General features: G+C 36.1%; 6 protein-coding genes and 3 long non-coding RNA genes across 19 annotated transcripts; 3 read left to right on the forward strand and 6 right to left on the reverse strand.

Moving 5' to 3' along the window:
* Nucleotides 1–18,667: 18,667 nt before the first annotated feature.
* LOC131609467 (uncharacterized) lies at nt 18,668–23,851 on the reverse strand. The gene is made up of 9 exons (XM_058881164.1): nt 23,627–23,851; nt 23,464–23,526; nt 23,274–23,329; nt 22,507–22,600; nt 22,308–22,368; nt 20,288–20,369; nt 19,321–19,376; nt 19,163–19,226; nt 18,668–19,050 (listed from the first exon to the last, which is right to left on the reverse strand). The coding sequence occupies exons 1-9, from the start codon at nt 23,762–23,764 to the stop codon at nt 18,987–18,989; spliced, it is 678 nt and encodes a 225-aa protein (XP_058737147.1). The 5' UTR covers nt 23,765–23,851; the 3' UTR covers nt 18,668–18,986.
* A 4,781-nt stretch (nt 23,852–28,632) lies between these two features.
* LOC131614279 (uncharacterized) lies at nt 28,633–38,850 on the reverse strand. The gene is made up of 2 exons (XM_058885888.1): nt 36,979–38,850; nt 28,633–28,719 (listed from the first exon to the last, which is right to left on the reverse strand). The coding sequence occupies exons 1-2, from the start codon at nt 38,848–38,850 to the stop codon at nt 28,633–28,635; spliced, it is 1,959 nt and encodes a 652-aa protein (XP_058741871.1).
* Nucleotides 38,851–41,842: 2,992 nt separating this feature from the next.
* Nucleotides 41,843–42,409, reverse strand: LOC131614280 (pre-mRNA-splicing factor CWC22-like). The gene has a single exon (XM_058885889.1). It carries the CDS (start codon nt 42,407–42,409, stop codon nt 41,843–41,845), a length of 567 nt encoding a protein of 188 aa, XP_058741872.1.
* Nucleotides 42,410–53,666: 11,257 nt separating this feature from the next.
* LOC131612024 (uncharacterized) lies at nt 53,667–57,374 on the reverse strand. The gene is made up of 3 exons (XR_009287263.1): nt 56,629–57,374; nt 55,419–55,496; nt 53,667–53,806 (listed from the first exon to the last, which is right to left on the reverse strand). It is a non-coding gene; the product is annotated as an uncharacterized LOC131612024 (long non-coding RNA).
* Nucleotides 57,375–63,109: 5,735 nt separating this feature from the next.
* On the forward strand, nt 63,110–72,836 carry LOC131614281 (probable serine/threonine-protein kinase WNK5). Its single transcript, XM_058885891.1, has 7 exons — nt 63,110–63,196; nt 63,281–63,372; nt 70,855–71,028; nt 71,224–71,447; nt 71,543–71,700; nt 71,792–72,110; nt 72,262–72,836. The coding sequence occupies exons 1-7, from the start codon at nt 63,110–63,112 to the stop codon at nt 72,834–72,836; spliced, it is 1,629 nt and encodes a 542-aa protein (XP_058741874.1).
* On the reverse strand, nt 64,060–66,870 carry LOC131609468 (uncharacterized). Of its 10 annotated transcripts, none has more exons than XR_009286236.1 (6): nt 66,736–66,870; nt 66,398–66,494; nt 65,408–66,251; nt 64,803–65,076; nt 64,513–64,623; nt 64,060–64,314 (listed from the first exon to the last, which is right to left on the reverse strand). It is a non-coding gene; the product is annotated as an uncharacterized LOC131609468 (long non-coding RNA). The 10 variants fall into 10 exon arrangements; XR_009286232.1 differs by having other exon boundaries at nt 64,061–64,314; nt 65,408–65,853; nt 66,203–66,251; nt 66,398–66,844; XR_009286234.1 differs by having other exon boundaries at nt 64,062–64,314; nt 65,408–65,741; nt 65,839–65,853; nt 66,203–66,844.
* On the reverse strand, nt 67,614–68,403 carry LOC131609470 (uncharacterized). Its single transcript, XR_009286238.1, has 3 exons — nt 68,042–68,403; nt 67,785–67,861; nt 67,614–67,647 (listed from the first exon to the last, which is right to left on the reverse strand). It is a non-coding gene; the product is annotated as an uncharacterized LOC131609470 (long non-coding RNA).
* A 17,194-nt stretch (nt 72,837–90,030) lies between the features above and the next one.
* On the forward strand, nt 90,031–93,330 carry LOC131612025 (uncharacterized). Of its 2 annotated transcripts, XM_058883841.1 has the most exons (4): nt 90,031–90,889; nt 92,207–92,338; nt 92,491–92,531; nt 92,846–93,330. In XM_058883841.1, the coding sequence occupies exons 1-4, from the start codon at nt 90,459–90,461 to the stop codon at nt 92,881–92,883; spliced, it is 642 nt and encodes a 213-aa protein (XP_058739824.1). In that variant the 5' UTR covers nt 90,031–90,458; the 3' UTR covers nt 92,884–93,330. The 2 variants fall into 2 exon arrangements, with proteins under 2 accessions (XP_058739824.1, XP_058739823.1); XM_058883840.1 differs by having other exon boundaries at nt 90,033–90,889; nt 92,207–92,531.
* A 46,805-nt stretch (nt 93,331–140,135) lies between these two features.
* On the forward strand, nt 140,136–141,437 carry LOC131614282 (uncharacterized). The gene has a single exon (XM_058885892.1). It carries the CDS (start codon nt 140,136–140,138, stop codon nt 141,435–141,437), a length of 1,302 nt encoding a protein of 433 aa, XP_058741875.1.
* Nucleotides 141,438–144,179: the final 2,742 nt, after the last annotated feature.

A 144,179-nucleotide genomic window follows, 5' to 3' on the forward strand; every position in this document is an offset into this window, starting at 1 on the left:
ATGTATAAAGAAAAGCTGGCCAGAATGATTCTTATATCACTTCGAAAGAGGTTTGATATGGAATTTACAACTATAGAAGAAGCTCAGGATGTAACACCCCTTTTCTAACCTCAAATTATAACAATTATTTACAAAGTATTCATATGCATACAATAAAAAGTGTGTCACATGTTATTTTCACCGCAATGAAAACCTAGGACAAACAAACAAAACATGCACTAATTATATTGTAACACAATTTGGCACTTCATGCTTTCATATGTAATGCATATCGCACGCGGAAAAATAAATACAATTCAAACAATTTCAATGAATATATCCCATACTATATTCATCTATCAATTCAAAATAACATAATCATTATGCTATATGAAATCCAAGATCTAGGCAACATAGCCTTTAACAACATATCCAAATTATCATGTTAACATACGAATAAGATAATAATATCCAAATAACCAAAACACGAATTCAAATAAACCCCCAAGTGTTACATGACCAGAGCATTTTACTCTCTACCTAACCAAAAGATAAACCAAAGCTCCTCGGATAAATCCTCGAATAAGCTCACTACTCGTCGGATCCTGCACGATGTCACGGTAAACATCATTCAAACAGAAGGGTGAGAACTCAAATCATTATAGATAAACATAATAAAGGGAAATGTAAAAGACAACAAGAATACATTTCAAGAATTCATCACTCTTCCCATAAACATGCATTCATATATAATATATCAAGATTCACATGTTTAGCTCATTCGACAAAGTTCCATAATCCAAGTAATCATATCCAATTACCAAAATCAACAATTGTAATCCAATGAATGAAATACAATCAAGTATACAATATCAAATCACAACATCCACATATATGCATATCAACCAAATCATATCCACACAATCATATCACATAATCACACACAACAACGTTTCACACCGACATGTGCGACTCAAGTGTGACTCTATGTGATATGCATGTGGATCCCTCTGTTATCATTTCCGCCAATCCGATTGTTCATCTATCAAACTAGATAACCACCTAAAAGCCTCACACTCTTTAAGCTTTCAAACCCTATACTCGTTAGGTTTGAGACAAGTAAGTAATCTCCACGAGATTACTCAACATTGCCTCTTTCAAAGACTCATGCTAGTGTAAGTGTGCCATAAACAAGAATTATGCAAATAAGACGATTCTCAACCTCTTAAACTACATAATCACATATTTTCCAACATTGTACAACTTTACATCACATGACTTCAAATACCACACAATGCATCACTTAACACACATCAATCAACCACATGTGCTCAAGTCTAGCATAACATGCATTGCATTATCATTATTCGAATTACATCTTAATACATACATATTTCGAATCATTCCCAACAAAACACATTAGAATAGTATATATTCATTTACACATATCATTAATGTCATACCACATAACATGCCAACAATTGTCATTTATCTCTAATCAAGTCATAAACATACAACTCATAATTATATGTTATTTCCATATTAACATCATAATTAATCCATTAAGTGTCAATCAATTCTATCATATCATATAGATAATTACATTAGCTTCCTAACGCTTTGAACGGCGCATAAAACAGAGTTACGGATCAAAAGTTACGAACATTTGAATTTTGCCAAAACAGGGCATCTTCGCCGGCGGAAGAAATCCTTCGCCCGGAGCTCCAAGTCAGTAGCTTGGTGTTATACCCCGAAATTTGTCCGCATCTTTTTTCAAAAAAAAAGGGCAACAGACTTCTGTCTAAAAATTGGGAGTTTTATATAATCTTGGATTTTATTTCATAAATATCCTGATTTTATGAATACTCAGTTTTTAGAATGTTTTTTGTACGGTATTTTGGTTCGCTGTTGAATTTATTCTTACACAAACGCCAAATACTGTTTATCACTTCATACACTGTTTATTTGAGATTTATTTTCAGATAAATGATACTGACACAGTTGGTACAGAATTAGATTTTGCAGGCACAGAGTCCGGGGTTTCAGATCATACTAGTAACAATTAAGTTATTATTGGTTTTTGTTTCCCACTAATTTTTTTTATACTATATTCTTTTTCCAAATCTCTTTCTTTCTTTTCAAAATCTCTTTCTTTCTTTTCAAATCTCTTTCTTTCAAATCAAATCCTAACTTTATTCTATACATCTTTCTTTTCAAAACCTACTATCATTCAAACTTTCCTTTTACGGTACCACTCCATTCCCCAACGTCTCTATCTCCCTCTTTTTACTCTATAGATACCCCTCATTTTTTCCATAAATTCTCACATCAAATTTCACTCATCTCCCAAATTTCTATCATACTATCTCCTAATCATTTCCTTTTCTTCCCCGGCAAAAAATGGCAAAGTGGGTGGATACGTTTCTTCTTGTGGTCATCACTGTTTTTGTGGTGATCATGTCCTTTTTCTGTCTGCATAGTCCTGAAAAACGCGGACCTGGGATGTTTACACTCCCGTACATCTATATACTGTTGTTTATAGCATGGATCTTTAATCGTCATACTTAAAGTTTGTCGTATCTGTCGCTTTCAAATAATGTACCGTTCATTATATTTATCATACTGTTCGTTATATTTTTTTTGTTATGTAATATTTGTACTGTCAGTGTCCGTGTTTGTACCATCAGTCAAATCAATCATTCACATTTCAAATTTCCAAGATTTTTGTTCTAGAAGTCTTCTGATAATCACATGATCAGCAGAGACTCAACACTGCACAAAAATCAGGTACGCCTAACTGTCTCCTACACAAACAGTCCCTAACTAGGTTTTTGTTTTTTTTTTTTCAGGAGAACGTGTTTTTGAGACCTCAAATGGATTTCATGGATCTCCATATGTCTCAAAGTACCACTAGACAAATTTTCAAACTTCGATTCGCTCGGACGCACAGTCAACAGCTCAAACAGTCAACAGACGACCAGTTTGACTGAAAAGTCAACAGACAGTCAAAAATGAAATTTTTGTCAACATCCATATTTTGTCAAAATATTCATCATTTGATCAATGGTTGATCATAATTCATCAAGAAAAGTTCAGAAATCGACAAAACTCCAAGTTTCAAAATTAGGGTTTTCTCCTAAAAAGTCAACTGAACTTTGACCGGCCGTAACTCTCTCCTCTTTCATCCGAGAAATTCCAACCAAAGCTCATTTTGAAGGAAATTCAATTATCTTTCAAATTAAATTGGTCCCATGGTCATTGGGTTTACCATTTGGGAGATATGAGCCAAGACATTACAGGTCATTTTCAAGGTCAACAAAAAGCAGTTTTTTGTCAAAGCCCATAACATCAAGATAACTTCTCCAAATGCAAAAAAGCTTCCAAAAGTACAAGAACTCCTTCATATGATCAAAATTGAGGGAGTTATGGCTTATTGAAGTTGGTCATTTTTTGGGAAAATACATGAAACCAACATTGATCAAATTTGTTTTTTTTTTCAAAAGGGCCCAAGCATTTGTGATCCAAACATGTTCCTAAGGATGTTTAAGGCCATCCACGACCAATCTTAGGCCCATGACATTTTTATTTCTTTTTTGATTTAATTTTACTTCATTTAAAGTTAAATTAAAAAAGAAATTATCCAAGATAATTATCCAATGCTTTGTCTCTAGCATGAGTCACCAAGATTGATTCAAATTATGGGGCAGAGAGGTACAAAAGACCTATGGCAAGAGGGGTGAAGAAAATTGAAGCCATGGCCAAGATTTTCAAAGCTTTTATTCATAAAAAATTCAAAGTTTCAAAACACTCAAGTATGCAAGAAAAGGCTTGGTTGCTTAAGTTCTCAGCACTCAAATCCTTGCCTATAAATACATGAGCTTGCCAACATCAAAGGAACACGGGAGATAGCCCAGAAAACACCTTCAAAGTTTCAAAAATATTCAAGAAAACTTTAAAATTCGAAATCAATTTTCCAGGCTATTTCAATCCAAACTAACCACCCAGATCATCTTCTGAGCATCCCAGGGTTTGATTCCATCCATCACACGAAGCCAGAGGTCCCTGAATCGAGCTATCCATCACTCACCATTTTGGTAAAATTTTGCGGACTCATAACTCTTCATACATGCATTGTTAACATATCTCTTGTTTCCAGATGTTCTTAGGGTCAGGTTTAGAGAAGCTCTAACGTGGCACATGGAGGTTTAAGTCCCTGAAACCATGGATGCCATTTTTCAACCGTGTTTTGAGTTTCTCTTCGAAACCCTAGATACGAACACTTTCAGGCCTTGGAAATAGCATCATTGAATTCACAAGCTTCGATTTAGTGGGGTAGGGTCTTGTTTGCGCTTCGAAACTAACTATTTTGCAGGTTTGAAGATTTAGTTGGCCAGAGAAGATGACCGGAGAACAGTCTCCAGCGTCGCTAACTCGTTGACCTCAGGCGAGTGCTTCGTGGCAATTTCCAGCGTTCTGATTGGTTGGATTAGTTTCTCCTGGCCCCATGTTTGACTGAAACAAAAATAATTCGTGGTGGGCTGGACTTGGTTGGTTTGCTATTGGCACGCCCCTGCCTTTTGGCACATCACGTGATCACAACTGATTTCCTTTATATTTCCCAGTTTACTAATACACCCCCCTCCGTATTTAATTAAAATTAACTAATATTTTGCATTTAATTTAAAATCAACCAATCACAAAACCCAAAAAAATATTTTCTTTTTAACATTAATTTGATAAAATGGCAATTCAATTTTTGACAGAAAAATATTTTATTTTTCTTTATAATTAAAATATTTTGTTTAATTAATTAGATATATATTCATATATTTCCCTTTTAATTATTTCTAACTTATCAAAAAATCAGAAAAAATATTTTCTTTTTATTAAATTAAGTTTATATATTGTAAACTAATTTTGTACATAATTAGAATATTTTTCTCTTTAAGTTTAATTTATGTGTATAATTATTTGTATAATTATGTGTTAACTAACTTAATAATCTCAAAAACCATCTCAAAATATCACAAAAAAATTAATTTTATTTTAAAATTAATTAACAAACAATTTGGACATATTTTAGACTTAATTTTTAGGTTTAAATTTTATTTCTAAATTTTTGACCTTTTAATTAAATTAATTATGCCTTAATTTTAATTAAATCAATCCATCCAAAAATCCAAAAATATTTTCCCTTTATCTTATTGCCATTTAAATTCATAGATAAGTGTATAGGTTGTCAAATTCATGTAAATAGCGTAGTTTACATTTCTCGCACAATCGATGTAATAGCATAGATTTACTTTCCGCACTTTACATTCCGCACTTTAATTCCTGTACATATAAAATTGCGTGTATGGCAAGAATAAAAACTGAAGCGCTAGATCACTAAACTCAAAGACAAAAATATCTGAATCAAACATAATCACACGTGCACCTCTTAGGGTAATCCCTGTTACTCTTTTCAAATCAATCATACTGTTTTAAATGCAATTCAAAATTCCTGTTTGCATCCAGTTAGGGAAAATTTTCTAAAAGAAATAGGAAAGGACCTTACGAACTTAGGGTAGATCTCCTAATTGCTTGCTCAAACAAAACAAAACAACAAATGTTTCACACATCACTGTTTTTCCAAAACAAACTTTCAAAAGACTATACTTTGTATATATATCCAAACAAGGATTATTACAAAGTTAAAAATCTTTTTTCAAACCATCAAAACATCTTTCAAAGATAAACACTTTGTATATATCCGCACAAGGATCATTACAAAGTTAATTCTTTTGCAAAATGTTTAAAACCACATACAAGCATTTCAAGCAAATCAAACGATTCAAACAAGTGAGCTAAGCAATTAAGAGCCCATGGATAACCATGGATACAAAGGGTGCTAACACCTTCCCTTTGTATAACCTACCCCCCGAACCCAAAATCTCTTTAAGGTCTTTTTCTGTTTCTTTTATAAACCTTTCCTTAATTGGATAAAATAAAAGTCGGTGGCGACTCTCTGCTTTTCACAATTCAAAAAAATAAAAAGAAGAGTCAGTTCGCATCCCACAAAAACCGAGGCGACAGAACTGGCTTTGAAATTGATCGAAGTTGGTTATCCTCGAGGAATGTTTTGATCGGCCGTCCGAGTGCCGTATTGAGATGTTGTCTCCAAGGATCATAGAACCCGAATACCATTCTAAGACAGGTTTAAACCAACTAAACTTCAGTGGGGAGGGTATCACCTATGAACCTCGTGCAAGCCTTTAAACTTAAGGCTATTGTGTGATTTGTTTGTGTTTTCCACATGTTTGACATCATAAACATCATAACATCATAAACATATCATTTTCACTAATCATTTCAAGGACCGAAGAGTTTATTTTTGTTCTGTTGTTGTAGGTAATGGCTCCTGCTACCATAAATTACATCCGGATCAACATCTCAACAGTACCATCTGAACTTAAGGACTTAATATCAGAATTTCCCAGAAATGCTCAATTCACCGAGAGGCATGGTCACCTACTCCATTTGGTTACCTCAAAATTTGAAGAAGACATGATACGGGTCATGTTCTAATTCTTTGATACCGAACATCATTGTTTTACGTTTCCCGATTACCAGCTAGTACCCACATTGGAGGAATTCTCTGAACTGATTGGGTTACCTGTTCGAGATCAATTACCTTTCACTGGTTTAGAAAAGATTCCGAAGCCTGAAATCATTGCTGCTGCCTTACATTTACGAAAGTCAGAAATCGAGTCTAATTGGGAAACAAAGAGTGGAGTCAAGGGTCTGCTTGCTAAGTTCTTGATAGGAAAGGCTCGATCACTATTAAAGGATAAGAGTTACCAAGCTTTTGAAGAAGTTGTGGCTCTTTTGATTTATGGGTTGGTTTTATTCCCTAATCCCGACCAATTCATAGGCATGCACGCTATCAACATTTTCTTAACCCGCAATCCGGTACCTACTTTGCTGGGAGACATTATACATTCTCTACACACTTGTACCATGAAAAAGCGAGGGAATCTTATGTGTTGTGTACCACTACTGGCTAGATGGTTTACATCACACCTTCCCCGATCGGTGTTGAAAAACGAGCAAAGGATGCAATGGTCTCACAAAATTATGTCCTTATCTAATTCAGATATCCGGTGGAACAACTTTTTTCAAGATGACATCACTCTTATTGACCATTGTGGGGAGTACCCTAATGTGCCGCTCCTCGGCATTAGGGGAGGCATCACCTACAATCCCTCTTTAGCTTTGCGCCAATTTGGATATGCACGAAGAAATGGTCCTCACGACATGATCATCCACGGCATTGTGTTCGACTACGAAGAGGATTCCCAAAGATATCGACAAAGGTTTATACATGCTTGGGGAAGTGTCTATAAAGTAGAAAGCAAGTCTTTAGGACAATTGAATTCTATTCCCATGGAGCCTTACCTCAAATGGGTGTGTGCTCGTGCTCAGAAGTTCATCATGCCATATCCCGCTATCCTACCTGTAACCATTGAGCCAGAAGTCGAAGAGGAGGAACCTCGAGTTATTCTACATCCGGACATGCCAACTGACCTGGAAGAGCTGCAGAAATCTTGGGTTCAACTAAGAGAAGAAAGGGACACTTTCAAAGCACATTGTCAGGACTATGAGAGGAAAGTGTTGGAGCTCACCAGACAACTCCATGAAGAACAGCAGATCAACACGTTCCTGGGTGCAAAGAGAAAGCGTCCATGGGAGGCTTGAAGAATCTTTTATTTTCTTTTATATGCTTTATCTTGTAAGCCCGAAAGAGGCAAAGAGAAAAAAGAGAAAAGAAAAGAGAAAAGAAAAAAGAAAAGAAAAGAGAAAAAGAAAAGAAAAAAGAAATAAAATGTTTGACTAATAAGCGTTTGCTTCTCTTTTGTTTAAACAAATCTAAATTATAAGATCCTTGAAAACATTGCATATGCATCTCATTCATAAACATTGCATAACAGGTTCGCATAACAGGTTTCTCATCTTCTCGCTGTTTATTTTAGTTAGAAGGGATGGATTCCGAAACTAAACAGTTTTCAAAATTTTAAGGGTAACTAAACAGTTTTCAAAATTTTTAAAAATAGCAAGGACTAAAACTGCATACATAAAAGTTTTGTAGGGATTAAAATTGATTGTTTTTTTAATAGGGACTAAAAATGAAAGTTAAGATATTTATAGGGACCAAAAACATATTTAACCCAAAAAGATATGTAAAAAAGAATAAGTTCAATACCTGAGTAAGGTTTGAGATGATGGTGAGTTGGAGAACCGAGCTTGGAGGGAAAGAGTTGGAGAATATGGGTTGCTCAGAAGGATGAATAATGAGTATGAAAAAGTAAGTAAAGGATTTGTTATTCATATATTTATAAGGCTATAAGCCTAGGCCGAGTATGCATCAATGTCAAGCATTAGGGTTGCGCCTATTAATAACAATAGGTGTTAGGATATCTATTAGACCAATGCAAATTAATCAATGACCCACAATTCCTGCGTTGGTCGTTGATTAATTTATGTCTATTTTAGGTACTTTACAAGTAGGAGTTGGTACATGAGAAAAAGGAGCGAAAACAATGAAGAAATGGAGAAACTGCATTAGTGGCGACCTCCATGGCGTTCACCATGACATGGCACTCATGAGGCGCCACCTACCTTGAAGAACAAGCAAGAAAATTACTTCTAAAGTTTGCGGCATTCACCACAAGGGCATGGCGTTCGCCATGACCCCCCAACTGGCCACATTCACTACTTTGCGCTCATGGGGTTCGCCATGGGCTTCGTGAGCTGAAAAATAGCAACAGAGTTGTCCAATCTTCTCCCACTTCAGCAGAAAAATCTCACACGACTCCTACACGACTTTACTAACTTTTTAGCAGTTGGAACACTATATATAGTCATAGTTTTAGGATTTCATTATCCAAGTTCTTAGAATTCAAGTAGGCAGAAAAAGTACTCATTGAGAAGAACTTATTTGCTCACATCGAGTGATAAGTGCATCCTAGAGTTAGGATTTGAAGAATTGTTGATTATGCTTGGATCTTTCGCTTTGTAATCGTGCCGCCATATTATTTTCAGGATTTTATTTACAACTTTTCAGTTTTCAATTTTGCCGTATTCCTTTACCATTTTTAATTTGCATTTTATTGTTTTGGTATTTGGCATTATCATTTTTAGTATTCATTATATTGGATATTTAATTCCTACTGCTTTGATCTCAAAGTTCTATATACATAATTGCTTACTAGTATCACTTGCATATATATCAAATTGAATTCTACACGTTCTCTTTTGATAATTTTACATGTGCATGCTACTCTTTTGATAATTTTACATGTGCATGCTAGTTACTACTACTACTCATTATCATCATTATATCATTAATTATACTCAGGGGCGGAGCTATAGCCCAGCGAGCCCGGGCACGCGCCCGGGCTCAACCCCTCTTTTTGTTGTATAGTCCCCACCTAATAGTTGATTTTTTAGACAGCAGTAGGGGCAAAAATAATAATTTTTATACAAAATTAAGGGCAAAATTACTAAAAACAGGGTGTAAAATATTTGGACAAAATTAAGGGTAAAATTTTTAGACAAAATTAAGGGTAAAATTAGTATAAACACGATGTAAAATTAGTAAAAACAAGGTATAAATTTTTTGCCCAGGCTCCATAAAATTTCTGGCTCCGCCACTGATTATACTTAAAATTTTATTTGGTATGTATAGCATGAATATTGTGCAAAATCTGTCAAGTTAAACTATATAGGGTCTGGAATATGAGGACCATCGTTTCGACGCTACTCGCGTCTAAGTTGTAAATTATCCGTTAAATTAGGACTCATTTTTGGGACTGATTTTTTATAATGTTTTAAATTGAAACTGATAACCGTGAAATCGTTAAACTTAGAGATATTGATTTCGTTTTGAAAGAGAGGAACTGGTATCTGAGCTATGAAATAAAAATTAGATTTTAAATTAAATCAATTGCGATGGCAAGGTTTATTTTAAATTGCAAAAGTAGTCATTTTTAAAAATAGAGTCTAGAAGAATAAATGTGCTGCAACAGCAGGCGTTTGAAAGTCTAAACTCTAGAGCTACGCGAGCAACAACAGATATCTCCTTTAAACCTATTTTTCACCATAAACGACTTTTTAATTTATTAGAAGTTCTTGATTTTCAAAAACATAAATTTTATATTTTAACACACTGAACCGCGACAATGGCAATATAGATTTTAGAATAAAGCTCGGTTCTGATTTAGTAAATCGCAAACGGTTCACTTAAATTAAGTTTCTTCATATTAAGGAAAAATATTGTCGCAATTTAATTAATTAACCTGACTTAGATGTGAGTACTATTGATCAATGTGAACCATATTGTGGTCTTGCTTTTATTGAGTAACTTTAAACCAACTTGTGTTGATTTCTGTTTCTAAATTTCCTTCTCCTTAATATCCATCGCCTCATATTTACATAGCAACAGTAGATGGTGGTAGATTTATTATTGGTCTCTGTGAGTTCAATATCTTTTATAACTACGATAGATTCCGTGTACTTGCGAAACACATCAATAATTCACGAGTACAACTGAGTGGCCGCCTATTTGGTCTACCAGTACTTAAAGTTGGGCGAGGACTGTCCTTAGAAGACAAAGCAGATGACAAGGAGTTGTATGCTGCTTTCGATAACTTACTATTATTAATATTTTCATAATTCATTTGGTACACTTTTTATTAATATTAAATCTGAACCATTTTTAGGTATGGATCATCTCATACTTCCCTCGCATCATCGGGTGGGAACCAGCACCTAGGTACACTGAGGACTGACCACATGTTGCCAAATTTGTTCCGTACATGTGGAATAGTGTTGTCGATTCATTTAGAGTGTATCTTGACCGTCATTTACCATATGACATTTGATTCTACCCATACGAGGGTCACCGTGAGACGCGTTAGTTTGCCATCATTTCCTTATACTCTGGATGGCTGGCATGTGGGTAATCTTGGCTACTTGCAAATTATTCCGAGGCTTTCCTATGAGTATGTTCCTCCATGCGTTTTCCACAGAGATCTTGGTGCAATACTGGATGATTTCGAGAGTCACTTGGTACCACAGAAGTATCGCAGGGTGTCAGCTGATGTACACTGGGCTTATGCAAACGGCTACATGACATATTTTTATATGGTTTCACACCTTATCATAACACCACACACTTTTGGATGACCACCTAAGCCAACTAATCAGGAGGTACTTAAAGTTAGGGATGACCACACCGAGAGCGTGTTTGCGGTCTGTCGGTGTGTTGTGAAGATGGGTAGAAGAGGGATAAAGGTAGGACTCTTTGATGATGGCGGCCCTCAATTGGCCCTAGTTGAAAACATGATTGTTGAGTTACAGAATATCGTGCAGTACAGAAGGAGAAGGAGGCAGGGGGTTAGATATACCCAGTAGTTTATGTTTGGATGTATTAATTTTTTAGTATTTTTCAGACAAATATTATGTATGGTCTTAAATATTTGGATAAATGTATGACTTTTTACTTTCATTTAACTTTAATATAATTTGATTTTACTTTAATATAAGTTGTCTTAAAAAAAATTACAATGTTAGGACAATTATGCTAATCTAAAATGATTCAGGAGGTTTTCGGAGATGCATCTTTGAAATAATTCTCCCTTGCAATTAACATGTTTCCAATATCTTTTAAAGGACTTCAGTGGACAATTCAGAGATGCATATACGGATACATCCAAATAAGCATACATAGATGCATTTCTGAACCATATTTTATTCAAAATAAGTGAATCTCAAAATAGCATATTTTAGTGTGATTTGGGTGCGTTTAGAGATATATTTCTGAACGTATGAAAAATATTTTTAGATTTTCAAGAGTCTGAAATGTACACATAAGGGTGAAAAGAGTATTCTCCATTAAATAAAGGGTTAAATATGTTTTTGGTCCCTATAAATATCTCAACTTTCATTTTTAGTCCATATTAAAAAAATATTTTTTAATCCCTACAAAAATTTAGCATGCAGTTTTAGTCCTTGTTATTTTCTAAAGTTTTGAAAATTGTTTAATTACCCTTAAACTTTCAAATTTTTTAATAATTTTTTCATACATGTATAGAATACAATAAAACATTTTTTTTACCATATTTTAGAATTTTTTAAAATAAGACTTAAATATGAATTTTTTAAATTTTAAAAGAAAATGATAAAAGTAATGAAAGGGTTGATTTAGAAATCAAATTTTGAATTTTTTTCAGAGGAACTTTTTATAATATTCTAAACATGTTTTTAAAATAATTATTAGAAAATACACATTAATTTAACAGGAAAGACTAAAACTATATACATAAAAATTTTATAAAAATTAAAATATATTATTTTTTTCGTTGAGATATTAATAGGGACCAAAACATATCTAACCCTTAAATAAAATAAGGGTAATGTTAAGTTTAAGATTTTTAGCATTAAATATTGAGAATTTCTTTATTGACCCCCTTATGGGGTGACCCCCAGCAAAATTCACAAGTTGCCCCTGCTTCGGAGATGTATCTATGAAGTTTTTTTTTTAAAATTTTTCCAGACTTCGGGAGTGCACTTCCGAAAACACCAAATAAGGGGGTGTTTTCAGAGATGCATTTCCGAAAACACCTTTTTCACATTTTTTGGGGTTTTCGGAAATGCACTTCCGAATTATGCAGAAATTGTGTTTTTTTTATGTTTTTCTTAACAGTCCCGTATTTTTAATTAAACGAAAACGCCGAATAAAATAAACGACATATCAACATAAAATACTAATATAATAAATACAATCCGAATAATATATACAAGCCGAATAAAATAGTAATAGTGTGCGAAATACAAGCCGAATACAAGAAAAATAATCTGGAACCCCTAATGTGTATGCCTAACCCTCTCTCCCTGGGACCTCCTCTGCCTCCTATATGTCGCTGCATGGCCCGCATCACCGACCATCCTCTCCACCACGGCGACTGCCTCTAGACCGCCCTGATTAATGATACCTCGCTCCAACGCGTCCCGCCTAAGCATCTCTATCCGCTGACATATGGGCAGGAGATAAATGGCATGGTCATCCTCGGCCTGCTGGTTCTCCAGGATCTCCTCGTATGCTGGCCTGGGAGCGTCGGCTGTCATCAGAGGATGTGACACCCGATAGAACCATGTAACGTACCCCTCTACACAATGCCAGTCCTGGGTGGCCTGCATGCGACGATACTCCTCCGGGACCATATGACGCTCCCAACCTGCAAATATGGCAGTGTCCTCCACTCGGGTAACTATATCGGGAGCAGCCTCAAACGGCGACCTCGGTATCATCTGCACATGTCCAAAATTCCGCATGCACCGCTCAAGGAGATGCCTCACCATGGTGTTGGTCCCGCATGCCAACCAGTCAGAATATAACACGATGCGGTCAAAAGCAACAACAGCAGCGTAGTCACTGAATGGCCTCCAACGAATGTTATCGTGAGCTGTGCGGTCGAGGTACCCACGATATGGTCCCACTGCATTGTTCCCCCTTTGGAGAACGTATCAGGCGGCCCTAGGCATGGCGTCCTCGTACGCAGGATCGAAGGAGAAGCCGTGGATGCGGAGGAAGTAGGAGATGATCCAGTCCTGAAACACAAACACGATAATGTATTAAAAATAAATACGAACCATAAATAAATGTGAAACAATTAAAATGAAACATACCGTCAGGAGTGTGGCGGATCCGGTCAACTGCCTGGTCCTCCAGTTGGAGGCCTCATTCAGCTTCTAGTATAGATATACCAGAATAGCTGACCTCCAGTTCCACTGGTGAATGGTAGTCAAGTCCATGAAGTAGCGGAGGTAGGTCATGTCGACGTATCTTGCACTCTTGTTCACAAAGAGTGTAGTTCCTACCAAAAACATGAACCAGCACCAGAGAGCGCAGACACGGTGATACTCCATAAATAGGGCGTTATCCGCCTCCTCGGATTCGGCCGCCGCCACCAAGTGGTGCTCATAATAATCGCTCAATATGGAGAACCGAATATGAGGCCCATTTTTCGTCTGACACTCAAAATCAGTCATATTTGGATCCATACCCAGATAGACCGCCATCAAGTCGATCGCATCGACCCTCTGGATCCGGGAATGGTTCAGCAGCATCCCCCTAATCGGCAAGTGGAGAAGACAGTGCACATCGTGTAAGGTGATCGTCATCTCCCCAACCAATAAGTGGAAAGAAGACGTCTCCCTATGCCACCGCTCCACAAAGGCCCCCTGCATGCCGTGGCTGATGGTGGTATACCCGGTCATGCACAACCCACCAATCCCGGAAGCAGTCACCGCATCATTAAACCACTGCGCCTCTGGTTTAAAGAGACCAAAAATCTTCCGCGCGTGGTTCGCCATTTTTAAAGTCGGCCTTTCCTGTTACAACAAAATGTGGAATAAAGTGGAATAAAAAGCTAAATAAATATCGGTTAAATAATAAAGTCGGACAAATTATAAAAAATACCTCTTCATCCCAGACACGTTGAGCGACGTGCTCGTGGTAGGAAATCAGCACGGACGTGTCCCTAGGTCCTCCCGGGTAGCCCTCATCCTCCTCCTCCTCCCCGTGTGGAGGATCAGCATCAGGTATCTCCTCCTCCGTCTCCTGGTATGTCACCTCCTCCTCCTCCTGAAGGGAAGAAGATACCCGAGCCAGCCGACTCCTCGATCCAGACGAGGAACCAGGCTCATCTGTCTGTACGGGTGCTCGTACTCCACCCTTCCCCCGCGTCGATGCAAGTTGCGTCGCACGCTCGCATCTAGCTGACGCTGTCTATGTCTCTCTCCCCTGTTTGATACGTGTTGGGTTGCCTGCCATATTCCTGAAACAATTGAAATCCATAAGAATGCGAAACAATTAAAAAACAAAAAAAAACACTTCTGGACACTTTTCGGAAAACTGGTCAGGGAGGTGTTTTCGGAAATGAACTTCTGAAACACCCTTGCGAACACCATTTCTGCAGGTTTCATGGTAGACCCCAAAACACACTTCAAAATCAGTTTTTATGCTTCTAAACAACCCTAAACACTACTAACAACCTACCCCTATATCATTTTTCTAATTTCTAACAACCCTAACATGCATTTCAATCATAGATCTAAAGCTTTAGAAACTTACAAATCGAAGGTGATTGAGATGCTTTTGAATGTAGTAGAACAAGTAGATGGAGCTTTTGATGTAGCCTTGGAAGTTGGTTTGCAGAAAATCTGAGAGAGGTTGAGTTTGAAATTGGTTTAGGATAAATGATTTGGGGGGAGGGGCTGTTTTGTTTAAACTGCAAAACGTGCAGTATTTCGGAAATGCACTTCCGAAATGGTGTTTTCGGAAATGCATTTCCGAAATAAGAAAAAATTTGAAAGAAAAAAGTGTTTTTTGAGATGCATCTCCGAAAACACCTTTTTTTTGTACTTCGGAAATACATTTTCGAAGTAAAGGGGCAGTTGCGAAATTTCGCTGGAGACCACCAAGAAGATAGGGAGATGGATAAAGAATTTCTCTAAATATTATCGGGCTTCGTCCTCTACTGCTGATTGCTGTTGTTTTAACAACTATTTGTTGATGTGTGGCTCTAACATATTTGCACTGGATTATGAGCAACAATATCCAAAATGGCAATCAGGATCACTTGGTTTTATGTTTTGAGTTTTAGTCATTACTTAGCCGATGAAGTATGGTATTACAAGTGTTTATGCAACATAATAAATTTCCCATCAACGAAATATCAATGTTGATGCCTGCAATCAATTTTAAAACTCAGATCGGATCGGGCCGGATCAATTTACCCAAAAATGAATTGAATTATATTTTCATTAAGTTTTGTTTAGAAGTTTGAAAGAGAAGAGAGGAAAGGACTTTAAATTAAAAAAATAAGAATTAAATAAAAATAATAGAATGATTTAAGTGACTATGATTTTAGGGAATTTATTTTCGTTCTAAAATCAAAATCTCATTAGGAAACTAAAAAATTGTATTTAAAGAAGAATTTGAAGAATTTTGAAAGCTTAAACAAATTGTTTAAATATAAAAAAATATTAATAATAAATATTTTTTATTATTCTATAAAATAAATTTTCAAAAAAATATTAAAGATTTCTCTATATTTTATTTTAAAAAATTGAAACTCTTCATTTTCTCCCCTATAAACTCTCAAAATAAAGCCCTAGTGTGTCAGACAATTTGCGCATTTAAACCAATAAAGCTAGTAAAAATCTGATTAAACTGGTCAATTTCACTTGAATCGATGTTGCCCGAACCGATCTGATTCAATGAAATTATCTAGTGTGTATACAAAAACAGCAATCAAGCTTTATCTCACTAAGTGAGATCGGTTACATGGATCAATTTTCATAATATTTTATTCAAGATCATGTTTCTATCTAACTCGTTAATCTCAATATATTTTTTAATAACTTCTATTATAGTCTTTATAAGTCTTCATCTTTTTCTAGTTATTTGACTTCTCTCCATCTGATTTACTCTTCTTACCACATAATCTACGGGTCTTCTCACTACATGTCAAAACCACTTAAATATATTTTTCCATCATCATCTCTACTATAGGTGTTATCTGAACACTCTCTCTAATATTTTTATTTATAATCTTATCATGTCTACTTTTACCACACATCCAATGCAACATCCTCATCTCTGCTACACTTACTTTATTCTTGTGTTGATTATTAATTGTCCAATATTTTGTCATGTACAACATGGCCGAATCTTACTATAATTCGAAAAAAATTTCCCTCAACTTGAGTGGTTCCTATGCACAACTTAAAACCTATGATGTTTTCCTCTAACTTCCTCTATTTCAACCACCCAATTTGAATCTATCTTGTGAATCGCGGCCGCACCAGCCGCTATTGCGGCGCGAAGCGGAAAAAAAACGAGATGGTCGCTTCCGGTCTTACCAGTTCAGCGTGTTAGGGTGAAGCGGCACAAAGCGGTCCAACGCGGCCGCGATCGCGGGTTGCAGAGCGGGTCGGATGCGGCCCAAAGCGCCGCTTTTACTGGTTGCACTTCTAATAGTAAGAGATCCATCATTTTTTTAGCGGCTCGCAGCTCAGGAACGAGTGAAGTGGAGAGAGAGAGAGAGAGAGAGAGAGAGAGAGAGAGAGAGAGAGAGAGAGAGAGAGAGAGAGAGAGAGAGAGAGAGAGAGAGAGAGAGAGAGAGAGAGAGAGAGAGAGAGAGAGAGAGAGAGAGAGAGAGAGAGAGAGAGAGAGAGAGAGAGAGAGAGAGAGAGAGAGAGAGAGAGAGAGAAGAAAACAAGTTGAAGTGGGAAGAGGAAGAAGAAGAGATGACGTAGAGAGTCGGTGGAGAAAGAGAAGAAGAAGAGATGACGTAGAGAGTCGGTGGAGAAAGAGAAGAAGAAGAGATGACGTAGAGAGTCGGTGGAGAAAGAGAAGAAGAAGAGATGAAGTGGGTATGGGAAGAAGAAGAGAAGACGTATCAGTCGGCGGGGAGAGAGAAGAAAAAAAGATGAAGTGGGGGAGAAGAATAAGGGATGACGTGGGGCAATATTTACCACTAAGGAACCACCAAGTCCTAAGGGAGTTAAAAGGTCAAGATAGCTATTTGTTAGGACATCTATATACCACTATACTTCACTATGATTATAAAAAATATAATAATATGTGTTAAAAAATAATAATTTTTTAAATATTTAATCAATCCACTTAATAGTTTTTTTAGATATACATAGTTAATCCTCTTAAATAAATAAAAAATAATATATAAGTGCTATTAAATTATATATATATATATATATATATATATATATATATATATATATATATATATATATATATATATATATATATATATATATAAGTGCTATTAAAATATATATTCTCTTAGTGCCCGCGTTGCTAAAATAGTGGCCGCATCGCTCCCCGCTTCCGCGCCGCTTCCATTTTGAGGTTAACCACGCCGCTTTCCAAGATTAACAACATAGATTTGAATTCAATAGTTTACGTCCTCTTCTATTTTTCCATAATTTTATAATATGGATGCAAGAAATTTAAACTATTGTGACGTGAGGAATGAAATATAAATATTTTTTTAAAAAAAATATTTTAGTGAAATGGCATTGTCAATAGTTGAACACATGTTCCAGCACTAACATATTCTACCCTTTTTATTTGGTCACTTATCCATCAATGATTATAACTAATTACTTGCCTTATTTTTATTCGGCCACTTAACCATCAATGACTATAACTAATTACCCGCCTTATTTTTCTTTTCTTATCAAATTATTTGCCTCGTCTCAATATCATTTTCTAATAAAAATAATATCACCGTGAAAAATACACTTAATTTAATTTTGATATTAGTAATAAAAATTTGGTAAATATATAATATATTAAAAAAAATTAAATTAACTATATGATATTAAATATTTCTATGTCATATTTTTTTAAAATTTATACTCATGTTTCAATCACTAACCCACTAGTCCGATCATTAACCGAAATCACTCAATGGCCTGGTTTTTAAAACTGCCTACAAAAAGCTTATTTCTTGCATATCACAATAAATTTTAATATTTATTAGGCCAGCAGTCAACAGGAGTAACCATCTCATGACGAACAAAATTCATAATGAAATTAAGTTCAGTGATTTAAGAGTTTAATCTTTAACTAATATGCTACGTTTTGATTTGTTTATGTATAGCCTTTTAAGCATTTTAGTCTAATACATAATGTTACGAATCCAGCCTTCCATATGAAATGTAATATATTCAATTCAATATCAACATTTTCTGTTATTTACTCCACAGCTTTTGCCCTTGATGCAATTAATCTACTTCATTTCATACTGACCTAAGAAATGACTGGTTCATAGCTGTGTATCCAAAGAACAACTTCCCATCTCCAAACTGACCTTGTTAATTTCATTAATACAACATTACAATGTATTTATTGTATTAATGACATTAGTGATGCATCATTCAACTTTTGCTATCTCTCCAACAGGGATGCTGCTTTCTGCAACCGTTTCCCTTACAAATCTGGAATTTCAAGACCAAGAAATTGTTGAGTGAATAGACAAACACACATTGTTTACTACAACATTGATCAAAGAAAATATATCTTGCTTGTAAAAAAAAAAGAATAAAATACCTTTCCAGTTTTTCGCGTGAAGATTGCAATGTGTAGATTGAGAGGATGAAAGACAGCAAGAGCCCTGGACATATCCATTGGATATTATTATTATTATTATAAACAATAGCAAAAAAAAAAAAATGTTATTAATAGAAGTAAGAATGATATTTATTTACCTGAACCAAACAGAACAAAAAATCCGGAAGTTACATCTATTTCGGAATGTTCCTTCCTGAAATATTTCAGAACGCATACTTAGCAATTTTTTCTACAAGCTATATACAAAGTTTAAATGAGAATACAGTGTTTCATTCAAAGTTCAAATGCTAATAAATACAGACAGTTCATACATCCATCACCAACTGACCCAAAAACAATTGAGTATGTGATCATTCTGATGCTTAAAAAGCACTCCAATGGATGACAGTAACTGTGCCACAAGAACCAACTCTTAATTGGCAACATGTTAGCTAAGTCCGTTAAAAAAGGTGGAGATGTTATTTTGTTTGTTCAAAATGTTGACTAGTATTCTGTTTAAGATTTGGCCACAGCTCATGTCCTAGTGCATCACAATAGCAAAAACAATAATGTAAACCTTTTCCCAAAGGTCCCGTCTACTAAAGCAACGCTATAGTAATATTTTTTTAATCATAAATCACAACTAATGACAAACCATATTAAATCTATTTTTTTAAGTACTTTTCTTAGAGGTTTCTTTGGTCTCTCTTTATATTTAACTATTGAAACGTCTTTCTTCTATTCTACCCTCCTCAATGATAAGTCTACTCCACATACTCCCAAACCATTAAGGAGACTCTACCATCTTTTACACAAAACCCAACCCAAACATTTTTCTCTAATACTTCCACAGTTTCACTCCCAAATTCCTGATCCTATCTTGCCTTGCATTTTCACAAATTCATTGCACACTCCAATCATATAGAAGTGTGACACACACAGCTCAAATAAAAATTCAGTTGAATAGGACTACTGGCAAAACAATGTTGCAAAAATAATTAAAAGTCCTAGCATTGTAAACCCACAGACCAAATGAGTGATGCTTCAGAGCAATAAATTATGTTCAAAATAGATAAGCCATATCTATATATATGTAGAGAGAGTTGTAAATCAAAAAACACCAACCAAGTGTATCGGGCAAGTACATGCTTTGGCCAATGCTGAGCATCCCAGAAGTGTTTACGGATCTCAGGATGAATTTCAACATCTGTAAATTCAACACAAATGTTTTAGCATAATAAAAGCCAAATAAATCAGTTATAAATTATAATAGTGTAGCCTAAGTAAATACTGTCTAACCTTTCTCTTAAATGTAAATGATTAATTAATGGTATATCGGTATTTTTCAAGGTGTAAGGTATCAGCTTATTTGTAAGTTTCATAAATAAACACAAATTTAGAGGAAATGAACATTACAAAATAAAATGTTGATAAAATGAACATTACAAATTTAGGAACATTAATTAAAAAAGCTTTTAGATCCATAAAGAGTTTACAGGCACAGATTTTGACATTTCCAGGACGTATGAATATAGAATCTAAATTTAGCAGATATATTTACTCAAGATAGTGTAGATCAGTTCCATACACCAGAAATGCTCTACTGAACATTAACCTATGATGCTAATCGTGCTGCTTCCATGTGCAATTGCGAAGCAACGGTGAGGTCTACGGCAACATATTCGGCCGGCTAACTGCGTTCAACGGGTGTGGTGGTCCAACTGTATATTGTGTCAACATCGCATGATGGCATCTATTTTTAGGGTTTTTTTGCAAAATCTTTCAAATATTCTCTTTTTAACCCAGTGTGTTTATTTTTAAGGGTATATTGTCATTTCGTATTATTTCAAGTGACCTATTTAATTCTTCTTCACAGGGGCAAACCTGTTTTGCTACTGTTCTCCTTCGTCTGCAAAACTCTGTTTCTCCCACTCCTGTGTGGTAACTGTGAATCCCTGTGTTTCTCATTCTTCAGTGTGTGAAGCCCGCTGCTCTTCTCTGTTCTATTAGTTTCCTCTGTTCTTCTGTTCTGTTGGTTTCCTTTCCCACTGTTCTTCTCTATTCATTTGTCATTTTGTTTACTTTTAGAACTTTAATTAGTAATTAAGTTACATTAGGTTTTGATTTTTATTGATAGTGATAAATGGCCAAAGTTGACTATAATCATTCAGTACGAATACCCCTTATATTTGTTGTATTTTGCTCTATTTGATTATTTATATATCCTGTTAGAATTTATGTTTAATTTGCATATTATTTTCAGTCTTTGCAACAGCAGTTATCCCACTATTCCGCTATACCGGTTTTGGGGTCCAGCAGGGGCTTTGGGGTCCGCACCGTTACTTGAGATTAACAGCATAGACATTAACTCCAAAAAAGAGACATCAAAGCATGTACACCAACAAAACAAAGGAACAGAAGAAAACAGGACTTCACGCTGCAAACACTGTCCAAACCCGTTTTCCAGCTAAAAAGGCCTCCCTATTCATCTGTCATTTTGTTGATATTTAGAACTTTAATTAGTAATTAAGTTACATTGGGTTTTGATTTTTAATGATGGTGATAAATGGCCAAAGTTGATTATAATTATTAAGTACAATTACCCCTTATATTTTTTTTGGTATTTATGTATCCTGTTAGAATTTATGTTTAGTTTGCATATTGTTTAGTCTTTGCAATAGCAGATATCTTGCTATTCCACTATTATACCGGTTTCTGGGTCCGGTGCTCTGCAGGACACACTGCTACTCGAGATTAGCAAAATAGAAATTAACCCCAAAAAAGACACATCAAAGCATGTACACCAACAAAACAAAGGAACAGAAGAAAACAGGACTTCGTGCCGCAAACACTGTCCGAACCCGTTATCCAGCTAAAGGCCTCCTATTTTTCCTTTGATCCTGCAATATCCCGTCCCCTCTAAGTTCATACCCTATATCCTCCTACTAATAGCCTAGCAGGCCTTCTCTACTTCTAGACCCATCTTTTTGTTTTACTCCTCTCCTTCTATAGGCATAGGCCAGCTGCCCATCAGTGACATGAAAAAGCTAAGAGCAATACTCTTGCAGCATGTCAGAAACCAGTAAGTAGTATACAAATAACTTAATTGCATTTTTATAAATTGCATTAGAGAAGAAGATCGTACAGTGATGTGGCATATCGACAACTTTTGCAGTAACACCAAGCAAATCACTTCCTGAATATTTCTGCACAACAATAAAATTCCAATCATTCCATTTCCTAGTCACTGTTTTATTGTTTGCATCCGCAAACTCATAATCCAGCACAATAATTGGCTAAATTACACAACTTGATGTAGGTTATATATCTTAAAACATCATTACCAGTTCTACATCAATCATCGGAACCTCTGTACTTTTCCGATTAACCACTAGAAGCCATGGGATATAAAATTTCTCCCTTCCAACTTGAAATGATCTGCATATAAATTTTAAAATAAAAATCATAACTAAAATTTCTTCTTTCTATAAAAATCATAAAACAACAAAACTCTCCCCCATATTGCATAATTAGTACAACTACACAGAATTTCTATCATCAGTTATTCCTTTAATTTCCTACTACAAGCATTCTATTTTTACCGACACTTCTTTCTCACGAATGCACAATACAAAACAAATCAACATCTATTACTCGCAAAGCACTTGATCAATCTAGCTAAAACCAGTGTTGCCCAATATGTGAAGGATGACAGCACCATGCCATTTTATGGTGGAAATGTCGATTTAAAATGGCGGAACTTCAGCTCAACGGTCTTCGGTTTCACACGTTTTCTCCATAGGAACTTTAATCAACATTAATGCATCTGAATGAAATGCCTTTTTTCTTCTCAACTGCTACTTCTTGTAGTGCATTTCGAACTAAAAAAATCTACTTAACTAAAAGGAAAACTACTACAGATCTATGAAGCACGGACACCGGCAACACAACACCAACACGTTGACATCGGTGCTAATTTGAAAAATATATATATTAAATATAATCACGAGTGTCGGTATAAGTTTTTCGAAAGTGTTGGTGCAGCATAGTTAAAGATAAAGTAAATTCAAACATTATATTGAAACGCAGTAAACACAAGAAAATTTCTCACATTTTATAAGGATCAGCCCCAGTGTAACCCGTCGGCTTAGGTAAGGGCACCAAAACCTGAAAATCCAATTGACATGAAAAACCAATTACAAATCGCAATAAACATACAGCAAAAATAAATAAAAATTAGATTAAAAAAAAAGCAATAAGAAAAACAAAACCCTAATTTTACAGAACTAGAACACGCGCACCTCACGATTCACTGCGAAGATGGGACAATGGCGGCCAATGAGGTCTTGCCACACGGTTCTCGACTGCAATTTGAAAGAAAAAAAGATGAAACGGAATCGTATGATAATGAAAGGAACAGTAGAGTAATGGAGAATTGCGAAAAGGAAATTTGAGGGGACGAACGGAATGGTATTGACCCATGCGGCTCATAGGGACGATGTCACCAGGTTTGTAAGCAAGAGCGATCGACAGTAGTGATGATATCAACAGAAATGGTAGCCACGGTGGCGAGAGAAGAAGTTTCGTGGTGGTTGCAGCCATGGCTGGGTAATAGCTACGAACTGAAGTTTGAACTCGGTAGCTTTAGCCGAGTTCTAAAGTTGACTCTTGTTTCCAATTGTCGTTCATTATGCACCGTTTTGGAGTGTGTTGTCGTCTATGTTTGTTGGGCCGATCAATTGGACCGACCTATGGCCCATGACAATTGTTTAGAAGAATTGTTCATTACACTTAATATTTTACTTATACACTCTGCAAAATTTAAAAAATACTTCTAGATTTTAAAAACGCATCAAATACACAAAACAAGTACTCTTTAAAATAAGTAAAAGCAAGTGTTAAAAAAATATCGGATTTGGAATTCTGATCAGACTTTTTTATTTTTTGCTGGGAAACGATATTTCATTAAGAGGCATCAAAAGCCAAAGGAAAAACAACAGGGGGCTTCAAAAGAAGGACAACCACCAACCCAAGTCCTAGAACCAATCACAAAAGCATGTCTAGTCAAATTATGGGCTTGCAAATTACAAGTTTTGTTATGAAACAAAAGAGAGGAGAATTTAAAACTACTAAGAAGATTTCTTATGTCTAAGACTACAGAATCCAACACATGCCTCTTTTGGAAGAGATTAACACAGTCCACGACCACCTTGGCATCAGATTTAATCACAATCCTTTCCATTTGCAATTCTTTGGCCACAGGCAATCCCCACCTTATAGCCATAGCTTCTGCTAGCGCAACTTCAACTGAAACATCTTCTTTCTTACAAGCTGCGAGGGAAATAGCATTGTGTTGATCCTTAATTAAGCAGCCCAAAGCCACTAAGCCTTCACTATAAATGATGGCATCCACATGGATTGTATGAACATCTTTCCTGTTGCAATCTGCCAAACCAGAACACACGGTAGCCCCTCCAGAGACAGGATTCCATTGATTAAATTCCTCTACATTTGTCACTACTTCCTTTGCAACCTCAACAGGTGAAACATCTTTGAATTGATACAACTTTAGATTCCTACTCAGCCACACTTTGTACATTATTGTGCATATTATTTGCAGGCTGAAAACATCCCCACAAAATAGGATACTTTGGATCCAGTCAATGAAACACAATCCAGTTGGAATTCTATAGCTCAGAACAGAAGAAAAAAGAGATTGTCTTACAAAATCACAATCCATAAGCAAATGCTTAGCATTCTCAACATCCTTGGGCATATGGGATCTAACCCGATTCCTTTTCTCTGTAAGTTATCTTTTGTCGGGAGGATGTTTTTAGCAGCTCTCCATAGGAAGTTCCTAATTCTATTACTGGTTGGGGCACTCCAAAGTTTCTTCCAGAGTTTCCTGCAAGGAGGATTTGAAGGGCCAGGATTCTTGGACTCTTTAACCTGCAAGCATAAGTGGTTAGCAGATCTAACACTGTAATCTCCATCCTTTTCAAAATGCCATATCATTTTATCTGCCAAGTCACCTCCAGAAAGAGGGATGTTGACAATTTGACATGTGATCTTACTGAGCGGATCAGATGGCCAGCAACAATGAAGGCTTGAAGTTCAGGATGTTTGATGGGAAAAAAGGGGGTTGTACCTGCAAGGCACTCCGATGCCAAAGTAAGTAGGTATTCCACAAGGTACAACAAAGTGAGAAAATTTGGGGGTGGAAAAAGATTACCTTGCCCTCTGTGTGGAGAGGGCTATTTATAGGATGTTTAGGTGGCGCGAGACATGGTTGTTCACCGGGCACGAGGGTCTCTCGTGGCCGGTTACCTTGTGAGTTTGCCCGGAGCGACCGGGAGGTACTTGTCACACGTGGTCTAAAGTGTATTGGGCCGAAGGCTGGATTGGCCCAATTTAGATAAATTGGGTCGGTCCAGAATAGGAGCCCCCCAAGTCGTTGCTTCTGGTCGAGGGAGTGACGACCTAGAGGAAGTTGATCCGGTGGATTTACCGGGGACACGAGCCTAGGGTATCCAAGGAAGATAGGTCTCGAGTTCCCGGGGAGAAGAATGGTCAGGCCGGGAGTAGGGAAGCGTGTCGTTTTAGAAAAGCTGGTAGGGGCGTGTCGCATTTAATGCGAAATGATGGCTACCTTATTACCTAGGCTGTTAGGGTTAATGATGACCATGCCTTTACAGTGTTGCATGTGTGGCGCATGTGACGCCTTTGGCAGCCTATAAATACGAGGATCCATCATTTCCCCAAACTTTTCAAATTTTGTTGCTTCGTTCTTCTCCCTCCGCTGCCGACCGTGAGCTCTTGTTGTGGTGTTTGCTACCAATTCTTCAACCTTTTATCAGAATCGTTCTTGTAAGTTTACTTTTGATTCCTGTTTCCCGTATTTTATGCTTCGATTGTCATTTTAGAACCGTTTGCATGTGGCTAGGATAGATTCTAGGGATGATTTTTGACGAAAGTATAGGATGAAACTATCGGTAGGTGGCGGAGATGGAGGATTTTTCTGTCGCTTACGGCGGTGTACGGTTGATTTTTCCCTGAGGATATCGTTTTAGCCTTTTAATGGCGGTTTGGGACTATTGATCAACTGTGACCGAGTTTTTAGTGTTTTTTCTAGGAGAGTAGGTCGTTATTGCATAGCGAGTGCCTTCCCTTTGCTCGAATTCTATTTTCTGGATAGGGGCGAGGTCGCGGGCCGTTCGGTCTTTGGACCGTTGGTGCGCCCTTTCACTCTGAACGGTGGTGGAAGGGTGGATTTGATTTAACTATCGAATTCATTGTTCTCCCATGTGTTTCAGGTGAAATATGGCCGAAGTGGGACGCCCGTCAGCTTCTGGTTCGTCGTCCTCTAATCCCCCGGCTCGGCAGGAGGTGCCCCTGTCGGCCTGGGTGGTCCAGGAAGCACTTGACGTCGAGAGTTATTTTTTGGAAGATGACTCGGATATCTTCACGGAGATCGGGGGTTACGTGGATCCTTCCGGGGATACCTCCAGGAATGGATGGTCGGTTCTTATCCCGGCTGGGGGGGACCGTATCTGTGACGTATATACCCCCGATCTGCTCCCCATGTACGAGGTAGTCTTCCGGGAGATGGGGTTCCGCATACCTTTTTTAGATTTTCAGATGGCCATTCTTAACCACTTGGAGGTGGCCCCTACGCAACTTCATCCTAATTCGATCGCTTTCATCCAGACGTTCGAGCTGGTCTACTCTCACCTGAAGATAGGGGCGACCATCCCTTTGTTCTTTTATATATTTTGCGTGCAGCACACGGTGAGGGACGGTCACTTTGGATGGGTGTCCTTGAAGCAGTCTAAGAAAATCTTCAAGTCTTACTCGGATTCCCTGAAGGGTTATAAGCCCCGCTTCTTCCTCATCCGCCCTCAGTCTCGGGAGGCCCGAGATAGTGTCTTTGCTAGGGTCACGACCGTGGATGTCAATGGTCGTCCAGTACTTAACGATATTGGGGAGTTAGTCACTACTCGGAGACATAAGTTTAGATTTTTCTGGTCTCGGGATTATTTTGAGTATGGCACTGACCAGTATATTACCAAACTTTCGGATTTGGATGAGGATGCTCGGGGGGACTATGCTCTCCTTCAGAACTTTATGCAGGGCCTTCCTGCGGTCGCCAAGGTGGACCGCTCGAGGAAGCCTGTTGTGAATGAAGATGGGGAGATCATTAGGGAGCCGGGCGTGATCAGTATAAAGGAACTCCTGGCTAGTGGGACTGATGAGGGCGCATTTGCCTATCTGGGTATCTACCCCTCTCCCCTTTATTTTGTTATTTTAACTTGTCATTTTGTCGTTGTAGCTTTTGGTAGTGGTCTTATGATGGACTGACCCTCACGTTTTTATTTTGATTCTTTTTGCAGAGTCGATGGATCGGGCTCGTCATGAACGGATGCTCAGATAAGCCAGCAAGGCCAAGGGGATTATCAAGAAGAGTGCAGGTCCTAGGTTAGCTGCGGTGCAGAGATCCCCAGGGACGGACTCGGGCGCTTCCTCTTCCTCCCCAGCTGTTGTTGGTTCCCCAGCGCCAGCCTCTGACCAGGGTGAATCCCTGAGGCCGGTCACGGTGCTTCCTTCCCCTCTTCATCAGCAGCCGGATCCGGACGCATTGGTCCGTCACAAACGGCAGAGGGTCGAGGCCGTGGATCTGACCCAGGAAGAGGCCGATGATATCTTTACCGTCCCTTCATGCTTCCTCCAGCCCCCGTTCTTTGAGGGAGGGCCCTTTTTGACCATTCCCTGTGCTGAGTCTCTTCATATCGAGGGTTTGGAACCCTCTGTTCGTCAAGGGTTCCTTGTGCAGGATGCTTCAGCCTTGGTTCGGGTTCTTGAGATGGCTACTCTTTATGCTCGCTCGACCCCTTTGTCTGCGGAGGCAGTGAGATTTCTCGAGGAGGATGTCAAGATAAAGACTTCTGCCCTGATGGACCGAGAGCAACTGCTGAAGGAGCAGGGCGAAGAGTTGGCGTCTGTGAAGGCTCGGCTGAGTGCGAAAGAGGATGCCCTGGATGATGTGCAAGGTCAATACACCTTGCTCTCCCGGACTTTGTATGGAGCGATGCTGTCCTCCTCGGTGAGGGAGGCTTCTCGTCCCCGATCTCAGGTTCTTGCTGAGGATGAGACAGAGGAGGAGAGGGTTCTCTTGACCCGGGCGGATCTGATCCAGTACATCAGAATTTTGGGGGGTGATTGTGTAGCTGCTGCCGAGGACACCTACAATTCCACTGTGGCTCAGCTTAAATTGAAGAATCCTGGGGTGGAGTTGGTGACTGAGGGCACCGGGCCGTACCATCGTGTGGAGGGCGACCAGATTGTTTCTCCGATCTTCGGGGACAGGCCAGCGACCCAGGAAACCGAGGAAGTTCAGATGGAGGAAGGTGCTTGAAGGTTTTTTATGTTTAAGTGTTTAAGTATTGGACCTGTGAGCCTTTTGTTTTGTATTGTTATTCCGGGGGGAAGGCCCCCCATTTTGATTCTGTAAGTATATTACCGGCTCGGTCTTCGTGACCGTAGTTGGGCACATTTCCGGGCTTTTTACCCGTTTTAATTAAAAGTACTTAGTTTTTAACGCCTTTGTTTTTTCGAAGTTTGTGTGCATGCGTTCTGATTTCTTGGGTGGCGTTTTGCCAGTTCCCAAAGTTCATTAATGGCTTGTTTGTTTCCCAAGGGCTACTGTTCCTTTTTCCATAAAATGAGGTCTCATGGGCCTTCCTTTTTCATTTTTACGCAGGAATGGATGGTGCTAAGGGAGGAAAGGTTTCTTCAGCCTCGAGCTCTCGTGGAGGGAAGAAGGTGAAGGAGAAGAAGAAGGTTTCGACCAGCTCTGCTTCTCATTCTCAAGGGGCCCGGGGCCCGAATGTTCAAGCTCGGCTATCTGGCGTAAGGGTTGTGGTTGACGTTGATGGCTCCGAGACTGAGTGGGATGAAGATTGGTATCAGTATCTTCATTCGGAGGAATTTGCCCGTCGGGCGGAGTGAAGCGTTTTTCTTTTTATTTGGTGTTCGTTTTGTAATCTTCATGAATGATGAATAAAGTACCATAGTTGTGTTTTGTGTGTTTATTTTGCATATTTGGGAGGTTTGCTCGTCTATAATGTATTGATCGCCCAGTGTGTGGAACTGTGGTCGATTGTCGGGGACATGTGCCTGGCTTGTGCTGAGTCTCGGATTTCGTTGTGTTGAGCTCCGGGGCTCATGGCATGAACGGTCCCCTTGCAAGCGGGGCGTTCTGCCTTCGTGGTACATGATTACGACGGGGATGCTCGGTATTCGGGTTCCCCGAAGGACAAGGAGTCTGTTCGATTAAGAGAGCAGGCTTCTGTCGTTTCGTTTTAGTAAGAGGTGCTTGGCGCGTACCAGGTCCCACCTGTGTTTTTAGCTGTAGTATTGTTTGTTAGACGCTGGCCTAAGGATCTAGAGGGGGGGTGAATAGATCCAACACAGTTTTTCCGGGATTTTTACAGACTATAGCGAAAGCGGTTCTGAATCGACTTGCGTCTATTCCGGACCACTATTGCAAAGGGTTATATGTGTTACAAAACCACAAGATATTCGAAATTCCGGATAAGGAGATATGCTATCGAATCAATACGTGTCACAACTGAATATCAATTAACTTCTAAATTGACAAACTTTGATTTACAACGCAGTAAGGTGGATTAAGCAAATAGACAAACACTTGGTGACAATATTCAAATTGATGCTAATTCAAGATGTGGTGAATTGTGATGTTTATGCAGAACTTTTAATTCACAATTTTAACACTTGAATCATTGATCAATTTAGCAATTATACCAATTATGAGCAGAATAAAAAGAAAGATAAAAGCGATAAGAACACGATATTTGTTTAGGCAGTTCGTCGACCGTCCTTGCTACGACTACGTCTGCCCCCAATTCCAAATTGAAATTGGGTAATCTTTCATTAATGTTGAAAGTAGTATATACAAAGAAGATAACAAAGCGATAAACGATAAACCAATTATGTCGATCCTTTGAATCTTCTTCCCCCTTAATCTTGAGCAAGATCAAGGTTATCCAAGAGCTTCACTTCGATTCCCTTCTGCAGTGTCTTGATTCCTTGAACTCCCCGTTCCTCAATCGTTACACTCAGCCGAATCCTCAATGAACGCCTCTTGATAAAAACCCCCAAGAACCACCCGTCGTGGAGGACAAAACCCGCAGATTTTATTCACCAACAAACCCCACAAACCTTCACCCACTAGGAATCTTCAATTCCGTTCCATGGACGTTATCGAACTCATCACTAACCCGCAACTCAAGAATGATTATGTGTAATTGTGTTGGAGATGATGAAGAACGAAGATGAGAAGCGTTTGTGTATCTTTCAGTCGTTGGTGTGCTAGGAATAATTACCCTTGCACAATATATATGATTGCATAACAGTTAGAACCAAGAAAAACTGATTTTTGAACTTTCTTGATCAATTAGGTCGACCACTTGTAGTGCTTAGGTCGACCTAACAGAGCTTGCAGAATTTTGCTCCCAGTTAGGTCGACCTGTTGAAGGAGTAGGTCGACCAGAATCCTCTTCTGATGCATTCTGGGGACATTTTCACAGATTAGGTCGACCTAGTTGTTGTGTAGGTCGACCTAACAGGCTGGTGTGTAAAATTCATCAATTTAGGTCGACCTAAATGATGTGTGAGTCGACCTAGCAGGAGTATATGAATTTTTCTCCATTTTAGGTCGACCTGTGTTGATGGTAGGTCGACCTAACTGCTGCTTTTCTGCATTCTTCTTGTTTTGCTTGTGTTGAGTCAACCTTTAAACATATAAACATAATGTGTTGACCTATGAGTGATCAATGCTTTCTTTTCTTTAAGTTTTCTGCTACCGTCTTGTTGTTTGAATGCTTATTTGAGTTTGCCATGAATCAAAAACATCTTTGAATGTAGTCTTGTATTCACATACTCCCCCTTTTTGATGATGGCAAACCATTCGTCTAAGCTTTGGTAGTAAATGATAAAGACTCAACAGAGCTCCCCCGTACATCCAGCATCTATCTCTCAACAGGGCAATCTCTCAACAGGGCAATCTCTCAACAAAGCTCCCCCGTACATCCAGCATCTATCTCCCCCTTTGTCAACATCAAAAAGAGAAAACAAGAGAATAGAAGAGTAACAAGAGGACCATAGATAACAATGCTAGCATGTACAGTATAGTAGATAAAAGGTAGTTAATGATAGCATGAGACACATATGTGAGCAAGAGCAGTTTTTATGCATGAAGTCACTATAAGCATGTTGATTGATAGCATATTATAGTATCAATATTATTTTTTGGAAGTGAACAACAATTACGTTACCGCTTTTTCAATATGACGCCTGGCTTGATGATGAACTACCTTTATGCTAAGAAAAATGTTAGCAAGACAGATATATATATACATAAAGTAAAGAAATAATATTAAGAGAAAATAAACATAATTAGCCCAAATTAGAGATATCGAGTATCCCTAATTCCCTACGAATGTTGAAGTATTGCTCCGTTGCTAGAGGTTTGGTGAAGATGTCAGCTAGTTGCTTCTTGCTTTCTACATGTTCAAAAGTAACGTCTCCTTTCTCTACATGGTCTCGTAGAAAGTGATGCCTTATTTCAATATGTTTGGTACGTGAGTGTAAGACAGGATTTTTACTCAAGTTTATGGCGCTTGTGTTGTCGCACATGATAGGTACGCGATCAAGCTTAATACCAAAGTCAAGAAGTTGTTGCTTGAGCCATAATATTTGTGCACAGCAGCTTCCAGCAGCTACATATTCTGCCTCAGCAGTGGATAATGCAACCGATACTTGTTTCTTACTATGCCAACTTATCAATGACTTTGAGAATAGATGACACGTTCCACTAGTGCTTTTTCTGTCGGATTTGCAGCCGACAAAATCTGAATCGGAGAATCCTACCAAATGACACTCATTTCCTTTTGGATACCATAGGCCATATGTAGTAGTTCCACGTAAATATCGCAGAATTCTTTTGACAGCTTTCAAGTGAGATTCTTTTGGGGAAGATTGATATCTTGCACACATACACACACTAAACATAATGTCTGGTCTTGAGGCAGTAAGATACAATAGTGAACCTATCATTCCTCGGTATAATTTCACATCAACCTCTTTACCTTTCTCATCTTTGTCTAGATTTGTATTTGTTGCCATAGGTGTGTCAATTTCCTTTGCTTCACTCATTCCAAATCTTTTGAGCAGCTCCGTACAATATTTAGTTTGATTCACAAACGTTCCATGACTGAGTTGCTTGATTTGTAGGCCAAGGAAGAAATTTAGCTCACCCATGAGACTCATCTCAAATTCACTCTGCATAAGCTTAGAAAAGTCTTTGACAAGTTTTGCATTAGTCGACCCAAATATAATATCATCTACATAAATTTGGACTAAGAGAATATCCTCATCTTTTCTTTTAATAAAGAGAGTAGTGTCAACTTTACCTCTAGAGTACCCTTGACTAAGGAGAAATTTGCTCAAACGTTCATACCAAGCCCGAGGGGCTTGTTTAAGACCGTATAGAGCACGTTTCAGCTTATAGACATGAGTTGGATACATGTAATTCTCAAAGCCGGGTGGCTGAGCAACATAGACTTCTTCATTAATATAGCCATTTAGAAAGGCACTCTTAACATCCATTTGGAATAGTTTGAAGTCTTTAGAACAAGCATAAGCAAGTAAGAGGCGAATAGCTTCGAGACGTGCTACAGGAGCGTATGTCTCTTCATAATCAATACCTTCCTCTTGATTGTAACCTTGGGCAACTAATCTAGCTTTGTTTCTAGTAATAACACCGTTTTCATCAAGTTTGTTACGAAAAACCCATCTAGTGCCTATTACTTGATGATCTCCCGGATGAGGGACTAAGTCCCAAACATCATTCCGTTTAAATTGGTTTAATTCTTCTTGCATGGCCATTAGCCAATGCTCATCAAGTAATGCATCCTTAGCGTTTTTCGGCTCAACTTGTGAAACAAAAGCAAAATGATGACAGAAGTTACTTATCTTTGAGCGTGTTGTAACGCCCCTTGAGATGTCCCCTATTATATTGTCAATTGGATGGTCTTTCACGTTTGTCCAGGCCTTGGGAAGTTCTTCATTGTTTGAGATGCTTTCTTTTTCATTTTCATTGTGAGACTCATCTTTCTCTCTCTCAGCATCTTTCTTTACTATACTTTCATCCTCATCTTCCTTATCCTTGACAATGTCTTCAGTGGATGGACCTGCATCATTAAATGAAAGACCTTTCTCGACATATTTTGCATAAGATTCATCAAAAGAAACGTGTACTACACTTCCTTTACCAAGTATGGATCCCCGATTGTTATCTCCATAGGTGACATACCCCTTTTTCTTTGCTTGAAACTCAACGAAAAGAGATAGGTCTCCAGTCATGTGTCTTGAACATCCACTATCAAGGAACCACAACCTTTCGGCAATGTCAAGACACTTTTCCTGCAAGATTAATTTAAGGAGGGAGGTCCCCAATTTTCATTGGGTCCTGGATGGTGAGTACACAATTCGTTGCACTTAGGCAACCATTGAAATACTCCTTTAGGAACTAAAATTCTCCTAAATTTGCATTTTTCAATGGTATGTCCCTTTTTGCAACAATAATGACAGGTAATATGATGAGAATATGGAGTTTTGCTAGTTGATACTTTTGGTACAAAAGTGTATTTACTATATAAAGGAGTATACGATCTTTTGAACTTGTTTGGATCAACCGCAAAAGTCACTTTTGGTTGTAGAGCCTTGTCTAACTTGGCTTTTAGATCTCTCACTTCTTTTTGCCAAATGTGACATGTCTCACAACCAAACCATGATGTAGGATCTATTTCAACTTTGTCCTTTTGAATGTCTAGCATAGATTGTTTTAAAGCTTCCATATCCTTTTCGGTTTTCTCAACTTTTGATTCAAGATATGAAAATATTTTCTTATTTGAGGCCAAAAGTTTGAAAGCTTTAATTGCATCTCTATGTAATTCTTCAAAAGCAAGTTTTAGTTGAGAATGAGATACCTTATCTACGAGTTCAGGTTTAAGATGACTTACAGCTTTCTTTTTCTTGTTTTGATGAGCCATGAAACATAGGTTTGCTAATTCTTCTTCATCGCTTGATGAGCTTTCACTAGATGAATCACTTTCCCATGCTATGTAAGCTCTTTTAGATTTGTTATGACCTTTGCTTTGGTTCTTCCCCTTTTCTTTCTTAAGATATGGACAATCCGGTTTGTAGTGACCGGCTTTCCCACAATTGAAGCAAAGACCTTTGATCTTTCCTTTGTTGTCGTCATCTTGTTTGAGCATGTTTGATTGCTTTCTATAGTTGATCAAGCCTTTGTCGGAATGTTTTGCTCCATTTTTCTTTAGATATTTGTTGTATCTTCGCACAAACAGTCCCATTTCCTCATCATCGGAGTCTTCGTCATCACTTGTGTCACTATCCTTTGGCTCTCGTTTTGAGGTCTTGGAGCTCGAAGCTTTTAGAGCTATTGACTTCTTCTCTACCTCTTTCTCCATGTTCTTTTCTTTCTTTGTCCTTTTCTCATGCATGTCAAGGCATTTAAGATGTTGTTCATGTTCCTCTAGTTTCCCAAAAAGAGTGGTAATGTCTAAAGTGTTGAGATCATTTGCTTCCTTAATTGCTGTAACTTTGGGTTGCCATTCCCTGATCAAACACCTTAAGATTTTGTTAGTAGCAACTGCATTGGAAACAGGTCTATCAAGAGAATTTAATCGATTTTTCAGATGAACGAATCTCTTCTGCATGTTTTCGATGGATTCACCATCTTCCATGTGGAAAAGTTCGAACTCTTGAGTTAACGTATTGATCCTAGCTAGTTTGACATCATCCGTTCCCTCGTGGGCAACTTGCAATGTGTCCCACATAGCTTTAGCTGATCTACAATGGGAAACGCGATAGTATTCATCAACTCCTAGAGCTGAGATTAGAATGTTTCTCGCTTTCCAATCGTATGCATATTTCTTTTCATCTTCAGCATTCCAAGTATCTTCTGGTTTTGGAACAACTGCACCAGCTGCATTTGTCATGGTGATCTGGAATGGACCATTGACAATAGCTGTCCAGATGTTCCTATCAATTGCATTGATATGGACACACATACAATCCTTCCAATAGCCGTAGTTTTCGCCGTTGAAAACTGGAGCTCTATTATGAGCCCCTTTAGGTCCGGAAGCCATCTTTCCAATAAGTGTTTCACGTAGCACGGAATAAACCAGAGCTCTTGATGCCACTTGTTAGACGCTGGCCTAAGGATCTAGAGGGGGGGTGAATAGATCCAACACAGTTTTTCCGGGATTTTTACAGACTATAGCGAAAGCGGTTCTGAATCGACTTGCGTCTATTCCGGACCACTATTGCAAAGGGTTATATGTGTTACAAAACCACAAGATATTCGAAATTCCGGATAAGGAGATATGCTATCGAATCAATACGTGTCACAACTGAATATCAATTAACTTCTAAATTGACAAACTTTGATTTACAACGCAGTAAGGTGGATTAAGCAAATAGACAAACACTTGGTGACAATATTCAAATTGATGCTAATTCAAGATGTGGTGAATTGTGATGTTTATGCAGAACTTTTAATTCACAATTTTAACACTTGAATCATTGATCAATTTAGCAATTATACCAATTATGAGCAGAATAAAAAGAAAGATAAAAGCGATAAGAACACGATATTTGTTTAGGCAGTTCGTCGACCGTCCTCGCTACGACTACGTCTGCCCCCAATTCCAAATTGAAATTGGGTAATCTTTCATTAATGTTGAAAGTCGTATATACAAAGAAGATAACAAAGCGATAAACGATAAACCAATTATGTCGATCCTTTGAATCTTCTTCCCCCTTAATCTTGAGCAAGATCAAGGTTATCCAAGAGCTTCACTTCGATTCCCTTCTGCAGTGTCTTGATTCCTTGAACTCCCCGTTCCTCAATCGTTACACTCAGCCGAATCCTCAATGAACGCCTCTTGATAAAAACCCCCAAGAACCACCCGTCGTGGAGGACAAAACCCGCAGATTTTATTCACCAACAAACCCCACAAACCTTCACCCACTAGGAATCTTCAATTCCGTTCCATGGACGTTATCGAACTCATCACTAACCCGCAACTCAAGAATGATTATGTGTAATTGTGTTGGAGATGATGAAGAACGAAGATGAGAAGCGTTTGTGTATCTTTCAGTCGTTGGTGTGCTAGGAATAATTACCCTTGCACAATATATATGATTGCATAACAGTTAGAACCAAGAAAAACTGATTTTTGAACTTTCTTGATCAATTAGGTCGACCACTTGTAGTGCTTAGGTCGACCTAACAGAGCTTGCAGAATTTTGCTCCCAGTTAGGTCGACCTGTTGAAGGAGTAGGTCGACCAGAATCCTCTTCTGATGCATTCTGGGGACATTTTCACAGATTAGGTCGACCTAGTTGTTGTGTAGGTCGACCTAACAGGCTGGTGTGTAAAATTCATCAATTTAGGTCGACCTAAATGATGTGTGAGTCGACCTAGCAGGAGTATATGAATTTTTCTCCATTTTAGGTCGACCTGTGTTGATGGTAGGTCGACCTAACTGCTGCTTTTCTGCATTCTTCTTGTTTTGCTTGTGTTGAGTCAACCTTTAAACATATAAACATAATGTGTTGACCTATGAGTGATCAATGCTTGCTTTTCTTTAAGTTTTCTGCTACCGTCTTGTTGTTTGAATGCTTATTTGAGTTTGCCATGAATCAAAAACATCTTTGAATGTAGTCTTGTATTCACATAGTTTAAGTTTTTCAGTGTTCCAAGATCGAGCGAGTTCTTCTCCTTGCAAATTCTCTAGGTAGTATGCCCTGTTTTCTGTCCTTGCTCGGACACGGCCTTCCCATTTTGCGGCCAATTTGCCTTCTCGGGAATCTTTGTGGTTTCTTTTGAGCATTAGGCTATCTACTTTGAATTTCCGTTTAATGACTTTTGAGTCATGCCTTAGGGTGATTTTTTGCTTGAGCGAGGCTTCGCGTAAAGCGGCTCTGGTTCGAATTTCGTCGACCAAGTCGAGCTCTTCTCTAATTGCCTCGATGTTGACCTCTATTTCGAGGGGCTCTTCGGTGCGTCTTGATGGCACATGTATCTCGACGGGGATCACAGCCTCTGTCCCGTATGTCAGTCGGAAGGGGGTTTCCCCGGTGGTGGAGTGTGGGATGGTGCGATAGGCCCAGAGGACACTGTGTAGCTCTTCGACCCATCCCCTTTTTATTTCATCCAGTCTTCTTTTGAGGCCTCTTAATATTACTCGTTTAGCGGCCTTCGCTTGCCCGTTTGTTTGGGGATGCTCGACTGATGCGAAATGTTGTTTGGTTCCTAATTTCGCGACGAATTCTTGAAAACGTCCGTCGGTGAACTGGGTGCCATTGTCGGTGATGATGGCCAAGGGTACGCCGAACCGGGCGAGGATGTTTCTTTTGTAGAAGCGAAGTACGTTTAAGGAGGTGATTTTGGCTAATGGTTCGGCCTCGATCCACTTAGTGAAATAGTCGACCGCGACTATTAGATACTTGTTCTGATAGCTCCCGGTTACGAACGAGACGAGGAGATCCATGCCCCACCACACGAACGGCCATGGAGATGACAAAGACTTGAGTTCGTTGGGGGGTGCAAGGTGCATGTCCCCAAAACGATGGCACTTGTCGCATTTCTTTACGTATTCCTTGGCGTCGTCTTGCATCGTAGGCCAATAGTATCCGGCTCGGAGGGCTTTCCGGGCGAGAGATCTCCCTCCTAAGTGTTGCGAGTTGATTCCCTCGTGTATCTCTCGGAGTATGTGGGGAACCGTGCCCTCATCTATGCATTTGAGGAGGGGTATGGAAAATCCTCGTCGGTAGAGGCGATTTTCGACCAAGACGTACGAGCAGGCTCTTCTTCGGATTACGGAGGCCTCTTTGGGATCGGCGGGCAGAAGGTCGCTAATTAGGTAATTATATACGGGGGTCATCCAGCAGGACGTATCCCCTATCGCCTTTACGAGTGTTAGTGCGGATGGAGATTCAATACTGGGTTTTGGCAATATTTCCTGGATTACAAATTTGTTGCCCCCTTTCTTCCTCGTACTAGCTAGTTTTGATAGGACGTCTTCCCGAGAGTTATGTTCCCTTGGGATGTGTTTTACTTTGGCGCTCCTGAATCGGGTTAGTCTTTCTCGTACGAGGGCCAGATATTCGGCGAGGGCTTCGCTTTTGACCTGATATTCGCCTGAGATATAGGATGCGACCAGTTGAGAATCGGTGAATACCTCAATTTCCTCGGCTTCTAAGTCGTTTGCGAGGCGCAGTTCGGCAAGCAGGGCCTCATACTCGGCTTGGTTGTTGGATGTTGGGAATGAGAGCGAGAGGAATACTTCTATGAGGGTTCCTTCCCCGTTTTCTAGGATGATCCCTGCTCCGCTGCCAGTTGAGCTGGACGCCCCGTCCACGTATAAGGTCCATCTCTGGGCGTTGTTGTTTGTTATTTCAGGGAAAGCCATTTCGGCCACGAAATCTGCCAAGACCTGTGCCTTAAGGGCTCTTCTTCCTTCATATTTGATGTCGAACTCTGCAAGCTCTAATGACCAACGGAGCATCCTTCCGGCCATATCGGGGCGTGCAAGCAATGGTTTCACGGGTTACTCGGTTCGCACGACTATGGTATGGGCTAGGAAATAGTGCATGAGTCTCCGGGCCGCGGTTATTAATGCGAGTCAGACCTTTTCGATTTGCTGGTATCTGACCTCGGGGCCTTGGAGTGCTTTGCTTGTGAAGTAAATGGGTTTCTGGCCTTCCGGGGTTTCTCGTATCAAGGCCACGCTGACGGCCTCGGTGGATACGGCGAGATAGGGGTATATGATTTCTCCGGCCTCAGGCCAGGATAAGACCGGTAGGCTGGAGAGGGCTTACTTAAGATGGGAGAGGGCGCGCTCACACTCTTACGTCCATTCGAAGGCGGTTTCCTTGCGCAAGAGTTTAAACAAGGGAAGGGCATGTTGGGTGGATTTGGCCACAAACCTGGATAGTGACGTGAGCATGTCGTTTAGGGTTTGGATTGACTTTTTTGAGCTCGGGGTGGGAAAATCCAAAAAATCCCTGCATTTATCCGGGTTGGCTTCGATTCCTCTTTCTGTTAGGTAAAAAACGAGGAATTTTCCTGCCCGCACGCCGAACGTACATTTCTCAGGGTTGAACCTCATCTTGCACTTTCGGGCTTGCTCGAAAACCTTTTTGAGATGGGCGGCATGATCAGTTTCTTTTTGGGATTTGACGATCATATCGTCCATATAGACTTCGAGCATGTCGCCTATTCCCTCTTGGAACACTTTGTTCATCATGCGCTGGTATGTCGCGCCGGCGTTTTTCAAACCGAAGGGCATTACGTTGTAATAGTAGTTGCCTGATTCAGTCATGAAGGCCGTGTATTTCTTGTCTGTTTTAGCCATGGGTATTTGATTGTACCCGAAGTATACGTCCATAAAAGAAAGTAATTTAAAATCGGCAGAATTATCAACTAGTTTATCTATATTAGGCAGAGGGTAAGCATCTTTTGGGCAAACCCTATTAAGATCGGTGTAGTCAGTGCACATGCGCCATTTTCCATTTGATTTTTTAACAAGTACAACATTGGAGAGCCAAGTGGTGTACTTGGCCTCAGATATAAATTTGGCCTCTAGGAGGTCTTTTACAGCTAGTTCGGCTGCAGCCGTTTTCTCTGGTGATTGTTTTCTTCTTCTCTGAGCGACAGCCTTACAAGAGGGGTCGATAGTCAGGTGATGGCAAGCCACTTCTGGATCGAGCCCGGGCAGGCGCTCCAAGCGAATAGGTCGGCATTTTCACGGAGGCAAGCTTTGAGTTGTCTTTTGGCCAGGTCAGGCAGGTCTACTCCGATCTTGACTCCCCTGGTCGGATCTTCTCCGAGGGCCACGAGTTCGAAGTCTCCATCTAGAATTGGCCGGAGGATCCCTTCTGATGTACCTGCATTTGTGCTCTGCTCAGGCTCTCCCAAGAAACGACTGTCGAGGTCGACCATGTCGATGCGCGGCATTGATCGGTTGGTCTCGGAGATAGCGCTAACCGCTGTTTTGCCTTGAGCGGGTGTCTTTATCGTACTCAAGCCTTTGGCGGAGGCTTCGAAGCATCTCCTAGCCGCTTCAATGTCGCTGTTGAGTGTTGCGACTTGTCCTTTGGTTGTGTAGTATTTGAGTTTGAGATGCACGGTTGAAGGGACCGCGATCAACTCGGCCAGGGTCGGGCGTCCGAGGATGCATTGGTATATCGACGGGCAGTCGATGACCAGGAATTGGACCTTAACGGCCCTTGCGATTTCCGCCGATCCGATTGACACTATGAGCTCGACGAAGCCCCACGGTTTAGTTACCGTGCCTTTGAAACCTTGTAGGTCCGATCCTACGTAAGGGGTGAGGTGGCTGTTGTTAAGCTGCAGCGTTTTGAACAATTGGGAGTACATGATGTCAACCGAACTTCCTTGATCGACCAATATGCGTCGGACGTCAAAGTTGGCCATCCGAACCCGGATGAGGAGGGGAATGGTGGAATTGGATGCTCCACCGGGCAATTCTTCTTTGTAGAAGGATATAGAGGATGGGCTGCCTTGGTCGAGAGCAGCGGCTTTGCTCGAACTGGCTGAGAGCAGCTCGTCGAATTTTCGTTTCACGGATCCCACGGTGAGCTTGCTGAATCTTCTGCCCGATATGACCATGGCGGAGGGGAACATCTCCCATGCGCTATGAGGTGGAAGTCGCCGATTTGGCCTAGTCAGGGAGGTAAAAGTCTTTCGGCCTAGTGATGCTCATGGCCACTTGCATGGCGGGCGTATCCTCCGTCGGTTTTTCCTCAGTGATTGGTTCGACTTCTTTGGCGGCCTCCTGCTTTTTTGCGTATTGCTTCAAGTTTCCCTCCTTGATTAATATCTCTATGGCATCCTTTAGGTGGATGCAGTCCTCGGTGTTGTGCCCGTGGCCTTTGTGGAATCGGAAGAACTTTGATTTATCCACGTTTGGTCGCGCAGGCATGGTTTTAGGGAAGCAGACCTTGCCCATCTGGAATTCGACATTCGCGCATTCGTTTAAGATGCGTTCCCTTGAGGCGTTGAGCGGGGTGTATTCTCGGAACTTCCCGGCTGGAGCTTTGTAGTCTTTGGGATCCCGACCCTTGTCGTCTTTCTTTTTGTCCGTTCCCCGACGGGAATCGTCTTGGCGACCATTCTTACTGCTTTCTTCTTGTCTGGAATTGCGTACCGCGTGAGCGGCCTCTTTTTCCTCATATTGTATGTACGCCTGGGCTTTGAGGAAGAACTCGTCCAGAGTGGCCGGTGTTTCGATTCCGACGGCCTTGGCGAAGTCTGAGTGTGGTCGGAGGCCTCGCTCGAGCAATAATTTCTTCATATGGGCAGTGGTGGATACTTGCACGGCTTCCTTATTGAATCTTTCTATGTAAGCCCGTAGGGACTCGTCTTTTCCTTGGACGATGTCTTCCAAAGAGGCTTCTGACTTGGGGTGTCTTCGGGAGGCCGTGAAGTGTCTGGAAAAAAGTTTCCCGAGCACCTTCCCTGAAGTGATGGACTCATCGGGCAAACTTTTATACCAAGTCATGGCTCCTTTGCGCAGGGTGGTAGGGAACAAACGGCATTTGATGGCACCGGGCACTCCTCTGTAGTCGAGAAGTGGCGTCGATGTTCTCTATGTGTTCGTCCGGATCGGTGGTCCCGTCGTATGTGCCTAATGGCGGGGGTTTTTCAAGACCGGCCGGTAGGGGCGCTTCCAATATTGAGTGGGAAAGAGAGCCTCTGCGCTCTTCGTCGTCGTCGCTGGCGGAAGGAGTGGAAGAGTGGCTCCGACTCCACCTGTGTCGCCTCCGGTTATCGTTGTGCCCTGTCGGGGGTGACCGGGATCTCTTTTTTGGTCGAGGAGACGGTGACCGGTGTCGGGATCGGTGGTCGCTTGACCCTTTCTTGGAGGATGGACCAGCGTTCTCCCTGGGGGAGGGAGATCGAGGGCGTTTTTTGGGAATCACGCCGCGTTGAGAGCGATGCTTGTGACCTATGGGAGTCTTAGATCGGCGTTTTTGCTCGAGCGCCCTGATCATGTCGTTTTGCTGTTGTATGAGCGCGTTGGTCTGGGAAAGGGTGGCCAGAACAGCGTTCATGGTCTGGTCCTAGGGAGTCTGACCTTTGGAGAGGAAAGGGTTTCCCGAAATTTCTTCGGGGTTGTCCTTCCCGCTTGTATTTTTGAGATGATGAAATGGATCAACTTGGAGATCTTTTGGAGAAGGGGACGCCGTGACACCGTCTCGAGGGACGGTGTTTCTGGAAGGGAGAACGACGGAGATATCGTTTTTCTTGAGTAACGCAGTGTCTAACGAAGAGGGATCTTCGTTATTGCCGGCCATGAATAATGATTTGATTAAAGCTTTGGTTCCTAGGTTCTTACAGGAGGCAAGAATGGATCAAGAAGGTGCAAGAAAAAGGAAACGGGGGAGCTAGAGTTCCCACAAACGGTGCCACTGATCTTACCGAGCAGATCAGATGGCCAACAACAATGAAGGCTTGAAGTTCAGGATGTTTGATGGGAAAAAAAGGGGTTGTACTTGCAAGGCACTTCGATGCCAAAGTAAGTAGGTATTCCACAAGGTACAACAAAGTGAGAATTTGGGGGTGGAAAAAGATTACCTTGCCCTCTGTGTGGAGAGGGCTATTTATAGGATGTTCTTGTGCGGATTAGACTCCTCCTTATGGGGCGGATATTTAGGTGGCGCAAGACATGGTTGTTCACCGGGCACGAGGGTCTCTCGTGGCCGGTTACCTTGTGAGTTTGCCCGGAGCGACCGTGAGGAACTTGTCACGCGTGGTCTAAAGTGTATTGGACCGAAGGCTGGATTGACCCAATTTAGATAAATTGGGTCGGTCCAGAACAACATGCTTCCTCATCACACTTTTTAACACATCACACTTATGCCTAATCTCAGAAGTACGGGTAGAATATGCCCAATGACGGAGTTAGAACTTCATTAAAGGAGTTCAAGATTTTTTTAAATGATAATCAATTAATATATATATATATATATATATATATAATTCATTTTATAAAATTATATTATAACTCAAAATTATTAATATAATTAATTTTAAATAATTATATTATAACTTAAAATTATTAATATTTGAGTAAAGGAGAATTATTACTTATTGGCTCGAAATTTAGCCAAACATACTCAAAATATCTCAACATAGCATTTTTTTAATATAATTTTATACTCATAATCCATCAAAGGCTATAACAATTTATATTTATAACTTAAATAATTCTCAAGCGAACTCTAAACAGCCTTACCACATTTTTTATATCTCAAAATTAACTCTAAAGTACTCTAAAATGCTCAATATTGTTCCATTGACAACTTTTTCACAAGTGATAACTCTACTGAACTCTAAAGGCTGGAAGCTTAAATTAAATTACTAAAAAAAATAGCTCAAAGGTAACAAAAAGGTCATTTATACTCAAAATTGCTTAGAAATGACCTACGAACTCGAAACTGCCGAAACTATTTGTGGACCTGCCTGAACGACCCGCTGCGTTGCTCAAACACGCGATCGTACGACCACCTCCATGCGGCTCCCTGGCGTCGTCGCGTTACTGCACCACGCACTCCACCGCTGCAGCGACTCTTCCCAAACTCGGTCGTCTCCAACACGACTCTGGTCATCGGTCGTCGCCATTGCGACGTGGTTTTGACTCCAGCGATCGTGCGTTCTCATGCGACCACCGTTATCCGCCGCTGTGACACTCGCCACACAACCCGATTTCTATCGCCTATGACACATGCGCTTCCTCGACTCCTAATTTTAGCCGATTTCTGGCCTGATTAATTTCCCCATTTTTGATTTTTGAGTTTTTCGATAAAAATTCCAATATTTCCTTTTTTTTCAATAAAAAGTCAATTTTCTGACATTTTCTGGAAAAAACAAACTTTATATGACATTTAGGATATTAGACCAAAATTACATATCACTCAGAAAAAAAACACAGACAAATAACACAATTTCTGTTTATCCCAAATTTTACCGATAAATTATACAAGCATTAATTTTATCACAGAGAAATAATCCCAATTTTCCAAAGAACATCATCGCAATCATAATCATTTATATTATCATCAATAAAAACAATTATTTGGCGGTCACAAAGGTTTTGCCCAAGCACTTTGGCCACAAACGAATCATGCAGAAAATATGTTTATTCACTAATCGATGCCTAGAAGGTTTTGCCAAAACCTTAGTTGACCAAACAAACTACATAGAAAAAATTAAAGAGAAACAAAAATACATAAAAAATCATCAATTAGTGACCTTAAAGGTTTTGGCTAAACCCCTTTAGTCACAAATAAGGACACATGTCGAATAGTATGAAATATAGAGATACGAGGGTAATGACCCATCACTATTCAAATTATATATAATAACTATAAAATAATTATTTTGTATTATATATTCAACTTATTATTTCAATTACCTCTAAATAATTAAAATGTCTAATTATTTCTAATAAATTAAAATTCTATTTTATTTCTCTACTCTCAAATACTCTATATTCTTATTATTTATTAAATTACTAAAATACCTTTAGCACCCAGAAAACACCAAAATAACTCAAATAGAAATATTTCAACAAGATACACACATATAATCATTCAATTTAGATCAAATAAATTAATAAAATAAATATCTAAAGTCGGGGTGTTACACCTCTGGCAGCTAGCCACTCCAAAGGCCGTGATGGGTTGGCTGCAAATCTACCTCGGACTAGGTTTTCACCTGGGGGGAGGGAAACCGGTGTTTGGCCGGGAACGACTCCAATGACATTAAATAAACTTTGAATGAGGATCTCATAAGTTCATACGGAATCTAGAACTCTGCACTCGCGGTCAAACAAATGCACCTTATATAAGTAAAAAAGCATATAATTTCAAATAATATATACACATATATTTTTTAATTTCAAAAGTACAATACATACAATACATAGAAAAAGGTAATACATGGCTACTCCAGCAGAGAGACAACCTCCCCGTCTTTGAGCATTCAGATGAACTTGCTTTCTAGAAACACGCGTGAGATGGTGAAAATGCTCCACTTGCTACAAGATGTTTTCAAAAGAATTTGAAACCACCCTAAGGTTGGAAATCATACAATCAACCAAATGTTGATTCAAAGAAGCATTCTCAAGGTGTAGAGATTCTAATCCTTTCTGATTTGCTGAAAGAGATGCTTGAGCAGATGATAAATAGCCATAAGCAGAAACTATAGCCTGGTTCTTCCTTGCCACGGTCCTTACTAGATGGGTCAATCGGTGGGAAAGAGAACCAGGGAGCTTAAGGAGGAGAAAAGTGTCCCTTATCCCAATGAGAAAGATGGAAGTTGTTTGTATTTCCTGCAGGAACGTATTCTGCTGAAGCATCATATTGCAAACATTTTCTTCTACCCAATGATTTTCCTTATGTTGTTGGTCAGACCAAATAGCATCCCAGCGACCGGCTCCACCGAGGACTAAGGCATTAGAGGTGAGCCGAGTATACTGATCCAGAGTCGCTAATTCTTCCTCTAGGGCACACCCACCTCAAAATTCATAGCTTTACTTCACCCTTTACCAAATATGCAAACGATCATTATCAAAGCAAACATGTCATGAGTAAGCAAATTGAAAGCAAATAAGTTGAGAACTTACCAAAAGTAATCTTCTTTTATTCCTCTATACAGGCCTCCATCAGCAATTGGGTATCAATGAGGCGCTTCAAGTGTTTCTGGTCGGCCTTTTCTGAGGGAACACCACCCCCTAAATAAGCTAGGTCATTGATGAAACTCATCACCCACTTCTTGTGATATAGATCTTCTGAAGAAAGGTCATCCTCCAATAAGAAATGGCTCTCAGTCAAGTACTTAGGGAATAACTCAACATATTTACCTTCTACTTTGTTCCTAACAACATAAACGGTTGCATGAGCCTCTGGGTATATAGGAGTAACCAGAAAGAGTCAATCTTTGAAAGGTTGCAACTCAAAAAGAGCCTTATGCCCTAGACAGTCATTACCAGTGAATTAATCCTTTACTTCGCATTTGAGTTGCAGGATCATGATGACATGGGAATAGATGAAATAAAAGGGTCAGAGAGGGCTCCCCATTCAAGTATTTGCATAAGTACTGGAAGGGTTTCACATAAGCCCAACTTGCTAGATGAAGTTGTGACCGAGCTATTACCAGATGCTTAAGAATTTCCACCACGAAAGAAGTGAAGGGCAGGCGAAGGCTTAAGATCGACAAGTTATATTCATAAAATGGAATGGTGCAATCACCATATTCACTGCATATTCTTTCATTCTCTAGGGGTCAAGACGCCCCAATACAAAGATAGACCAACCTCAAGAAATTATCCATCAAAATCAACCTCTTTAGCAAAAATAAAAATGGTTGATGAATAAACAGAGTCCGCCATGGAGATTAAGTATTCTTCTGGGTTTTTAGCACTCATATGTGATTTTTTTACCCATGATGTACTAAATTTTCTAAATGCATGAAAACAAAATGTCAAAAGGAAAGAAGTTTATTTGTGGAATGGGCCTTGTGGAAATAGCCCATTAGTTAGTATGTTAGGTTTTATTATAAATAACATACTAGTCTCTCATCATTGTAAGCTGTAAATCCTGATTTAGAGTGAAAGAGGTTATTTGTTATTCTTGTAAACTTGTATTATTTCTTTCTAAGAGAAAGCAAAAGAATAGCAGTTATAACCAATTCTTGTGTTCTTCTTCTTCCTTGTTCTTTATTCTTCCCTTGCATTATACTTTGTTATTGGTATTGAATTCACAACAAATTGGTGCGGTGAGCGTGGATCGAACATGTCGTCAACAAAATATGAGATTGAAAAGTTCACCGGAGTGAATGATTTCGGTCTGTGGAGCTTGAAGATGAAAGCCCTACTGGTTCAGCAGGGTTGTTTGGAAGCGTTGAAGGGAGAGGCAGCCATGAATGTTGCATTAACGGCAGCGGAGAAGACGGATATGATCGAGAAGGCACACATCGCAATTTTGTTGAGCCTTGGTGATAAGTTTCTCAGACAGGTATCAAAGGAGACGACGACATCAGGGTTATGGAAGAAACTTGAAAGTTTGTATATGACCAAATCACTGGTAAATCGACTCTATCTAAAGCAAGCTTTGTATTCATTCAAGATGGTTGAAGACAAAGTGTTAGCTGAGCAGTTGGATATGTTCAACAAGCTGATTATTGATCTTGAAAATATTGATGTAAAGATCGATGATGAAGATCAAGCGCTGTTACTATTGTGCGCTTTGCCTCGATCACATGCCCACTTCAAAGAAACTCTCCTATATGGAAGGGAGTCCCTGTCCTTTGAAGAAGTTCAATCAGCCATGTATTAAAAGGAATTGAACGAATGAAAAGAGCATAAACCTTCGATTGTTGGTGAAGGTTTGGTCGTTAAAGGAAAATTCTTGGGAAAGGATGGTAAGTTCGACAAGAAGAAAGGCAAAAGCCAACAAAAGTCTTATAGTGGCGAAACATCTAGTATTCGATGCTATCATTGTAAGAAGGAGGGTCACACACGAAAGGTGTGCCCTGAACGCCTGAAAGATCATGGAGGTAAGGATAATGGAAATGCAGCCATTGTTCAAGATGATTTTGAATCATCTGATGTTCTTGTGGTTTCAAGCAGTAACTCGAGAAGAGAGTGGTTTCAGGTTGCACTTGGCACATGACTCCAAACAAAGACTTGTTCGAGGAATTATGTGATCAAGTTGGTGGATTAGTATTGCTGGGAAACAACAAGGCTTGCAAAATTGCAGGTGTTGGATCTGTGAGATTCAAGCTCCATGATGAGTTAATAAGGTTGTTGATTGAAGTCAGGTATGTTCCTGATTTGAAGAGAAATCTACTTTCTCTTGGTGAATTCGACAAGAAAGGATATATTTTCCAATGAGAGAAAAGTATCCTAAGAGTCATGAAGGGGTCGAAGGAAGTCTTGAGAGGCGTGAAGAAACAAGACTTGTATACCCTTGAGGCTGAAGTTGTAAGTGGTTCGACAAATGTTGCATCCACGAAACCTTTGTCGAAGACAGAAATTTGGCACATGAGATTGGGTCATGTCAGTGAAAGGGGCCTGGTTGAATTAGGGAAACAAAATCTGCTTGGTGGAGACAAAGTTGAAAAGCTGAAGTTTTGTGAACCCTGTGTACTTGGAAAATCTTGCAGAGTGAAGTTTAACAAAGGCAAACAAAGAACACATGGATCCCTTGACTACATCTATGCTGATCTTTGGGGGTCTGCAAGGTGTGCATCATATTCTGGGGCGAGGTATTTCCTATCCATAGTAAATGATTATTCCAGAAAATTATGGGTATTCATCCAGAAGACTAAGGATGAAACTTTTGAGAATTTCAAAAGTTGGAAGACTCTGGTTGAAAATCAAACTGGCAGAAAGGTCAAGAGGTTGAGAACCGACAATGACCTTGAATTTTGCAATGAGGCATTCGACAATTTTTGTGCTGCCTCTGGTATTGCAAGGCACATAACTACTGCAGGTACTCCACAGCAAAATGGTTTGGCTGAAAGGTTTAATCAAACTATTTTGGAGAGAGTCAGATGCATGTTGACTAGTGCGGGGTTAAAGAAGGTGTTTTGGGCTGAGGCTGTTTTGACAGTAACATATCTGATAAACAGATGTCCTTCGACAGCGTTAGATATGAAGACACCTAAAGAAGTTTGGTCGGGACATCCACCAGATCTCGACAAACTGAGAGTATTTGGCTGCGTAGCCTATGCTCACATTAGGCAAGACAAGGTCAAACCTAGAGCTCTGAAATGCATGTTCATGGGATACCCTGAAGGAGTCAAAGCTTATAGGCTATGGTGCCTAGAGCTAGGTCACAGGAGGTGTATCACCAGTCGAGACATAATTTTCAATGAAGCTGAAATGGCTTTTAAGAAAACTGATGATGTTGGTCGAAGTACAGAAACATCTGACGAAGAGCTGGAACAGGTAGAGATTCCTGTTGAGGTGGAGCATGTTGATGCTGAATTGCATATCCCTGATGAAGTCGAAGAAGAAGCAGAAGATGCTGAGGATGAGGAAACTATCGATGACTACGTATTGTCAAGAGATAGGTCGAGAAGAGTCATCAAGGCACCTCAGAGACTTGGGTATGCAGATCTTATAGCTTATGCCTTAATCTCTGCAAGTGAGGTTCTAGACGAAGAACCTAGAGACTATAAGGAAGTTATGAGGAGTCGAAATAAGACTGAATGGATGAAGGCCATGGATGATGAGATGAAATCTCTTCATGATAATCACAATTGGGAACTGATCAAGAAACCTGCTGGGGTAAGGTTAGTCAGCTGTAAATGGATTTTCAAAGTTAAGGAAGGAATCAAAGGAGTAACGTCGAAAAGATACAAGGCAAGGTTAGTTGCAAGGGGTTTCACTCAGAAAGAAGGTGTCGACTTCAATGATGTATTTTCTCCTGTTGTGAAGCATAGATCCATTCGAATGTTACTTGCCATGGTGGCACAGTTCGACCTTGAACTGGAACAGATGGATGTGAAGACCGCGTTCTTGTATGGTGATCTAGATGAAACAATCCTGATGAGGCAACCTGAAGGGTATGTCAAAAAGGGGAAGGAAGATTATGTGTGCAATCTAAAGCGATCTTTATATGGACTGAAACAATCTCCTCGACAGTGGAATAGGAGATTCGACAAGTTCATGGCACATATAAGTTTCATTAGAAGTCAGCTCGACCACTGTGTTTACTTCAGATTTCGACCTGGTAATTCATTTGTTATTTTGTTGCTCTATGTGGATGATATTCTCATAGCAAGCAACAATGTTGAAGATGTGATGAGGGTGAAGGCTGAACTCAATAAGGAGTTTGATATGAAGGATCTGGGAGCTGCTTCCAGGATTCTTGGAATTGACATTCGAAGAGATAGAAAGAAGTCAAAGTTATGCTTATCTCAAGAGGCATATCTACGAAAGATTCTCGAAAAGTTTGGTATGTCGAATTCGAAGCCAGTTGTGACTCCAACAAACCCTCAATTCAAGCTGAGTATTAATCAGTGTCCCATTACTGATGTCGAAAGAGCCTATATGAATAGCATCCCATATGCTAATATAGTTGGTTCTTTAATGTATGCTATGGTCTGTACTAGACCCGGCATAGCATATGCAGTGAGTCTTGTAAGCAGGTACATGGCGAATCCTGGAAAGGCTCACTAGCAAACATTGAAATGGATTTTAAGGTACATAAATGGGTTTCTGAACAAAGTCCTAATTTATGGTGGATCCTTAGGTGAAGATAGTAAAGCAGTAATCGAAGGATATGTTGACTCTGATTATGCAGGTTGTATGGATTCTAGAAAATCTATTTCTGGATATGTTTTCACTATGTTTGGCACTGCAATTAGTTGGAAAGCAACACTTCAGAAGGTTGTTGCTCTATCAACCACTGAAGCGGAGTATATTGCCTTAACTGAAGTTGTGAAAGAAGCATTTTGGCTTGAAGGTTTTGCGAAGGAGCTGAAACTTCAAGGTTGAGGTATCACTGTTAAATGTGATAGTCAAAGTGCAATACACCTGTCGAAGAACTCAGCATATCATGAGCGAACTAAACACATTGATGTGAGGTTGCATTTCGTCAGAGAAGTAATCGAGCGTGGAGAAGTACAAGTGCTGAAGGTTTCGACTGAGGTTAATGCTGCTGATATGATCACCAAGACATTGCCGAGTTGCAAGTTTTTCCACTGTATGCAATTGATAAAGCTGCACGAAGAAAGCTAGTTTGTTCCCTTGATGTTGTAGAATTAGATCCAAGGTGGAGATTTGTGAGATATTGGATCGAACTCTAGTATGGCCGAAGGGTAGCTTCTTGGTTCGACAGAATTAAGCATGAAGTCGAAGGTTGTTCACATGCTTGTGTTGAAGATGCTAGGGTTGTTAGCACGTTAAATTAGGTTTTAGTGTTTAAACCTTAATTTGTTAAGTTAGCTTGTTTATTAAGTTGACTTGTGTAATGGGCCTTGTGGAAAAAGCCCATTAGTTAGTATGTTAAGTTTTATTAAAAATATCATACTAGTCTCTCATCATTGTAAGCTGCAAATCCTAATTTAGGGTGAGAGCGGTTATTTGTTATTCTTGTAAATTTGTAATCTTGTTTTCTAAGAGAAAGTAAAAGAATAGCAGTTATAACCAATTTTTGTGTTCTTCTTCTTCCTGGTTCTTTATTCTTCCCTTGCATTATACTTTGTTATTGGTATTGAATTCACAACAAAATATATATATATATATATATATATATATATATATATATATATATATATAAAATAATTATTGAAATATTAAAATAATAATTAAGTAAAAAAATTCTATCATGAAACCCTAAAAAAAACATATACTAACTCATCATCTCCATTTTATTAATCTTCATCTTCCATTAGCATGGTTTGTTTTGATCTCGTGATTAAAACCTACCTTTGTGTTGTTAGAAAAACTCTCTTCTCTCAAAGATTAGTTTGGTAATTGGAATTAACATCAGTTTAAAATATTACTGTATATTATGTGTTACACTATTTTATTATAATATGTCTTTAGAATTCTGTTGTCATTAAAAAATAATTATTTTGCTAAATATAATCAGTGCTGCAAAAGTGGAAAGAGCTATCTTTATAGAGTAAGTTGTTATATTGATGTTGACAAGTGAATACTGATATATGTAATCAGTGCTAATATAGTAAAAGTTCTCATTTTTATGTGTAAAATGTGAATTCAATTTTTGATTGATTGTTAAATTAAGATTTTTTGTTGCTCTCATTTTGTGTTTCTCTATCTGCAGTGTGTAATCTCCACCACAGAACACCAACCATTGTCTCCGCTTTAAGAAGCAATACCCAAGAGCAATTCGACGCTGGTGTTGATTACACATTGACAACTACAATGCAAAGGTTATGTACGGCCATTAACTGTTGTCGTTGCAATATGTCGACAAAAGAATCATCATGAACTTTATTATTGCCCCAAAGTGAGGAAAGCAAAACACATACACCACCTTGGAGCCATGTGGGAGATGCACACATAACTCATAAAATCTAGAGCATGATAACTATGAGCCTTTTTATTTTAGCCTTAAAAAAAATAATTTTTTTTATATTTTTAAAAATGAATTTTATAAAACCGTTTTTTAAAATATTAAAATTATTTTATATTTATTATTTTTTTAAAATTAAAAGACTAATTTTGATATTTTATAACATAAATATACATTATCAAAAATTAAAACATAGTCAAAATTATAATCTTTTTAAAAAAAAATTCAATTTCAAAAATAATTTTTATGAAAAATTATTTGAAATAACTTCAAAATTAAATAAAATTTTTAAATTTTGATATTCAATTTTTTTTTTTAATAAATGATGAAATACTTAAAATATTTTTTTAAGAATAACTATTCAAATCAAATTTTTATTTAAAGCTTTTATGAAAAAAAATTTATACAAAATTATATAATATTATAAAAATCATTTTTAAAAAACCAAAACAAATAAACCGTAAATGTTGTGTGGGTCCCTCTCATGAAGTGAAAGAAAGAATGAGATGTTACATAATGGAATTGAGTTTGAATGATTTAATCTCATATCGAAGTCATCACATCTCATTTAATATTGTGAGAAGATAAATTATAGAATTCTTCTTATACAAGTTAACTAAGCTCTTAATTATATCTAACTAATACTCACCAACTATTTTGTTGCTCTATATCTCTATTATTTCCTCACAAGATTAAGGTGGGTTTAAACAAACTATTTTAAGTTTGGTCCGTAAGTTCTAAAAAACAATCGTATCCAACGACTTTGTGAGTGTGTCAATAATACACGTGGAGGCAAAAACATATTTGAATAGCATTTTCTTTGACACGCCCACTCTCTAACAAAATGAATATCCAAGTCCATGTGCTTTGTTTGTGCTTGAAGGACCATATTATCTGAGAGCAAGACAACACTCATGTGGTCATAAAAGATTATGGAAGGAATTGAAGAAAAGAAACATAAAGTTTAGTGAGAAGAGACTCCTGTAACACCCCAAATTCTATCTGAAATTATAATGCAGAAATCATAGTATTTTAAAAACTATCAACAAGCATTTAGGATATCACATTCACTTCATATAAACAACACATAATCAGATACGCAGTACTTCAATCTCAGAGGATCACAAACGACTTATATCAGCTCTAAGAACAAACCAACTTTTATTTAATATGCAGCGGAATCATAACATTGGACTTTATAAACAAATCATCTTTATTCAATCAGAAACAACTTTAAAACATCAAAGTACTTCTCATTATTCAACTTAGAACTCAACAACTTATATATTAACTACATGAAACAACAAAATAAACATCCTCCGAGTGCTACGTATCAGAGCGACACACCAACTGAACTGGATGAAGCTACAAGCTTCCACAAATATACTTGAGTACCTGCCCATTTCTCATGGTAGGGGAAACATCAGCAGAAGGGGTGAGATATCAAACAGTATAAAAGAATGCATGATAATACTTATAGCAAAGATAAGATCATACACTATTCACCACTTCTCATCTCAAAGCAACTTGCATCACAACAACAATGTTAATAATCAATCATAATAACATATTCAAATTCACAACTAAGTCATCCACAACTACAAAATTTCCTTCATAATCACAACGAGAATCAACGTAACTATCATCACGAAAAACGTCAACAAATCATAGCAATGAATTCACAACCACGATTCCAACTTAAACAACAACATAATCAACTTAATCCAACTTAAACAACAACATAATCAACTTAATCTAACTTAAACAACAACATAATCAATTTAATCCAACTTAGACAACAACATAATCAACTTAACATAACAATCATTCATCAACACAACAACTCGATATGCGACTCATTATGCTACTCAAACTATGCAAATGCATGTGGTACCATTCGGAGTAAACTCCCAACTCTATCAATTGCCAGTAATTCTGAGGCATCAATGCAACAACTTTATCATCTTTTCCATTAAAGGCCAACTCTAACAATGTTATGCTATGCGACACAATGATGCAACATCCCCAAGTACAACAACAACAACTTAAACACACAACAAGAACAACAACTTAAACATGTATCAATTGCATCAACTTAAATCAACACTGGTCATTCGACCTATAACTTAAACATGTCCATATATTGGGATGATTCAACTTATTCAACATTGGTCATAGGCCTACAACTTCATCAACGCATCAACAAGTTATAATAACAACAACTCAACAATAACAACATATTCAACTTCACAATACATCATCATCATATAATCATCCTAGTCATAACAACAACTATTCGTCATAAAGAGCATACATCATGTTATTTTAAACATAATCATTTCCAACTATACAACAATATTCACTTCATGCTTATCCATACAATACAAACTATAAATTTTGACCATAGGGTCTACAACAACAACAACAAATTCAACATACTAACAACATAATTACATATTATCCACAATTCATCAATACATAATGCACACAAACATGATTACATGTTATCAACAATTCATCACATAGCTCACACAAACATAATTACATGTTATCGACAATTCATCAATACATAACATACACAAACATGGTTACATATTATCAACAATTCAACATATAATGCACACAAACATAGTTACATGTCATCAACAATTCATCACAAAACACATAAGATTAATCATAAGTTATTCACACAACAACATCATAATTAATTCATATCAAAACATGATTAGAGTCAATTTCATGAGAATCTAACATAAACCCTAACATTTTCAATTCCACAACTAAACCCATTATTTCATTATCAATGGTTTACCCACAACAAACACAACAATCTAATACATAAAGATCAACAGTTGCACACAACTTATCACATTTATATCATCGCATTCCAATAAACCACCAAATACCCAAAATTGCAACATAGAAGAACATGAATATCAAGTATAGAATCTAACCACTATAACCCTCTATCATACACCCCTTAATCATGAAAGAACCTCACTCTTACCTTGGTAAATATAGACTCTTTCACCATAGCTCTAAGCTTTTCTCCAAAAGAAATCATTTCTATCATTTGGAAACACACCTAAAAACCAGTTCGAGAATCAGCTTATCAGACGTGTAGCAACCTGCCCTAAAAATTATAACTTAGAGAGCCGCCACCTATTCTGAAGGGCGAATAGGAAACCCTACGCAGTATAGAGATCAGTGTAAGATACTATATTCAGGTCGAGGGAAGGTGTTAGGCACCCTCAACCCTTTCCTAAAGGTTAACATTACAAAGATAAGGGTTATGGCAAAACATAAAGAAAGGTAACAAACAATTAATAGGGTTAAAGATATGATTAAGATTTGGAGGAAGGGGACTCGCCTTGTTGCCAAGTGCCTACGTACCTCCTTAGGGAGGATCAGAGTCTACGTAGTTCGGAGAAGGGTTGTACGCCTTAAGATTGTAATTTGATTTGATATGGTTTTGGAGGCTTTTAAGCGGCCTATCGTAGTTTTGAATAAAGATGAAAATCCGTAGTTTGATTTGAAGTGTTTTGAATGTTTTAGATTTGGGAAGTGTTTTAAGGTTTGGGCGTACAACCCTGGTTTTAGTATATACTATTAACCGCAATGATCAATAGATTCGATCACCATAGTTAAAAGATTAGTAGTTGTATCGTTACCAATTTTAATTGATGGGTTCAATCATCACTGATAACGAATAAGAGTATTTTTTAGGAATTTTAATAATTTAACTTGTATCATTATCCCTCGTAATCGATTGATTCGATTAAAAATAATAATGAATTTGAATGGGAAAGATAGGCTAATCATCGCAACCAATAAGATGGTTGAAACCCTTTAGCCAAATAATATGTGTTTGAATTATATTAATTTAATTAATAATTAAATGATCGATTATTACCCATCGCGACCGATTAATACGGTCGAAACGAATAATAAATTAAATCCTAAGATTATCGGCCAAAACTAATGGGATTGGACAAACCTTAATATCTTATATAGCCGTTCTAGGGTTTTTTGTAATTTATAATTAAGAATTAAAATTTAATTAAATAATTAAGTCGAATAATCGGGAAGATAACAATTATAACCCTAATCCTTATTTATTTAACCCTAATTAGATAACTTAATTAAATTGGATATAATCAATTAACATTCACCCTAAATAATTAAATAATAAAGTAAAATAAAAAATATAATAAAACCTGGGCTGTGATCCTGTGTTGTGAGTCCTTGAAGCCCCATGATGGGTCCCTATCCTTGTGTGCGTCAGATCTGAGTCGGAGGAAATCTGAGGTTGTGATGTGAGGGTGTATGGTGAACCTCCCATGGGTGGCATGCGTGGGATCTGCAAGTGGATTAATTCAATAAAATATATGCTGGGGCAAAGGATCGAACCTGCGCCCCTAGGTTCATGTGCCATCTTCCTTACCAACTCAACTGCGTGCTTCAACTGTTAATAATACGCAAACAATGAATGATATAGGTAACATGGAAATTAAAAAAAATAGTTACGCGTGAGGACTGTTCTTCTTCTTCGTTTACCCATCGCTCTTGGCAATGAATTTCACCAACATTCAACAACCATAGCCATGGCACCGGTGCTCCTGCAGAAATCCATACAAGCCACAAAAATTAAAAGCAAAAAAAACATGATTCAATTTGCAGCGTTGTTTGTTTAAAGATGCGGTTTGGTTCAAATCCGATGCCGCTTCCGATTTTGCGCTTCCACTGTTGTTGATTGAGGGGTGCGTAATTGCATCAGGGACGGTTCTGGGGTATCGGTGAGACTTTTCAAGGGGAGAAAAAGTGGTGGCTCACGGCTTCGTTCTCTTGCAGGGAGATGGTTTTGTTGCCTGCAGAGTTCGTTTTCTCCATTTTTCTAACAGCAATATCAAAAATAATAAACCTCATAAAAGTCACATATGCCAAAAAATATGTACAAACCGAGAACCCCTCTAAAAAATCGGCCTCCCCTCATTAGTGAATTGGTCTCTATTTTTATATTGCTCCTAAACTAGGTTTTTTTGTTTATACCTAATGGGCCTACTAAAACTAAACCTAATAAAAATTAATTCTAATAATAAATATTAGTAATAATAATTCTAATAACAACTAATACTAATTATTAATAATAATAATAATAGTTAGTAATAATATATACAAATTCTATAATCCTAGATAATATTAATAATAATATCACCTAATATTAATATTAATAATAAAATTAATAATATTAAATACTAATAGTTAGAAGTAATAAAAATTACTAATAATAATCCAAAAAGATGCAAATGTTAGTAAAAGGAAAATAATATTAACAAATGATGAAACCCTTGAAACGCCTGTTAATCGCACCCCATTTATTTACTCAACGCAACTTATAAGAGAATGGGTTTATCCATAGAAATGTTAAACCCCCTGACCCTTATTCTAATACCTCTGATGAGTTAATAGCCATAGGTTTGATCGGGCAAATTTTGAGGTATGACAAGACGAACTTAAAACCCTCAAAATCAAAATCTCTCCGGTCAGAACTTACCTCTATGGGTCAGAAATCTTGTGTCCAAGTACCGCAACGATCCAACGGTTGAATTGAGAGATACGCCCGTTTTGCCAAGGTGATTTTATGTTGAAACTTGTTACGAAAATCGAGGCTTCCTCCATAATTTTTCTTCTTCTCTCAAGTGTTCCTCCCTTCTTTCTCTTCTCTCTTCTTTCTCCCCCAAAATGAGTTATGAGACTCTAACTCTAAAACCCTAACTTTCTACTCTTACTATCTCTCTTATGTCAATTGGGCTTAACCCACCAATCCATCCATTATGTTTCTATCACTTAGGCCCATTTAGTTATATCTCTCTAATAACTCAATTAAGTCAAATAACACAAACACTCACATAACTAAATCGGGATGTTACAACTCTAACCAAAGCAATTCATATGTGGTATGTGTAAGACCATAATATTCAACTTCAAAACTAGATCGTTCTACCATAGGTTGTTTTCTTAAAACTCTAAGCAACCTAATTTGGTTAAAATTGTAAACACATGAGCCTGAATTGGATCATCTGTCATCGGGGTCATTTGCCTAATCTAAATCACTATAAGCTAGAAGGGTGGATTTTTTAATCAATGAGAGTTGACATAAGAATAAGGACATATGTGAATGTGTCCCTTAAGTACCTCAAAATGTGCTAGATAGCTAACTAGTGACTTTCAAGTGGAGAGCCCATAAAGTGACATGTTGATAAAGGCCAAATCAGGTCTTGGTAATGTTACATATTGGAGGCCCTCTACAATGGACTTGTATAGGTTATCTAATGCATCATTCTACATTTATTCTCAGCAATGTTATTTCGCATAAACATGTTTTCCCTATCTCAATAATAATGGTTCAAATTTTCACAATCATTCTAATGACACTATTGATGGTTCTATTTGGTTTTATTATGATTTCCACTTATAATATTACTTAACATATGCGTACTTGATGATAATTTACTAACAAGTGTACTAGCTATGTTATCGAAGTAATAAAAATTTAAATTCGTTTCCATAGGGATTCCTAATCTAAAACAAAGAATATTATGCGATTAGATTAAAATAGTAAATGAGGGGGGTTTAAGATAATTTTGGGATGACAACACAAGGATTTTTTTAAGCGATAAAGAGAAAAACGGCTAGTTAGTATTATCAAAATCCCCTATTTCTACTTGATTGATGAAACAGACATTAATAGACATGCAATGAATATAAAGGTACACGACGAACTAACTCTACCACTATACCAATCCCTTGGCGTATAAGTCACTAATCTAGGAGCTAGATCCCCGATCCCTCAGGCCAATTATCCCGTCAAATTAGGCAATAATGCATGTTAATCCCTTAGTCACAATTCCCAATCATAAGATCCCTAGTCAATTAGAGCATTCAACAGTTAAAGTAGTTCATATAAATAGCCCTAGGATCAGTCAAACAACCCTTTAAAAAGCAACTATACATTTAAGAAAAAGCTACCTAACGCGAGCGTGCTGAAAAGCAACACGGGTCCGTTGAGTAATTATAATGTAACGCAAATGAAACACCTTAAATTCCCCATGTGTCAAATTGTAAAATAAATCAAGCATGGATCACATATACACATTTAGGATGTCACTCATCATCAATAACACTTGTTCTTTAACACTTATCAATTAAAGTAAAACATTAAGGTGCACATGTCATCGCATACTGACCTTCACTTAGGGTATCATTGCAGCAAAATTCATCAACTAAGCATGCTTCACAAGTATTAAGTCTCATAACAATACTTATTTAAAATTAAAACAAATATGGAAAAAGCCTCTGCAATCAACATAAGTTCAAAACATCAAGAGTATAACATCCAACTCTCAATTAAAAAACATAATAATAAAATAAAACCGTTGGCTCGCCCAGTGTTACAGATCAGAGCAATGAAATCTAAATGAGTAATATAGGAAATAGAATAATAACCTCAACACCATACTTCGGCTCTAAGTAGTTACTCATTTACCTGTCCGTATGTACTATAAAGAGCACAAAACCACACAAAAAACAAAGAGGGTGCAAATACATTCAAATAATAAATGGTGCATAAATAATCAGGATAGAATCACGTAGTACACAATCACACATGAATCAGGCATGCACCTCAAATATCATGTATTCACATCTTACCCATATCAAGTCAAACTCTCTCAATCACACAAGAGTATTCATCAAAACCTAAACATATTGATTGCATAATCCTCATACAATGCAATGCAACAATCGACTCGACTTATGCTCATCACGGTCCCCACTGTGAACCACACTCACTACTCAATTTTATATGCATGCGGTACCGAATCAACATTTAGTTATTCATACAAACTGGATCCCCACATCTGAACCCCAAGCCTCCACATCTGAGCTCCAATCTCTCACATATGAGCTCCAAGATCTCACATCCTAGCTTGGGACAAGTCACTAGTCCCCACTCTGAACTAACGAACAAGCCTCTTTCATAAAAATGACAACATATAATGCATGGCATATCACAATGCAATGACAACAATACAACAATGAATATAGCCTGATTCTGACTGTAAACAATCAGGCATCCACTGCGCCACGAGTAGTTCTCACTCTGAACCACTCGTCTCATCAATAATCAATAAGCATGTTCAATAATCGCACAATCATACATACAAAATATAATAATTATTCAGGCAATGGTAATTCATTTATACATAAATTATTTCAAACTGCACTACCATGAGGTATCTTTGCGCATTAGCTCTCTAACGCTTTGAACCATGCCTCAATCGGAGTCATAGAACTCAAGTTATGACATTTTCAAACAACGTTATACTGTTAGCGTCGCCAGGTGTTTACCCTTAGTTTTAGTAAACAATCGCTAGTCTCTTTTTTAAATGTTATTTGGAGATTGACTAGTGATCCTAGGATGTAGTGCCAAAGTTTTGTTGAGTTTTTTTGTGTGTTAAGTTGATGAAACTTGAATTCTAAAACAATGAAAAATGAAGGACAAAGAAATATTCAAAGATAAAAGAAAGCATAAAGAATGTAAACTTTGCAATAAAATAAAATGCTTGAATTTTAGAGAACACACATACATTGTTAAAGTAACACTTTTCTCTCTTTGTAACTTGGATACTTTGAGTTTCTTTAAGGAATGTAAAAGTTGTGGACCCCTAAAACTCAAAAATAAATCTGCTTGTATAGAGATCCTAAGAATAATCGTCGATAACGATCAAGTAATCTACAAATGCCACATCTCCTACTCATGCATGCCTTCACCTGATACATCTCCATGTGCCCTGGAAAAAACTGTTTGTCCTTATCCACTTGAATGCTTTGATAAACAAGCTTCAAACAATCAGAGATAACATGATTTTTTCTAAGTCCATTTTGAAGGCTAAGGGCTCATAGTACTCCTAATAGGTGGAGTTCGACCAAGCTACCAATAACCTCCTCTTTCTACCTTTTCTACAAGCCTAGTTTTTTTCTTTTGGCTTGAAGCAGTCCATGTTGTCGACATCCTCTTCCATTTTTTAATGACCCTTAGTACGTCATATCCTTTAGGATCATAACCCTAAAAGTCTGGTCGAAAATCCAAGGTAACACCAAACGTGGAACTTGTTCGACGTGAGGTTTCAAACACAAAACCCCTTTTTCTCTACATATCTCGCCAGGCAAGCCTCTGGTCTCGTCGGGCAAAAACACTTGGACCTGCATAACTCAAAATGCGATTTTTCATCGTTGGAGGTCTTCCGAACCTCCAATTTCAATTTTGTAAAAAGCCAAATGCCTAGAAGTTGATGCACAATAATTATATCATGCTTACAACATCAAAACACCATTGATTTCACACCTAATTCATCCCGTTATCATCAATTTTAAAGTTATATTTCAAACCTTCAAAATCTCAACAATGACATATATCGTATAGACACAAACAAAATTGAATACATAGGAATTTAGTCATGAAAAATAGCTAACAATATTCCATCATCAATTTCTGTATTAGCATACAACAACAACAACAACAAGGCATAACAGAATCATAATCATTCATCCATCGTACTCATCATTAGACAATAGAGAAATGCAAATCTTATTGGAGGTTAAGGGAAACCTCTCTATTCTTTCATGATTTATGCACTCTATTAACGATGGACGGTCCATGATCCGATCAATAGGTTCTAATACCATATTAAAAATTATTTTTCTTCATAATATTATGTGTCTAATAAAATCACACTAGAAAATATTTTTATTTGTATAGTTGTATACAAGAAGATAATATGATTAAAATTGATTATGATTGATATACATTGATTCTTAACTATGTACATGCAAAATTTATCTATCTAGACTCAAAACCAATCAAATCCCCTCTTAAATTTTAATACAGTTTTCAATTTGTTTTAAAATAAAAAATATTGAATTTAAAATTTCAATCATCTGATTTTAATCCAACAATTAATACAATAAATATTGAATGAAGGGAAACTTGGTCCCACCAATAGTTTCTATCAAAAAGATTTCCCATACAATTCACTTCACTTTTTGCTTATGAAAAGCACTCTACACTATTTAATGTACTATCTTTATTCAGAGTCCTTTTTCTTCTTTCCCCACCAACACTAAAATATTCAATCTTTCTCTATCAAAGCATGGCCATCTTTTCTTCATATTTATAAGCCATGTTTCTTTCCTACAACTCTAATGCAGTCATTTCATTTTCTGAAGAGACTTCTCATTCTCTTCAAACACTCTTTGTCACATATTACACCAAGCATTAAACCTCTTAACTGCAACTTCACATTATGTGGTGTAGTCTCATTCCATATCATAATAACTCAAAACATCATTGTTAACTACTTTTATCACAAAACGAATTCTTTGTCCTCATACCTTCCAAAACAATAGTGTGTGTGTTATCTCTCTCTGTCTATTGAACCAATGGTTAACAACCACACCTACATATTTTCACATGGAGATGTTGAAAAGAAGAATCATAATGCTTAGTGTTAGTGTTGTCTACTCAAGGCTATTATTACTTTGTGTCTTCACATATGAACTTATATATAACTATATACTTTTTTGTTGCTAATAAAATCTCTTACATCTGTTAGTGTCATCTACAATTCTACATAAGCTATGTACAAGGGAAGATTTTGCACTTCTGGTGGGATTAAGGTTCCACTTGGATATGTCGAAAAGGATCCATCTGGTCGATACGGGCGCGTAAGTTCTCTCATCGTACTTTTTTCTAAATAATTATAATTATGGTACACTAAAGCTAAATTACTATGATTTTGGTGCTTGTAGTATAGGGACATTCTTGGGAGAGGAGCAATGAAAACTGTGTATAGAGCATTTGATGAGTTCCTTGGGATAGAAGTTGCTTGGAACCAAGTCAAGCTTCACTAGTACAAAAATATTAATTTACACCCGTTTTTTATTAAATTTACACCCGTTATTTTTAATAAAAATCGGGTGTATATCCACAGGGTGAGAAATGTCTAACGAATTTACACCCGTTATTTTTAATAAAAATCGGGTGTAATTGGACGTAATTACGTTTTTAATTACACCCTATTTTAATAAAAATCAGGTGTAATTGGACGTAATTACGTTTTTAATTACACCCTGTTTTAATAAAAATCGGGTGTAATTGGACGTAATTACATTTTTAATTACACCCTATTTTAATAAAAAAAAAGGTGTAATTGGGCGTAATTACATTTTTAATTACACCCTGTTTTAATAAAAATCAGGTGTAATTGGGCGTAATTACGTTTTAATTACACCCTCTTTTAATAAAAATCGGGTGTAATTGGGCGTAATTACGTTTTTAATTACACTCTATTTTAATAAAAATCAGGTGTAGATACGTTCTTAATTACACCCTATTTTATTAAAAATCGGGTGTAAATACACCATTTATGAATGAACAATTATATTATATTTAAATCTATTTACACCCTATTTCATATACCCCATTTAGTTATATTTCATTTTCAGTCATAATATTTCAAATACTATAAAATCATACACATAAAAATCATATTTTAACTAAGTCATAATATTTTTAATATTAACAAAAAAATATACAAAATCATGTACAGTCATAATATTTCAAGTACTATAAAATCATACACATAAATATCATATTTTAACTAAGTCATAACACTTTCTTCATATATAAGTTTTTTTCTTCTTCTTTGGCTTTGGTTTTGGCAACATTTCTATGTCTTTATCCTCTTCAACCATTTGCATTTGATCTCGTAGATTTTGCTCCTCAACCTTTTTATTTTTAACCAGTTGCAAAAATATTTTAGCCCAAAGTTGCCCAAAGATATCTGAAATGTTGAAACAAATATTAATTTATAAATGATACATAGAAAAAAATAATGAAAAATAGAATAAGATACTTTCACGGAGTCCTTTAATTTTGTTTCTAATTGTGAAAGTTCATCGACAACAACATTGTTAGCTTATTGAAGCACACAACAACAGACAATCACAAGCATACAGAAAGGGCATAGAAAATTATGAACCTTTGCTCTCTGCCTTAACCTTCAAAGCCAAATTCACAGCTGCATCAAAATACTCTGCTACCTTAACGAAATCCTCCTCAACAAATCCCCTTGAAGTAAGAGCAAGAGTTCCTGAAATCCACGAGTTATCAAAATCATGTATTTGAACAAAGTTATATCGATAATTAGTAATTTCATGTCAGCTTTATAACTTAACTAATACACAAATAGTTAGCACTGAATGTTATGATTTAAGAACTTAGAAGACTCCACAATTCTTATATGAAAAGTTAAAGTAGTTATCGGGTTACCTTTTTCTTCAAATTCACCAAAACTAGATGATTTCCAGTCCCACCGGAAACAAGTTCATAGCCTTTCTCACTCAAAGCCTGCAATATATTCAGTGTTAATTAATACACAACGGATTAATCTCTTTGGTCCAACAAGGAGACTGGCTCTTGTGTTGATTGACTCCAATATCTATGAGAAGAGACTGCTGAGTTATCCTTTCTAATGTGCCTGTGCAAATTTTGAGCTATTGCTGAGAACCTGCTCTTGATATGCTCTATACTCTGGAGTTGTAGCCTGAATCCACAACAGAAAAATCAAAAGATATTATCACTTAATGAATATGCACTACATATGGTACACACACTCAGTCAGTATCACTATAAAACTTGGTCACTCTTCAAATAAACAGAAAAACGTTAAAAACTTTTCCCTAGTTTTATGATTTCTATCAAGAAATGCATCATGATAACAAAGTCTATCGATTTAAGCTACATGGTACTCAATAGTGCTTTGCGCGAAGAGGTGTATTGGGAAAAATCCTAATCACACGTAGATTGAATATAGAACCCAAGAACAATTAACAACGGCAACAAGAGAAAGTTGAAGGTACAGAAAAGAAATTTACCTTTTGTGACATTAGGATGGTTAGTTTATTCCAAGCAAAAACTTCTTGTGTAAGTTCATGCCTGAGAGCAGCAATTTCAACTTCTGTCCTGCACCCCGAGTCCATCATTTTAACTGATTCTAATTACCTTCAATCCGGACAGAAGTTGAAATTCAAGTTCAGATTCAAACTCAAATTATAGTTTCGAAAAAATCTATACTTGACACTTCCAACCATTGCTCCTGTGATGTTGTTAGGATTTCTGTTAGGGGTGTCGCGCCACTTCCAACCACCAGTGCATGAGTAATTTTTGTGATTATTTGGAATTGATGCACCTCTGTGAAGAAAAAACCTGCTATAATCAGAAAAGGGTAATGTGAATATAAAAAATTCCAACTTCCTTTCAAGTAGAAAGCATTAACTTGAGAAGTCATCAAGCCAGAATTAGAAACCTCGGTATCCTAAACCTGTAATCACAAAAAGCATCAATATCAGAAATATTCCCTCTCTATGGCAAAATGATCTATTGCTCTCAAATGATAAGATGAAATAATTCCCTCTCTAATCCTCCTCTCTATTTATAGGAAGCCTGTCTTATATGGACCAACACTATCTCTTGAAGTAACTACTAACTATCCATTAACTAATTAACTAACTAATCAACTGCTTAACAATAGCAGACCTATAAGACCAACAACTAAGTTTTTTATGATTCCTCTAAGCATATTAAAATATAAAATATTATGATGCATATCTGACTAACTTTTTTTTCAGAAACTGTCCAACAAATTCATCCACATTGCACTTGTTTCGTACCTGTACACAACAGTCACCAGAAAACCAACCGTTCAATCTTCAATCGCAACTACATAATGTGTGTATATGCAACAGGTCAGATCCGAAAACAGAAAAAAACAGTTCCATTATCATCCAGCCATGATTCACCATACAACTCAACATTATTTCAAATCACATTCAAAACACATACAGAATAATCTAACATATTCATACCTGTTCAAACCTCTTTAGCCCCTAATTTATTCAACACCAAGCTTAGATATAAATGTCCATTGTCAAATATCCAATCATACCATACATACATCAAGCACTATACGCAAATAAACAAGTGAGAAACTTTCAGTTCGGAAACAGGACAATATGAAAAGCAAAAGCTCGTGGCTGACAGTTCAGAAGAGAAGAAAAACCAGAATTTCATCATTTTCCAACTAACAATTCAGCCTTATTTTTTTAACTAACAGACCCTCTAATAATTCCTAACTTAGTTCAGTAATTAGAACCCAAAGAAAACTCACATCAGAAAATTACTGTCTATTCAAACCAAATCGTACCTGAACCAAATGAAAACCAAGTACCCACCAAAACCAACCTGAAACTGTCTCTTCCACAACTGCATCATATTCGAGCTACCGAGGTCCTAATGGAAACTTTCAGCTTACAACCTACAAGTCATACAAGCAGTTGCCATTCCCAGCACCGACATTTGAGTCCATACACCCTGCATCAATTCAAAACAAAAAAGAGACATAAGCACATCAAGCATAGCAGTCAGCTTTAGCTAATTTCCTAACCAATCTTTCGCTAATTTCGAACTGCAATCTTTTTAATGCAGCAGGGAGCTGATTGTCAAAGACATTATAAACTTTATCACCACCAGGTCGTCTGTAGGAGATTGACATGTTAATGACATATTTTGTGCAATCCCACAACAAAGATAAACACAAAAGCCAGTATGAATAAAAAAACATCATTATGAAAAATAAGTTCAAGTTCAAACCAAGTTTACAACATTTCTTTGAGTTATCAGTTAGACAAAATAAGTACAAAGAAGAGTGTTATAAGTATATGTATATTCTCTTATGTGAGCCATTTTGATGATAATTGTTGCGATTTGCACTCAACCACAAAATTTATACTATTATTGAAGCCTTCTCTGAACATACGTTACCACTATCAATACTATTTTATGGGAAAGAGATTGCTTCATTGCCTTCTTTATGAAAAATTCATAATGTTTAACAAAGCAAGCAGTAAGTGATAAGTTTGTGGGTTTTCTTTTATGTGCTAGCCAGTACCATGCAGGTTCAAGAATACAAACTATAAGCTTAAGATGCAAATAGTGAGGAAGCTAATCAATCCAAACCTTCGGAAATTGATGATCTGTTCATAAGGCTGTCAATCGGTGGTTCAGTAGCTAGAGCAAGAGCCCTAAGTGTGTCCATAATAAGGTTGACCCACAAAAGCTGTACCAAGAGCATGTACATCAGAAATCAATATGTGAGTCTTATTTGCAAGATGCAACTTTCAGAACAACATAAGAAACAAAAAATACCGAAGAAAATATCTTAAGAATGGTGGGAAAGATCTGAGTGATACTAACATGATCATTTTTGAAGAAAACCAATGATGTGCACGTGAGTATAAACCACCTCTTCTTCCATGACTTCCAGCCTATTCCTACAAAATAGGAAAGAATTAATGAATTCCTATATTATAACATTGACAGAATCAGGTTCTAATAAATGGTTATTAGCCATAATTGTGGCCCTGACACAAAGCTCGGAACGCAACCACAACTAAGACCGTGATTAAAGCTTCATAAAAAATAAAGGCCGGGGATGGGCTACGGATACCAACCTTTGGAAGATATGAAAAGTGGGCCACTTTTAAAAACCTGCAAAATAGTAATGTGTGGTAGAAATTAACAGAGTCAAACGATTCTGATTGCACCATGAGAGGAAAATATAAAACAGAAAAAGACGATTTCTTCAGGGGCGTTCGCCAAAATTACAGCGAAAAACCACATAGACACCAAAGCTTAGTTTTCAAGCTTCAATTAAATCTAGGTGAAAACGGCCCAAGAGTCCAAGACATGAGATTGAAGACTAATACGCGAAACGCCTAAGCAGAGATTGATAAATAACAAGCCTAAGCATAACTGTTCTATATTGTAATATATACTACTGCAATGTCTTTCAGCCACGTTAAACACTTACATTACATCAAGTTTCCACATTAGTATACAGCAGATTAGAATATCATAGACCACAAACTAAACTACACCTCAATTCTAACCATAAGGTTTTAAAACTCAATTGATCCATAATTAGATACTATCATGATCAGAGGCAAAGAGCAATATATATATATATATATATATATATATATATATATATATATATATATATATATATATATATATATATATATATATATATATATATATTCTTTAGTCAAAGACATTAGGTAGTTAATTACCAGCATGAAACTTCTAATCTTTAGAATCCAACCATACAAAACTTGAAAGAAAATTTAAATTAAAACAACATAATTTGTTCAACAATATTGATAAAATTGAAATTGCAAGAGAGTTAAGAAAACATACCAAGAAACGTAAAAGGAAATGCTGAACCAAGCTTAACAAATCAGGATGAAATGGTAAAAGTCCTACAACCAAACCAAGGCTTAAGAACTAAAAAAACTAAATGTGAATAAGAATTGAATTCCCAAACAAAGGAATCTAATTCAATTTTCAAAAAGCAAAATCTTTGTTGCTAGAAAATATGACAGAATCACACTCAAGTCACTCAAATAAACATGCTTTGGACAGAGAATCACACTCAAGTCACTCAAATAAACATGCTTTGGTCAGAGAATCACATTCTGCAACAGAATATGATACCTAAATGGTTATAGGGTCCTTTCATAACACCCACTAGGTACTATATAGCATAGCATAAGAATTCTAAAAACTAAGCCATACCTTGAGTTGGGCATTACAACAAACACTTGATGAGTACTATTCCAAAAGAGTAGAAAATAAAATTATCAATGGAAAATATGGGTTACTTACAATTGACATATTAAATATATATATATATATATATATATATATATATATATATATATATATATATATATATATATATATATATATATATATATATATATATATATATAATTTGGTTGTTTGTTCAATTATGTGAATCCAACGCAAGTACCACATGTCAGTAATTAATCAAAATCACATCACAATGTTTGTTTGTCCTCACTTGTTTTAGTTTATCTTTTCCAAAAATGTAATTGCATATGACACACTCAGCTAAGATTTGCTTAGATATGTTACCACACTAGTCTGTTCTTCCTTGTCCCTAAACAAGGTCACAGATGGTAACTACTACTAGTATGGTGTTTGATTTCAAGTAAGAACATCAAATGTAGTTTTCCTAGTCATAAAAGCCAATAGAACCTGTTTGACATGCTCAATATTGAATGAACAAATCTATTGTCCCTTCCAAAGGAAACCTTACAAAGAGTACAATTATAAAGTCTGAAGAACTATCTAATCAAGCAATGTCACAGAAAAAGAAAAACAAAGGCCAAAAGCAGCGATATTAAAACCATTGCAACTTGCAAAGATACCAAGTTCACACAAACAAAATTCATTTGAATGATCACAAGGTTTCAAACAATGAATTCCCACCATTTCAAACAAAATTCATTTCAAACAAAATTACACATAGTAATAGGAACTAATTTGTGAGTATAAACCCTAACTCTTCAGCTACCAATGTCGCTCAAAGTATAAAACTCCTAAATCTTCCTTACCAATGTCGTCACTGTGAAATGGTTTCCTCTCAGCTTCGTTGAGCAAATGAGCGGTGCGGTGTTGGAGAAGAAGAGAGCTTCGTTTTTCAATGAGCGAATGAGCGAAGCCCGAAATCACAGAAGCAATGAGCGAATGAGCAAAGAGAAAGGATTTCGTGAAGCCTGAAATCAAACTTCGCTGAAACCCGAAATCACAGAAGCGATGAACGCGATGTGTGGGATAAACATAAATGATTCACCTTATTATTTTGTGTTCACAAAAGCGATGAACGCGAAATGCAATCGATGAAAGCGATGAAGTTCACATATGGATATGCATGCGATGAAGTTCACAGAGTTGATTGAAAAATGGGTTTCGGTATGCATGCGATGAAATTCACTGAGGAGTAGACATTGGATTGAAAAATGGAATAATTTCAAATCTATATTTTTTATTCATGAAAGAGTTAAAAAAAACTTTATTTTATTCACCTAATAAAGAGTTTTAGTATATTTTATTTACCCAATATATATAGACCCATTAATATTGCCTCATTAATTTGTTAATAATGTCTAAATTATTTATTAATATGCCACATAGATTATATATTTTGAGTTATAAAATTAAACAATTTTTTTAATATAAATTTACACCCGTTTTTTAGTTTAAAAGGAGTAATTGAAATTTGATTATAATAAATTTTTTAATTTAAACCCGTTTTTAGGAAAAAGGGTGTATATTATAACCAGAAAATGTAAAAGTGACATTTTATTTACAAAATTGCCACCGAAATTCTTATTTACACCCGTTTTTAATATATCGGGTGTTAATTTTAAAATTATATTGTTCTATTTGTACTAGTGCTTGGTGATGTTTTTCATTCACCTGAGCAACTTCAACGCCTTTATTCAGAAGTTCATCTCCTTAAGCACCTCCACCATAAATCCATGATGATCTTCTATGGTTCTTGGATTGATCTCAATGGCAAAACCTTCAACTTCATCACTGAATTGTTCACTTCAGGCACACTTAGAGAGTAATCACTTAATCAACCACTTCTTATTTGTTTACATGTGCATGTTTATATCTGCGGTGAGAATGACAGAATCACATGAGATCTCCGTAATTTTGAGTTTCAACCAAATTACGGAGTCATAGTAATTCTGTCAAACTTAGCGCGGATCTAAATATTTGGCCATCTAATTTTGTGATGACATTTACACATATATAGGTACAGGCAAAAGTATAAGAGAGTAGATATTCAAGCATTGAAGAATTGGACACGCCAAATTCTAAGTGGTTTGGAGTATTTACACACCAATAATCCTCCTGTGATCCATAGAGACCTCAAATGTGATAACATATTTGTCAATGGACATAAAGGAGAGATCAAGATTGGTGACTTAGGCCTTGCAGCTATACTTTGCAAATCCCAACTTGCTCAAAGTGTCATAGGTAAGATATTTCGACTACAAAACATCTAGATTCGTAGTATGTATTACGTTTTTATAAATTAAAAATTTATGCATGATGTGACGAGAAAATATCAGGTACGCCAGAGTTTATGGCACCAGAACTATACGAAGAGAAATACAATGAGTTAGTAGATATATATTCGTTCGGAATGTGTATGATAGAGATGCTTACTCTCGAGTTTCCTTACAATGAGTGTTCTAACCCAGCTCAAATATACAAGAAAGTAACATCGGTAAGGTTAATCAAACCATAAACACTTTTGTTAATTAATCAAGCTTGATCAAGTTCATTAACAAATTTGTCTAATTTGATGTACTTTATAGGGAAAGCTACCAAATGCATTTTTCAGAATCAAAGATTTAGAAGCCCAAAGGTTTGTGGGAAGATGTTTGGCACATGTCTCAAAGAGACCATCTGCTAGGGAATTATTGTTGGATCCATTTTTAGACACAGAAAAAGTTGAAGTGTCATTGCTAAACACAACTACAAATCAAACTCTCAAAGTTAACTCCACTCAAGCACTTGCCAATTATAAACATCTTTCTATAAGTGATCCATCAACAAGTACAAATATGAAAATCACTGGATCCATAAATGAAGATAATACAATTTTCCTTAAAGTGCGGATATGTGATGAAATAGGTATGCGCAATTCCTTCTTGCCTAAGTAATCGTTGAATCAATATCACACGGTCAAAATTTTAAGTCAGTACTTTATATTTTTTTTCAAAACTCAAATCTCGAAATGGTTATTGATATAGTGATTGCGTGAATGTCTAACATTTGAATACAGGAAAAACAAGGCATATATTTTTTCCATTTGACACGAAGAACGACACGGCTATTAAGGTGGCAATGGAGATGGTAGAAGAACTTGAGATTAGTCATTTGGAACCATTGGAGATTGCTGCAATGATAGATAATGAGATATCAAATTTGTTTCCAACATGGATGGGGAGTCATGGCAAGTGTGAACATCAACTACAACATAGCTTTAACTACCAAGAAGATGAAGATCTTAATAACCATAATCCTTTCGTCGTATCATCGTCATCTTGTCCTTCTTCTCCTCTTGATTCTCTAAGATCAATGAACTCCTACAAGTCTTCGAGTTTCAGATATCATCATGAAGATGAGCTTGGGCAAAGAATAGAAAAAGAAGCAGCTGAAGCCAAACATAACAAGCTAACATGCATAAGATCTTGTAGATGTGGTGGAGCAAAGATGGAGGAGCATAGGAGCATGCAGCTTCAGAGATGGGAACTATTGGAAGAGGTGTACAAGAGAAGGATGTTCAACACGGTTGCTACCATGGAGGGCATTGGATTTCAACATCCAGATGGAGGTGGACATCATTGTGGCCGTTGAGGCTTTATATATATACAAGATTGAAATTTGAAAAACTTTTATTTGATTGTATGAGTTTGTGGCTGCCTTGAAACACTTTGTTTCTTAATGTTTGATGTGTGAAAGTATTTATAATTCAAGTATATTTGTGTAATAAATTTATGTTTTAGAATTAATTATCCGCATTACGAATTTCCTTTTGTGAAAATTTCTGAGCCAAGCCTTCAATGTTTTCACCTTCAAAAAGTCCATGTTAGCCGGTATTAGTCTCGCTCCCTTAGCCGTATACTGATTTCAAAAATGATAAAAAAAAATGACATCTTTTATTTCTATCACTCTATTCATACTCTTTTCATTTGTTTCCAAACTTAACTCTTCTTTTGCCTCTTTGATTTTCTGTTGGGGCCAACTAAGGAGGAATCCCAAGAAGATTGGGATGAAGAAGTGATGATAATTTCAACAAGGGCCAAAAGAAACACTACCAAGCCCAAACGTTTTCAAGACTTTGTTATGAATTAAGTAGTAAGAAGAAAATAACATCTATAGAGCATCTCTAATGGGAGAATTTATTTTTTGTTGATTGAACTATTTTTTGTGGGATCAATTGTCACATTGCATTTAAGCAACATCTAAGCAATTTAAACCAATATCACTTCAATGGTAATTTGAATAAGCAATCTATATGTGGCTCAATCAATTTATATTTGACCCCACCAATTATCAATATTAATATTATTTAATGCTAAGCAACCTACTTTTTGGATTGTTTCATGATGTAACTTACATAAATATTTAAGCAACGGGAACGCCACGTGTATCTACTCCAATGGTAAAAATGTTAAGTTCTGGAACTTATGAATCCTAGTGTACATTAAGCAACCTTCCTTGAAGAACTTTCTGCCACCCTCACTCAACTCCTTCATAGCTAACAATCATTTCAAGCCAGTGTGTCCGCAAACATCAACAACCTCACATCAAAATTCCATGACCTTCATTCACATATTTCACCATCGGGTTTCACTTCACCATTCACACCTCATGGGCCTGATATACACCCACCACCTACAACCACCATGAAACTAGACATCCCTCGTTTTAATGGTTCATATCCATTAGGGTGGATTTTCAAAATCAACCACTTTATCGATTATCACCTTATTCTAGAAGATCAACGCCTGCATATCGCTTCTTTTTACATGGAGGGAGAAGCCCTAGCTTGGTTTTAATGGATGCATTCTAATGGCCAACTGTAGACATGGTCCTATTTTCTGTAGTCCTTGGAATCTCGCTTCGCACCATCCTTATACGAGAACCCAAAAGGGGCTCTCTTCAAGCTTTGTCAAACTTCCTCCATTAAAAAATATCAATATTAGTTTGAAGCGTTAGCTAATCGAATCACGGTATTACCACTGCCATTTTACCTCACATGTATCCTCTCAGGTCTTAAACTGGCTAATCATCGATTCCCCCAAAATTCGTTCAATCCACCTCTACCAGTTCCACGAGATCTTAGTTTAGACTCTCCATTTTCGTCTCACCTTCAAAACCTCAAACACCGGTGAAACGCCTTTCAAAGTAGAAGTTCCAAATCAGACGCGGAACATGACAAGCTAAAATACCTAAGATCTTATAGATGTGGTGGTCGCGAGTCGAGGATAATAAAAAAATAGCTCAAATATGGAGGAGCATAGGAGCATGCAGCTTCTGCGGTGGGAAGTATTGGACGAGGTGTACAAAAGACGGATTTTCAACACGATTGCTACCATGGAAAGATAAAAATACAGTGTTGCAAGTGCAAAATCTTTCAGATAAATTCTGGAATCTAGTAGAAAGAAAAAAGAAAACTCATAATTTCATTATAATGAAAAATAATCCTTATGATCACGCCAAAGGTCATTAGATGCGGAAATAAAGAAACCTTAATGGGTTTAAAGATACCTTAATGGATTTTTAATTCAAAACATAAATAAAACAAAAAAATTGCTTAAATATTAAAATAGAAAATTGCTTAAATATTAAAATTAAAATATTGCTTAAATAATAAAATACTTTTTGACACGCGATTTATGTATCAGTATTATTATTATCTGTTGTTACATAATGACTATAGACGGCCGAATTGAACCATCTGAAGTAGAGTTGGAATAAATCTCCTAGTGTTTGGAAATAGACAATATTAAGTCCTACAATCCTAATGGACTTTTTATCGTCTATTAGTTTTGCAGGAAATGAGTCACGATCATGCCCAGATACCGGATCTGGATTAAGTCTCAGTCGACTACATTCTCTGGCCTCCGAATTGAGTTGACACTCCTCTTCCGGGAGTCGAGTACTATATTATATCTGAGTTAAGTCTTAGTCCGCTGCATTCTTTGGCCTCCAAATTGAGTTGACACTTCTCCTCTGGGAGTCGAGTACTATACCCGATCTGTGTTAAGTATCCATCGACTGCACTCTCCGACCTTTGGATCGAGTTGACACTCCTCCTCCAGGAGTCGAGTACTATGCCGAATCTAAGTTAAGTCTCAGCTGGCTGCACTCTCCGGCCTCCGGATCGAGTTGACACTCCTCCTCTAGGAGTTGATTACTATACTAGATATGAGTTAAGTCTCAGTCGACTACACTCTCCGGCCTCCGGATTGAGTTGACACTCCTCGGCTCTCGAGTCGAGTAAGCTTAATGTCCGAATTGAAAAACTTGTTGTACAAGTTGAGATGAACTCATTTACCAGAACACTCAGAATAGAGAAATATTTTATGAGTAGTCCGACCAGGATAACTCTTACTCAAAGCGTTTCGCCCCATTACACATGCCTCTCGCTTAAGGGGTATCATAGGAATCCCGGTTAAGGATATAATACCTGTCATACCCCAAAATTTTCCCTCCTCTATGCATCTTCAATGGCTCAAGGTTCAAAGGTTTATTCAAGTCACTCTCTCCTAATCTAGGGTCTCAAAACTAGGGTTTACATTTTATCAAAAGATTTTGAATCTCCAAGGCCTCAAATGGATCTCAAGGTCTCTCATATGTCTCGAGGCACCTCCATGTCAAAAGTCAAGCTTCTGTTCCAAGGATTGCTCACTCAATGGCTCAGATGATCAATAATCGACTATGTTGACCTAAAAGTCAACTATAATTAAAATACACTCAATGCAAAATGATGAATTTTAAGTTCTTTTGCTTAATGGGCCATAATCTTTGATCCTAAATCTATTCTTAACATGGTCCATGACCTAAGCCCACCCATCCAATGGTTCCATCATTTATTTTTATTTTTTTGAATTTTTATTTGTTTAAATTAAATGAAAAAATAAATCAAATAAGATGTCAATTAAAGATAATGAGGCATATGATTTGATTTTTTAATCAAATATGGATTTTAAAGGCCAAGGAAAATGATTGGAACTAATTGATATAATTGGATACAAAATTAGAAGGTTTTGATAGAATATTCAAACATCTTTCAATCACATGCCAATCTTCATAATTGGCAAGAGTTGAATGATAATTTAAAACCTAATTCATAGTACTATAAAAAGGGAATTAATCCAAGGGATTAATGGTTGGTTTTTTAGGGGAGCAGCCCAGAAAAATCGTGTAAGGAGATTGAAGAAAATCAAGAAAAAAACAATTCGGATTCTTTGTTACAGCCTCTTTCAAGAAGATTAAAAGATCAAACGAGCTTCCTTGGCTTCTGCTGAAGCTGATACGATCCCCCACGAAGGCTCAACACGTACAGAAGCGTGTTCCTCGTAGTCACGACGAGTGCAAATTTTTCTTTGATCGATTTCGTACTCTCTTGCATATTTAACGTAATTGGATCATATATTTGTATTCCTAATGAGGTTTAAAAGCTATCTGGATATTTTAATTCGTGTTTAGGTGCAAGTATTGGGATTCACCATATCTAGGGTTCTTGAGCATTGAATTGGGGATTACATGGGAAATTGGACGAAACCGACAGCGTATTTGTGTTCGTGGGACAATTTCCAATCGATCCATGGTGTTCTCGTGAATTTATCTGATGCGTTTCATGAGTTTTGACTGGCAGGGGATATGGCAACGTTGGGAAAACGTAGGCAAAAACGTTGCCTTTGCTCAGAATCCCAACGAGGAAGACAACTCCATCAGCGCGCGTTTTTTCATTTTTGAAAACTTGGTTCATTTATTATTTTATCTGTGGATTTATTATTCAGCATTGAAGTATGGTGCAGATGGTAAAAGGGGAGCGCGTTCGACCTTGGTGTCTTGGGTTCGATCCATACCTGGGACGCTTCCATGTTTTTTGACGTTTTAAATCATTCGTAGGATCCAACGCATCCCACTAGCACAAGTTCACAATACACCCTCAGCATCTAACCGTTGGATCGCGCCCAGATCAGATCTAACGCATCAAGGCTGATGGCACACCATAGATACTCATCAATGCACCGCATGGGATGACACACCCAGGCTTTCTTAAATTTTTATTTATTTATTTGTTTTTATATTATTTGCAAATTAAATCAACCTATTTTCATTGCTTTTTTTTATTGTTACATATAATTTGATTTTTTTATTAAGTAAATAATATAATTAATATTAGGAGTTTACCCGATTATTCGATTATTTCGATTATTCACTTAATTGATTTAATTATATAAATCACAACCCTAGAAAGGTCATCAACATATTAGGATTTGCCCAATCCCACTGCCCATTTGGCAAAGAAAAACATTAACCCTGAATTAATTCTCTTCTCGACCCGACTAAATCTATTAGTCGCATTAGACAAGAGATGAAAAAATATCAAATCTAAAATACATTCAATTTGCTGCCCGCGACGATCGAATCTATCGATCAGAGTAACCAACAATGCCCATTAATCTGTTAACTATAATGATCAAATATATTGATCATCGCAACTAACAGTGACATATTAAATCAGGGTTGTACGCCCAAAACCTTCAAAACACACTAAACCACGACACTACAGATTTCAAATCACAACTTCTAAAACTACGACAGGCCATTCAAAAAGCCTAAAAACCATATCACATCAAATTCAAAGGCGTACAACCCTGTGCCCGAACTACATTGACTCTGATTCTCCATAAGGAGATATGTAGGCACTTGGATAACCAAGGCGAGTTCCCCTCCCTAAAATCTCAATTCACTTAAACTCTCAATTTTGCCCTTTTCACTTCTTTAACTATTATCCTAAATATTTTAGCCATAAGCCTTAACCTTAGATACAAACCTTAGGAAAGGGTTGAGGGTGCCTACCCCCTTCCCTCGACCTGATTATAATAACTTACCCCGAATCTTTATACTGCGTAGGGTTACCTATTCGCCCTTCAGAATAGGTGGCGACTCTAAAACATTTAATTTTTAGGGCAGATTGCTACAGCTGGCGACTCTGCTGGGGAATTACTATAATGGTGAATTATTATGCCCCTAAGGCTTTAGAGGGTTTAGGTTTTGGTAAACGGTTTAGGTTTTTGGCGAAATTTGTAGGGTTTGGCTAATTCGCCATTTTAGGGTTTGGTTTAGGGTTATGGTTTTTTTTAATAAATATTTAATTTCTGTTTTATTTATTTATTTAATTTTTATTATTTGCCTAAATGTTAATTGTTTATGTTAATATATTTGCATTAAATGTTTAAATGTTATATTAATATATTTGCACTGCTGGGATTATGAAATTGTTGTTAAACCTAAGCGTGGGAATTATATTTAAGACCAGAGGGGAATTACATCGCCTACGAGTCTTATTATAATTCCACTCAGAGTGGGTTGAATATCCGGAAAGGTCTGATACGAGGCTTGACCTTGTTGAGGGCTGGACTTGCTATTTGGCTGATCTCTCTGGGAACCTACCCCTAAAATTCGAACCTCATGGATAAAATGAGTTGTTCTAAAATCCAAAGAGACAAAAAGTCTCGGCGGCTATGAACGACCCCATGAGACCTTCTAGAACATACCAATGGGAAGGGTAGGCACCCTAAGCCGATACGTCGAACCTATGAACCTAGGGTTTATGTGCTTACGCGCTTATTATATATGTGCAATCTATATACTGCGAATGTCTGGCATTTTAATTTTGCAGGTACTCCTACGTGTTCCCGGGCCTGCAGGGACTCTATTGCTAAAACCATGTCCTTCCCACGGAGGACACCTCCATTTAGGCACATTGATTGGCCTCTCGATGGCCATGAGACTTAGTGACTGTCATGAACAGTCACCCCGCGCCTACATCTACGCACTCCCTAGCCTGTAGGGAGTTTCCTTTTATATCTTTGTACTCTTACGACTATGTGTCCTTCCCACGAAGGACATATTCGTTTACGTACGTCAATTGGCCTCTCGATGGCCATGCGATCTAGTGACTATCTTGAACGGTCATCTCGTGCCTACATCTACGCATTCCCTAGCCTATAGGGATTCTAATTCCAAAATCGCATCCTTCGTACGAAGGACATCTTTGTTAGCATATGTCAATTGGCCTCTCGATGGCCATGCGATTCAGTGACTACTTTGAACAGTCACCATGTGCTTACATCTAAGCGTTCCCTAGCCTGTAGGGATTATATTTCTAAAATCGAATCCTTCATACGAAGGACATCTTTATTAGCATACGTCAATTGGCCTCTCGATGGCCATGCGATTCAGTGACTATCTTGAACGGTCACCCCGTGCTTATTCTCGCGCACCCTCTAACTTGTAGGGTTCTGAATTCCCATCTATACATCTTTCATCCCTAGCCTGTAGGGAGTTCTCTTCATCCGGTATCGTCCTTATATAGGTTGTGTTCTGCATAGAGAACCTTCCCACGAGGGACAACTTCATTGGTACAAGTCGAACGGCCTCTCGATGGCCACGAGACTTGGTGATTGTCTTGAATGGTCACCAGCCGCTACTTTCTGCATACTCCCGAATCTAAGGGATTTCCATTGGCGTGTCGTAACATCTATCTCGCAAGAATTTCAATAGGGTCTAATGTCGCCTCTAAGGCTAACCCTAGGATTACATGTCACCCGTCTCCATTGCATACAAGGAGTTATGATACGAGGAGTCTTTCGCATACACATGCATTTGCATTTTCATGCAATCATACATTTACATTCGCATCTTCGCCCGCATCCACACTTACCGTGCTAGCCGATTTCCCGAGACTCGCAAAGAAAAATCCAAAGGATCATAAACTATGGAGAAAGGAGGATAAATCATCGAGAACGAACTTGGTCACACAAGGAGAAAAAGGATGTCTTTTACCATGCCAGCCGCATGTCCACGCCTTGTCGTAACAGAATTGCAAATACAACAGAGGTTATCATCGAGCAAGGATTAGTTCACCAAAGAAGTTCCCTCGTAGATACACTCAAGGGGTATCTAGTCATAAAGGGGTTCGTCTTAGAACATATCCAACTTACAAGGACGCTCTATGATAACCTGGGGGCAAGGATTAGTCCAACTGAGGCAAAATCCTGAACAAAAATGCATAACTACGATGGAGGAAAGGCGACGTATGTTAACTCCACACCAAGGGGCAAAAAGGTCATAGGCTATCTTTATCAATCTACAAACCCTGAAGGTTGCAATGGTGTGATACTATCCTTAGGAAAAGCAAAAGAGGTTCAGTCAAAGGAAACTCATGAAGTTCTGATACAACGAAAACCCACCGCTAACAATTTATTCTCGACAGGTTTGACGTGCCCAAGGAAAATTTGAGGTTACCCTTACCTCCACAAGTCCATGAACTAAGGAGTAAAACAAGGTCAGCGGATTTACAAAGGAGATTACCCCTAGGATCAATAGGTTTTGCCACGCTCAAAATTTCAATCCCTATGATCACTAAGTGTTACTCAAGATAAAAGTGGTACCTTCAGATTAGAAATTCTAATGGGATGACTACACAGGTTTTGGAATCGATTCACTCGCACGCTTCTATTCTATTCTATTTCAAATTTAGGGTTATTAACAAACTTAAGGGAGAATGACAAATACAAATAACTAAGTCTCGCTAAACATATGCTTTCAAGGTAAGACCGAGCCGAGGATGTACAGGCATTGTTTCAATTCCCAAACAGTGGAGATATAAGGATGCTAATCCCTCGTCACCCCCTCGAGCCAGGAGTTGGAGTTTGTTTCTACTTTTCAAATAAACCTTGAGTTCAACCAGGGGCAGGGTAGATTTCAATTAATTCAATGGCGTATTTTGGGTTGTCAAGAGAATCAATCAACGAAGCAAAGGTTCAAGCACATCTTCTTCCTCGCATTCATCCAAGAATGAGGGAGCAATGGAGATAACATTCACAACAATCTTCTTCCTCATTACATCACTCAAGATCGAGGAATTATCAAAGGTGAAGCTTACAAATCAAAGTCAACATGGCAGTCACAACATTCGATATCCAACGATCAATATTTCAAAAGGAGCATTAAAAAAAACGCCCGCTAAGTCAAAATGGAAAATTCTATAAAAGAAAAAAGACTTAGGCAAAAATCAGGGCATCCCGATGGATCAAACTCAAAGGAATTGGTTCATGCAAAAATAAGGGATAAAAACAAAGGTGAAATACAAAGGATAAACTGGTGACTGCTAAATCATCAAGGCTTGGATCTCTACGACATTTTTTCAGTGCTTGAATCTCTACTAAGGCTTCTGCTCAACATCGAAACTGAAGCGATTCTCTTGCAAACAAAGCACATTCATTGGATTAGGAGAAATTTTAGGATCTGGAAAACATCAAGGAGAAAGGGGTGGAATAAATAAATTTTGAGCCTTATATCCATTATTCTTAAAACCGTGAACCAAGCCAAGTTACAACAGTTAAAAGTCCTAATTGAGGCAAGGTTAACCACGAAAGCATACTAAGCAGGATTTTGTTATACTGACTCCTAGGTTTGTTAAAACTATTTCTAACCACTGCGCTTCTTCAAGCATCCATTTCTAATCATCCAGTCCTAATTCATAACAGACTTCAATTTCAAAACTTACATACGCACTTGCATTGGAGTTACTTCTCAAAGGGTACAACATCATCTACGAACATACACTTAGCATCGAGGAGATCTTGAAATTGGTTAATCAAAGGCGATCACTTCTAATAAAGACTCTAGAATGGGGGAACCACATCTAGGGGGTTCTCCTAAACAGGGGAAAAATTTCAAGGATTACAGGGGCATACATCCTATTCACTAGGGGCATTCTTCCTAAGGTTCAATCGACTTGGGGCACATCTCAAAGTAGTAGCAAACAGGGGCATGTCAAGCATGGGATAAATTCAAAAGGATAGAACACATGGATAACCTTCCATATCCTGGAGATCAAGGGCACACCCTTTAATCTAAACGTCGAAGCATCTAACAAGGATATTTCTCGGGGTACTTCCTTCATGGCTCGGAGATCATAGGCATCTTTTTCCACTAAACATTGGGGCATTGGATATCAAATCCATAAGGTAAACAATTCAAAAGGTTAAAGGTGTGGAGAACCTCTAAGGTTAAAGGTGTGGAGAACCTCGAAAGGTTAAAGCCGTGGAGAACCTCAAAAGTTCAAAGGCGTGGAGTAACTCAAAGGGTCATACTGGGGCAAGCCACACAACAAAAGGAAAATGTGTTCTCGCACCTTACAACATCGAACAAATCTTTTCTCCTAACTACGATCTTCAAATACAAAAACAGGGATTGGGAAGTCGCGCTAGCATCACACCCCATCTTATCAAACAAACCTACAACTCCAGCGAGCTATATATGCTTTTGGTTACTAACAACCTAGCATTGGAGCATCATGCAAATACATATAAATCATGCATTACATACATTGGTTGATACATTACACCACACCTTTTCAGGTAATCTTCTTTAAGACAAATCGTACGATCCTTTCTAGGAACCTCTTCAGGTAGTCTTCTTTAAGACATTATTTTTCTAAAGAACCTTTCTAGGTAGTCTTCTCTAAGACAGTCATCGTCATTTCCAAGAACCTCTTTAGGTAGTCTTTTTCAAGACATTCTTTTCTAAAAAAAACATTTTTAGGTAGTCTTCTTTAAGACGAATTATCGCCATTTCCAAGAACCTTTTTAGGTAGTCTTTTTCAAGACATTCTATGAACCTTTCTAGGTGGTCTTTTCTAAGACATTCACTGTCCTCTCCAAGAACCTTTTTAGGTAGTCTTTTTAAGACATTTTTCAGCCTGTCCAGGTAATCTTTTCTAAGACATATTCTATCCTTTCTAAGAATCTCTTCAGGTAGTCTTCTTTAAGACAAATTTTCATATCCATTCCAGAAACCTTTTCAGGTAGTCTTATAGAAGACATTACTTCGTTCCACTCATTATATCAATCGACATATGCATGAGCATGAGCATTATCCCATACATCAAACATCCAAGTCAAAACTCTGGTGCTAAGCTACATTGTCCACCTGCTTCCCGGTAACCTTACCGATGACAGTAACCTTACTGTTGGCTTATTTCCAATCACCTGATTGATGCTTCCCGGTAACCTTACCGATGCCAGTAACCTTACTGAGATATTCTTCCCAATCACCTGATTGATGCTTTCCGGTAACCTTACCGATGCCAATAACCTTACTGAAATATTCTTCCCAATCGCCTGATTGATGCTTTCCGGTAACCCTACCGATGCCAGTAACCTTACTGATGATAGCAACCTTACGGAGATATTCACTCGATCACCTGATTGATGTATCCCGGTAACCTTACCGATGATAGCAACCTTGTTGTTCATTTCACTCACAAACAAACTACGCATTAGCATATACATATCATGTAGCGCATTCACATACTACTAAAGTCCAGTTTCCAACCCTCGTGTTGTGATAGGTGTGTTTTCCGACCCTCGAGTCGTGATTTTCCAATCCTCGTGTTGTGATAGGTGTGTTTTCCGACCCTCGAGTCGTGAGTTTCCAACCCTCGTGTTGTGATAGATGCGTTTTCCGACCCTCGAGTCGTGAGTTTCCAACCCTCGTGTTGTGATAGGTGTGTTTTCCTACCCTCGAGTCGTGAGTCTGTAAACAAGTGAATCTTTTCCATGCAGGTAAGTTTGCTAGAACTATAGCAAATGATTTCTCTTATGCAGGTAAGCTTGTCCGAACCAGAGCAAGTAATCCTAATGGTGCAGGTGAATTTGTCCGAACCAGGGCAAATGATCCAAATGGTGTAGGTGAAATTTGTCCGAACCAGGGCAAATGATCCAAATGGTGCAGGTGAAATTTTTCCGAACTAGGGCAAATGATCCAAATAGAGCAGGTGAAATTTGTCCGAACAAGGGCAAATGATCCAAATGGTGCAGGTGAAATTTGTCCGAACCAGGGCAAATGATCCAAATGGTGTAGGTGAAATTTCTCCGAGCTAGGGCAAATGATCCAAATGGTGCAGGTGAGCTTGTCAGAGCTATGACAAGTAATCCTATTGGTGCAGGTGAGCTTGCTAGAGCTATAGCAAGTGATCCTTTTGGAGTTCACAAACTACAGAAACTTACTAGAACCATAGTAAGTGGGGTTCACAAACTACGGAAACTTACTAGAACTATAGTAAGTGGGGTTCACAAACTACGTAAACTTACTAGAACTATAGTAAGTGGGGTTCACAAACTGCGAGTCGTCGCTACTGATAGTTACGTTTACCCATCACGTTAGTCCCTCGGCAGTGATTAAAGGGTTTTACGAAGGGTTCTTCAATGGGGTTTATCACGTTAGTCCCTCGACAGTGATATTCTTCAAGACTACAAAGGGGTTCACAAAGGGGTTTACAAAGGGTTTCTTCAATGGGGTTTATCACGTGAGTCCCTCGGCAGTGATCTACTTTGAAAGAACAAAAGGGTTTCACAAAGGGTTTTACAACACAATTTTCAAAAGGTTCCTCAATTGGGTTTATCACGTTAGTCCCTCGGCAGTGATCTTCTCCAAAACATCATCAATAACACACAAAGGTTTTATTTTTTTCTTTTCCAAAGCTACTAACATACTTTAACTGACAATCATGTATCATTCAACTAACATACCTCATTCATACATAATGCATATACATACATCGCTCTCATTTATTTTGAGAAGCTCACTGCATCATACATTGCATGCATCATAACATTGCATAAAATTCAGGTTGCCTTTTTAGGCCATGCTACAATCAAAGCACCTGGTTCCTTTCGAAAGCACCCGCTTCATATTCTAAAAAAGAAAGGAGGGGTATTTACCTTGGATGGCGTCTTTAAGCCTATCTCCCACAGAATTTCTTCCCAACAAATGCAAATTTCAGGGCACTCTCAGTGTTCAATCATCTTCTACCTTTAGATCACGATAGGCAGACGTGCCTATCCAACTCTTCAGGTTTAAGAAGATTGAACAGGGGCAGCTGTCATACCCCAAAATTTTCCCTCCTCTATGCATCTTCAATGGCTCAAGGTTCAAAGGTTTATTCAAGTCACTCTCTCCTAATCGAGGGTCTCAAAATTAGGGTTTACATTTTATCAAAAGATTTTGAATCTCCAAGGCCTCAAATGGATCTCAAGGTCTCTCATATGTCTCGAGGTACCTCCATGTCAAAAGTCAAGCTTCTGTTCCAAGGATTGCTCACTCAATGGCTCAAATGATCAATAATCGACTATGTTGACCTAAAAGTCAACTATAATCAAAATACACTCAATGCAAAATGATGAATTTTAAGTTCTTTTGCTTAATGGGCCATAATCTTTGATCCTAAATCTATTCTTAACATGGTCCATGACCTAAGCCCACCCATCCAATGGTTCCATCATTTATTTTTTTTATTTTGAATTTTTATTTGTTTAAATTAAATGAAAAAATAAATCAAATAAGATGTCAATTAAAGAGAATGAGGCATATGATTTGATTTTTTAATCAAATATGGATTTTATAGGCCAAGGAAAACGATTGGAACTAATTGATATAATTGGATACAAAATTGGAAGGTTTTGATAGAATATTCAAACATCTTTCAATCACATGCCAATCTTCATAGTTGGCAAGAGTTGAATGATAATTTAAAACCTAATTCATAGTACTATAAAAAGGGAATTAATCCAAGGGATTAGGGGTTGGTTTTTTAGGGGAGCAGCCCAGAAAAATCGTGTAAGGAGATTGAAGAAAATCAAGAAAAAAGCAATTCGGATTCTTTGTTACAGCCTCTTTCAAGAAGATTAAAAGATCAAACGAGCTTCCTTGGTGTCTGCTGAAGCTGATACGATCCCCCACGAAGGCTCAACACGTACAGAAGCGTGTTCCTCGTAGTCACGACGAGTGCAAATTTTTCTTTGATCGATTTCGTACTCTCTTGCATATTTAACGTAATTGGATCATATATTTGTATTCCTAATGAGGTTTAAAAGCTATCTGGATATTTTAATTCGTGTTTAGGTGCAAGTATTGGGATTCACCATATCTAGGGTTCTTGAGCATTGAATTGGGGATTACACGGGAAATTGGACGAAACCGACAGCATATTTATGTTCGTGGGACAATTTCCAATCGATGCATGGTGTTCTCGTGAATTTATCTGATGCGTTTCATGAGTTTTGACTGGCAGGGGATATGGCAACATTGGGAAAACATAGGCAAAAACGTTGCCTTTGCTCAGAATCCCAACGAGGAAGGCGACTCCATCAGCGCGCGTTTTTTCATTTTTGAATACTTGGTTCATTTATTATTTTATCTGTGGATTTATTATTCAGCGTTGAAGTATGGTGCAGATGGTAAAGGGGGAGCACGTTCGACCTTGGTGTCTTGGGTTCGATCCATACCTGGGACGCTTCCATGTTTTTTTGACGTTTTGAATCATTCGTAGGATCCAACGCATCCCACCAGCACAAGTTCACAATACACCCTCAACATCTAACCGTTGTATCGCGCCCAGATCAGATCTAACACATCAAGGCTGATGGCACACCATATATACTCATCAATGCACCGCATGGGATGACACGCCCAGGTTTTCTTAAATTTTTATTTATTTATTTGTTTTTATATTATTTGCAAATTAAATCAACCTATTTTCATTGCTTTTTTTATTGTTACATATAATTTGATTTTTTGATTAAGTAAATAATATAATTAATATTAGGAGTTTACCCGATTATTTGATTATTTCGATTATTCACTTAATTGATTTAATTATATAAATCACAACCCTAGAAAGGTCATCAACATATTAGGATTTGCCCAATCCCACTGCCCATTTGGCAAAGAAAAACATTAACCCTGAATTAATTCTCTTCTCGACCCGACTAAATCTATTAGTCGCATTAGACAAGAGATGAAAAAATATCAAATCTAAAATACATTCAATTTGCTGCCCGCGACGATCGAATCTATCGATCAGAGTAACCAGCAATGCCCATTAATCCGTTTACTATAATGATCAAATCTATTGATCATCGCAACTAACGGTGACATATTAAATCAGGGTTGTACGCCCAAAACCTTCAAAACACGCTAAACCACGACACTACAGATTTCAAATCACAACTTCTAAAACTACGACAGGCCATTCAAAAAGCCTTAAAACCATATCACATCAAATTCAAAGGCGTACAACCCTGTGCCCGAACTACGTTGACTCTGATTCTCCCTAAGGAGATACGTAGGCACTTGGATAACCAAGGCGAGTCCCCCTCCCTAAAATCTCAATTCACTTAAACTCTCAATTTTGCCCTTTTCACTTATTTAACTATTATCCTAAATATTTTAGCCATAAGCCTTAACCTTAGATACAAACCTTAGGAAAGGGTTGAGGGTGCCTAACACCTTCCCTCGACCTGATTATAATAACTTACCCCGAATCTTTATACTGCGTAGGGTTTCCTATTCGCCCTTCAGAATAGGTGGCGACTCTAAAACATTTAATTTTTAGGGCAGGTTGCTACAATACCTGCCAAATTTTACTCACAAATCGGAAAAAAAGAAATGCATACAGAAGCATAATATAAAAGCCTCAAAAGGGGATCAAAACTCAGTTTGGAGCCGCAATGGGCTTAAGTAACGAATATTAACAATATGGTTTGATTCAATTAAGAACAAATTATGACTCTATGACCACACCCATGGTACTCCGGGGTCATGTGAAAATAAAGACTACGCAGGAGCCACCGACTTAGGAGTGTCTAAAGTCTTCAATGACTTGGCTGAAAATAAAACGCAAATTACTAATGGGTCGAATTCTCACTTGGGTTCTCCTACGTCCCTAGGTTTAGAACTTACCGAGTTCTAAAATGACCACATGTCAAGAACCTACTAAGGTTCTCCAATTTTCTTTTGAACCACCAGGGTTTTTTTACTTTTACCATAAAAGTTGAACACCTTACTCCGATTATGACAAGAAGAAAGAAAAGGTATCATAAAGATATCCATGATTATTATTCTTAATAAACCATTATCACACACCATCAAGCTGTGAGGAGGTACCTAGACGAATATCAGCTGGGTAGAAGTGCAAAGAATTCTGGGATTCTTTATCTGAACACTTCAATCTGGTAGGTCTAATGATCGAGGGGATTAGGTACACTCCAGAATTCTCCGAGTCGAGTAAACTATCGATTCTATGGAACATTGTCAGTTTTGCAGAGTGATTATTCCTGTCCGAGTTACGTAACTTCAAAGCCCATGAGAAATTACCCTCAGGCAAGCAATTCCCTTACACAACGATCGGGATAGGAGTAAGCCTGCCAAAAATTACCGAGTTGCACCACCAGGGTCACATTGATAAAACCTCTGGCCTCTACAATATCATCCCACAATAGGATTTGAACGTCGGTCAAAAACCTATGCCTAAATTAAAAAGATCAATACAATATTTTTAAGGTATATGCCCAGACTTACCCCGATATGATGTATACCTTAACAAAGCTAAGATTCGCCTATGACTAAATAGAAGACTATTCCTAGCCAATAAATATCTGGTTGAGAATTAAACACAAATAAACACCTTGAGAACAGGAGCAAAGCGATAAAAAAAGCCCTAGTAGGACTTAAAGTTTATAGGGAAAACAGAAGAATGAGCTGTCAAAGCATTACAAATGCATCCTCGAAGGATGACCAAGCCAACAAAATAATTATGAGTCAAAAGCGGGCTAAGACTTCAATCTCGAAAGGTCCTACGGGGTCATATGAAAAAGAGAAATAAGGACTGCTCAAGAGTCTCCAAACTTATGATCATCTAAAGTATTCCATGGTTTGGTTGCTATTAATAGCCGAAACCAACACAGACTGTTCCAATCATAAATCGTAAGATCATGCATTGGGTTAGGTTAAAATATTAACGATAAATCGGGATCCCACTAGGGCTTTCCGACCTCTCCATATCCAAGACCGTCCAGGTTCTACGATACTAGTGGGACGGGATCCCACTGAGGCTCTCCGATTTCAAACCTAATCGACTCTCCGCTTTCTTCAGGGAAATATGGTTATTTTCTTGATTTTGTTAAAAACGTAAGCCTTCCCACTATATGACAGGGTGAATCCCTTAGAAATGGGTCCATCGTCGAAACCGCAGAGTTATAGAAAGATTACATGATCCAGGACAAATTCATAACACTATTCCCTTACAGGCCTCACACTATTACAGATCTCGTGCTCTTGGGGCCTATGTACATCTTGGATTTTATTAGAACCCGGATAAGGCCAACTTGTGCCGGTCACAACCTATGCAGACCCCATGTTATACCGCGGACTAGCTCGTTATAGCCAAGTTGGATCTTGGAAAGGTCAAAGGTCGCTTAAGCATTAAGACTCCAATTAATGGGCAGTTACATATGGCCTTAAAACCTAAATAACCAACATTAATAAACAGTTACATTTGTTATGGTCATAAATCCCATTGATGATGACTATTCAAGGAAAATAGATTGACAGTATAAAAAGACATTTCTTAGACCAAAGTAGAGGGGGAACAATTCGCATGAATAACACATAAGAGGAGATGGAAACCTGGAAGCCGCCAACAATTATGATCCTCCATCCTTTTCCTCAAAGTCCTTTAAACATATAACAGTTGCAATCTTATTGGATTAACTTTAAAAAAAAAAATATTCAAATGTGTTTTGTCAAAACAGTATCTTTTTTTTTATTGGTCTCCTTTTTTTTAAATATTGTTTCAAGAGGGCTCGCCCTTCTAATAAAATGTATTAATGTTTTTATGGGAAGTCCAGTTTTTTTTTTTTTTACAAATATAAACTTCAATTTACATGTGGCACGAGAACAGATAGATCTCCATGAAACACAACAATGCTCCATTACAGGGAAGCACGTAACTCAAAAGTTGTGTGCCCCACGCGAAATACAGCGCGAAAGGGTCCCTCGCGTTCCAATTTTTCAGCCTTCCACAAAAGCTCCTTTCTAACTCCATCATCATCACCATTGCAAAATCCTCATTCTTCTTCATCATCACCATTGAAAAAAATCCTCATTCTTCTTCATCATCACAATTTCCATCTCTATCTTCAAACGACGTCGTATCATTCAATCCTCCTTCATCTTTATCGTAACCACCATTTCCCCACAACACTTTTAAATTCACATCACAATAAAACGACGTCGTCGCTGTTCATATAGCTTCGGGATTCGAATCGCCGATTATCGTTACCATCATTTTCGCAACGACGTCCTAACGACGTCGTTTTCGTCGCAATGCCAATCACGCCGTGCGACAGCCAGATTCCTCTTCCGTCGCCAATTCCAACCGGAAGAGGATCGCGCTCCGCCGCCAACGAGATCTTCAGCAAGTTCCTCGAGAAGAAGCTCCACTTACCGGAACTTACACTACCGGAGCTTCATCAACCACCAGCACCGGCGGAAATTGACCTCTGGTCTCTCCCACTCGCCTCCGCTTCTCTGCTTCAACGCTCCGCCAAGGAGTTCGGCGCGTTCCGGATACGGAGCCACGGAATCTCAAGCTATGATCTCGAAACTATAGCGAAGGAAGCAGAAGTTGTTTTCAAAGACACTAGAAAGGTTTACGTTGAGCGTAACGGACGCTGCGGAGGGATGATTCCCTGTGTTCGATCTAGTAATGGAGAACTGGAATTCACAGCTCGCAACCAAACGCATCGGAAATTTTGGTATATATGCTCTCTTTTTTTCTATGAACTTGTGCAGATTTTGGTATTTGATTTTTCACTTGTTTCGTTTCGTGCTACTCATCTTTTGGATTTTGAATCAATGCAATACCTATTTCATATCCACTCTTTATAGTTATATTATATGTATATTTAATTTAACTTACTTCAAGTTAACTTCAAGTTAGTGACTTTGGATGTAAAATTCTCCACCACATTTTTGCACAAGTTTTAAAAAAACGATCGGTTACTGCAAAAATGACTACGATAAAACGGTATCAAAAGGTACCAATATATATAGATGTTGTTATTCCCGTTTTTGTGATAAAAAACATATTATGATTAATTTATATTGTGATGATGCAATCAGTATCGTGAGTACCGATCAAAATTGCAAAAGTCTTTACGCCACTGCTATTTAAAATCTAATTTTTTCAATTTTATTCTCATACTAACCATTATTTTCACCTATTTTCTATTTTCTAAAGTAACTCACTTTCAAATGAAAAAATTGAATCAAAGAGGTGTTGCCAATTGATTTGGCGACTGCATGTAATGTAGTCAATCCAATTGATGACTGAATGCATTTCATAAGAGGTGTCGTCAGTTGAATTGACGTCAGTGTACAAATGGAGGCGCCAATTCAATTGGTGACACCTCTTATAAAATGCATGCAGTCGCCAATTGGATTTACTACACCACATGCAGTCGCCAATTCAATTTGCGACACCTATTATTTTTTAAATGGAGACACCAATTCATCTGAAAATACCTCTTTGTTCTAATTTTTTTTGTTTGAAATTAAGTTACTTTGGAATATAAGTGGAAATGATGATTATTGTAAGAATAAAATTAAAAAGATGGTTATTTGCATAAAATTTTCTATTTTTGTTAATTGAAATTTCTATACTTATGAAATGGTTCTTAATTTACAATTTTATATATAAGATCAGTTGACTAATTAGTTATGATAGGTTTTATTAGTTGTTATAAATTTTAGGGATCAGTACTAATGTTACACAAATCACAATTAAGCCTCCTTTTTACTTGATTATCAAAAATCCATTATTTGATGCGTAGTTGTGTAGTGTAAAACTCAAAAGTATACAAAATCATTCACCATAGCAAAAACTCTATTCTATACTATAATAGAACTCATAAATCTTATACTAATACTGCATTTTTTTTTTTTTTTTGATAATGGAATACTGCATTTGTTTCATAATGAATATAGTATTGTTTAAGGTTCTATATACATTATCATTAATCTCCAATGGAGACAAAACAAGGTGCTAAATTGTTTTTACTTTACATAAGCAGGGTTCATATGGGGTACATAGCAAGTAGATTGGATGCCATAGTGGACCAAGTGACTCTGGCTCTAAAACAGGACGCATCACAAGATTTTAAGGAGCGGATTCAAGAGACAGAGTCTGTAATTTGTCTTTGCAGGTATCCCCATGACAGTACCCCCAAACGAAATGAACGTGTCTCGGATAAGACAAAGGGCGTGTTATGTGAACATGCTTTGCGCTTCTACCTTCCCATGGAGCATTGCATATTTTACGTCCAAACTGAAAGAGGTCCTCTGTCTTTTGATGCAGGTCCAGAGGATATAGTTGTCATCGTTGGCGAGCAATTAGAGGTAATCAATTTCATCCTCCGCTTGTCAAGTAATAATAATGTATTCGATATTTTTAGACTCAGAGCTTAAGTTATATATGCAGCAAGTGTTGCATGATTGGATAAGAATCATGTGGTTCTCACAAATTAGACATGATTGCCTTAAAATAATACGCAATCATAGAGAAGTAGAGGAAAAAAGAGCATTAAAGAATACTATTAGCACTACTCTTGTTAACATTTACTAATGAACCTGGAATACAATGTATTAGAGTTTGACAAATGCTAATATGAGTTTGACAAATGCTAACCAAGAATTTCACTTTATGAATGTAGGATTGGAGCAACGGTGTATTCAAATGTGTTCCTGGTGAAATGATTTTCATGCCGAGTTTCCATAGTAGCAACACCTCTTTCTCCATAGAGCTTACATGCTTGGCCTCTTCAAATCTAAATCAAATATTAAACAATTTTGACAAGATAATATCCTTACACGATCAATTCCTTATTGTATTATGTCTCGTATTTTTATACAAATTTCTATACTTCATCTTTTCGTGATCCTCAGAACATGGTTGTATTGTACCATTTTGTTTTGTTTTGGTGTGTTTTGCGTGGTCATGATGTTGCTCTACCCAGTTCTTCAGTAATACCATTTTGTTGTACAGTTTGAGTGTAAAGGTTGTGGGTTTTGTTTAAAGATACCAGTTATGAGTTATGAGACATTGACATGTTTCCTGAGTTGGAATTAGAAAAAATGGTGTATGCATACATATTGAACTTCACAAAAGCACATAAAGCAGATATTTGCATATTGGCAATTTAAACTTGCGGATCATAATTTGCATTGTTTTAATACCATATAGGGTAATTGCTGTATTCTTTCGTGCATGTAACCTTGATGAATGAGATATCTGAAGGAATTTGAGGAGATTCAATATTCACATCTACGTTACTGTTTTCTTTAACAGTTAAAACATATAATTTTATTAATCAAATCTGAAAACGTTGTAAATAGATTTGTCTATATAATAGCCAAAGCTTGGACAATAATACACTTTGAGAGTACATAAACTTTGAGAGCACATAAATCAATAGAGAAATATCTAACCAATATCTAAAACCGAACATCCAAACTAATTCTTTCCGCATGTGATCATTGATAAAGGAGTATTGGAAAAGAAAAAGCCTATATTGAGATTTTGAGAAGAATTTGAAGGAGAGACCATATGATAGAATAATGATTTTAAATATTTGAGAGGATACTTTACAAGTTTGTTTAGTTGCTTCTTGTTGCTTGTTATTTGTCTTTATTAGCTTTTACTAGTTTAGTTTACAAATGATAAGTTCTTCCTACTTAGCAGGGAGAATTTTATATACATATACAAATTATTCTAGACACTTCAAGAGAGAGTGATAGATTTCTACACATTTCTTTCCGCAACATACATAGATTACCGTGGCTCTCCCAATCTACTTCTGCATATCTCTAGAACTTTCCTTTGACTATACCACTAAAACCAAAATGGGCATAACATTTTATTAGTCCAATGAATCAAATCATGTTTATAATCCAACACACTCTCTTAATATTGATTTGGCATTCAAAGTCTTCATACTTGAGTGATTTGGTGAATAGATCTGCTACTTGATCTTGAGACTTCACATATCCAACTTGCACATCCTTCCTGTTAATGTACTCCCTTATGTAGCGCATGTATTAATATGCTTGCTATGGTCATGAAATACATGATTCTTTGTAAGAGCAATGATGACTTGCATTCCACAAAAATCTCGGTTGATTCCTCTTGTGATATTCCTAGTTCCTTCAAAAGATTCCTAGCCACACGACATGAAAGACACATGATGTAGTTGCTACGTATTCTACCTCACAAGTTGAAAGTAAAAAAATTGATTGCTTCTCCGACACCCAAGTGAAAGCTATATTTCCCCTAAAGAACATACATTTTTTAGCACTCTTCCGATCATCTCTATCTCTAGCTCAATCACTATCGTTATAACCAACTAACTTATAGTCCTTATCTAACAAGAACCATTTGCCAAAGTACATTGTACCCTTGACATAGAGAAGAAATCTTGAGAGGGGTAATAATTGGATTCCCCATGTGTCAATTGATTAACCTTGTAGCATATAGAATGCATGGTTTTGTGCCAGTCAAATACCGCAAACACCCAACTAAACTCTTGAAGTTTGTAGCATCCTCATTTTTTGCTTTATTACATTTTCATAACTTTAATCGACACTTCATTGGTGTATTAATTAGCTTGCAACTATCCATCTTGAATATTTTGAGCATCTTTTTTATGTATCTTTGTTGGGAAATAGAAATTCCTTTTTCCTTCTATTTTACCAATGACACAACTCTAATATCTATTCTCTCAAACTTCTTCATCATAACTTTCTCGAATTCTTCAAACATATTTGGATTACTTCCTATGAAGATCAAGTCATATATATATATAGACACACACACATGCACACAATCAAGATATCTTCATTTTTAATCTTAAGATACATGGCATGCTCGTGTGGGCATTTCATGAAATTCTTTTTGCTTTGAATTAGTTATTAATTGGTCTATAGCATGCTCTTGATGCTTGCTTTACCTCATATAATTATTTTTTCAGTCGAAGAATTTTATCTTATCATCCTTTCTCAAGAAGTGATCAAAGCTTATATATAAGCAAGATTTTTCTATCCTTGATGACGTTGTGGTATAGATGATGACAATATTTGATTGTAACAAGCTTAAAGTCAAGGAAAGTCTGAAGTTAACTTAAGCGGTCAAAGAAGATTCCCAAGCCTCAAGAAGATCACCAATAAGATATTTACTCTTTAATAATGGTGGCTAAATTGAATATATCCCAAGCCTCAAGAAGATTCCAAGAAACTAAGGGTTTATGCTTTAAAGAGAAAAGATAGTGTTAAAAAAGTTCAAAGAATTTCATGCTTTGGTAGAGAGGCAGACAGGCGAGAAGTTGAAATATGTTCTTTCTAACAATGGTGGTGAGTATTATGTTCAATTTGATTCCTATTGCATGAATCACGGTATTGCACATGAAGAGATTCCTCCTAAAACTCCTCAATTGAATGGTATAGCAGAGAGATGAACCGAATACTAATTGAGAAAGTTAGGTGTATGCTCTTTGAAGTTAAGTTGTCCAATCATTATTTGGGTGAGGCACTTTAAACGGCGATGCATGTTATTAATCTCACTTATGCTATTTCTTTGAACAATGAAGTTCTAGACAAAATTTAGTTTGGAAAGAATGTCAAGTATGACTATTTGAGAGTTTTTGTTGGTAAGGCTTTTGTGCATACTCCAAATGATGAAAAGTCCAAGTTGGATGCAAAGTCAAAACAATGTATCTTCGTCGTATATGGGCAGTATGAGTTTGGTTATAAGTTGTGTGTTCCTATAGGGAAAAAACTCACACTACTAGAAAAAATGCTTTTAGTGACCGATTTAGAGATCGAAAAAGTTTCAAAATTGGTCACTAAATCGTTTAGCAACCGAAAAAGAAAAGATCATTTCTCGATTGGAAAAGTGCTAGGCGCCAACCTCTTGCAACTAATTTAGCGATCGATATATAACGATCGAATTAGTGACAGATATAGAGACTAAATTAGTGACTAAATACTGTGATGTTGATTGTGACCAAAACTTTGTTCAGAGACCGATTTAAACATGATGCGGCTTTTTTTACCCATCATTAGCGACCTTCTTTGGTATTGTTTCAGTCACTAAATCAGTCTCTAATTATTTTAATCAATTTAAAAGTATCCTTTGTTAATTTTAAAATAGACCTTTATATGTTAAGAATATTCTTTTTAATACCTCTTAAAATATTTTGAATGAAAAATAATTATACATTAAATATTTTATTGTAATTAACAAAATAAATATTGATAAAAATTATTATATAAAAAATCTTACTAAATACTCAGAAAAATTTAACAAAAGAACAAAAATTAAAGTATTTCTTTAAATTCAATTTAACAAAACAACACAATTTAAAGTACTTACAAGTATTTATAAAAAATCCTATAAACTTGTTTTAACTAACAATAGTAATTTTCATAACAAAACCTAACATATTATTTTCATAGTCACTTATCGTTCTATGCCCATATCTTCATCATCATGGACTTGATATCTAGAATATGACTTTGGTTGAAAATTCAAACAGTCCATCAACTGTGTTAGCATGTAATTGTTATACTCAACAACTTTATTTATGTTAGCCAATTTCTTACGAAGTTGACCCTTTCATTTCTCATTTCTTCAAATTCACGTCTTTGAACCCACTCGGTTGACGGGGAACATGAACCACGATAAGAAGACTTCCCTGATATTATGGTAGATTCTATTCCAAGACCATATACTCTTCATTTTCTTATTCTTGCAACATCACACCACACCACACATCTAATTCAGATGTTGGGAGGGTTCCTTCTTGAGATTGATCTTGGATCAATTCTTTTCATCTTTCGGTAAACTTTTTCTGATAACAAAAGTATAAGGATAATTAATATTATAAAAAATTAAATTAAATGAAACTAAAATAAACATAATTATAAAAGACATACAATTTAAAGTTGAGAACTCATTACATGCACATATTCTGATTTTCTATCGACCCAAGTGTTTGTCTTGCGGTGTTGGTGTGTGTGAAGAAATAATTCTGAAGAATTAGGAGGAGTGTCATTTTGTTCTGTCTACAAAGATAAATATAATTTAAGAACATGTTAGCAATAATTTATAAATAAAACTGAAACACATTGTAGTTCATATAATGATCTAACATAAAAATTCAACACTATACTAGAAGCACCACCCCTACAAACTACACAAAAAAATAGACCACGCCTTATGAGAAGCTTACGAATCTTTTCAGAGGAGCATGCAAATCAACAAATATAATATACTAGCAATTCAAATATATTATCTTGGATGGATGTCGTACACAAATTAATTATCCATGCTTTTACAACATTAGACAAATGTATTTTTTTAAAATCCACCATAGAAACATTATCATATATTAGAACAAATGCATAATCCTCTAGAATTCCCTATATTTATAAATTGTAACATAAGAAGAAGTATTGTAACCATCAAAATTGAAAAATCAAAGGCATACGTACTAGAAGAACAGAAAACAAACAAAGGTATATAGTGAGAAGTGTGATGCTTGACTTGAGGTTATGGTTTTGAACGGCAGCAACGCTACTAAGGTTTTGTTTTCATTTTGGACGACAAATGTAAGTAATGGAGAGGAAACGTTATTGGGCGTTATGGGTGTGTTTGGTTCGGAGTAAATAGAGGGGAGGGGAGGGGAAATTTCTAATTAAATATGTTTGGTTTAAATTTTAGGAGGGGGGAGGAGAGAGAAGGGGAGCAAAATCCCTCGAAATCGCGTTTTTTGCATTCCTTCGAATTGGAGGGATTTAGAGGGGAGGGGAAGGAATTTGAGTTTTGATATTTAAAAAAATTATTATTTTTACTAAAATATCCTCAATTTAATTTTAGTATTTCAGAATTATTAATTTTTTTATGTTACTACTGATCTTCTATGTGATTTTTCTAGATTGCTTCCATCAACTTATTATAATTGTTCTCTACCTTCAAATTTTTGTACTTAATAAAAATCATAATTATTTCACTTTTTTTAATAATTTTTTTAATGTTTATTTTTGTTCATTTTTTCTTCTAATTTTGTTATTTATCCTATCATATTTTTTCATAATAGATTTTAAATCATTCATTTTATTTATTGTTGTTTATTCATTTTATTAAAAAATTTAAATCATTCGTTTTAATAATAATTTATTTTATGTATTTGTTTTGTTAGATGATTCATCACGATTTAAAAGTTGTTATCAGCATATAGTTTAATTTGTTTCGAAGAATTATAATCTGAATCAATTGTACTCAATTTTTTAACGTTATAGGGTAAATTATAAATTTTTCTAGTCACTCAATATTAAAAATTTTATTACCAAAAATATATGTATGAATTTTTCTTATTTGAATATCATATCACTTATATAAGATAATAAGGATAAAAATATAAATTATTAATAAAACCCCTTCTCTCCTGAACCAATCATATTTTTAATTAAAATGTCTCTCTTCCCTCCCCTCTTTGAACCAAACACTTATTGGATTAAAAAAAATCCCTCACCTCCCCTCCTTTTCTCTTCCCTCCATTAAAATCTCTCCCTCCTCCTCATTTGAACCAAACAAACCCTAAAAAAGATAAGGAAGAAGTGGATTAATGTTTTATAAAATCAGCACTTTGAATAAAAAACATTTAAAAAATAATTACATTTAATTATTATAACAACATTTAATGTGGCTTGGTTGGTTCAAGTAGTACATAATTTTTAGAAGGTCCTGATTCGAACCACATGTCCATTTACAATTTCAATGCATCAATCATTATTATTTTTTCACTATTATACCCTTATTTATTAACTTTCACGTTATTCAACTACTATTAATAGGGGTATAATAGTAAAAGACATTAACTTTTTTACTAAAACCAACACATCCAATCATTTTCTTAAAAACGGCGCATTACTCAAATAAGACATTTATTATGAAACGAAGTATGAATTTCTACTAATTTATTCCAATGAATCACCTCGTGATCCGTTCATTGCTCAGTCGAAATCACCACTAATATTTCTTCTGTGGCGTGATCAATCACTAGTAATATATCTGTCTAATAACTGTTAGTTACGTAACATAATCTGAATCTGTTATGGTTACGGAGAAGATGAAGTTTCGTTAATCGTGCAAATAAAAAAAGAGGTTTGTATGGCGGTTACGATGTCGTATTAGAGAGTGACCCCGTGAGAATCTAATTTTAACATGAAGTACCTAACGAGTACATGCCGATCGTGAAATAGAAAATCCCAACACAATCTTTCTGTAAGATTACGATAGGAACATCTTGATTATTGCCTAATCAATGATATATTACAAAACCATCACGTCAGACAAAAAAGATTGTCTCTTTTATTAGTAAACCCACAATAATCTTAATCTATAGACAAAATCACAATGACTTTAATAATCTATAGACAAAATACATCAACAAATATGTTAAAATTTGCTAAGTCATAGTAGCTGGCTAGATTGTTTGGATTTAGTGAAAATGACTTATTTGTTGGCGTGGAAGAGTGAGTATATATGCGCAAAAACATGGACCATAGTTGATGATGACAAACAAGTCTATATATTATAGGGTAGGGAAAAGGCTGAACCTAGTAGCTGGATTTGATATTGACACAAGGCAAAGATTTTGGCACTGACTTTGGTTACAGATTTCAACAAAGAGATACCGGTAAAAGAACATGCATGTGAATATGTGATGATGATGATAAAGTAAATATTCAGGAGTAACCGTTATCTACAATAAAGCTTGCAGAGAGGCATAGCATAGGCCAATATGTGCAACTTTTTTACAGATACCTGAATCTCATTTTTACTGAGGTAGATACTGATCATTGGGAGGGAGAGTTTTGGCAGTAGTATTAGTCATAGTACGAATTCAATTTCATCACATCCAACGTTGACAATAACAACTCTCTATTAAACAATTAAGCCATGAATTTATAGGAATTTTTATCCTAATCTACCTTGCTTTTGCATTGATATTCCCATAATACTACTCATATAAAATTAATTTAGATTAGTACTATTTTCCCATTGCATATTATTTCTGATTTACCTCCTATAATTTTTTTTAAAAAAAAAACCTTGTTATTTCAAAATAATAACAATTTAACCACTAAAATCAAAACCTGCAGGGTTTATGTGGATTTTCTTTCGGAATTTTATGTGAATTTTGACTTTATGGACTTAATTGTTAATATTTTAAAATGACAAGGTTGTTTTTTATAAAAAAAATTACAAAAATTTTCGGAGATAAACCAGAAATGACCTATATGACAAGAAAGTAAAATGGTAATAACCCAATTAATTTCGATAGTATAAAATTAATACCACTCATTTTTATCCTAATCATTATGATTTTTTAATTTTATTTTATTTTTTAGATATTTATTCTTATAGATTTATTGCAAAAATTTTAAATATGTGGTTTTAAAGAATAAGAATTTTGTTTAAATCCGTGAAAATAGCGGTTGACTGAAAAGCTAGCTGATAGCTTATAGCTTATGACTGATGGCTGATGACTGATGACTTATAGCTTATAGCGGATGGTTGAGACTGATAGCTTATAAGCTCATTGAGGTGTTTGGTAAAATTAGCGGTTCAATTAACTTATAAATGTAAAATGACATAAAAAATATTTAATATATAATTATTTTATTTTAAATTAAAATAAATTATAAGGGTTAAAAATGGATTTTAATTGAAATAATAAGGATAAAAAAGGAAGAAAAAGTAATAAGCTATAAGACATAAGCTAAAACGCTATTTGAAATAACGTCTGGAAAATAAGCTATAAGCTAGTAAAATAAGCTATAAGCTCGTGATGAAAAGACCCTTACCAAACGGGTCTAAATTATCATATGAGCTTATAAGACATAAGACATAAGCTATAAGCTCGAAAACATGTCTTACCAAACAGAGCCAAGGTTGTTTTTTATAAAAAAAATTACAAAAATTTTCGGGGATAAACCAGAAATGACCTATATGACAAGAAAGTAAAATGGTAATAACCCAATTAATTTCGATAGTATAAAATTAATACCACTCATTTTTATCCTAATCATTGTGATTTTTTAATTTTATTTTATTTTTTAGATATTTATTCTTATAGATTTATTGCAAAAATTTTAAATATGTGGTTTTAAAGAATAAGAATTTTGTTTAAATCCGTGAAAAAATTGTAACAAAAACATTAAATATAATTTTAAATAACAAAATAGGAGGATTGATAATAAAGAAAAATATGGAATCTCAAAAAAAATGTCAAGTGATAAATCGTTGAAAAAAAATTTAAATGTTGGAACAGGGATTCGAATCGAGATACCTTATAGCTATACTATCTCAATTTTCCAAAAAAACCGAGAGAATAGGTTCATTATCTTTTTTGTGTATAAAAATGACACTCACTTATAACTGTGTTACCTCAGTTTTTTTATAACACCGATGTAAAATATTTATTTTATTTAAAAAATTAAACATGGTGCTCCCAAGACATATACTCTCGATTTTAACATGTTCGAGATGAAAAATTTGTCATAATAAATATTATTTGTTGTAGTGTATCTATCTATTGCTCATGGTATTCACTTGATTAATCGCTTACCTTCACTCCTTCTTAAAAACTATAATCCTTACTTTCTACTGCATAACAAATTGCCAGATTATACTACTTTTTTAGATGTTTTGGATGCCTTTCTTATGCTTCTACCCTTTTCCATAATCGTACCAAGTTTGATCCTAGGTTCCGTAATTATGTTTTTTTAGGTTTCAGATAAGGCACAAAAGGTTATCTTTTGTACTCCCTTCGTCCCACAATGAGTGATCTAGTCCACCATTTCACACAGATGAAGAAAAGTGTGTAAAAGTAAGAGAGAGAATAGTGTTTTTATTAGTACCCTTATCATGTATTGAGAATGGTGAAATTTTTATTAATTAGAGGGTAGAGTTAGACAAGTGTATTGGAAATTAAAATGGGTCTTCATTTTGGGACATCATTTTATTTCAAATGGATCATTAATGTGGAACGGAGGGAGTATGATATAACCACCAACATTTTTCTTGTCCCTATGGATGTGATATTCTATGAAGCATGTTTTTTCTTTCACCCAAGGTCATGACCACAAACCCTATCCCATATACCAACATTAAATGCTAACAATACCAACCTTAATCATATAACTAATCCTCTGTATCCCCTCCCTCCAATTCCTACATATCCCACACCATTTCCCTAACACTCTCCCACCCCCACCATCCTACCCTCTAGCTCCTCCCACTTCCAACCAAAAACCCTCCTCTCCTGCACCCAACTCACAACCACTCACCCTTAGGAAATCCACCAGAAAAACTAAAAAACATTCCTACTTAAATAACTATAATTGCAATCTCCTTGGAACTCAATCATCCAGTCATTTCATATCCCATCCACTAAAAATCCTTATTTCCTGAGTCCTCACCTACAACTATAGCAACCACAACTTCAATTTTTTTTATCTCTTCATATCCTCCACATTCGAACAAACTTCTTACTCCCAAGCTTGCAAATATAATAATTGGCTTCAAGCTTTAAAATTAGAACTTGAAGCCCTTGAACAAACTCGTACCTTGACAATTTAATCTCTCTCTCCAAATAAAACACCCATCGAATGTAAATGGATTTATAAAATTAAATATCTTGTTGATGGTAGTATTGACATGTACAAGTCTATATTAGTATAAAAGGGCTACACTTAATAATAGGGTGGTGACAACTTTGATACTTTCTCCCTTATAGACAAATTAACCATTGTAAGAACTCTTCTTTCCTTAGCTTCAGTTAAAAAGTTGGCATCTAAAGCAACTAAATGTTAGTAATGCTTTGCCCCATGGGGACCTAAATAAAGAAGTTTACATGAACATTCCAAAAGATTATAAACTTCCTCATTTATCTCCTCACACAAAGGTTTGTAACCTCAATAAAAGTTACAATGGCCTCAAGCAGACTAGTAGACAATGGTACTCTAAATTTTCAGACACACTGCTTTCTCTTAGGAACAATCACTCAACAGTTGATTATTCTTTATTTACTAAATTATGTGATAACAACTTTAATGCTTTATTTGTTTATGTTGGTGACATCGTTCTAAAAGGTAAAAACATTACTGAAATTAAAAATGTCAAAACAATTCTTTATAACAAGTTATGTATCAAGGATTTAGGTCCTCTAAGATACTTCCTTGGCGTGGAAATGGCTAGATCAAAATCAGGCATCTTGCTTAATCATCGTAACTACACTTTTGATTTACTAAGCAACACAATTATGACAACTTTAAACCTTCACCTACTCCTTATAATCCTTCAATAAAACTTCCTTGTCCAAAATTCTACTATTTTTCATGACTCAATATATATAATATAGAATGTTAATTGGCCGACTAATTTATTTAACTACCCTCGTCCTGATATTTCCTAAGTTGTCCAATAACTTAGTCAGTTTCGATCACAACCTACTGATAATCATTTAAAGGTAGCAATCAGAATTCTTTAATATTTAAAATCTAACCCTACTCAAGGTAGAGCTGTCAAAATGGGTAGGCCCGAAAAGCCTGATAAAACATAGGTCTAAGGCCTTAAAATTAGCACCCGAATTTTGTTAGAGTTTTTTCAGTCTGACCCTAAAAAGCCATTTAACCATAAGGGTTAGTCTGTATGGGTCACGGGTAGCCCGTTTGGCTCGTATAACTAAAAATTCTAAAAATTATATTAATGTTTATGCTATTTCATTCAAAAATCACACAATGAGTTGTCACTCTTCACTAAATTTTATCTCTTATATTATATTTAATTTTCGTATATTTTTTTAATATAATACATTAATATAATCAAATTAACATTTAATTATTTAAGGTCTATATAGTTAAACTTTTTTTGTATTCAATTAATTTGTGTTATATGATATTAGTGTATTATTTTGAATTATATTTAAAAACATGTTAGATTATTTTTTAAAATGATTTTGTACATCAAAATATATTATATTTAAAGTTATAAATTTTATATAATAAATATTATTGAATTTTGTATTTTATTTTTTAAAATAATAAATAAATGGTTAGTTTAGGGACGGATAACCCGCAATCCATCTAGAGTCGGGTAGTCTGAACCCATCTACTTTTGGGCTCGAGTAGTTTATTTTGAACTCATGGAATTTTTTTGAACCAGCCCTAAAGAGCTTAAGACCCACTTGGGTCGGCCCGTTTAGGGTCGGGTAGTCCATTTTAACAGCTCTAACTCTCGGACTATTTTATCCTGCTGATTGTGACTTAGTTCTTTTTGCTTTTGCAGATAACGATTGGGTCACATGTCCAACCACAAGAGGATATACCACAGGCTTTGCTATTTTTCTAGGAAAACCACTTATATCTTGGAAGTCAAAGAAACAGAGCACAGAATCTCGCTCCAGCTCAGAAGCAGAATACAGAGCGCTTGTTGGCCTCACTTGTGAAGTCCAATAGACGCACTACCTCTTCAATGATCTTTAAATTCATTTCGCCAAAGCCACCTCCATTTATTGTGACAACAAATCAGATGTATACCTGGCCCGTAATCCAACATTTCATGAACGATCAAAACATATAGAAATCGACTGCCGCATCATCTGGGAAAATTGGAATTAACCCTCGTGAAATTGTTTCCTATTTCCACTTCTGTTCAGATTGCAAATTTCTTCACAAAGCTCTTGGCCTCTATTTTTCCTCCTTTATCAGAAAACTAAAACTTGCTTTTATCCATCGTCCTGTTTACGGGGAGTATTAAAAATTATTAAATAGTTTATTTTGGTTCCACTACTATATAGGGATTTTGTTTAAGGAAATTCTTAGGTACTTATGATAATTAGTTGTGTATCACTACTATCTTTAGTACAAATTAAAAAAAATTAATTTTAAAATAATATAATTTAAAAGGTGACATGCCAATGAATAATTTTCCTTCATTGGATGAAGGTACAGGTACCAACTAAATTTAAGGATATCAAAGTGTTCGACTTTTGTTTATTATCATTGTACTGACAATTTATTTTGGTATAAATACACCCACTCTACATATGTATAAATTAATTAGAACATGGATAATAAATGAGACTTTACGTGTGTTATATTCCAATAAATGTATAAAGATTAACGCTAATTTTATTTATTTTCATTTTTCTAATAGATTAGAGTGAAAACCTATTTTGGCCCCTCACAAAAATTAGACAATTTAAATTAGTTCTTCACAAAAAAATCTGATTTAATCCCTTACAAAATTCAACCAAACCATATTAGTCCTTATGTTGATATTTTTTTCAAACCGTTTTATTTTTCATACTTTTAAACCATTTTAAACCATGACTGAATTGCCACGTTGGCTTTTATTTTTTAGTTTTGATTTTTAAATACTAAATTAATTTTTAATTATAATTGCATTTTAAACAACTTTGAATTAATAATATCAAAAAAGTCAAAATTGTTTTTTATACGGATTTGAATCCAGGACCGTTAACCAATATCTTAAGTCTTTACCACTAGTCTAATGTACATTCATGAAAAATAATTTCTATAATATTTAGTAATATTAAATAATTTTGAATTTAAAACAAAAAAGTTAAAATTTGTACCAATGAGGTCTCAAACCCAAGTGCGTTCAAGTTAAATGATAATCACTTTATAACTAGATAAATCTATTTCTATTGTTAATATTCTTAATAATGAATACTTAAGTTAATAACTCAGAACAAACATTTACTTATTTCAAATAAAAAACAAATAAATATTGACTAACTTTAAATAATACAAAAATTTAAAAATAAAATAAATAAAATATAAATCTTAAATATAATTAATCAAATAAAAATAAAAAATAGTATTTAATTGAATTACTATTAAACTAATTGATCACTATTTAGTTTGAATTAACTAAATAATTTTAAAAATTTATTTATTATTTAATTGTAATTGATTAAATATTTTATTAATTAGTTGAATTACTATTAAATTAAGGACAAAACTTAGGTACAATTCTTTAAGTGTGGTTCTTACTATTTTCCAATAAAAATATGACAAATATACTTAAAACTTAGGTACAAAACTTATGTATATGAGTACATAAAAAAAAAACATGTATATATCATAAAAATGAAAGAGATCAAACTGGACCACCACAGAAACAAAACGTGTGCTAATTTCATTTGTCTTATATGTTAACTTAATATATACATTGTTACTTTATTATGATTGAAGATTGGTACGTATAGAGTCCAACATAATGGTGGTTGATAAATTCAACAATTTCTACGATGGAAATTCAAAAATTTAAATAAACTAGTGTCCACTCTATAACCCTGCCCTACTAGTACTAGTATTATATAGGTCCGTAATGAATTTACATCTTAACGAAGAAGGGAATAAATTTGCTGGCTAGGGTTGCTTCTATATTATTTGTTAAGTCTCTATTTGTTTTTCTCCATGGCAAGGTCTCAACCGTCAATTTTATTTATTTATGTGGACATGGTCCAACTATGAAATATGTGTGGGGTTTATGAACATACTTACGAAGTACAATGAAAGACACTAGGAGTGTTGGAAAGACAAGGAGAAAATACTATTGTGTAGGCTATACTAATGAGTAATGACACAATTCGAAATTTGGAAAGGTACCCAAAAACAAATGTGAGGTGAGTTTTCGCATTATTAATATCATAATGACTATAAAGAAAACACGATTTCTCTTTTTAGATTTTTAGTCTTTAATTATTTTGTGATGTTAGATTTTTTTTGCCTAATGCTTTCATCTTTTTATGAGTGATCTCAATCTTCTCAAACGTTTGCACCTCCAAGATTGTTGGTTGAAGTTAGATTCAAATTAAATAATAAAATTATGTTCGGCTAGTGCAAAAATTAGGGGCGGTCGAACTTATTTCATATATAAGGCTTGCTTTTGTGCCTCTAAGTGTGAAGTGTTAAAAAGATGTACTACTAGGTTTATGTGGAAAAATTTACGGTATTGAAGGAGTCTTGGAGGGTGGTTGAGCAATGGTTAAGTGGAAGGTGTATGAGCATTCATATCATAAGTCGGGCATGTCATTATTCTGATGGTATCGCTCGTGCTACTCATGGGACATGGGAGGTCGGAAGTCACATTGTGGGCAGTATTAAACCATCTACAACAAGCTTGTTTTGGATGCAAGTTTGTTAGAGAGAGTACTTTTAACACCTATCTTCACTGTGAAAAGTATACCTCTTAGGTGTTGTCTTGCTTTCTCCCAGACATTGAAAGATGTTCTTTATAAGGTGGTTATTAATCTGGGATCAATAGGCGGTTGGTTTCATTTGTTACTTCTTCCTCGTTGTACTTTACAAATGGTTAGGTCTTAGGATAGACAAAATTACAGGTCTACAAATCAAAAGTACTTGCAACAACATCATAGTTTGGAGTACTTAGCTAATTAGAGAGACACAAACGCTCTTTCCAAGTTAGTTGATAGTGTGTTGGTAGCTCTGAGCAAGATAACTTGGGTCATGGAAGAGATCATATTGAGGAGAATGATAAAGAATGAGCTATAATGTCAAGCAATATCTCCGCAAAGTTGCAGATGGTCATTCCATAGTGGCTGTAAAATTGTTGGGGTCATTCGTAGTGGCCTCCTATAATGAACATAAAATGAAGGCTTTGAAGGCTAAGCACCCATCTTGCCAACCACGTTGTTCTCCGGAGCTCTCTTAGTTACTGATGTTGATACTATCTTCAAGTGCAATAAATCATTTCCCAAAGGGACATCTTGTGGTAGAGATGACCTATATGCTCAACATTTATTAGACACACTTTGTGGAGAAGGTTTTGTTGTGGAAAGAGATCTTTTATATGCCATCACTCTGGTTGTCAACTTATGGCCAGGAGAAAGATGTCATATGTGTTTGACAGAGTTTGTTTCCTTTGCAACCTTAACATTGTTATTAAAGCTTGATGGTGGGATACGGCCAATTGTTATGGGTTCTATTTAGAGGCGGTTGGTATCCAAGGTTTCTATGAAAGGGGTCAGTAAAGATGTGGCATGTTATCTCAATAAATTTCAATTTAGGGTTGGGGTATCAGGTGGTGCTGAAACCATTTTGCACAGTGCCAACAGGGTGTTAAGCAAGTGATACATAGATGGTTTTTTGACTATGCTCATAATAGATTTCTCGAATGCTTTCAACATTGTAGATCGACCAACCCTATTGTGTAAGGTGAGGGAGAAATGTCCATCTATTTTTTATGGGTTGAATTTCTTTACGACCAGGCAGTGAGGATGTACCTTAGAGACTAACATATTATGTCATCCACTAGATATCAACAAGGTGAGCTGTTAGAGCCACCACTTTTTGCCCTTCAAATTCTCCCAAGGAAACTGCCTTTGACATCATTCTTGGAAGATCCTTAACCACCAAGCAAAAAAGGAATGAAGATATTGGGTCTCCCTGCCTAAGCCCCTTACAAATCTTAAAGTCTTTTGACACGCTTCCATTGACCAACACATATAAACTATTATGGCATATACAAGCATCATCCCACTATTTACTAGTATTTTTAATAAGTCAAATCATAGGTTTTAGTTCACTTAATGGATTAAACTAGAAAAAATCCTAGAGACAATTTGTGCAGAAAAGTATAGCGAAAAACGTTTGTGATTGAAACTTAGATATTTGAATGTTGACAAACTGAACGTAAACTCTGATTGAAACCATATAGAGTTGCTTTGGAAGAAGAAAATTGACAAAAAGCATAGTAAATATCATTAAAATAAATGCTTTAGTTGAAAAGAGTGAAAGAATTTTAAAGAGATGGGCGCAAACTCATACATTTTCTCACAAACTATTTCTCTATGTGACTTGGGTATTCTAGTTCTATAGAGAAGGAGTAATTTTTTGCGACCTTGATTACATGAATGAGCTTGCATCATATACTATTACAATGATAATGGTCAGCAACCGTTTTTTCTAGAGAACATGACACGTATCCTCTTACGTGGGGCTTCAATCTCATATTCTGCTTACACGCGTCTCCAATGTTTTTAGGCTGTAAACCCATTATAGATCTGATATTAATCTTTGTACGCTTCCACCCAGTATATTAATCTTTGTACCTTCACACTTGAACACACATTAGTATACCCACTTTTCTCTTTAAATACTTTGTTATCATCAAAACCCAAGGGATATGGTTTACACCAATTTTGTTCCAACATGTTGCTAAAACATGGTCATCGAAGGATGTTAATAAATATGTCATAACATCTTGATCTGTTGTTACAACTGAGTGTGAGCTTACAAAAAAAATCAGAAGTGGTGACATCCTATATCAAAAGATCATCATAGGGTGTTTGGAATCTTGACAGATTTGATTTGTTTTAAATTTATTATGTGATATTTCCTTTGAATATATTTTAGTGATTTACGTAGGTCAAGAATATTTAATCTGGAACAGTGGAATTAAATCTCCACCAGAATTAAAGTTTCTAAAATTAGAAGATTGAAACAATATTTGTTTTCAAGATTCAAAAATATTTCTCTGCAGATTTGTTTCAACTCTCAGCTTGTGGATCAAGTAAAGTGTCACGAAGCCCATGGACTACTGAAGACTTTTTAAAGAGTTCTTTAGACCTAATGTAACTAAGTTTTTCACAATTGTAAAACTATGAGAAAGTTTAGATTTTGAGAGTCTCTTGTGTTTCAAGTCTCCCATGTATCTTTTGATAGTTTGGCAGACTGTGTTGCTTGACTGTTTGTCAAGCTATGTCTTCTCACTCATAATCCTTTAGGTAATGAGTTAATAATTGTTCTCACTCTTAAGCTTTTAAGCGTAGAGTAAAGTATTATTCTTGATCAAAGCTTTTACGCAAGATCAAGTATTTGTTCTTTGTTAAGGAGTGTCTTAACTAAGTTCTTTATTCTTTATCAAGGGGTTTCTTGATTAAGGTGTTTTCCTTAGTTGAAGTTGTGAAGCAAGACTAAGGTTATTTTACTCGAAGTGTAGTCTTCCCTTGTCACAGGGTTGTGACTTGATTTTTGAAGTGTGATCTTCAGTTAGGTGAAAGTTTGTTGATACAGTAATTGGGACTCTTAGACATCGCTGTGGTGATTGGAAGTGAGATGAGATTTCTCATATCTGGGAAGGTCTTGGGTAGAAGTAGCAAAAGGTAGCAATTAGGATGAAAAGTTGTAAGCATGAGACTTGTTTAGGCTTTGAACTAATATTATAGTGGACTTTCTTCCAGGCTTGGTAGTCCTCAGAATAGGTGATGTTGCACCAAACTAGGTAAACAATTATATGTGTTATTTACCATTATGCATTTGTTTTCTACATATGTTTCTGACTGGTAAATATGTCATCTTCTAGCAGATAATTTTAATACATTTGTTCCGACATTTGTCTTGATGTCATGTTCTGATGTTGAAACATCAGTGTTAACATGTTGTATCTGCCTCTGTACTAGAGAATTTCACAACACCCTCCTTCCTTTTCTTTTTTACCGTGTGTGCTAAGAGAAGGAGAAATTCCAAGTGACTTTGAGCTTTGAGTCAGTACAACCTCTGAAGTATCTTTTCAATAAAAAACAACCAATGGATTTTGGTCACCTGACTCTAAGATTGTGTGAGCACCCACTTCAATTTCTCATTCGACTTCTCCTTCGAGCCCACCTACCTCGTCATGGAACTAGTATCCAACATATGACCCAACCTGGACATTAACATCTTCTCTACCTAACCAATTTGATTCATCAAAATTCGATTTTGGCACCGAAGAAGCTACATTAGTATAGGAGGAAAACTTGAAATTCAGGATGACTATCTTTAAAGGCCCCTGGGAGTCATAAAATATTTTAATACTATAAACTTCACCATTTATTCCTAAGATGAACGTTTTATTGAGTGTCAGATTATATTTTCTACGTACTAGTATTCTTGCAATATCAAACTTCGATTGATTTCCTATTTCATCATCTGAACACAAGTACGTCCCACTCGATAAGTTAGAAACTCAAACAATTTAGGGCACCATGTATGGTATCCCATAACAATGAAGCCAAGTGAGCATTTCATTGTCCACCGCTCTCAGACTCCAAGGCCTAATTTCTCGCTTCCGTTACTAAACATTCCAGATCCCCTTCCACCCTTTTGGTCCAAAAGACTGAGATTTTCCCCTAAAGGAGTTGCTTTGATGGGAAAATACCCCTCCATATTAAAAGCTTCCTAAATTTTATAGGTCATTCCTAGATTTTCCACCTCTCCTATAAAATCCATTTTAAATCTATCCAAATCCCCGGGTTCGCTATTATATTTCATGTAAGCGAATAGAGGTTTCTTTCACCTCGATTCCCATTGATTCTAAAATGGTTTGCTAGTTCTGGGATTTTATGATTGACAACAATTTTGTTAAAACATGTATCACAACAAGATGTTGAGCAAGATGTCTTGATATGTTGATCAGACATTGTAGCAGGCTGCATTTTTTACTTCTTGGAAGATTTGGTTTATTTAATGTGAGATTCTCTGCTATTCTATCTCACATATTTTCGCAGTTCAAGAAGGATTAATAGTAGAGAACAAACATTGCATTTTGGAATTGTGTATTCTCATCTATTTGATTGAAGAGCCTGAAGCCCATGCTTATGGAAGACTATTTAAAAGAATGATCTAAACCTAATGCATCAACTAAGTCGTGAATGTGAGAGTATCATATTAGGGTTTAGTTTGTTGTTTGTTCTTTGTGATCCACTATATTGTAGACTTGGACTGTGTGTTTATTGTGAACCATTCATGTATCTCTTAAATGCTTAAATTAGACTTTGTTTGAGTTGTAATTTGTCAATACTCATAAATTTTTAAGCAAGAGTGGATTATGTGTCATTAAAGAGTGTCTTCTATTATTTTGATTGAAGCTGTTGTCACTATTGTGTGAATGAAGGGAAGTGAGAGGTGTAACACCCTAATTCCCCAATGAAAATTTTATACAATAAATAGAAGGAATTAAAACAATTAGACAATTAGGATGTCACCTTCATTCATCACATATGCTCATATAACAAGATACACAACACATAATTATATATTCATCATATCTAAACTTCATTTCATTTACTCGCAACAGAAAAACATCAACAATATTTACTCTTAACTCTTCAACATAAGTTAACATCATCATAATTGAATATTCTACAAGGATTTTAATCCCAACATAACAAAACAGACGCAATTAACCCCAGTGTTACATATCAGAGCTGACACCGTCTCATTCTACTCACTATGAGACAATCTCCTCAGTTAACCTCAATATCAAGCTACTTCAGATTACCTGCGCGTTACTAACATAGGGGTAACATTCAAAAAGAAGGGGTGAGATATCATAACAATATAAGAAAGCGTATGATAATAAGTATACGAGAATAGAGTCATACACCACTCACCACTTCACAACATCTCCACGTTATTTATTAACAAGTAGTATACAAATATTTTAAAACATCTAATCCATCATCACATCATCGATTATACAAGTATTCATCACCAAACAACTCATCATCATTCATCATCAAACAACTCATCTGTTAGAACAAGATTTGTTCTAATCAATATTCTTAGTTTTGATGATAACAAGGATATGAATTTTGTGTGAGATAATGTGGTACTCTAATACATTGCAATTTCCATTTCAGGAAATATATAAAGAGTATGCACGAATCAGCGCTCAGAAGCTTTGTCCCAGAAGGTTCAGCATGCAACATCAGAACATGGTCTGGCAAGACATCAGAAGATGGTCAAGGCAGAATCAGAACATGGGTCTATGGAAGCATCAGAAGAACTTGAGATCAGAAGCAGAAGCACTGAAGTTCTCATGGTATCACGCTCAGAAGCACTTCAAGGTCAGAAGACAAGAAGATGCTATGCACCAAGCTGTTTGACTCTGATGATATTCAAATATTTTATTCACAAACATCAGATCAGAAGAAAGTACAAGTGGCAGGCTACGCTGACTGACAAAAGGAACGTTGGAAGCTATTAAAGGCAACGTCAGTAGACACAGCGTGAACAAGGCTCGAGGTAGTTGACAAAAGCGTGAAACATTAAATGCAAAGCTGTACGGAACACGCAAAGCATTAAATGCGCCCAACGGTCATCTTCTCAAACGCCTATAAATATGAAGTTCTGATGAGAAGCAAGGTTAACAACTCTGAACCAAATTCTGTGAATATTAACTTGCTGAAACGCTGTTCAAATCAAAGCTCAGAAACTTCATCTTCATCAAAGCTCACTACATTGCTGTTGTAATATATTAGTGAGATTAAGCTTAAACGTTAAGAGAAATATCACTGTTGTGATTATAGCTTTTCAGAAGCATTTGTAAAACTCTTATTTGATTACATTAATTTGTAAGTAACTAGAGTGATCAAGTGTTGATCAGGATACTCTAGGAAGTCTTAGCTTGTGTCTAAGCAGTTGTAATTAGAGTGATCACGTGGTGGTCAGGATACTCTAAGAAAGTCTTAGCTTGTGTCTAAGCAGTTGTTCCTGGAGTGATCAGGTTGTGATCAGGATACTCTAGAAGACTTAGTCGCAGACTAAGTGGAAAACCATTGTAATCTGTTGCGATTAGTGGATTAAATCCTCAGGTGAGGTAAATCACTCCGTGGGGGTGGACTGGAGTAGTTTAGTTAACAACGAACCAGGATAAAAATAACTGTGCAATTTATTTTTATCGTTCAAGTTTTTAAGACTACACTTATTCAAACCCCCCCCCCCCCTTTCTAAGTGTTTTTCTATCCTTCAATTGGCATCAGAGCGCCGGTTCTAAGGTGCAAGCACTTAACCGTGTTTAGAAAAGATTCAGGAAGAGAAAAACGCTTCCGTAAAAGATGGCTGGTGAAATTCCAACAAATCCAACTCCATCTACATCTGGCTCTGCTGAGCAATACAATGGTAACAATGGTTATACTAGACCACCAATATTCGATGGTGAAAACTTTGAATATTGGAAAGATAAACTGGAAAGTTACTTTCTTGGTCTAGATGCTGATCTATGGGATCTTCTGTTGGATGGTTACAAACATCCTGTTAAAGCTACTGGTGTAAGGCTCACGAGAAGCGAAATGAATGATGATCAAAAGAAAGATTTCAAGAATCATCACAAATGCAGGACTGTTTTGCTGAATGCTATCTCTCATGCTGAGTATGAGAAGATATCTAACAGGGAAACGGCCCATGACATATATGAGTCCTTGAAAATGACTCATGAAGGAAATGCTCAAGTCAAGGAGACTAAAGCTCTTGCTCTAATCCAGAAATATGAAGCCTTCAAGATGGAGGATGATGAAGACATTGAGAAGATGTCTTCAAGATTTCAAACTCTGACTGCTGGATTGAGAGTTCTCGATGAAGGCTACACCAAGGCTGATCATGTAAAGAAGATTATCAGAAGCTTGCCCAGAAGATGGGGCCCAATGGTGACTGCATTCAAGATTGCCAAGAATCTGAATGAAGTTTCTTTGGAAGAGCTTATCAGTGCCTTGAGAAGCCATGAAATAGAGCTGGACGCAAACGAGCCTTAGAAGAAAGGTAAGTCTATTGCATTAAAATCTAATGTTAAAAAATGCACTAACGCTTTTCAGGCTAGAGAAGAAGATCCTGAAGAATCAGAATCTGAAGAATAAGATGAACTGTCCATGATCTCCAGAAGGGTGAACCAACTCTGGAAAAGCAAGCAAAGGAAGTTCAGAGGCTTCAGAAGTTCAAAGAGATTTGAACGTGGAGAATCTTCTGGTGACAGAAGATCTGACAAGAAGAAGGCTGTCTGCTATGAGTGCAATGAGCCTGGACATTACAAGAATGAGTGTCCGAAACTTCAGATGGAGAATCCCAAGAAGAAGTTTCATAAGAAGAAAGGTCTTATGGCAACATGGGATGATTCTGAATCAGAATCAGGATCAGACTCTGAAGGAGAGCAGGCAAACTTTGCGCTAATGGCGACAGAAGATGATGGATCAGAATCTACATCAGAATCAGATTCTGAAGAGGTATTTTCTGAACTATCTAGAGAAGAGTTAGTTTCCAGTCTAACAGAACTTCTTGAATTAAAAGCTCATCTCAGTATCAAATACAAAAAGCTGAAAAAACAATTTGAATTTGAAACTAAGAAGCTTGAGTTGGAAAATTCTGAATTAAAAGAAAAAGTTTTAAAATTATCCAATAATGTTGGATCTCCTTCTGATTCAGAAAAATCCACTCCCAGTCTGAATCATATTCTGAAAGAATATGATTTAAGTTTCAGAAAGTTCTTATCTAGAAGTATTGGCAGAAGTCAGCTAGCTTCTATGATATATGCTGTGTCTGGAAACAAGAGAGTTGGCATTGGTTATGAGGGTGAAATCCCATACAAGCTTGAATATGTGGATGATATGAAAATATCATACAAGCCTCTGTATAACCAATTTAAATTTGGCCACTCCCATGATATTAAGCACACATCACATTCACAAAGCTTTCACTTAACACACACCAAGAAGCATGTGACACAACCTAAGAAATATCATGGAACTCAGAATAAGAAGTATCATACTGTTCCTCCTGCTAAATATTTTGCTAAACCCAAGTTCAATCAGAACTTGAGGAGAACTAACAAGAAAGGACTCAAGAAATTGTGGGTACCTAAGGAGAAGATAATTTCTGTTGCAGATATCCTTGGCGGCAAAGAGGACAGAAAGCAAAATGTCATGGTACCTGGACTCTGGGTGCTCGCGACACATGACGGGAAGAAGGTCTACATTCCAAGACCTGGTGCTTAAACCAGGTGGAGAAGTCAAGTTTGGAGGAGATCAGAAGGGCAAAATCATTGGCTCTGGAACCATAAGTCTTGGTAACTCTCCTTCCATAACTAATGTACTTCTTGTAGAAGGATTAACGCATAACTTATTGTCCATAAGTCAATTAAAGGACAATGGTTATGATATAATCTTCAATCAAAAGTCTTGCAAGGCTGTAAGTCAGAAGGATGGCTCAATCCTATTTACAGGCAAGAGGAAGAACAACATTTATAAGATTGATCTTTCTGATCTTGAGAAGCAGAAGGTGACTTGTCTTATGTCTGTTTCTGAAGAGCAATGGGTCTAGCACAGAAGATTAGGTCATGCTAGTTTGAGAAAGATTTCTCAGATTAACAAACTAAATCTAGTCAGAGGACTCCCAAATCTGAAATACAAATCAGATGCTCTTTGTGAAGCATGTCAGAAGGGCAAGTTCTCCAAGCCTGCATTCAAGTCTAAGAATGTTGTTTCTACCTCAAGGCCGTTAGAACTCTTGCACATTGATCTGTTTGCCCCAGTCAAAACAGCATCTGTCAGAGGGAAGAAATATGGATTAGTCATCGTTGATGATTATAGCCGCTGGACTTGGGTAAAGTTCTTGAAACACAAGGATGAGTCTCATTCAGTGTTCTTTGAATTCTGCACTCAGATCCAATCTGAGAAGGAGTGCAAAATCATAAAGGTCAGAAGTGATCATGGTGGCGAATTTGAGAACAGATTCTTTGAGGAGTTCTTCAAAGAAAATGGTATTGCCCATGATTTCTCTTGTCCTAGAACTCCACAGCAAAATGGAGTTGTAGAGCGAAAGAATAGGACTCTACAAGAAATGGCCAGAACCATGATCAATGAAACCAATATGGCTAAGCATTTATGGGCAGAAGCAATTAACACTGCATGCTATATTCAGAATAGAATCTCTATCAGACCTATTCTAAATAAGACTCCTTATGAATTGTGGAAGAACAGAAAGCCTAACATTTCATATTTCCATCCTTTTGGATGTGTATGTTTTATTCTGAATACTAAAGACCATCTTGGTAAGTTTGATTCCAAAGCACAAAAATGTTTCCTTCTTGGATATTCTGAACGCTCTAAAGGCTACAGAGTATACAATACTGAAACATTGATTGTAGAAGAATCAATCAATATCAGGTTTGATGATAAGCTTGGTCTTGAAAAACCAAAGCAGTTTGAGAATTTTGCAGATTTTGATATTGATATATCAGAAGTTGAAGTATCAAGAAGCAAAGCTGCAGAAGCTGGCAGTCTCAGAAGCAATGGTCAGAAGATCAAGTTGCTGCATCTTTAGAGAATCTCAGGATTTCTGAAGAACCAACTATCAGAAGATCACCTAGACTTGCCTCAGCTCATTCAGAAGATGTGATCCTTGGAAAGAAAGATGATCCCATCAGAACAAGGGCATTCCTTAAGAACAATGCAGAATGTCAATTAGGTCTTGTTTCTTTGATCGAGCCAACTTCTGTTGATCAAGCTCTAGAAGATCCAGACTGGATAATTGCCATGCAAGAAGAACTAAATCAGTTTACAAGGAATGATGTATGGGACTTGGTTCCTAGACCAAAAGGATTTAACATCATCGGTACTAAGTGGGTTTTCAGAAACAAGCTAAGTGAGAAAGGTGAAGTGGTAAGAAACAAAGTCAGACTGGTTGCTCAGGGTTATAGTCAGCAAGAAGGGATTGATTATACAAAAACCTTTGCACCAGTGGCCAGGTTAGAATCTATTCGTCTATTAATTTCTTTTGCCACTCAACACAACATCACTCTTTATCAGATGGATGTTAAGAGTGCCTTCTTAAATGGTTACATAGATGAAGAAGTTTATGTCCATCAACCTCCTGGTTTTGAAGACTCCATGTCTCCAAATCATGTTTTTAAATTAAAGAAATCATTATACGGATTGAAACAAGCTCCCAGAGCTTGGTATGAACGTTTGAGTTCTTTCCTTCTGGAAAATGGTTTCACTAGAGGAAAAGTGGACACTACTCTCTTTTGTAAAACATTTAAAAAGGATATTTTAATTTGTCAAATATATGTTGATGATATTATCTTTGGAACATCTAATGCTACACTTGGAAAGGAGTTTGCTGAGTCTATGCAGGCTGAATTTGAAATGAGCATGATGGGAGAACTCAAGTATTTTCTTGGGATTCAAATCAACCAAACTTCCGATAGAACCTATGTTCATCAAACGAAGTATGTGAAAGAACTTCTGAAGAAGTTTAATCTTTCTGAAAGCAAAGAAGCCAAAACTCCTATGCATCCAACATGTGTACTGGGTAAGGATGAGGTAAGTAAGAAGGTAGATCAGAAGTTGTACAGAGGTATGATTGGATCTCTTCTATATCTAACTGCTTCTAGACCTGACATTCTCTTTAGTGTTTGTTTGTGTGCTCGATTCCAATCAGATCCAAGAGAATCTCATTTAACAGCTGTTAAGAGAATTCTAAGGTATCTGAAAGGTACTACTAATGTTGGTTTAGTTTACAGAAAGTCTAAAGATTACAACTTAGTAGGATTCTGTGATGCTGACTATGCTGGAGATAGAATAGAAAGAAAGAGCACTTCTGGAAGTTGTCAATTTCTTGGAAGTCATCTGATCTCATGGTACAGCAAAAAGCAAGCTACTATTGCCCTCTCAACAACAGAAGCAGAATATGTTGCTGCTGCTGGTTGTAGCACACAAATGCTCTGGATGAGAAGTCAGCTGGAAGATTATCAGATATATGAGAGTAACATTCCTATTTTCTGTGATAATACTTCTGCTATATGTTTATCTAAGAATCCTATTTTACATTCAAAAGCTAAACATATTGAGATTAAACATCATTTCATAAGGGACTATGTTCAGAAGGGTGTTATATCTTTAAACTTTGTGGATACAGACCATCAATGGGTTGATATCTTTACAAACCCCCTTGCTGAAGATAGGTTTAAGTTCATTCTGAAGAATATCAGTATGGATTTATGCCCAAAATGAGAAGATGAGAAGATCTTATGTATGAGTATCTTCTGAAATGAAATTGGATTTTTGTTTATAAGAAGTTCTGATTGAAATCAATTAGAAATTGTGATTCAGTTATTACTAACGTTTCATTGTCTAAGTTGATTCAGAATCTCTTTAAAAGCAAAACAGCTGTAACTGGCTATCTAGATGGTAAACACGTGTTCACTATTCCTGGACAAGCGTGCGTGCAGTTGAGGGGACGTCTACTTAGGTAACTGTGCAAATCACGTCTTTTGTCATTATTATCTCTCCTCACGTCAAGTAACATTAAATGCCATTCATCCTTTCTTTTATTGTCCTTCTTTTCTTTTTATATTCCTCGAACGTTTCCCTCTTCTTTTTCCCTCTATTTATTCCGTCATTTCGTTGCATTTTTTTCATTAAGTCTTGGCTCTCTTTCTCCTTTTTTTTTTCTCTCTTGTCCAACAAAGTTTTTCTTTGGCATAAACCCTAGTTCATTCATCTTCAACCTAGCGTTCATCATGAATCCTTTCAACTCAATGAGAACGGATGGAAGGGTTATTCAGTTACAGGATTTGAAGCATATCTTGGGATGGCTCTCCAAGTCTCTTTCAAGACAGATCTCTTCTTCAATGCTGTTATCAACATTTATCCAAAGGAAGAAGACCTTCTTGAGTCACTAGAGCCCGTTTGCAACATTAGCTCCCTGTCTATGAACTGTCCCTCACTTCCTCTTTGGTCTCTTGGATCTCTCCTACAGTGGAGGTTCTAGTCTGGACAGGCATGAAGAGTTTTTCAAGCTTCCATGGCTGAACAAACTGAAGACCAGAGGGTTCTTGAGTTGTTTGCGCAGTCTTTGCGTAGGATAGAGTCTTAGGCTAGGGTTGTAGCTCTTTGGTCTTTGTAGTTTTCTTTCCTTGTTGCATCTGTTTTCCTGCATTCCTCTTTTGTAATCCTTCTTGTTGAAATCAATGAAAAGTTATTTGTTTTTCTTTCCTTTTGTCTCTTGCTTTACATCTGAATCTTTTTATGCTTTTTGATGTTATGACAAAAAGGGGGAGAAAATATATGATAAATGATCTGATTAATATTATCAGTTACCGAGTAAAAAGACCCCACATTTACTAACAGAAGCTGCAAGCTTCATATGTTTTTAAGTTGCGTTGTTGCAGGAATCAAAGATTCAAGACCAACATGAGAAGCAACAAGATGATGAATCTAGCTCTTGGATTCTTGAAGCAAGCTGAGTGCTAGGAAGCTTCAGAATCAGAAGCAAGAAGCAAGAATGATCAGAAATTCTGATAATAGAATATGATCCAAATCATTGTTTATTTGCTCTGATACATTCTATATGGCTTATATGGCTCTGATACATAGTTTGTGTTCTGATACACATTTTATGTTCTAACTCATTCATGCTGACTTTTGTCGTTTAGTTTTGTTCTGTAACATTTCAGGATGTAGAGATGCTCTGATGATGCTCTGGTACATTCAACAATGTTCTGATACAATCTAGCATGAAGTGATGTAAGAAGAAATTCAAAGCTCTGAAGCTATCCGAGGGAAGCAGAAATCAGAAGCTGTGAATGTTCTAAAGATCCAGAAAAACTCAAGTTCTGAAGTTGTCCTAAAATGGAAGCATGAATCAGAAGCTGTGAATGTTCTGAAGATCAAAGAAATTCAAGTTCTGAAGCTGTCCTGAGTGGAAGCAGGAATCAGAAGCTGTGAATGTTCTGAAGATCAAAGAAATTCAAGTTCTGAAGCTGTCCTAAATAGGAAGCAGGAATCAGAAGCTGTGAGTGTTCTAGGGATCTAAAGAAATTCAAGTTCTGAAGTTGTCCAATGGAAGCAGAAGTCGGAAGCTATGAATTATCAGAAGCAAGAAGCTTATGTGATCGTCTCTACCGAAATAATCAGGGAAGTCTTTTATTATTAAAGTTCTTCGAGTATTTATTTCAGGGGGAGATTATTCATCTCAGGGGGAGATTGTTAATCTCAGAGGGAGACATATTCACATGCTTATGCTATAGCTGTGAAATTTGTCTTTAGCCGTCTGTTCTTTCTGATCGCAAATTCATATCATTTATATATGTTTTTGTCATCATCAAAAAGGGGAAGATTGTTAGAACAAGATTTGTTCTGATCAATAATCTTAGTTTTGATGATAACAAGGATATGAATTTTGTGTGAGATAATGTGGTACTCTAATACATTGCAATTTCCATTTCAGGAAATATATAAAGAGTATGCACGAATCAGCGCTCAGAAGCTTTGTCCCAGAAGGTTCAGCATGCAACATCAGAACATGGTCTGGCAAGACATCAGAAGATGGTCAAGGCAGAATCAGAACATGGGTCTATGGAAGCATCAGAAGAACTTGAGATCAGAAGCAGAAGCACTGAAGTTCTCATGGTATCACGCTCAGAAGCACTTCAAGGTCAGAAGACAAGAAGATGCTATGCACCAAGCTGTTTGACTCTGATGATATTCAAATATTTTATTCACAAACATCAGATCAGAAGAAAGTACAAGTGGCAGGCTACGCTGACTGACAAAAGGAACGTTGGAAGCTATTAAAGGCAACGTCAGTAGACACAGCATGAACAAGGCTCGAGGTAGTTGACAAAAGCGTGAAACATTAAATGCAAAGCTGTACGGAACACGCAAAGCATTAAATGCGCCCAACGGTCATCTTCTCAAACGCCTATAAATATGAAGTTCTGATGAGAAGCAAGGTTAACAACTCTGAACCAAATTCTGTGAATATTAACTTGCTGAAACGCTGTTCAAATCAAAGCTCAGAAACTTCATCTTCATCAAAGCTCACTACATTGCTGTTGTAATATATTAGTGAGATTAAGCTTAAACGTTAAGAGAAATATCACTGTTGTGATTATAGCTTTTCAAAAGCATTTGTAAAACTCTTATTTGATTACATTAATTTGTAAGTAACTAGAGTGATCAAGTGTTGATCAGGATACTCTAGGAAGTCTTAGCTTGTGTCTAAGCAGTTGTAATTAGAGTGATCACGTGGTGGTCAGGATACTCTAAGAAAGTCTTAGCTTGTGTCTAAGCAGTTGTTCCTGGAGTGATCAGGTTGTGATCAGGATACTCTAGAAGACTTAGTCGCGGACTAAGTGGAAAACCATTGTAATCTGTTGCGATTAGTGGATTAAATCCTCAGGTGAGGTAAATCACTCCGTGGGGGTGGACTGGAGTAGTTTAGTTAACAACGAACCAGGATAAAAATAACTGTGCAATTTATTTTTATCGTTCAAGTTTTTAAGACTACACTTATTCAAACCCCCCCTTTTCTAAGTGTTTTTCTATCCTTCATCATCATCATCCATCATTATGTAAAATGAAACTAGACCAATGACTATGCGAATGCATGTGGTACCTGTAACACTCCTTTTCTAAACCCCAAATATTATAAATATTCACAAAGTAAAATAAAATGCATAAACAAAAGGGCGTCACATGTTATTTTCACCGCAATGAAAATCTAAAACAAACATACAAAACATGCACTAATCATCTTGTAACACAATTTGATATTTCATGCTTTCATACATTATGCATATCGCACGCGGAATAATAAATCTCAAGTAATTCAATGGATATATCCCATACTATATCCATCTATTAAATTATATATCATAAGCAAATCATATATATATATATATATACACACACACACACATGTCATATGAATTCGATAGTTAGGCAATATAGCCAACAACACGTTTTATCCAACATATCAAGTCATACATCATAAAGTTAATAATATCCAAACAATAAGACATGAGTTCAAATAAAAACTCCAGTGTTACATGACTAGAGCATTTGAATCACTACCTAATCAAAACGATAAACCAAAATCTCCTCGGCTAAATCCTCGGACAACTCACTACTCGTTGGAACCTGCACGATGTCACAATGAACATCATTCAAACAGAAGGGTGAGAATTCACATCATACTCAATACATACAATATGTACAATGAATATAGCATACAATAGCATAATCATTCATCACACTTCATAATTTGAATTAAGTTCCACAATTATTGCACACAACACTAATACGATTACCACACAAGTAACACATCAATTCAAAACAATCACATAAAAACAATGCAACTCAAAATGCAATTAATGTGACTCAATGCATGTGGTACCATTGTGAGTATCGAGCTCCCCGCTCTCAATTAAAACCAGAGTCACGCTTCCGATCCGGACAAGACCAAAGCCCTCAAAACATGAACGTATAGTTCACCGCTTCTGAATCCACAAAAGGAGCAAAGCTGCTTCTATTTCCACACAAGGATCAAAGCTAACCGGAGTACAATCTCCTCATGTATGCATGTACAACATTACAACACATATGCAATTAAGATTATCACACAGCCTTAATTATCCATGCATATCACATAATTCGCACTGCTCGAATTATTCACCAAAATGTTGCACAATACTAATTCATTAGTAAACAAGTATACACTTAGCATTTAATGATCATTTATAACATGTAGTATACAAGCCAATTCATGTTATTCACTCCATTCACAAATTCACCTCAGACATATATTAAAACACAAGTATCATGTATCGATTCATTTTTGATTCAAAACCTATCCAAACATCATTGAATAAATTATTAAAATTCATGGAAATCCATCTAAAAACATATGCATACAAGATCCCAAGCGAAAGAATCAAAATTCCAAAATTTCATAACAGACTGTCGCGGCGCGTCACACCACCCCCGCGGTGCGAGCCAAGTCAGAGAGTTTTGCGCGGCGCGATAAAGACCTGCCGTGGTGCAATAAAGACCTGTCGCGGCGCGACTGTGCGATTTCTGAGAAAAAAAGCCATTTTTGACAGCATACGGATTTTGTCCCAATCCAACCAAAATCTCATTCCAGACAGAAATTTAACAAATATATCAGGTTCCTAACATGTTTCTACTTATGGGTTAACATTATAACATCATTAAACATGTTTTGATTCACAAAATCTCACAAATCTACCAAAACCCTAACATATGAAATTGAGAGGATTGAATACCTATCATACTACTACACATTGCATACATATATAATCAAGATAATGAGATTTCTCCCCCTTACCTAGAATCAAAAGTCCCTCTTCTTCTAGTTTCCCCCAATTTTGCTCTTTCCTCCTTTTTCTCTTCTATTCTCTTGAATCCTCTCTTTACAAAATGATAATGTTATGAAAAGTGACCTAACCCCTTAATATTTCCTTTCTCTCTAATTGGGCTTAGTAACACTTACTACCCATCATTTCTATTTTAACTAATTAGACCCATTAACATATTATCTCATTATACAACTAATAGTCTAATTTAATCAAATTAGCACCAAACACCAATTTTATTAATTATTATACCACCAAATAATTAAATAAAATAAGTAATTAACAAAAACACCAAATTAAGTAATTAATAAAATAACTAATAAAATCGGGATGTTACAACTCTCACCCACTTAAAAGATTTTCGTCCTCGAAAATTACCTCAAGTGAACAACTCCGGATACGAATCCTTCATCTTACTCTCGAGTTCCCACGTCACATTCCCCTCGGCCGGTTCTCCCCAGATAACTTTTACCAAAGCGATATCATTACCACGAAGTTTCTTCACTTGATAATCCTCAATCCGCATAGGCGATGTCTCAACCGTCAAGTTATCCTTTACTTAAACATCATCTAATTGAAGAACATGTCATGGATTCACGATGTACCAATGAAACGCGGTGTCAAATTACGCGACTTCAAAGCTCTACCAACACCCGTTATCGGCGTAACTCGAAGAAACACATGTTCACCCTTCTTGAACTCAAGTGCTTTCCTCCTCTTATCATGATAACTCTTCTGACGACTCTGAGAAGCCTTCATCTTCTCTTGAATCACCTTAATCTTATCCGTAGTTTGTTGAACTATCTCGGGCCCAACCACAACACTCTCTCCAGATTCATACCAACACAAAGGAGTCCTACACCTTCTACCATACAAAGCCTCAAAAGGTGTCATTCTAATACTCAAATGAAAACTAATGTTATAAGTGAATTCAATCACCGACAAGAAACTATCCCAAGCCCCTCCTTGTTCTAAAACACAAGACCTCGAAAGATCTTCAAGCAACTGAATTGTCCTCTCTGTTTGACCATCAGTTTGTGGATGATACGCCGAACTCAAACGTAACTTAGTACCCAAAGCACTTTGCAAGCCTTCCCAAAACCTCGAAGTAAACCTCGGATCTCTATCTGAGACAATACTCGACAGAATACCATGCAAACAAACAATCTTCTCAATGTATAAATCTGCAAGTCTCTCCATCAAATGATCCATCCTCAACGGAATAAAGTGAGCAGATTTTGTCAATCTATCCACAATAACCCAAATCGCTTCACAATTACTCAAAGTTCTCGGCAAACCCGAAACAAAATCCATCAAGATACTATCCCACTTCCACTCAGGAATAGATAACGGTTGCATCAAACCAGGCAGTTTTTGATGTTCAATCTTTGACTTCTGACAAGTCAGACAAGAATACACAAATTCAGCAATATCATTTTTCATACCTTGCCACTAAAATAATTTCCTCAAATCTTGATACATCTTAGTAGCTCCAGGATGAATACTCAAACCACTTCGATGACCTTCATCTAAAATCATCTTCTTCAAATCCGCTACATCCGGAATACAAACTCAATCACGACACCTCATAACACCATTTTCATCAATCCAAAAATTACCACCTTTTCCTTGATTAATCAATGTCATTTTGTCAACCAATTTCAAATTTAATTTCTGACCTTCTCTAATCTCATCAAGAATACCACAAGTAAGCTTCAACATACCAAGCTTAACACGTGAAGAAGTTGTTTCACAAACCAAACTTAAATCTCGAAATTGTTCCAACAATTCCAATTCTCGCATCATCAACATCGACATATGCAATGATTTCCTACTCAATGCATCGACTACAACATTCACCTTTCCAGGATGCTAGTTCCAACCAAAATCTCATTCCAGACAGAAATTCAACACATTTATCAGGTTCCTAACATGTTTCTACTCATGGGTTAACATTATAACATCATTGAACATGTTTTGATTCACAAAATCTCACAAATCTACCAAAACCCTAACATATGAAATTAAGAGAATTGAATACCTATATAATCAAGATAATGAGATTTCTCCCCCCTTACCTAGCATCAAAAGTCCATCTTCTTCTAGTTTCCCCCAATTTTGCTCTTTCCTCCTCTTTCTCTTCTATTCTCTTCTCTTGAATCCTCTCTTTACCAAATGATAATGTTATGAAAAGTGACCTAACCCCTTACTATTTCCTTTCTCTCTAATTGGGCTTAGTAACACTTACTACCCATCATTTCTATTTCAACTAATTAGGCCCATTAACATATTATCTCATTATACAACTAATAGACTAATTTAATCTAATTAGCACCAAACACCAATTTAATTAATTATTATACCAGCAAATAATTAAATAAAATAAGTAATTAACAAAAACACAAAATTAGGTAATTAATAAAATAGCTAATAAAATCGGGATGTTACAGTACCAATAAGGCATACATCCTCATCACAAAATTGCCAATAAATAGAGGCATCAACAAGGCATACACCTTAATCACAATTTACACTCAATCCACACAATGGGATTGAGGCCATCATAGTTTTGTCAATCCAGGCCAACGTGTTTTTGTCAATCCAGTCCAACGTATTTGCCAATTCAGGCCATCGTAAAAATGCAATGTATGCGACTCAATATTGCGACGTCATAAAATGCAACAACATCAACTAAACATCAACGACAACAATTTTGCAACCACAAGCCTTTCATCAAACACCAACATAGGCCATCACTTCTTCGTCATCACAAAACATCATCATACAAACCTACACAACAACAACATCAAAATTCACGCAATATAGGTTCTACAACACATATCAACAAGAATCATCACTAACATACATCAATTTCATAGAATTCTTTGTTTTACGATCAAAATATGAATTTTTACGAAACACAACAACATCAAAATTCATGCAATATAAGTTCTACAACACATATACAACATATATCAACAAGAATCATCACTAACATACATCAATTTCATAGAATCTTTCGTTTTACGGTCAAAATACAAATTTTTACAAAACACAACAACAACATCAAAATTCATGCAATATAAGTTCTACAACACATATACAACATATATCAACAAGAATCATCACTAACACACATCAATTTCATCAATTCCATATAATTCTTTGTTTTACGGTCAAAATACGAATTTTTACGAAACACAACAACAAAGCCAGAATTCATACAATATAAGCCATAAAATATCCATACATCACATAGCAACAAGAATCGTTATCAACATGCATCGATTTTATTAATTTCATATAATTCCCCTTCAAATCCTAAGTTATCAATAAAACCCCAAAACTCATTCCTACATGCAAATCATCATACCCAATCTTATAGAGTTAGAACCTCACTCTTATATTGGATTGAAGAGTCTCTACTCTTTCAATGGAATCCTTGCCCTAGCCTATTTGTGCAGCTTCTCCTCTTTCACGAAAACCTTTTCTTTTCACTTTCTCTCCAAATTCTCTATTTTTCATTCTATTTTCTTTCTTATTTTTATTTAACTCCTTACTAACTTTTAACTCCACTAATGGGCTTAATAAACACACCCCCACTATTCTTCATGCTAACACTGTAACGACCCGGTTTTTATTTCCTTATTTAATTATTAGGTGTTTATGTTATTAATTATTATTTGTGTGATAATTAATTATTTGTTATTTTTTGGTGATTAATTGAATATGTGTGTTATTTAATTAATTAAGTGAGTATGTGAATACTAGTATATGTCTAGTAATGGGCCTAATTTATTAGAATACAGAATTAGGTGGGTTAATCCCAATTTGTGAAAATGAGTTAGTAATGAAAATTAGGGTTTTAGGGACGTAACAATTTTGGGGAAAAAGAAAGAAAAGAGGCTAGAGAGAAAGGGAAGAGAAGAAAGAAGAGAAAGGAGAGGAAATTGGATATTCTTGAAGAAAAATGACTAGAGATTCAAGGTAAGGGTGTGAATCCAAGTGATTATAGGAGATATAATTGGGTAATGTATGTGGAGTTAGCAAATGCACAATTTTAGGTTGGGAGATTACTATTTCATGAGTTTTGTTGTGGAATTGGTATGTTAATCCATAAATTGTGTGAAATCTAACTTGTTATAATGATTCTATATATGATTCTATGAATGGGTATGAAAATAGCATATGATTAGGTGTATGTATGTTGATTTTGTTAAACCCTAACTTTAGAGATTATGATAGAATCCATGAAATTGAATTGTGAGTGATGTTTTGATGTTTATTATTGATTCTATGTGTTGTATGTGTGATATAAGCATGAAATTCGTGAGAAAATCTGAACTGGAAATGATTTTGGTGGATATGCATATATGTGGATATTGTGATTGGTATTGTATACTTGAATTGTGTTTCATAATTGTATACAATTGAGGATTGTGGTAATTGAATATAATTACTTGAAATGTGGAGCTATGTCGTATGAGATAAACATGTGAATCTTGATATATTATATATGATGCATGTTTATGCGAAGAGCGATGAATTCTTGGAATGTATTCTTGTTGTGTTTTACATTTCCTATTATTATGTTTATTTATAATGATTTGAATTCTCACCCTTCTGTTTGAATGATGTTCATTGCGATATCGCGCAGGTTCCGAAGAGTAGTGGTGCTTCGGAGGAGGCTTAGCTTGGAGTTTAGATCTCCTTAGCGTGTTTTGGCTAGGTAGTTTTATGGTGCTCTGATCATATGTAACACATGAGAATTGGGTCTATTTTATTACCTATATTTGCATATTATGAGATAGTGTTTTAATCATATCTAATTTCCTAATTGGATATGTGATATTTTGAATGTGTGGTTGTTAGTAGGGGTGGCAAAACGGGCCCGGTTCGCGGGGAAAGCCCGTTTTGCCTGCACTTTTACGCGGGGCAGGGCGGGGCAAGGTTTTAGGCCCATTCCCTTTAATGTGCCCGCCCCGCCCCGCCCTGTTTTTTGCGGGATTTTACGGGCATTAGCTTTTTCATACAATTTTACTATTTTTAGGCCCTAAAGGTTCAATGCCCGCGGGCTTTTCCCGCCCCGCCCTCACTTTTTTGCGGGGCAGGGCAAGGTTTTAGACCCGCACAATTAAATATGCATGGCCCGTTTTTTCACGGGCTTTTGCGGGGCGGGCCTTAACGGGACAGGCATGCCCATTTGCCACCCCTAGCTATAAGTGTAACGATAGTTTTTATTTGTGTATTTATGTAATTATGTGTGGTGTGAATTATTTGTTAGAGTATGTGTTAATTATGTGCTTATGTGATATTTGTGTTATTTATTGGGAATTATTAGTAAATAGCATAAGTTAGTAAGTGTTATAAATTATTGGGCCTAAGTGGTGTGTGAATTTCTTGAAGTTTTCCCTGATGAAATTCCTGATGTACTGCCTGAGAGAGAAGTCGAGTTCTCTATTGATCTTGTACCTGGTACTAAACCTGTGTCTATGACACCATACATGATTTTCGTATCATATTTGTCGGAATTGAAGAAGCAATTGGAAGATTTGCTTGAGAAGAAGTTTGTTAGACCTAGTGTGTCGCCGTGGGGAGCTCCAGTGTTGTTGTTTAAGAAGAAGGATGGAAGTATGATGCTTTGTATTGATTACAGGAAATTGAATAAGGTGACAATTAAGAACAAGTATCCACTTCCAAGAATTGATGATTTGATGAATCAATTAGTTGGTGCTCGTGTGTTTAGCAAGATTGATTTGAGGTCGGGTTACCATCAGATTAAAGTGAAAGATGAGGATATGCAGAAGACGGCTTTCAGAACACGTTATGGACATTATGAGTATTCTGTGATGCCCTTCGGGGTTACTAATGCACTAGGAGTATTTATGGAATACATGAATCGTATTTTTTATGAGTATCTGGATCGATTTGTGGTGGTTTCCATTGATGATATTTTGATTTACTCTAAATCAGAATCAGATCATGCTGAGCATTTGAAGTTGGTATTGCAAGTCTTGAAAGAGAAGAAGTTGAATGCGAAGTTGTCCAAGTGTGAGTTTTGGTTGAAAGAAGTTAGTTTTCTTGGTCATGTCATTTCTGGTGATGGCATTGTTGCGGATCCGTCTAAGGTAGATGCTGTGTTGAGATGGGAAACTCCTAAGTCGGCTACCGAGATTCGAAGTTTCTTGGGATTAGCCGGTTATTATAGAAGTTTCATTGAAGGATTCTCTAAGTTGGAACTTCTGTTGACGAAGTTGACGTGCAAGGGTGAGGCTTTTGTATGGGATCTTCAATGCGAAGAGAGTTTTGCTGAGTTGAAGAAGAGATTGACGTCGGCACCAATTTTGATATTGCCTAATCCGGAAGAATCATTTATGGTTTATTGTGATGCTTCTAAGAAGGGTTTAGGAGGTGTGCTCATGCAAAATGATAAGGTTATTGCTTATGCATCGAGACAGTTGAGAGTTCATGAGAAGAACTATTCTACGCATGATTTAGAACTTGCTGCTATTATGTTTGTATTGAAGATTTTGAGGCATTATCTTTATGGTTCTATATTTGAAGTATTTAGCGACCATAAGAGTTTGAAGTATTTGTTTGATCCGAAGGAATTGAATAGGAGGCAACAAAGGTGGTTAGAGTTGTTGAAAGACTATGACTTTGGTTTGAATTATCATCCAGGAAAAGCTAATGTTGTGGACGATGCTTTGAGTCAAAAGACTTTGCATATATCGGTGATGATGGTTAAGGAATTGGAATTGATTGAGCAATTTAGAGATATGATTTTGGAATGTGAAGTGACACCTAAGAGTGTTAGGTTGGATATGTTGAAGATTAATAATGATTTTTTGGATAGTATCAGAGAGGCTCAAAAGTTGGATGTGAAATTGGTAGATTCGATGGTTGGAATCGATCAAGTTGAGAATAGTGATTTCAAGTTGGATGCACAAGGTGTGTTGAGATTTCATAGTCGAATTTGTATTCCTGATGATGTGCATTTGAAGAGAGTGATTCTTGAAGAAGGTCATAGAAGTAATTTGAGTATTCATCCAGGAGCTACGAAGATGTACCAAGATTTGAAGAATTTGTTTTGGTGTCCTGGAATGAAGCATGACATAGCTCAGTTTGTGTATGCATGTTTGACTTATCAAAAGTCGAAAGTTGAGCATCAGAAGCCTGCGGGGTTAATGCAACCGTTTGAAGTTCCGGAATGGAAATGGGATAGCATTTCTATGGATTTTGTGAAGGGTTTACCTAATACCGTGAGAGGTCATGATTCGATTTGGGTGATTTTTGATAGGCTTACAAAGTCGGCTCATTTTGTACCTATTAACATCACATATCCAGTTTCTAAGTTGGAGGAGATTTATACCAATGTGATTGTTAAGCTGCATGGTATTCCTTTGTGTATTATTTCGGATAGAGCTCCGAGGTTCACTTCAGATATTTGGAAAAGTTTGCAAGAGGCATTGGGTTCCAAGTTGATGTTGAGCTCGGCGTATCATCCTCAGACAGATGGTCAGACGGAGAGGACGATTCAACCTTTGGAGGATTTGTTGAGAGCTTGTGTTCTTGAGCAGAGAGGTGTGTGGGATACTTATCTTTCACTGATCCAGTTCACTTACAACAATAGTTACCATTCTAGTATTGGAATGGTGTCTTTCAAAGCGTTGTATGGTTGGAGATGTAGGACTCCATTGTGTTGGCATGAATCTGGTGAGAGTGTAGTGCTTGGACCTAAGATTGTTTGAGAGATTACGGAGAAGTTTAAGTTGATTCGTGAGAAGATGAAGACTTCTTAGAGTAGACAGAAAAGTTATCATGACAAGAGAAGGAAAATTTTGGAATTTCAAGCAGGTGATGATGTATTTTTTAGAGTTACACCGGTGACCGGCGTGGGGAGAGCATTGAAGTCTAATAAGCTCACTTCTTGTTTTATTGGACCGTATCAGATTTCATAGAAGGTTAGAAATGTGGCGTATAGAGTGGCGTTACAGCCAAATATTTTGAATTTGCACGATGTGTTTCATGTGGATGATGTGCAAGTACGAGATAATCTTACGGTGGAGACTATGCCGGTAAGGATTGAGGATCGCGAGACAAAGACGCTTAGAGGCAAAGAGATTGCTTTGGTGAAGGTATTTTGGTCGAGAGCTACCGGAGAGAGTATAACGTGGGAGTTGGAAAGCAAGATGCGAGAATCGTATCCTGAGTTATTTGATTTAGGTAATTTTCGAGGACGAAAATATTCTAAGTGAGGGAGAGTTGTAACTACCGTTTTTATTTGCGTATTTATGTAATTACGTGTTATGTGAATTATTTGTTAGAGTATGTGTTAATTATGTGCTTATGTGATATTTGTGTTATTTATTGGGAATTATTAGTAAATAGCATAAGTTAGTAAGTGTTATGAATTATTGGGCCTAAGTCGGTATTAGTAATTGAGAGGTGCTAAATAGAGCCCATTAGTAATTTGAGGTTTAGTGAGGGTTTAACAAAACAAGAGAATTGAGGGGAATTGGGAATTAGAGCTCATTTGACAAAATTTGGAAAATAGAGAAGGAAGAGAAGAGTGAAGAGAAGAGGAGAATCCAAGATTGAAGCTAGAGTTGTCTTCAATCCAAAATCCAAGGTAAGGGTGGGGGGGGGGGGGGGGTCTTTCATGCTAAAGGGACGTATGATGATGTTTAGGGTGGTTTAGATTGTATGTAGGAACCATGGATTGGATGTTGTAGAATATTAGGGTTCTGTGATGAAAATGCATGAATTTTTGGTTGAAAACGTGTTTTTATTGATAATTGTTGATGAGTGATGTTAGATGTTATGATTATATGTGTTTAATTGTTGATTGGGATGAGTTTTGTGTGGTGGAAGTGTGGTTACACAGTTCTGTGTGGTTCTGTTATTTTTCTGTATAATCGCACGTCCGCTAAGCGGCCCTGACTCGCTAAGCGGATGCTGAGTGAAAAGTTGAAAATGCACAAGCTCGCTAAGCGGAGCTGGTCCGCTAAGCGGAGCTGCGATTTTGGTTCGCTTCTGTTTTTAGTCTGTATTAGCGTGCTTCAAGCTGGGTTATTGAATTTGAGTTTCCATAAGCCCGCTAGAGGATCGCTAAGCGGACCAATGAACAACTTTGACATGATGTATCTTTTGATCCGTAACTCCTTTTTAAGTGTCGTTTGAACCTTCGTGAAGCTCTAATCAATGTCTTTCTAATGAATATGATTTGAAAACCTTTGGATATCTTTTTCAAACCTTTTCTTGAATTGTATAGTTAAATGTTGTGATTGTTGTTGTGAAGTGAAATATTGTAGTATGATGATACAACATAGCGACGTGATTGTGAAGTGATGAATTACTATAAAAGTAATGGTGTTTAGTCGATGTTGTGACGTGATGTAAATGTGTGTTTTATTGATGTACATCATTGTGTCGCATCCATTGCATAAGTGTCTTTAACCTGAAAGATGACAACGACTATTAGCCTGAAAGATGGCAATGACTATCAGCCTGAAAGATGGCAACGACTATTAGCCTGAAAAAGGCAACGAAGATGGCCCAAGTGGAAATGTTTGAGATGGGTGTTTTACTTCAAATGGTACCACATACATTTGCATAAGTCGAGTCACATTTGAAATGTATTTAAATTGCATTAATTTGTGTTTGAATTGTTGAGATGATGAGATGTTTGTTGTGACGTGATGACGAGATGTTATTTTGATGCATGGATACTATAATTGTGAAATGAGTATGTTGTCATAATTGATTATTTACATCGTTGCCGTTTTATAAGTTGTTTAGTGATGATAGTTGTTGTAAGATGTTATGTGATGAGAAGTGGTGATATATGTATGATCTTTACCATGCTTTGAATATTATCATACATTTCTTTATAATGAATGATATCTCACCCCTTGTATTTGAATGTTACCCTCTGTTTGTAACGTGCAGGTAACAACGTGGAGTAGCCGTTTACCTATTAGCTCGAGTCAGTGTGTCTATGCTCTGATACGTAGCACTCGGAGGACGTTTATTTGTTTTGATTATGTCGTTATGCCTTGATGGATTTTATTGTTGTTCTCTTTATTTTGAGACATGTTGGATATTGTTGCCATGTTGGCAAAGATGTTATGATTTGGATTATGTTGTCCTTTGAATTCCGCTGTGATGTTATAAAGTTGTTTGGATTTAAATTACTAATGATGTATGATTTCCCTCCGTTATAAGTGTTATGTATCTTTAAATGTGAGCTTGCATGAGATTTTTTTAAGTTGATATATGTGACGCCTCGGAGCATGATGTTTGTTTTGAGATTTTGTACTCTGATTTTCCTATTAAATTGCGGGGTAGATTTGGGGTGTTACAGTGAGCCAAGATATTATGATATGGTGGATGATGTATGGGAATCATCCAAATTTACCATTTTTATTGATGAGATCATTATTCCGCTGTGGTTTTGCATGTTAGTTTGAATCTTTAATTCCGTGTTACTTGTATGTGCCCATTGCATGTTAAATTGTTGTGACATTTTTTTGTAAATATGTGTAATGCCCTCATGAGATGCATGTTTGTTTACTCTGATTATGCGAATGTATGTCTTATTTGAGTAGTATAGATTTGGGGGTGTTACAAACACAACATAGGTCCACTAACTATTTACCCATTTATTCTCTTATTATTATTATTATTATTATTATTAAACCTCAATAATAATTCTTATTCCAATCATATTAAATCATCTAATTTTCTAATAAATTAAATCAAATGAATAATTAGAATTAATTATATTTATTTAATTTCGCACCTTTTAATTCAAAGGCATTACCCTCTATTCTAAGGATACATACCCTCCGATACCATAATCATCATATAACATCAAAGAAAATTCATCCAATAAATTAACAAAATATCAAAATAACACTAAATCATTGAATAGGAAAAATCGGGGTGTTACAAGAGGGGTCTTATATCTAGGAGTGTCTTAGATAGAAATAGCACGGGTAGTGATTAGGTGCGAAGATTCTAAACTAGAGGTTATTTACTTGGGCTTCAAACTAGTACTATTATATATAGTGGATTTCCTTCTTGGCTTGGATGTCCTTAGAGTAGGTGATGTTGCACCGAATTGGGTTAACAATGATCTGTGATATTTTACTTTCAGTTGTTTACCTTACTTGCATAATTGTTTTTGTAGTTCTGACTGATCTGATATCAGTTTCGTGACATCTGGTTCAACATCTGATATTTGTGTACTATAATTTCACGATTTATTCCACTTCACCACCCCAACGTAGGATTTCCTTATTCCTTCCTTATTTACTGGTCCTTTGAAAACCAATTATTCTCTTTGCCTAGCCCCCGATTCCCTAGGCTCAACTTCAAGTTCCCCTACTCTCTTACCTTGACGCTGATGATTTTTCATAATTGATCCTCTTTGGAATTTCGGTAAAATTGTGTGAATCTTCTTACCTACGATGAAGATGTTGTCTAACTTTGCTACCATGACTCTCCCATCTTGGACATTGAAAAACCTAGCAAAGCCATACCTTTTCTCTCTGATATATCTCTTTGGTGGTATGATTACTTCATCTATCTCGCCAAACTCCCTGAAGATCTGATACATCTCTTTTGCTCCATGATCATCTAGGATCTCCGTAAAGAAAAATGTTGAGGACGATATTCTTGGTTCGTCGCCTCTCCTTCAACAGCTGGTAGGAACTTGAGCAACACCTATGGTTCCACCGCTTGTTTTGCCTACCCCTAGGATGAACTCTCCGCCACTCCATATTCCGAGTGATTGAATGGAAATATGTTCAGGTTAGGGTTGAGTGTGGTTTGGTGATGAGAGTTTAGGTTAGAGAGAACTGAGAGCCTCTTCCTCTAACATTTTTTTCAGTCATATGTGAATAGCTAGCAATATAGATGGACATGTAACTATTTGATTTTGAGTAAAATATGAAGACACGTAAGATTATAATATAATGTGGCAACATTTGTAATGAAGTGATTACACATAAAGTGACTGAATATATTATAATAGATAAGTTAATTAAGAAATAATTTAAAGTTTGATTTACTAAAAAATAAATCATTTGAGCTAAGTTGAAATTTGAATTTAAAGAGCAGAAAAGTAATAAACTAAAATATAATGAGTTAGAATTAAAAGTGACTTAAAATTTAAAGTGGGAGAAAAATAAAAGAATTAAAAGGAAGTTCTTTGAAAGTAGATTAAGAAATCTTAAGTCAGTTTTTAGATATGTGTTCGATCAATGATCCAATTCCATCATTAATATAGGAACCTAGTACTTTAACCAGGTTGATTTTGGTTCGAGTTTTAAAATGCCAATTTTGACCAGAAATTCCAAAATTAAAAAATTATCAAAACCAATTATCAAATTGTTTCTTCATAGTCCTGCAATCGTACTTATTTAACCATTTCATTAATGCTTATTAATTTTTGTTAAACAAAAAATACTTAGATTCTTATTCTATCATGAATATGGATCCTCGACAGCGAATACATCAGCAGTCATGTATGCAGCTAAATAGTGGCAATTGGATTGATTGGCTAAATGAATTGAAAAATCAAATTTTCAAAAGGAAATCTATTACAATAATTATTCTTAAATTCAATATTTATATTTTCAATAATATATTTCACATTGTTTATTTATTTTTACTTTTTAATAATTAATTATGCGCAACATTTACTTGCGTTTGTATACCCATTTTTGATATTTTAATTTTATATTTATGATAAATATGTTTTTATTCTTTTAAATCAACTAATTTTTATTTTTAGTGTATTTAATTTTTTTAATAAATATTTGTCCACTCTAAATTTTTATTATTAATTTTAGTTTTAATCTATTTACGAAATATTATTTTATATGTTTCAAATGTTCAAATTAATTATTAAATTGAAAATATAATAAAAAATATTTTAGTTATTTAAATTTAATTTCATAAATTATTTAGGTATTTATTTTAGTTATCTAATTTTTTAATTTTATAAAATCAAATAACGTGAATTGTAACTTATAATAAAAAACTTTATTTAATTTAAATTTTATAATTTTACAAATAGTCTTATAAAATAATCTTATAATTTTAATTATTAAATTTTATATAATATTTTACAATTAAAATATTTTAATAAACTTTATTTGTTCTGTTTTATAATTTAATTATACATAATTTTGAAATTTTATATGTTCGAATTTAATTATTTTAATTTGACAATTGGAACATATAATTCAAATTAAAATTAAATAATTATAAAAAATTTATAAGTTTAATTTTAAATCAAACACATAATATAAAATTAAATAACCAAAATAAATTTTATATTATATCTTCCAATTTAATTTAATATTTTAGTCTTTAATTTTTAGAATATATATTATAAAATTTTGTAAAATGATAAAAACTAAAATTAGTAACAAAAGTTTAATCCAAATTAGTAACTAAAATTAGAGAGGCCAAATTTTTAAAATAAATATACGTACTAAAATTAAAAATTAATTTAATTAAAAAACACTTATTTAATCCAAAATATAAATTAATAGAAAAAATTCAGAGAGGCCAAAATTATAAATAAATTAGATGGACTAAAAATAAAAATTAGCCTATTTAAAAGAACAAAAATATATTTAATCCAAAATATAAATTAAAATATTAAAAAGGTATATAGATAAATGTAAAAATTACAGTAATATTAATTATTAAAGAGAAATAAAATTGACAATGTGAAATAAATTATGGAGAATATAAAATTTGGATTTAAGAAAAATTATTGGAATTGATTTCATTTTTAAAAATAGAATTTTCTATCCATTTCATTTAATCAATCCAAGGGTCATTATTTGGCTACATAAGTTGCCGCTATTATATTGGCTGCCGAGGATCCGTGTTCATTCTATCATACGTTTATTTAATCTTAAATTTCAAACTCTAAAATCAATTTTTATAATAATTCATCCAAATAATTTGAAAGGTTAAATGTATTTTTTAGTCCTTGTTTGATAATTTTTAATTCTTAGTCTTTTCACTAGAAAAATTAATTTTTTTGATTTTTGAACTCTACATCACTTAGGATTCAGTTGGTTCCAGGTTTTAGTTGGCCCCACTCTAATTTTGCCAATGTGACAGTGATGATTAAGACAAAAAAATTATTTTTGTGAATCAGTAATATTTACAAAGATAATTAATTTATTAATATTATTTTAATAAATAAATTAATAATTTTAATTATGTTTTTTTAGAAATTTATTTAAAAATTAATTAGTACAAGCAGGACCTGCGTGGTCATCATGCTATAATAATGCAACGGTTCTTTTAATATTATAATGTCATAATATTTAAAAGAGCCGTTCAACAACGGCTATTTTTTTTTTAAAGTTATTTTTTTGTTATAAATTTAGTTTTTTGAAAAAAATTACTAAAACAAATTTTACCAACACTTTTATTTTCTCTTCAATTTCAAATTTCTCTCTCACAATTTCATCATTTTAACTCAAAATTTCATTTTTTTTTTACTTCAAATTACAATTGTTTAGGTCAAATGGATCCTAATCATTTTCATTATCAACAAGCTATGTTCAATTTCATGCAAAATTATCAAAATCCTAATCCTCAAAATTCTCAAATTCCACCGATGCCACCATTTTCTACTCAAGTTCCACCATTTTTTACTCAAGTTCCACCATTTCCTACTCAAGTTCCACCATTTTCTACTCAAGTTCCACCATTTTCTACTCAAGTTGGCACTGAAAAAGAAGAAAGGGTTGTTGTTAAAAAAAATCTCGAGAGCACTTTACAAGGGATGAGGATATACTACTTATCCAATCATGGCTTAATGTTTCAAAGGATCCAATTGTGGGAGTTGATCAAAAGGCTGAGAGTTTTTGGGTAAGAGTCGCTGTCAATTATAACGAGTATCGTGGGCAATCGCGGGAAAAGTTAAAGGGACAATTAAAGTGTCGATGGCATCGAATAAATAGCTTGGTTCAAAAATTTGTTGGGTGTTACAAACAAGCTGTTAATGGAAAGAAAAGTGGGACATCGGAGAACGATATCATGGCCGCTGCAAATGCATTTTTTGCTCAGGATCAAGGTACAACATTCAATCTTGAGTACGCATGGCGATTGTTAAAAGATGAACCTAAATGGATGGGAGAATCGATTGGAAGTTCTTCAAAAATAACAAAGACTTATGTTAGTGAGGCATCATCGGGTAACCCAGATACACCTTCAAGTTATGAGTTTACCTCATCATCACCAATGGAGCGTCCAATGGGACAAAAAGCAGCAAAAAGGAAGGGTAAGGCAAAGGAAATTCCAAATGCAACGCAAGATGCAAGGAATAAAAGATTAGTGTCAATGGAAAGACTAGCGCAAAGTAAGGAGGACGAGATAGAATTAAAGGTAGTGCAACTAATGATGAAAGACACTTCTACTATGAGCGATAGTCAACGAGATATTCATGAAAAATATTGTAATAAGATGAAAAAAAATATGGAATGTAGTTAGTATCACTTATGTAAAATGGTCATTAGTACCACTTTAATTTATCAACACCTATGTAACATGGTCATTAGTACCACTTTAATTTATCAACACCTATGTAACATGGTCATTAGTACCACTTTAATTTATCAACACCTATGTAACATAGTCATTAGTATCACTTTAATTTATAATAAATATTATGTCATTCAAACTAGCCGTTATTCAAATTAGCCGTTATTCAAACTAGCCGTTATTCAAACTAGCTGTTATTCAAACTAGCTGTTATCCAAACTAGCCTTATCCAAACTAGCCGTTATCCAAACTAGCCGTTATTCAAACCATTATATATACTACCACTTATGTCATTGTTTTCTCATTCTTATCTTATTCTTCTCTCATTATTTACTAAAATGGATTCAGACGATTCAGATAATTACGATCAAGAATTTTGGGAGTTGGTTGAAGAAGAATTTATGGACGACAGTGATGAAGAACAAGAGGTTCAAAATGAACATCAATCTGGAAGTTCCTCTAGGCCAAAGAGAAGAACAACGATAGATCGAGGTCGTGAAGAAGGGCATAATCGATTATTCAATGACTACTTCTCAGAAAATCCAGTATACATAGATTTTCAATTCCGAAGAAGGTTCAGAATGCATAGGCATGTATTTCTTCGAATTGTAGATGCCCTTGGAAATTATGATGAATATTTCCAAATGAGGGTTGATGCAACTGGTAAAATGGGTCTTTCACCATTGCAGAAATGTACATCTGCTATTCGTATGTTGGCGTATGGGTCTGCTGCTGACATTGTAGACGAATATGTTCGAATCGGTGAAAGCACTTCAATTGAGTGCTTACAAAGATTCGTTCAAGGCGTGAATGTTGTATTTGGGGTTGAGTATTTGAGAAAGCCTAACAACACTGATGTTGAACATCTTTTACAAATGGGAGAGTCACGTGGCTTTCCAGGTATGTTGGGTTCCATTGATTGTATGCATTGGGAATGGAAAAATTGTCCTGTTGCATGGAAAGGACAGTTTTGTCGAGGTGATCATGGTAAGCCCACAATCATGCTTGAAGCAGTGGCATCACAAGACTTATGGATTTGGCATGCTTTTTTTGGTATTGCAGGTTCAAACAATGATATTAATGTGCTAAATCAATCCAACGTGTTTAACGATATTTTGGAAGGACATGCTCCCAATGTGCAATATACAATCAATGGGACACCATATAACATGGGGGATTATTTAGCAGATGGTATATATCCCGAGTGGGCTACATTTGTCAAGACCATTTCAATGCCACGGGGAGAAAAGAAAAAGTTATTTGCTCAATATCAAGAATCAGCTAGAAAATATGTGGAGCTGGCATTTGGAGTGCTTCAATCTCGATTTGCAATTATACGTGGCCCAGCACGTGCCTGGCACATGGACACCCTCAAGCATACCATATATGCATGCATAATATTACACAACATGATTGTTCAAGACGAACGACATACATATGGAGGTAATATTGATTACTCTTATGATAATGTGGATGACAACAACTCAACAACCGAAACATTTAGCGGTCCTCATCCGAATCTTGCAACAAGACTACAAAGAAGAGCAAGTATTCGAGAAAAACAAGTTCATCGTCAACTTCAAGGAGATTTAGTCGAGTATATTTGGGAACGTTTTGGTCATGTAGATGATGAAATTTAAGTTTAATTTATTATGTGATGTTATTTATTTTTATTATTTTTAATTATATGTCATGTATTTGAGATTAATATTAATTATCATTTTAAATTATAAGTTTAATTTGAATTTTATTTATTTTATATCAATTTTAATTTAAATAATTAAAATTATCATTTTAATTGCTAGAAAATTTAATATGAATAAAATATTAATAAGAAAAGTAAAATTGTGGGACCCAATATGGATTCTTAAGAGTTGCACCATTGGAGCGAAAAATTAGTTGAGTTGCTTCAAGCTGACGTGGCTTAATAGGTCCCACAAGGAACCAAAAAATGGGTTCACCATTGGAGATGCTCTTATACTAAAAGTAAGCCAATCGAAGTAGGTATCTAATGTTCTTGAAACACTTAAACTAGCCTGCTTGCTCCAAATGATGTCACGTGGATGCCTTAACTAACAAGCTCTACTTTTGCTTTGATAACAATTCAAATTTTCCTTCTATTAATGCTATTTTTTTGCTTTGAAAGCATATCAAATTTTCAAAATTATATTGCGTGTCATTACTGCTATTACTACACACCTTCTCACTTCTCTCTCAAACCTCTCTCCTCTTTTCTATGACTTTTTTTCTTTTTCACTTCATTCTTTGTTTTCAATCTTCTTCTTCACAACTAGAGACATCATTTTCTTCATCAGTTCATTCATCATCAATGGAGTAAAGTTTCTTATACAAACATTTGTTTATTTTGCATGTTTTGTTAACTAATTGAATTTTTTTTCGTTTTTCTATTTTTCAGTTGCTATTCATTACTTTTCACCAAAGATTTCTCTTCTTATTCATCTTTCAAATCTGAAACGGCTTCCGACGAGACCACCAGATCTAAAATTAAAACCACCAAAATCACCAGATCTAAAATCAAAACGAACGGATCTGTAATTGAAACTTTCAGATCTTAAAAAAATATTTATTTTTAACCTTCATCTTAGTGTTAGGCTTTATAGATTTCTGAGTATTTTTCTTTACCCCCCTTTTCATTGTTTTATTTTTCAAGTCATTGTTCTTCATCAATGAGGCATTACAGATTTATTTCCTCAATGAGTTTTTCCCTTAACTCCCTTTTCAGTGTTTATCTGTTCTATTTATTCTATGGCATGTTATTTATGAGTTTTTTTTTCATTAATAAGATTTCATTTTTCCTTTTTCTGGTTCTCTTTCTTCATCAAGAATTTTTTTTCCTTTTACTATCTCTATTGATTTTACGTTTTTATACTTTGCTATCTTCTATTAACTATTTTTGTAATGACTAATGATTAATGGATTGTTATGAAAAGTGAATTTTGGAATAAACTTAGTATTGCAATGCAAAATGTTGTTTTTTGATTAATTTTTTTTGCATGATGTTAAGGTGAGAAAGTAATTGTAGCTTGATAAAATTTTTTGGAAGGTGTTGAAATTTCTGGAGTCCCCACATGCTACTACTAATATACTGCTTAAAAAATAGGTTTGTTATTTTTTGAATTTTTATTTTACATGAGTTGACACTTTAAGATTAATTGCCACTTTTGTGATTAGTAAAAAAAATAAAATATTCTATATCATTGAGTATCAATGATGTCGATTGAACTATTTGATGAAATACATCATAGACAAATCATTATTTTTGTTTGATTTCTAAAATTGATTTTAGTCTAAACAATTCTTCTTAAATTAATATTAACAAATTAATCTATTGATTATGTGTTGATTAAGTCCAAACAAAAATTACACATTAATGATGTATTTTGGAACTTCTATTTTAATTTATATTAAATTATAGTATTTCTAAACAAATATTTGATTTTATATGGCATATATTCTTCTGCATCTTCTTCCATACTCTTAGGGTCTGTTTGGTTCAAATGAGGGGGAGGGGAGGGGAGGGATTTTAATGAAGGGAAGGGGAGGGGAGGGAAGGGGAGGGAATTTTATTAATTATATATATGTTTGGTTCAAACAAGGGGAGGGGAGGGGAGGGGAGGGAATTTGGTTAAAAATACGTTTGGTTCACGAGGGGAGGAGAGGGGTTTTATTAATAGTTTACGTTTTTATCCTTATAATTTTATATAACTAATATGATATTCAAAGTTGAAAATTTCATAAATAATTTTTTGAAAATAATATTCGTAATATTTAATGATTAAAAATTTATAACTTAACACATAATATTAAAAAAATTGAATACACTTGATATGTATTATAACTTTCGGCGCAAAATTATCTATATGTTGATAACAACTTTTGAATACATAAAATAATTTATCGATATATATATATATATATATATATATATATATATATATATATATATATATATATATATATATAATATATAAAATAAACAAAATAATTGAATGGTTTAAAATATTATAATATATATATAATAGAATATATAACGAAATTAGAAAAAAATTAATAAAAATAAACATAAAAATAAAAATTATAATAAAAAATTAAAAGTTTTAGTTATTATAAATTTTATTAAATAAAAATAATAATTTAAAAGTAAAAAATAATTATAATAAATTGATATAAGCAATAGAGAAAGAAACAAAAGCAGACGAAAGAAAATAATAATTTTGAAATAATAAAATAAAATTGAGGGTATTTTAGTAAATATATTAATTTATTAAATGTCAACAGTCACATTCCTTCCCCTCCCCTCCGAATCCCCCCGATTCGGGGGAACGCAAAATGTGTGATTTGGAGGGATTTTGCTCCCCTCC

Source organism: Vicia villosa, linkage group LG6 (genome assembly GCF_029867415.1).
Source record: "Vicia villosa cultivar HV-30 ecotype Madison, WI linkage group LG6, Vvil1.0, whole genome shotgun sequence".
NCBI classification, from domain to species: domain Eukaryota; kingdom Viridiplantae; phylum Streptophyta; class Magnoliopsida; order Fabales; family Fabaceae; genus Vicia; species Vicia villosa.

Excerpts from the sequence above, each read along its gene's own strand:
- LOC131614281 (XM_058885891.1), top strand. The coding sequence starts at position 63,110 with ATGTACAAGGGAAGATTTTGCACTTCTGGTGGGATTAAGGTTCCACTT. Across the intron at positions 63,197-63,280 it reads CATCTGGTCGATACGGGCGC|TATAGGGACATTCTTGGGAG; the intron begins GTAAGTTCTCTC and ends TGGTGCTTGTAG. Across the intron at positions 71,448-71,542 it reads ACTTGCTCAAAGTGTCATAG|GTACGCCAGAGTTTATGGCA; the intron begins GTAAGATATTTC and ends AGAAAATATCAG.
- LOC131614279 (XM_058885888.1), bottom strand. The coding sequence starts at position 38,850 with ATGGCCGGAAGGATGCTCCGTTGGTCATTAGAGCTTGCAGAGTTCGAC. Across the intron at positions 28,720-36,978 it reads ACAAGACTACATTCAAAGAT|CCCGGAAATGTGCCCAACTA; the intron begins GTTTTTGATTCA and ends ACGGGTAAAAAG.
- LOC131614280 (XM_058885889.1), bottom strand. The coding sequence starts at position 42,409 with ATGAACGCTGTTCTGGCCACCCTTTCCCAGACCAACGCGCTCATACAA.
- LOC131612025 (XM_058883840.1), top strand. The coding sequence starts at position 90,459 with ATGCCAATCACGCCGTGCGACAGCCAGATTCCTCTTCCGTCGCCAATT. Across the intron at positions 90,890-92,206 it reads CAAACGCATCGGAAATTTTG|GGTTCATATGGGGTACATAG; the intron begins GTATATATGCTC and ends TTACATAAGCAG. Across the intron at positions 92,532-92,845 it reads TCGTTGGCGAGCAATTAGAG|GATTGGAGCAACGGTGTATT; the intron begins GTAATCAATTTC and ends TTATGAATGTAG.
- LOC131614282 (XM_058885892.1), top strand. The coding sequence starts at position 140,136 with ATGGATTCAGACGATTCAGATAATTACGATCAAGAATTTTGGGAGTTG.
- LOC131609467 (XM_058881164.1), bottom strand. The coding sequence starts at position 23,764 with ATGGCTGCAACCACCACGAAACTTCTTCTCTCGCCACCGTGGCTACCA. Across the intron at positions 23,527-23,626 it reads GCATGGGTCAATACCATTCC|TCGAGAACCGTGTGGCAAGA; the intron begins GTTCGTCCCCTC and ends TTCAAATTGCAG. Across the intron at positions 23,330-23,463 it reads TCTTCGCAGTGAATCGTGAG|GTTTTGGTGCCCTTACCTAA; the intron begins GTGCGCGTGTTC and ends TTGGATTTTCAG.